The sequence below is a fragment of the Danio aesculapii genome, chromosome 8 (genome assembly GCF_903798145.1).
Source record: "Danio aesculapii chromosome 8, fDanAes4.1, whole genome shotgun sequence".
Classification (NCBI taxonomy): Eukaryota; Metazoa; Chordata; class Actinopteri; order Cypriniformes; family Danionidae; genus Danio; species Danio aesculapii.
This window is the reverse complement of record NC_079442.1, coordinates 28334178-28463192: the sequence shown is the minus strand read 5'-3', so window position 1 is coordinate 28463192 and position 129015 is coordinate 28334178. Positions and strand designations below refer to the sequence as shown.

Sequence of the window (129015 nt, the reverse complement as noted above, 5' to 3'; positions counted from 1 at the left end):
GCTTCCAGTCAACTAGCATTTGACATTGATCAGATGATAGTGTGATTAAAAGTGTGTCTGCGATCAGTTGGAACTTACTCAGATTGCTTAACTAAGCTTGCGCAACTGATATATAAGTAATATTTGATGTCATAGAAGACTGCTGAGAGATTGGTTCATCTCCAAATAAAAGATTTTGCAGCAATACCATAGAATAGTGTTGGCAGCTGAAGTCCTGGAGGTCTATTATCCTTTTAGCTGAAGCTCTCATCAAATACAACAGTTTTCAAGCAACATCGAAGACATCGATTTTATTCCTTTAGGCCCCTCCAACCATCTGAGCCAACCATCTGCACTCTGTCCCCCAATTATTACAACACTGAGGACAATGGCCCTCCTGGATCCAAGTTGCCCACCCCATACCATGGAAGTATCATGTTGGGTTCCCCAAAGAACCATATTGTGAACAATTTAGTAGAACATTTTAATACTCTTTGACATACCCTAGACTTTTGCAATGTTTCCATGTCTGTTAAAGGTACTTCATACAACCAATGATTGGAGTAAATTTAAGTATTTTTGTGAGTCCATGCATCTTCTCTCAATTTACAGCACATTGGGACCACAAACTCAGTCTTCAATCTTCACTCAAAGTTCAACTCTGTTGCTGATTTACATCAATTCTTAGAATGGAGAGGTCAGAGCATGAAAGGTTTTACTCTTGTCCTTTGCGAACTCTCTTAACTGAAGGTTTGACACATGTACGGCATTCTCCATTTGACACACACACACATGCAGTATCACGTGTTATGTAACCCCAAGCTTGGGGAACTAGAGGAAAAGAGGGAGGGCTTACAGGTCTGTATGTCTTGTTTCCGGAAAACGGGAGTGGTGAAGTCACAGATGAAGTTGCTATCTGATCACTCTTCTTTTCTCTAACATCATGTTTAACACCATTGAACAGATCTTTATCTCCACCTCCCACTGTGCTTAAGGGAATGAACTTGCCTTAACTCTCCACTATAATTGTGCAATAAGATTTATTCTCGTTGGGCTGTGAAAACGTATTTATTTTTATTCTGACTTAATGCGTTAGTGCATTAAACGATTCAATGCAGTTCAAAACGGATGTCTGCATTATTAGCTGAGGTGCCATTTTGTATTTGTGTCCCTCTTTTAGATTGCATGGGACTCCCTCTCTGATCAGGGCCCATGGAATCATTCTAACTTCACAATTATATTGAACAATGTACTAAATTGAAAAAAATCTTCATTCAAATAGACAAAACCACTACCACAATACCAATATCAATAATCACAGATGACTATTATATATAATACCAAAATCACAGATCACAATTTTCCATCATAGTTCCAGAAATTTATGAACTAATCTAAAAACATTTTTTATAATCTTCCAATTGTTGATATTGAGGTCAAATGACGACCGAGGCATTAACATTCAATTATTTAAATGATTATGTAAGTGATTGTCAATTTCTTTTTAAATATAAAGACTTCTAAAGATGAATGTGTAGCAAAACATCAGCCCAAGGCACTTGAAAAATGTGGAAAATAATATTAAAAACTCTTTATTGACATGGCTATTCTTTAAAACTGCGCCTATGCATTTCATCTGCAGTTTCTTTCGATTACCACAATCTCATGACTCATTAGAACATCTAAACAATGCTAATATAATACATTGAACACAAGGTTTAGGAATATGTCTTCATAAACATGAAAACACTGCAGAACAATCAACTACATCAATCTCAATGCAAAATCACATTCTGTGTGAACCATTGCTGAATGTTTACAAAATGAATGCCAGTAAACTAGAAGTAAATATTAGCTCCTCAGACAATCATTAACTCCCTTCTCAGTTGATTTTAAACAAATCCGTTTACAGATCCTCCAACCCGGGAGCGCATGCAGTCACGTGCTCCCTCCCCAGATAGATCATGGGACAAACCAACTTCTCTGTGAAAGCGAGATTTCAACCCACGTCACTTTTGGTAAGCAGATTTTTTCTTACTGCTTGTGGCAGGTTGTGAGCACCCAAATCCCTAAATGCTTCCAAGAGGAATATAGCAAGCTAATCATGGTATCCTTCTCTTCATCTGAGCCAATCTCATTAAGGTTTCTGTGGTGCAGCCCTGCCTCCAACACTCCAGCACAGCTTTCATGCTTCTGACAAGATTACTAGCTGAGGCCCTCATGGGTCGAGGTAGGGGACTGTGGAGGGCGATTATTTTAGAGATGGTTATTTTCTGCCCTTGTCGTTTGAGCTAATGAATGAGGAGGGGGTTCTAAGAATGAACACAAGCTCAGTAAACCAGCAGACACAACTCTATGATCCAAGAGCTCTGCACATCTGGAAATGTTATCAGCAGCACTGAAGACAGGAAGTACTGAAATAACAGTAACAGAATATAAACATACGCTTACTAAATGCATGCTAATGTAATCCCTCTGGTTCTACTTGAAAAAAAGAATTCCAGCTTGTAATGTAGACATTTATTTTAAGGTTGAATTAGGCTGAATGCTAGGTCGAATCATTTAATGGACTAAAACAACTCCATGCAAGGATCTAATCTGGCAAGGATGCTAAATACCACAGCTTCTACCATCAGTAGCCAATGCATCTTTTAAGGTTAGGGAAGTAAAGTTTACACATACAACTGCTACTTGCTAACTTCCATTACACTTAGTTCACTAAACTTACTCCCATCTATATCATGGCATCAATGTAACCCCTGGCCAAAATGTACCTCACTGGTCCTACACCACCCAACCCTCTCCGAGCTGGGATCAAACTGGTGACTTTTCACATGGGAGTCGGTTGCTCTAACAAGGAGGCTAACGACCATGGCCATATTAAAAAAAGTTTTGAGAGCTAAAGTGGCCGATTTTCTTTGGATCTTTTTCCTCAAATGTTTGTTTTTGATCGAGCACCTGTCTTTGAGATTTTCTGATGTGCGCACACTTCTGTTTTTTGATCAATGTAACCCCTCCCAATCTAATAGTAATTCTCCTATTAAACATTTGAAGAGGCGTCTATAAGAAAGATGATATCCTTTAGCATTAGCTCTTACTGGCTGTTCTCTCAGTTTCACTTCCTCACAGCACCAACCTGCACCACTTTGTGCTGGATTTAAACCAATCCGCGCAGCTCAACCAATAGCCATCTTTTGTTACAGCCCTAAACCCCACTCCTAGTTGAGTTCTTTGCCCACTGCTCCAAGGTGTCATAGAGTTCATTGATTAAATAAGTTAAATTGTTCTCTGATATCTACAGATAAGTAAAAAAATTTGTCCAAAACGGTTTGATATGCCCATTTATAAACTCAGAAATCACCCCTGACAAGCTTCATTCTGAAAATATTTTAAATGGTTGTTGTGAATATTAATGAGCTAATGTGCAAAATAATACTTAATTTGTCAAAAAAATATTTCACAAAAGGAAACAATGGTGTATATGAGGCTCACAGTATGGCCATTTCGATGTACTAAACTCTTATTATTAAGCTATACTATATACAGATTTTCAGAAGTTTCAGCTCAAAATAACAATCAGATTATTTACTATAGCTTTCAGAATATGCTCAATTTGATGTCTGAATACAGTGTAGCTGTTTTTGTAGCCTGTGGCTTTAAATTCAAATGAGCTGCTTCTCCCCGCCCACCGCTCCCACATGTGTGTCTGCTTCTCCTACGTTACATCAGATAAACAGCAGTCAGTGATAGAGATAGACACGGATGACGGCACGTTTACTGACACCATGTGGCTGTGGTGATTATAGTGGTTAAGAATTACATAAAGATTTTACTGTCTTTATTACAAACATGCTGTTTTAGTCTCATTTTATTTTGCAAAAAAAGTTCTGTGGACATGTATACATGTAATTATACATAGAAACATGGTGCCGCTAGAATACGCCTTATACAGTTTAAGATTATACATGTTTTTACTGGACTCCTTTCAGACTGTTTAAGCTGTAAAAGGGTTCATGAACACATTTGCTTGGTTTTAGATTTTCATGTTTCAATATATATTGTAGACTGTTTATACGAGGTGGTTGGACGGACAGTGAAATAAAAGATAAAAACACTAAATTCTGGATCCAAACCAGTTTACTGATTGGCAGACAAATAATTCTTAGGAGCTGGAAATCTGAAAATGCCCCTCTCCCTTCAAGAATGGGCAGTAGATCTTGTTAGAGTGTCCGCATTTAAAAAATGTCTTACTGTATAAGCAATTGGACAAGCTAAACCTGTACTTTATTAAAAAATGGTCCAAGTACTTAACTTGTTTGGAAATGGAACAGTAATAAATGTGTGAGAATTATACTGATTATGACACAGTGTAATTGTGATATGTTATTAACTGAACTTACCTATTCATTTTTCTTTAATTGTAATTTATTTTTATTTTCTCTTCATTATATAAAGATGCAGGCTATAACTGTATTTAATGATAGCCAAGCTGAGACCTTAAAGTCGTAGTTAGGGATTAGTTTGGGTTGGGTTTGTTAATAGGGTAAAATGTTGAGTCTTTACAGAGTTGTATTCTCCATTCTGAAATTTGCCTGGGAATCAATAAAACTTTTAATCAATAGAAACATGGTGCCTGTCAAACAATTCGGTGGGCAGGGAAAAACCGCACTCTGACGTCACGTTTGCGGTGGGCCTCAAAATCACTGGGATTTAAGTATTATTTTAACGTCAGGAAATTAAAAAAAAAGAGACTTGTTGGCTTCATATCACTCCAATATGACTGTGGATACACTATACTTACACACAGTTCTGTCCAATCAGCTTACACAAAATGATTTTCATCATAGGTGGATGGAAGGGGAAAGTGCTAATAAGATAACCAAAGACTTCAAGTCACTAGAGCACTTGTCATGGCCAGGGGAGGGAGCGAGGTTTACCTGTACAGATTGACTCAGCTGCACTCAGTCACTCTTACCCTTCTAAACATCCAACTGACTCTGGCATCTCATGGTGATCACACTAGCAAGGATGCTAAATACTGCAGCCTCTAGAATCAATCACTAGCACACATCTTAAAAGCAGAGGACTCTGGTTTAACTGGATGTCAAAAGCTTGCTTTTGTTACACATAAACTCACTTCTATCTGGGTCATGGCACCAAAGAAACTCCCCTGGTTCTTCTCACACTTTTCTGAACATGATTCTTCAGAATGAAAGTGGATGCTCTAACACGATGCTAAAGATCACACTTTTAAGTATCAGTCTTTATTATTTCTCTTGAGGGCAGGGAAGTTAGGTTACCTCACACAGCGCTTACTAATAAGTGCCCATTACATTCACACCCACCTGGGTCACAGCACCAGTGGAACCCCTCTGGTTTCACCATTCTCAGTGGGATTCAATACACTAGCAAGGGTGATAAATATCACAGCCTCTACTGTCAGTCATTAGTGAAGCAGAGGGGAGTGAGGTTTACTTGCACAACTCTTTCGTTATACTAACCACCATTACACAAACCATCTTTATTTCATATATTTAAAGTGAATTAATGGTCAGCACCATGTTTCATACTGTACTAATGCATGTGCACTTCAATTAAAAAAGGGACAGAGCGATGCACAAGCATCTCCACCTTGTGAATTTGCTAATTATATAAATAAAAAATCACTAAATGCATGCTTTTGCGGAGACCTGAACACGAGAGGTTTCCCTGGTGGATGGACTGTTTGAATCATTAATGACTCATTCTTGCACTCATATAAAGGTGTAATGTGTACAGTAGACGCCTACAGTCTCCTGGGACATCAGACAAGCTTTTGGTCATGTCACAAATTGCTTGTAAATATGTTCTGTAGCCAGGGATGGACAGTATTTATGATACATGTACGTATTTGAAATACAAAATAGTATTTTGTCATTTGTATTTGATAGGGTTGATGAAAATGTCTTAATATTTTTTTATCAAAATTCTTTAGTGTCTTGTATTTTTGTATTTTTAAAGCACCTACATATAACAATATATTTTGTAGGAAGTTTACCTGATGGCATCATAAAATGCACGCTCTGATTGGTGCTTTGGACATTATTGACTTTTTAATTTAACGAAGAACTGGAAAAAAAATCTTTGGAGAATGAGTATACTGTACAAATAATAGCAGTTTTTGGATGGATTGCTAATGCAAAATGTTTGTCGTTAAAACAAACAACATAAAAATGATTCCTACAAAGGCGATTTCTACAATTGTTCATTGACTTATGAAACATTGACGTTTCATATGCCAATTCAGATGCAAACAAAATTGATTTATGAAACGTTTAAATGAACTTCATTTATCACCCTTTTAAAATATTAAGAGGTGGAATTATTGTACAAGACAATTTTACTCGCCACCGAAAACACAATCAACGGGTGAAAACACAATCACTTACAGTACTTTGTTCCAACTTGTTATCTGCATTAGTTGGTTTCATTTTTCTGTATGAAATGTATACAAAAAACACAAAAACACATTACATTTTATATCTCCTCATGTACAGTAGAAGTAGAGGTGAACGAAGTGGCAGAAAAGCTGTTGTTAAGTATAATGGTTAAACTGAAAAGGGCTATTGATGGAAGGTTTGCAAATAAATATCATGCTCTCTTGTAAAAATATTTTGTAGTAATTTTAAAATACAAAATACTGTATTTTATTTTGATACATGTTGTGGCTGCTGTATCTTTTAGTTTATTTTGATACACTTAAACTAAAGGTATTTGGTATTTAATTTTAAAATACTTTTAATGTATGTTTGCCCAACCCTGTCTCTAGCTACTTGAACTAAAGTGTGATGACGATTATATGTTTGCGTAACATTTTTAATATTTTGTTACTGAGGATTTTGTTGATACACTATAGTTTGTGTCACCGAAATACAATCATCATATTTGAAATAACTAATATGAATGCATTACTCTCATTCTCCACAAGAGGGAGGTATGAACTAATTTCTTCTGTTTGTTGCACACGTCAGATTACACATGAGGAACAAAGCTCAACAGGCATTCATTTAAAATTTACAGCCCTGTTTGATAATTTGCATCAGATACCCTACGTTTTATAACGTAATGAAACAAAGCATGTTTTTCCTTAACAATTCCTTACACGTTTGTTTCATTTATGCTACTGTTTCAATGCTAATGCTAATGTTTCCATGGCTCTTTGTAGCTGCATTTTTCAGCATGCTGACACGTCCAGTCAGCAGAGATACAAACATTCCTTTGTTATCTAAAGACCCTGTACATTGCTGATGGGGGTCAATGCTGTCACTAGCATTTCCCGGGTTTTTTCATCATGAACAAATAAAAAGGAGCAGATCATGAGGTGAGCGTTAGTTAGGCAACCTGACTGCAGGATTGGGCATATTCTATTCAGAAGCAGCTTGCCTTCTCCTGATTTTTAATCCTGGTTTCAATCATATTACAGAATTATGAGCTCAATGTGAATTTAAGTAACCTATTAAAGTTAAAAGCAACTATTCTGCTTCTAATATGATATCAGTTATGTACTCACAATGACATATATATGGTATATATATGTCTACATCAGACAATATGGCCAATAGAGAAATGTGTTTAGTTTACACATTTTGCTATATTTATTTATTATTATTTTACACTTTAAAAACATTTCTATCGCTTATATTCAAATATATGTTACATTTATAGCATTTTAAAAATAATTAGGCCTACTCAATTTAATTTCCACAGTGAAAGCACTTATGTGCCTAAATAATATTAAATAAATAATTATGAAATATTTAAAATTGTATATTATTTACATTCAGTTACTGGATGAACCACACTCATCTTCCCTTAATGCTCAAAATGTCATATTATAAAATATAATATTGTGATATCATATGATATATTAAAGCACTTTTGAAAAACATATGAAATATAAAATATTAGAATATAGTATAATATAATATCGCGTTGGCGCAGTGGGTAGCGATGTCGCCTCACAGCAAGAAGGTCGCTGGTTCAAGCCTCGGCTGGGTCGCTTGACATTTCTGTGTGGAGTTTGCATGTTCTCCCTGTGTTGGTGTGGGTTTCCTCCGGGTGCTCCGGTTTCCTCCACAGTCCAAAGACATGCGGTACAGGTGGATTGGGTAAGCTAAATTTTCCATAGCGTATGTGAATGAGTGTATGGGTGTTTCCTAGTGATGAGTTGCAGCTGGAAGGGCATCCGCTGCATAAAACATATGCTGGATAAGTTGGCGGTTTATTTTGCTGTGGCGACCCCTGGTAAATAAAGGGACTAACCAGAAAGGAAAATGAATGAATGAATATTATCTTTTAGTAATGGACACAGAGGATAATCACTTAATCTGCAAAAATACAAATAAAAAAGGAATTTCTAATATTAGAATGTACATTTTTGTATATTAATGGACATAATAAATGCACTTCTTTTGCCTTAATATTTACTTCAGCTCATCTTTATTTATATAGTGCCTTTACAATGTAGATTGTGTCAAAGCAGATTAACATACAAGTTCTAGTAAATTGAAACAGTCAGTCCAGTTTTCAGAGTTTAAGTTCAGTTTAGTTCAGTTCAGTGTGGTTTAGTTTTCACTGCTGAAAGTGGCTATAGGAACAAACCTCACCAACTGACGAAAGTGAAAGAAAAAACCTCAAGAGAAACCAGGCTCAGTTGGGCACACTCCTCCGGTCACTTTTTGTGCAGAGCTGCATAAATACTCTAAAAATATATGAAATATTATTTAAATTATTGTAATTATTTGAATGAATGTTTTCACAATATATAATAATACTAAAATACATGTATATTTTCAGATAAGGGGTAATGAAATAAGCCTGTATAGTATCACAGAATAAATAGATAGGCCTATAATTAGGCTAATTACAAAACTGATGAGAAAGCATTTGGGTCATTCCTACTATCCAGTACCATTTCAGGGTAATAACTGTCCCTGAAAAAATGTTACATTTTTTTCAAGATTTTATAATTTTAGTTGAAGTAGTACTTATTAAACTATAAGAAAAATATATTGGTCCTGCTCGGGATATTATGGTTTAGTGTTTTTACAGAACTTTCACATGTGACAAAGGCCAAATGTCCCCCCTGTTACAGAACATTAATGTATCTTTAAAAGGTATTTAAAATAAATTACTGTAATATTTACATTTTCTAAGAGCTAAAATGCCCCTCACTTCACCCTGCAATAGTATTTTTAAAAAGGTATTACGAAACTAGGGATGTCCAAATCTGATCACATGATCGGAAATTGGGCTCGATCACGCAGTTTCAGACTTGATCGAAATTGGATGTTACCTCCTGATAAGGACTCGAATTTATATTCATTCACTCATTTCCTTGTCGGCTTAGTCCCTTTTAGTAGTCTGGGGTCACCACAGCGGAATGAACCGCCAACTTACCCAGCATATGTTGTACGCAACGGATGCCCTTCCTGCTGCAACCCATCACTGGGAAACGTTCACACTCATTCACACACATATACTACGGACAATTTAGCCTTCCCAATTCACCTATACCACATGTCTTTGGACTTGGGGAAACCGGAGCACCCGGAGGAAACCCATGCAAACATGGGGAGAACATGCAAACTCCACACAGAAATGCCAACTGACCCAGCCGAGGCTAGAACCAGCGACCTTACCGATATACAGTTGAAATCAGAATTATTAGCCCCCCTTTGAATTTTTTTTCTTTTTTTACAGAGCAAGGAAATTTTCACAGTATGTCTGATAATATTTTTTCTTCTGGAGAAAGTCTTATTTGTTTTAATTCGGCTAGAATAAATTTTTTTTAAATCCATTTTAGGGTGAAAATTATTAGCCCCTTTAAGCTATATTTTTTTCTACTGTCTACAGAAAAAACTATTATGTTTAGAAATGTGTTGAAAAAAAATCTTCTCTCTGTTAAACAGAAATTGGTATGTATGTATAAACTGTATGTATGTGTGCATGTATGTATATATATATATATATATATATATATATATATATATATATATATATATATACATATATATATATATATATATATATATATATATATATATATATATATATATATATATATATATATATTGTCATTATTTTTTAACACATCTATAGTTGTGGTGGCACAGAGTTACACCTCTTTAGTGAATGTTAAAATAAGGTGAATTAAAACAAAAAATAATTAACGTCCTGGATCTGTTTCTTCGCTCTTCTTTATTAATTTTTTATGCATTATAGAAGTATCAGGTTTCCGTATCGGTAAATACTCAAAATCAAATGATTCGGACTTGAGGGCAAAAAACCTGATCGGCACATCCCTATACTAAACAAGAATTATCTAAAAAAGACTTAGTTATGATAAGAGTTAGGATTTATGGCTCAGTGTAAATTTAATGTATTTCATTTAGTATAAAAGAGACTGCAATCCCGGTTTTAAGTGACTTAATTTAAATTGCTTTCAAATTGCTCATTATTACTTTTCCAAGTTAAACTGTAGTTTTAGCGTGACGCGGTGGCGCAGTGGATAGCACAATCGCCTCACAGCAAGAAGGTCGCTGGTTCAAGCCTCGGCTGGGTCAGTTGACATTTCTGTGTGGAGTTTGCATGTTCCCCCCATGTTGGCTGTAACTAAATTGGCCATAGTGTATGTGTGTGATTGAGTCTGTATGGTGTTCCCAGTGATGGGTTGCAGCTGGAAGGGCATCTGCTGCGCAAAACATGTGTTGGATAAGTTGGCGGTTCATTCCGCTGTGGTGACCCCAGAGTAATAAAGGGACGAAGTTGAAAAGAAAATGAATGAATGAACTGTAGTTTTGGTGGGTTGTGAAACTGATGAACTGATGATTTAAAATCCCCCATTCCAACCCTGCCTGACGCTCCTTTTACTGCAGTCAATTGTAATCAGATTCTACTATCCTTATTCTCCATTCTTTTTCCTAGACGATTCTGTAGGCTATTTCAAATTGCCCCCTGTCTCACTAGTGACTTTTCTGGAGCCTTTTTAATTGTATGCATCCCTGATACGTGTTTCTTTCATATCACGTTTACACTTCCAGCTGTTGCCCATCACAGACAGTGGCGATACGGAGTCAGCAGAGGCAGCCTCCAGTGCATCTCTTCTGCTGAATAAACTCTGATCCCTGAGCAGCGTCTGTCTGCCTCGTCGTCGTGTTTCCCCCCTCGTCCCCTGTGTTCATCATTACCAGGAGCATCTCATTTCCATCACCGCAACACTACAGGGGCACCGTTCATATACTCACCACCGTACTCTCACCGTGGCTCTGAGTTCCCATGGAAACCGCGGGGAGTGACAGCATGCAGGCGGCGTGTGCCCGCGTGTGAGTGGGCACCAGGAGCTGTGGGAGGAGCCACTTTCTATACTGCAGCATCCAAGAAGCGGGATTTCTCATTTACACACAAACACACACGTCTGAACATCTTAGTTACTGCAGAGAAAGCTGGACAGAGTGAGGAATCCGTGCCTTGACCAACCGGTGTTTTGTCGGTCTGTAGTGAATCTAAAGCCAAAATGTCTTCTAAACTACCTTCAGGCAAACCTACATCCCCTTTCAGGAAGAGAGGAAGCCTGCAGTACACAGCCAGTGGAGGTAAGAAAAACACATGGGTTTATAAAATGTGTGTTAGAAATGATACAAGAATGTATCTTAACGTGTGCAGCTTATGTGGGAAAAATTAAGAGACCTCCTAAAACATCTCAGTTAATCAAGATTTATAATGTATAGTTGGACTTTGTTGGTTTTTCTTAAAGTACTGATGACATTTGCTTCTAAATTGAAAATAAAAATGTTGTTAAAATGAGAAGTTGTCAAAATAACAAAAAAGGTTCCCTGTGTTTATATGTCTGTTTATTTTTAGACTACGTAATACCACTATTTACTTAAAATAGTTAAGAAATACATTTTTGATAGAATAACCCTGATTTCCAACATTTTTCTGACTGATTGTCTTATAAAAAAAAACTCAAAAAAGAGACATTATTTGAAATTTGGATGAAATGTGACCAGACCTTTATTCAATACAATTCAATTCACCTTTATTTGTATAGCGCTTATACAATGTAGATTGTGTCAAAGCAGCTTCACATAAAAGGTCACAGTAAAAAACCTTTACAGATAAAAAATAAATATTAACATTTTACTCAAACATACATCTTATAAATCTTAGTACATCAAGAGAACCTGAGTATTTCTCCTAATTTTCCCCCCATAGCTTCATATTTCATCATAAATTCAGTATTTTAAAATATTTTAAGTTGATTATTTCTTGCATTTGACTTTTATGTGCCAGATGTTCAGCAGAGTTTCTGTAATCCAGCATCTGTTTAAAATAGAAAGTTTTATACCTGTTGATTTAAAGGAAACTGCTGCAGCTTTTAGAAGACTGTGCTCTTTTTCCCATCTCTCTCTCTCTCTCTTTTACATGGGTCTACAGGCTTTCAAATCTAATGCTTTACATAATGTTTTGTCTCTGAAGCAGAATAATAGCTCCCGGATATGATTTTGATATTTCTCTGATGAGCAGAAAGCGGAAGGTTTTGACTGTAATTAAATTGGCAGTACTTCGTTGATGGGCTTTCAGATCTCTGTTTTTCAATTCATGAATAGATTCATCCAGAGGATGTTTCTGATTCAATTGCAAGAAAGCCAGACGAGGGAAATCAAACTGTGGGTGCTCTAGACCACATCCATAAACTACGTGCAACACAATGTTTGTGGTCAGGCCAGCATTGCGTAAGGCTTACATAAGATCTGGTTCAACACTTCACACCTCTTTCACTCTCTCTCTCTTTTGCTGAAAAATTGTGATTTTTATTCTGCGCTAGAAGCAACACATTCTGTTAGGCATTGCATGTATGTGTTAGTTTGCTGTGCCTCTGATACACTGGTGAAAACCTGAAAATGTGTGCATTTTTCTGTGGTTGAGCGCAAAAAGCAGATAGAGATAAATGCTGAAATGGATTTGCCTTGCTGCGACAGCATAATTTCAGCAGCCTGAGGCGGCAAATATCATCAAAAACCATCTTCACCACAGAGAAGGAGTAATTATCTGAGCATGGAGGCTTGGCAGGTGGCATATTGTTGCTATCTTTCTGAGGAAAATACAGCAGCATTCATAGAAATAGTCTTTTGCTCACACACTTGCAGCAGTAAATTATAGTCTGTGCTCTGCTTTGAATGAAAAGCCCCTTAAATAGTCTTTTTACAGACTCTAAGACATGCAATATTTAAAATTCCTCTCGCATTTCAGCCGCAATCTAGTGTCTGATTACTCAAAGCCTCAGTACGCTTTCGCTGTGGCTCATTCTTGACAGATTCTGCTTGATTTAAAACAGAGGCAACAGTGTAAACATGAGGACGAGCAAATAGTCCATCTTGCTATGAAAGAAATTACAGTTTTCAGACACAGTCCAGTGTGTTTAAAGATCCTGATCTCCTGAGGAATGTGTTTAGCATTTCTTTTCTTGCAGTCTAAACTTGCCTGACCATTGGTTCATCTAATGGCATATAGGAAAGATATTACAGTGCAGTTTGTTGCCACATCATACACATTTCCAATTGTGGTGACTAGTAAATATGTTCTTTTAAATAGTATGCAATATTTTGCCATATTGAATTGGATGAAATTAAATGATCATTAATTATAAATTGTAATTAAATTATAATTAAATCATAATTGCAATAGAATTGAATTAAGTAAAATAATAACCTTTATTTAACCAGGTAATTCAATTGAGAACCAGTTCTCATTTACATGTACAATGATGACCTGGCCAGGAGGCAACATAAAAAGCAGATACAAAGCAGCAGGGACACAATGCAATAACAATTTCACCAATGCAGATAATAACATATAAAACCAAGGAAAAACTAAAAACAAGCACAGTGATCTTGTACTATTAACTGGATTGAATTTTTAAAGGATGATGTGGAAGCTTTAAGGTATGCTGCAGATGATTCCAAGCATCAGCAGCAGAAAACTGAAAAGAGTGACCAAGTGAAGGTTAATAAGGTTAATAAAGGTCAATAAAACTACTAGAATGCAGATTTCGGCATGTTTTCTGAATGTTTAGAAGTGACTGTAAATATAGTGGTGAAGTTTTCCCAATAAGAGTTTTGTAAGTGAACAGAAACCAATGAGTTTGTCAACTTGATTGAAGAGAAGGCCTATTCAACAAAGAATACAGTTGACAGTGATGAGTATTAAATGGCTCACCAGTAACAAAACAAATTTCTGCATGGTAAATAACATCTAGTTTGTGAAGCAGGGTTTTTAAGCAGATCTGAAAATTAAATTCCCATAATCCAAAATTGGTAATACTATTAATATGACCAAATGCTGCTTTGAAGAGTATGTGAAAGATCTAACCAGATTATTTGTAGCAGTCAATCATCAATAATCAATCTCAGTACCGTCCCATGAGGAAATTTTAGGAGGAAAATCAACATGTGGTAAATTTCTATTAAAAACCATACATTTTGTTTTATTAGTATGTAAAACTAAAACTAAGATTGGTAAAAGCGTGTTGGATGTTTAAAAAACTGACTTGCAGTGAAGTGCTGTAGTCAGAGAAGAACTAGATATATAAATGATGGGATCATCAGCGTATAGATGTATGAAAGAATCACCTGCAGCAGAAGCAATATCAAAAACATAAATATAAAATAGGCAGAACTATACAGTAAGTCAATTTTACTTAAAGGCTCACATGACTTTTCACATTTCTAGTTAGTCAACCTCCAGTTAGAGGGAAAAAAGTATGATTTTCTGAAAAATGTGTAAAAAAAAAAGTAAAGAAAAAACAGTAAGAAAATTAGTTTCCCTTTAAATTACTAAAGGAAAAATCACATTGGTTGATATTTTACTTGTTTTAACGATTAAAAAAACAACACTTAAAATCTTTAGTGTCTCCAACGAAATATATATATATATATATATATATATATATATATATATATATATATATATATATATATACATATATTATATATTTTTTATGTATTGATAATAGCAAACAATCCAAAAATGTTAAGGGATTTTTTATTGCATTAAGTTTTTATTTATTTATTTTTTAATCTCTACCACGTTTCATTAAATGTGTGCAGTTTTTCATGGTACAGTATATGAAGTTTAGTGTCAACTGAGGCACAGTAATTTGGCATTTTTCTAAATACTGGTTGATATGTTAAATTAATAATTATTGTTTATTGCTTTTTTCCTTAAATGTTTCATTCTAATTACAGCATCATATAGTACAAAATACATTACACTACAAATGTTACATTTTGACTGAACAGTTAACCTGACATCATGCCTTCTACATAAGCCATATCTCATGCAGTAGAATGCCACATCTGTTTTTTGTCAACATTTTTGCATTATTCCCATCACACATTCATGTCAGCTTGTGGCATCAAGTTTTTTTTTGCCATCTTGCCATTGTTCTGTCTGCCCGTTTCTTTTCTGAATGTCTTTTCTGTAACATTGTGTCCTCGATACAGTCTCTCAGTTCTCATATTTAGTCCTTTAGTTGCAGAATTAATACTGTAAGTCTGCTTTCCATCTTCATTAAAACAAAACCCACACCCCATAATAAAAACACAGTTTCAATCACAGTGTCCTCCATCTTCCAGATTTTATTGAATGCGATGCATATTTACTGAGGTACCGCTCAGTTCCTATAACTAAGTTCTTATAACTTCCCCTGTATGGAAAAATGAAACAAACTGCTTTTCTCTATTTTACAGAGCTCTAATAACAAGCACTGAATAACATTCAATTGAACTCCCCAGCAGTCAGGCAATGTACTGTATAATCATATAGCTGTTTGTTTTGATTGCATTTATAGCCTCTAGCTGACAAGTGTTTTCATGAGTCACTTGACTGTACACAGAGCAGATGTGTCATTCGGGACCCTGTCTGTGTAACGTTATGTTAGTTTAATAACCTTTTCCTTCTTAACATAAAAGATGGACAAGATAGTTTACATTGACTCTTGAGAAATGTGTTATTTTCATAGGGAACACTGTTATTAAAGGTATAGTTCACCCAAAAATGAACAATTTTGGTCATTGTTTACTCACTCTTTACTTGTTTTAACCCTTTGTGAGTTCCTTTCATATTTTTAACACACAAAACGTTATTATAAAAAAGCTTGGACTCGGAAATCTGTATCTATTCATTTCCATTTGTTTTTTTCCTATGAAGAATAGAAGTAAAGGGTTACAGGTTTTCTTTCTTCAAAAATATCTTTCAACAGGGGTAAAGAAACTCACAAAGGGTTAGAACCACTTAAGGGTGAGTAAATGGTGAGTAAATTTTCATTTTGGGTCATTTTTCATTCATTCATTCATTCATTTTCATTTTGGCTGAGTCCCTTTATTAATCAGGGAATGAACCGGGAACTTATCCAGCATATGTTTTACGCAGCGGATGCCTTCCAGCTGCAATTTTGAGTGAACTATCCCTTAAAATTATTGTTAAATGGGAACATGTCTGTATGCAAAAACAAGTTTCTTTCATGTCAGTATGCAAAAACAAGTGCTGTTTTTGTTTTTAACAAACTTGGTCAAAGTTCATGTCTCAGTCTCCAGCTTTCTATCCATCTATATTTGAAATATTGTTGCTAGAACTTTGACCCCTGTTGCGCCTCCTTAGCTATCAGTGTGGTTTGAGGGAGAGGAGGGTTCCTTTAAAGGAGCCTTTTGACTGCCTCCCCCTCAGCCACCATTTTGCTGCTATTTAGAGTTGTTTTCTTCAAAACCACCAGCTAGTTACTTTTCCAGTTTTTTCCAGGGACTTCACCCATGAGGTAGGAGCATTATAGTTTTTAAACACCCTTGTGCTTTTACTGCAGGTTAGGGTAGTAGAGTAGAGCCATGGTATGGTGTGTTGGTACTTTAGTGTTTGTGGATAAGCACAGTAAGTTGGTGAAAGTGAGTTGACAGGAGCTTTTGCCGCGATCGTCAAATATAAATAAACAGTTTAGCCGGTGTCCGTTAGGGGGAACCAGCGAGTCATTTTTCTTACCAAATATACTCCATGCTCACCATGTAAAATGGATTTACTGTACCCAGGGTTATTCCAGTTAATTAATTAAATATTAATTAACTAACTATAACCATAACACTATGTAAGTTAAATATAAACACTCAATTTAACATGGTTTTAAGAAAATATTTGTAATTTTCATTTATTTTTAAATTAAAACTAAATTAACTAAAATATATAATATAATATAGGCATGTATAAAATAACTAATACAAAAATGATACCATAGTTAACCAAAACGTTTAACTTGGTATAGAATACATGTTAACTGTAATAAACAAATAAATTCCAATCAGTTGACATTAATATGTTTCTCATTTTGTTTAAATTAAACTAAAATTAGAACAACAAATGAACATTATAATAAAAAACTAAAATAGTTACATAGTGGTACTAACCCTGGTTGTATTTCAAGATCTTAAATTATAAGGTAACACTTTATTTTGATGGTCCTTATTGCACATTTTGTTGACTAAAAGTTGCATTGCAGCTACATGCCAATTACTTCTTGTTTGAGTATTAAAAGACTGTCTGGTTAATATCTGCTGATACTACTCCTTTAACATATTTTACTGACTAAAAGAATCTTTGCAAGAACATGTGAACTTACACTAACCCTATCCCCAACCTAACAGTCTACTTATAATCTATTGAGAATTAGTTGGCATATCGATGCAAAATAAATTAAATTTGACAAAATGCAAAAAAGGGACCATAAAAATAAAGTGATACCAATTATACATATGGAAAGCGATTAAACATAAAGTTCAAAAAGGTGTCGCGGTGGCACAATGAGTAGCACAATCACCTTAAAGCAAGAAGGTTGCTGAGCGTCGGCTGAGTCAGCTGGCATTTCTGTGTGGAATTTGCATGTTTTGCCCGTGTTAACGTGGGTTTTCTCTGGTTTCCCCCACAGTCCAAAGACATGCACTATAGGTGAATTGGATAGTCTAAATTGTCCGTAGTGTATGTGTGTGAATGAGAATGCATGGGTGTTTCCCAGTGATGGCTTGCAGCTGGAAGGGCATTCTCTGTGTAAAACATATGTTGGATAGATGGTGGTTCATTCCGCTGCGGCGACCCCTGATTAATAAAGAGACTAAGCTGAAAAGAAAATGAATGAATGAATGAATAAAGTTTAAAAAAGTTTTATTTAATTCAATAAATCAGTGATGGATTAAAAATCACAAATGATCATATGTAGAACTGACTTTTATATACTGAATTTATATTTAAAAATGCTTTAAATGAATTGAGCACGCCATTACGTCTCCTAAACTAGCATATAATTTTATTGCATTTAATAATGTTAATTTTATGAACATATGCTTTTTTGCACTCATTAATGAATATTCATTAATACTGACTATTTCATCGAAACTGTTGTAAAAATATTGTCAATTAATTTAAGCTATTTATGTTTATTCATAAAAAATATATAATTTTATTTTATTCACCCCCCCCCCCCCCCCCACCTAAACAAAGGCCTTTAATCACATGAACAAATAAAAGCGATAGGTTCCCAGATCCTCAAAAAAAGCCTCATCAGTGTGATCTTTGTCTCTCTGATGTCTTCATCAAAGCCTGTGTCCTCTAAAAGAGAAGCCGGATTCAGGGACGCTATTGTTCCCTTTGATTAAACATGATCAGAAACACCTCTGAACACGACAACACAATTATTCACACTCCCTCTATATACACGCCAACAAAAATCACTCTTCTTCTACACCAAAAGCTGAGATCAATATTTGACACTGATGATTTGGTGAGCAAGCATTGATAAACCCACTATCTTGATGACTGTTTAAACAGGCCAGTCTAATTTCTACCGCTCTGACCTCCATTTCAGCTTCTGAGGGAGTCTCTCTTTCTCTATATCCCTTTCTCAAAACATCCTCCAGCATTTTCGCATGCACTGCAGTCGAGCAACCGCATCACGGGGTGAAGGACAGGGGGGTTTACAGAGATGCTGTTTATTCCAGTCTATCATGAGACAGCAGTGATGTTTCCAAACTCCCCCTGTCATTGCAGACCAGGTGGTACAGTCCAGCCATGTGTCAGGGATATTTAAATGAGAGGGGGGTGACAGTGGGCAGCCCAGACAGCTGGCAGGAACCAGGAAGAGGAGGGAGGGGAGACTGGATGCTCCGGCTCCATCAGCTGTGTTTACTGTATGTATGTATGTGGGACAGATTCAATCCCAAGCAAATGAATGAATGAATGACATGCTTTGACTGTTGGTTAAGAAAGTGTAGCTTTGTGCTTTATCTGTTCTTATCCTTTGTTTTCTCTCTGACCTGCACTAGTTTGCTCTTATTCTTTCATCTGGGACGTTCATGAATTTCTTTTTGTCCCGTGTTTGTCTCCATCTCTAAGCCTTCAGCTGTGTTGCTGCTGTCAGCTCATGTTTGTCCCTTGGGAGTCATGGACTTGTGTGTGTGTGTGTGTGTGTGTGTGTGTGTGGCTGAAAGATGATGATGATGATGTGTATGTGTGTGTGTTCTTTATTGATTGTCCTCTTTTTTGAAGGTGTTGTGGTCAGCGTTGTGTAGCTCTGTGTTTTACAGATGATAGATTAAGTGGATGGTTGAGAGAGTTCTAGTGAAGGATGTGGTTTGTTTATATGAGGTTAAAGAATGTGTCTGCTCGAAGTAAAAGAGGTAATGAGGCCTCGGGTTAAATCCTACTGGGAAATTCGCGTTAAGATGGTGTATGTGTTTTCGTTGGTCGTTTTAGATCAGCAAAAAAACTACTTCTAAGTTGTGGATTGTTAATGATTACAATGACCTGATGGAATTTGTATTTGAGCAATTCCATGCAAATGTGAATCTTGCCATGAAAAAAATGAAGTTTTCACCAAAATAGCGAAACCGTTTGACGTTTTTTGCGCAAGCAAGTATTTTACAGTACTGTAAAAATACTCAAAAATGTTTCTGTAAATGTTTTCAAACAATTATATTTGATTTACCAAAGTAACACAAGTGGCAGTTTCACATCTGTCACATCCTCATAAATGCAAAAATGTCAAATATAATAAAATCAATCATGTTTGTCCTATAAAGAGCTAACTCTTATCATTTTGATTAGCATCGTTTCTTTTGGGTTGTGCAGTTTAATTGACAGAATTTCTACAAAGTATGTTGTATACTGTAAACATGCTAACTTTTTGGTCACGTCCATAACGCATGTTTATTCTCCCCATTTAATATCAAAAACATGTTTACAGATAGATATTTTTCTGATCCCATTAGTCTGTGGTTAGTTGTTTTGAAAAAATTTAAACAGATGTTTCAATAAAATGTTCAAATATACTTTCTCTGTGAACCTGTTATGAGTTTTTACTGCAAATGTCACATCCATAAAGCTGGAATCGCTCAAATATACTATGAGATTACATATTTTTAGTGTGTTGTGACTACTCTTGGATTACTTTTAGATTACATTTGACCTAACTCGACTATTTTTTGTATCTTGGATTTCTTTTAGATTACAGTTCACCTAACTCGAACTATTTTTTGAATCTTGGATTACTTTTAGATTACATTTGACCTAACTCGACTATTTTTTGGATCTTGGATTTCTTTTAGATTACTTTTTACCTAACTTACTGTATTTTGGATCTTGGACTACTTTTAGATTACTTTTGACGGAACTCGACTATTTTTTGGATTATGGATTAGTTTTAGATTACTTTTGACCTAACTTTTTGTACTGTAAATATTTCAAGAGGAAAGAAAGATGAATTACAGAGAATTGGTATAATATGTGTGTATACAGTGTACAACTGTAAAGTTACTAGGTTATTGAAGTATAATAATCTGTTTGCTAGTACTGATTTTTTAAGAATCTGATCTGCTATTTCAAAAACAACTATATTACGTTTTGTCGAATTGGTGGCTAATTTCATTTGTATCAAAACGTTGTCCAAAGCATGAAAAACTGCAAAACACAGACTGTAGTTCAATAATCTAATGAGATGAAGGGAAAGATGCGATATGCATTTATCTGAGTAAAGCGTTTTCTTGAGGAAGATAAATGCTAAACTGGACTGAACTTTATCCTCTGAATAGTTTTTGTTTGCTATTGGTCAATGTCATGTGATCGACAGGTTTTCTGCTCTTGTAGCTGTAATATTCATTTAAAAATCATTGTACCACTAATAATAATGATGTGCAACATGCACAGATATATCCTTTATAATAAACATTGCAGTATTCCATTAAAACATGAATACATGATGATTTTACACGTGTGGATTGAGCTCTGTGATTTCACATTAAAGTTATATGTGTTTAGTTTTATGCTCTAAATGGAGGCTGCATCTCTACTCTGACAGATGCAGGTTGTTGTTGGGTCATGTGAGGTATTCAGTGAACACAGTGATGCAGCATCAGGTTGCCATGGTGACGGCGACTGGCTTTGTTTGGTAACCATCATCCTTAGCGTTGCTCAGTTTTGATCAGGGTTTATATGAAATATGCCACCATATCGGTTTAGACATCAAATATTAGGCATGGCTATGTAAGACTTCACTCAATGTTTTATGTTTGTATGGAACATCTGTGGCAGTAATTGATTAGTTCTTGTATACTGAAATACTAAATAATTATAACTTCTGTGAAATATTATATGTGTACACAATTATTTAAATGTTGTTGAAACAATGCTGACTCAGGTTTCATTTATTTGATCAGAAACACAGTAAAATATGTTGTTATTACAATTTAGAACATCTGCTTTTCAGTTACTCCAGGATTTAGCATGTCCAATGATTTTTGAGATCAATTATAAATATTATACAACATTTAGTATATTTTCACAGCAAAACAGTAGAATTGACGAATAGATGGAAATATTGCCATAGGTTTTGAGGAAATCTGTCACAAAGTCATTTTAAGCTGTATAAAAAATAATGTTCCTGCGAACATGGACTGTTTTTTATTTCAATATATTTCTATATGTACATCTTTCCCCATATTTCAATTCTAGATTTTCTGTATCATGCCAGTTTTCAGTGTCACTGGATGCTTCAGAAATCATTCTATTATGTTGTTTTTGTGCTTATCAATGATTTATTATAATTGTTTAATTATTATTCATGTTAAATTTATTTGTGCAAGTATTTATTTTGTAACCTATAATTTTAGTAAATGCTACTTTTGATTAATTTAATGTCATTGCTGAGTATTTACTTATATTTTCAAAATATATCTTACTGACCCAAACCTTTGAATAGTAGCATATAACTGTATCTGAAAAAAATATAATAAATGAAAAAAATATATATATAATGTATACCATGAGACGTTTATTAAAATATTCAAGTCTCATATGAAATGTGCACAAATGGATATATACATATAATGTATATAATAGTGAAGCTTTATATTAGATGGCAATAATTACTTTATACCATTGATGCAGGTCACCTATTCGTTTCTGTAATGTCTTTAAATAAATAATTATTTAAGTAGAAAGTAAAATATAATCAACAAAGAAAATGTAAATGAAAAGATAAATGAAAAAGCTTCTTTATTGACTGTCTTAGTCCTATTACTTTAAAATAACAAACACTGTGCGTCTCTTTATATTTAGGCTAAAATACTGCTTTATTTATTTATATTATTTAAGTATGTATGTTTGTACTTTCATTTTAGTTTTCTTTCATTTTTTTCAATTCTACTTTCCAGAATGAATCCTCATTGCATTAAACAAGTTTACAATGATAGAAATGCTTGTTAACAAGTTTTTAATGATTAATGAAATAATTATAATGCTTTGTTTCGTTGTTTCTCCATATCTTCATTTACAAGTAGCGGAGTATTTACAGCTACTGTGTAATTCTGTCCGTTCGCATCCTGTGCATTTGAGCCTCCTATCGGCATAGTCGCAAACTGCTGTTACATCTAAAAACAATGTTTAGTCATTTTGAAGTGTCACCCACTGTATAAGTTGGTACATGGTTATTACGTTTTAACTATTTGCATTTAATAAACACTTGTAATTTGTTTACATCACCCCTAATCATTATCCAAACCATTACCTCTAAACTCAAACCTTATTTATTAAACAGGAATTTATAGAACAATGTGTATTAATGCAGCAGATAAATATTTTGGTGTTTGATCTTTTGGTGGTTTACATGCTGAAAATTTACACACTCTCAGCTCACCCAAGAGGACTTTTTTCATAAAATTCAAGTGGCTACCAGTACTTTGGGAGTAAAAAAAAAACATATAGTGGCAATACAAAATGAATACCTGTGGCTCATTTTGATCTTATCAAGCAAAATAATCAATCAGTGCAAAAAAAAAAAAAAAAAAAAAAAAACTGAAATAGTATTTACAAAATTATTACCAATATTTCACAACATAGGAACAGGTAATGATTTAGTTTTGACTGTATATGTTTTTGTTTTACCACCTAAAGTGCCTTTAGCCATTGACTCTCACATTCACTGGGGTTCTACACAATCAGTTTGTGTTGGGACAACATGAAGGAATTAAGTTAAGGTATTAGTTTTTACAAATTTAAGTGAATTGAACATAAAACAATTAAGCTGTTGCACATAAAAATGAAGAATTGTGTTGTTTCAGCTCATTTTATTGAGTACACTGAAAAAATTATTCAAAGATGATTCTTTGGATTTACTCAATTTTTTTACGTTAAGAGGTTGTAAACAATTTATTTAGGTTGAATTTAAACAAAAAAATTAGGTTGAACATTATTAAACCTTATTTGTTTGTTTAAATTCAACACAAATAAATTGTTTGCAACAATTTTGCATGCAACACTTTTTTCAGTGTAGTTTAAACAAAGATCAAAGGTAATTTTTTGAGTGTAGATCCACAATTTCAGCTTTTTTTCTTTAATATTTTACTGAACTAAAAGTAACCTACATGTTGAATGAGGTGAGGGTGAATAAATTATCTGCATATTTTGATTTATGGTGTAAATTATGACTGACCACCAAGTTAAAGCTGTGCAAATGATGATAAAACATTGTATCCAAAATTAGTTGAATTTGCAAGTGATTTCTAAAAGTAATTGAAGCCTGCTTTTTGATTAGTGGTCTGATCTTTGACCTGATCTCATGTGTTGCAGGGCTGTTGCTCATTCTTATCTCTATCTTCTTCTTATCTCACTACACTGATCATTCGCTTCTTCCATTCATAAATACATGACATTTATAGAGGCTCATTCTAGACTGTTTGTTTACCATCACAATCAATATCTCCATTAGCTGTGTTTTTGCAGTTGCAACACTGCGGTTGAAGCCTCAGTCATACTCAGATGAGGTCAGACGCTCAGTTTGCTTTTCAGTGCTTTTTCTGCTGATCCTGTGTATGAAGGGGATGCTGATTATGTAACAAGCACTGAACTCCCAAAATAACAGCCATGAGAAGATTATATACAAGCCAGTGGATATATCAGTCTCCCCTTCTGGCTTTATGATGCACTATACACAGTTTAATTTACAGTCTAGTTTGTTTCGAATTGATATGTTGTTTAGGCCTACAGCGTTGAATTAAAAAATCTTGCAGCCATGACAATAAAATACAGATGTAAACATATATACACTACCGGTCAAAAGTTATTGCACTATAAAATGACTGTTCAAAAGTAGTTTATAATTTAATTTAATCATTTATTCTAGTGATTTTAAAGATGAATTTTCAGCTTCATTACTCCAGTCGTCAGAGTCACATGATCCTTCAGAAATCACTCTATTATTATTATTATTATTATTATTATTATTATTATTATTATTATTATTATTATTATTATTATTATTATTATTATTCATGGTAATAGTAATAAAAGCATTAATGACTGGAGTAATAATTTCATTTGATATGCAATAAGAAAGCAGTTATTTAAAATGTTTATAAATATTTAACAATTAAAAAAATATTTTTTACATTTAATAAATTCCGACTTGATAAACAGAATAAGTTTCTTAAATAACATGAAAAAAAACTGACCCCAAACTTTTGAGCGGTAGTGTATTTATTTATATTTTTAAAAGTACTTTTTTTTTAGAAGACAGAAATTACATTTTAAACTAATAAATCTAGCTATACACTGCTACTAAAATGTGTGCTCTTATTATATATTGGCAGCCACTATAGTACAAGTTGTATGCTTAGTCTTAAGTAAAATACTAGTGTGTAGATTAAGATGCCTGGAGTCATTTAATGTACATAATTAACCAATAACTGAAATTACTGTATTGAGAAACATAATTTGAACTCAATGAAAGAATGTGCGTTTATAGGTTTCTCTGTTAATTACTTCTAATGAGTTATTATTTCAAAATATATTATTGTGTTTTAACAGTATTTTACTGTAAAATTAGATTAAGTAAGTTTTATTTGTTACTTTCCAGCTTTTTCAGTAAAGAAACATTCTTTTAACTAATTTTAACTAATAAAAACATTTTAAACGTATTTATACTGTATTTTCCATATAAAATGTAAAAAAACTATTACAGTGTATAACGTATATATTAATAAAATATGTTGTTTGAAAAACTTATTTGATCATAGAAATTTTAGATTTATATTAGGGATGCACCGATACAATGTGTTTTAGAACCAATCCGATACCAAAAGTTCAGTGTATTGGCCGATACAGATACCGATACCGATATCAGATAACGATATCCGATACTTCCAATTTCTGTTTAACGGAGAGAAGAGTTTTTTAACACATTTCTAAACATAATAGTTTTAATAACTCATTTCTATTAACGGATTTCTTTTATCTTTGCCATGATGACAGCACATAATATTTTACTAGATATTTTCTATAAAGATATATCTATACAGCTTAAAGTGACATTTAAAGGCTTAACTAGATTAATTATGTTAACTAGGCAGGATAGGGTAATTAGGCAAGTAATTGTATAACGATTGTTTGTTCTGTAGACTAGCGAAAAATAATATAGCTTAAAGGGGCTAATCATTTTGACCTTAAAATGTTTTTTTTATTAAAAACTGCTCTTATTTTAGCCGAAATAAAACAAATAAGACTTTTTCCAGAAGAAAAAATATTATCAGACATACTGTGAAAATTTCCTTGCTCTGTTAAACATAATTTGGGAAATATAAAATAATAATAATAATAATAATAATTCAAAGGGTTGCTAATAATTCTAACTTCAACTGTGTATATACTACAATGTCTATACTTATGAGATATGGAAACCCAAATAATATCTCTTCTGTAGGACACAGTGCACTAAAAATACTGTAGACATCTATAAATATTGTTAAACCTTCCATTATTTTTCAAAAACAAAAGCTATTTTTATTCTTTAAAAATAATATTTGTACTGTATATGTGTATTTATAGGAACATACAGTATATCTTGTAAAGACGTTCACTATACCTTTTTATCTTTTTTGAGTTTTTTTATTTAAGTTATTTAAGTTAAATGCTTGCATCTGTTTTCTATTTTCTGTCATTTGTATTTGGTCTGCCCCTATCTTCTAGTCAAATCTGTTACGTCGTTATTACAAAACTGCCAATGTCAATGTCTTTAAAGCACTGATATAAAAAGGATATTACTTGCTACAAGTGACTTGCTTCACTTCCCCTAAGGGAAAACTATAAGCATTGATAAATGTCATTTATTCTTCTCTCATTAATTTGTTCAAAAGGTTTAGAATACACGCTAATAGTTTCATTATTTGTCAACTCTGTTATTGTGATATTTCAGTGAATTTCTCATTCACATTTTAAAAACAAAAATGTGCTGAAAACACAGCAAAATTCTGTTTTGGACATGTCATGTAGTACGTGGTTTGAGGTTAGCGTCTTGAGCTTAAAGCATGGTGGAAAATGTCAACTCTGTTTTTGTCAACTTTGTTAGTAGATTAAATAGTTTAACAATAATTTAAACAACAGTTAGGAACAGAATCCCTGCATTTAAGCATTTTGAAATACCTTAAATTAATAATGGATTCTGTTTACATTAAAATGGAAATGTTCATACTTTTATTGTATATCATTCCAGTTTAAGGAAATAAATGGAAAATGCTTGAAATGTACTTACAGTTCTGGAATGGGTCATGTATACTACTGTTTACAACATGTATACTACAGTTATATACTTAAACACTTATTTTGTTAAGTTTCTTATGGTCATCATGAAAGCATAATTACTCTAATATTCGTTATCACATGATCTGTCGAAAATCATTATAATGAATCTGATAATGTATAATATATATTTTACTCTTTTTCCGATCAAATAAATTCAGCATTGGTAAGCAAATTAGGCTTAATGCACATCAAAAATCCGACCAGAATCTCTTGCCATAGTCTTGTTGTCCAAAGTAAGTCTTTTATATTAGTTTGCAGTAAAGTGAGAAACACGTAGGCCATGATTATGTGGAGGTAGAAGTGTGATTATTATAAGTGTGTTATCGGTGCTTGTGTGCTAATGAACTGTCATTGTTATAATGAATCCACCATCTGGACCTGTGAAAAAGCCCGACAGATTTTAGCAGCGAGTTCAATATCGTTAATTACCTTCAATAAACTCTGTGATAAGTCTGTTGCACATTAACTTTACCAGAGCAGTAAAACAGTAAAGCATCATGTAAACTGTTGTTGAACGAGGGTCAGTTTAACATGATTCCAGCATAAGATGATTGGGCATATCCTGTGATGCTCAACTTTAAATTATTCAGTTCTGCTGCTCTCGTTTGTGTTTGAGCACTGTGGATAATTATAGTAATTAGTGATTGAGTCCAAGCAGACGGACTGATGAGAATGTGTGCATTACATCAAATGGCAATGATATGACAAAGTCTTTGTCCTTGAAACTAATGGTAAAACTACAGTAGAGGAAAAACAACAGATTCGAGTGAAGTTTGTGTGTTGAGAAAGTGTTGTGTTCTCAACAGCTGCTGTGTTTGATGGCAAAATTATATATTAATGCTCCAACTGAAACAGTGTTTATTATTTTACTGCACTTCTTTTTGCAAACTAGTCTGAAAAATGCACATCGACACGTTTTCTGAAGTATATTTGTAGTTGTTTTATTACTATATTTTAAGCTTTATATATATATATATATATATATATATATATATATATATATATATATATATATATATATATATAGAGAGAGAGAGAGAGAGAGAGAGAGAGAGAGAGAGAGAGAGAGAGAAATTTTCTTGGTATGTCTGATAATATTTTTTCTTCTGGAGAAAGTCTTATTTAGGCTAGAAAAGAATATTTAATTAAAAAAAAAAACATTTTAAGGTCAATTTTATTAGCAGCTCTAAGCTTTATATTTATTCGCTAGTCTACAGAACAAACCATCATTATACAATAACTTGCCTAATTACCTGCCTAGTTAACCTAATTAACCTAGTTAAATGTCACTTTAAGCAGTATAGAAGTGTCGTGTACTGACTTCACAGTTCCAGATGGTGGATTCATTATAACAAGTTCATTAGCACACAAGCACCGATAACACACTTATAACAATCACACTTCTACCTCCACATAATCATGGCTAATCATGGCTGGGTTAGTAAAAATATCATGAAACACAGGTTTTTTTTCTGGACAGAGTTCCACTTTAGAAGTTCCACTTTACACTTCACAAAATGCCTGATTTGCAAATAACGGAATAAATATGTAAATAAGGGAGATCAAATTTTTCCCTTAAATTACTGAAGGAAGCAAAACGCCCCTCAACATAAAGATCCTTGATAAAACACAAACCGTTTACCTTCCAAACATAAGTTTTATAAATGTTTGTAGTTTTAACAATAACAATGACACTACTGTTGCAGACAAAAGTTCAACTGTCAGTTTAATGCATTTAGTAACTTATTACAAAATAAAATACACATTTAGTAAAATAAATGTAATAATCAAAAAATCAAAAATGTCTATTTGAAAATGTAAAAAATTAATCTGTGTTTAATTGCAAATATGCTGTACTGCACTGTTAACGATTTTTGTAAATTACAAAGTATTTAACTGTAAAATGAATTGTGTTTTACTGTAGGACATTGATGCAGTATGTTACTGTATTTTAAAGTTGCATTGTGAAAATAAGTCTATATTACAGTAAAGATATACATCTGTAAAAAACTCTGTAAAAATGCTGCTGTAAATGTAAATACAGTATTTCTCCTGTAATTGATTTACTGTAAGTTACTGGCAAACTGCTGCCCGCGAATTACTGTAAATTCTACAGGGAATTGTTAAGTGATGGTAAAAACTGTAATAATGCTACAGTAAAAATTCATAACCCGGTCAATAGTAAGTTTCCTTAACGTTTCCCTTAAAAATATACAGTAAATAACTGTAAATGTTAGCTTTTTTTTAAAGCTTTTTTATGTTTGTATCTTTTCTGAAATAACATTTAGGCATTTTAGAAATATTCATAGCAAAGAAAATGCAAAGCCAGAGAAATTGTTTGTGTTAAAAAATGTCTGTAGTTTCAATCACTGTTAAGGGTTTTTGTAAACTACACAGTATTTAACTGTAAAATTAACTGTGTTTTACTGTAGAACATATACGCAGTATGTTACTGTATTTTAAAGTTTATATTACTGTATATTTTACAGTAAAGATATACATAAAACTCTGTAAAAATGGTGCTGTAAATGTAAAAACAGTATTTCTCCTGTCATTAATTTACAGTAAGTTACTGGCGAACAGCTGCCAGTGAGTTACTGTAATTTCTACAGGAAATTGTTAAGAATGTGTACAGTATATAGTCTAAATATATATCATTCTCTAATTTTCCTTTGGCTTAGTCCCTTTATTCATCAGGGGTCGCCACAGCAAAATGAACCACCAACTTTTACAGCATATGTTTTACGCAGCAGATGCCCTTCTAGCTGCAACCTAGTACTGGAAAACACCCAAACACTCTCACATTCACACACAAACACTACAGCCAATTTAGTTCATTAAATTAGCATATGTCTTTGGACTGTGGGGGAAACTGGAGCACCCAGAGAAAACCCACGCCAACATGGGGAGAACATGCAAATTCCACACAGAAATGCCAACTAACCCAGCAGGGACTCACCATTTGAGGCAACAGTGCTAACCACTGAGCCATCGTGCCACCTCTAAATATATATTTAAATAATTAAAACTACAGAATGGTATTTTGTAAAACTATTATAATTATTACACACTGTATTTCTATTATGAAATCATGTACTCACAAATATAGTCACATATTATTCATATACAAAACTATATTTGTTTTATTTAGGAAGCACTGCACAAATGTTCTTGAGAAGTATCTACTGTAGATCCCTCATTGTCTACAATTTGGTTTAATCTACATGAATATTTCAGATCAAGGCTGTAATTATAAAAACATGAGATTAAAATAACAGCGGCACATACAGTACAGGTACAGTATGTTAAGAATTATACAGAAAGGGGTTAAAATTTTAAGAGTTAATCATTCTGCTGCTGCAATAAGCAAAGAAAAATCCTCGGGTTAATTAAATCTATTCATAATAATAGATTCAAAGGGAACTTTCAGCTCATCTTGGGAAAACAGTCATGAACATGTCAATGCAAGACCCCGGGATGAATTCAGGCCCGGGAAACAACTCTTATTGTAGCAAAAATAAAATGAAGTGCTGCTACTGTAACTGCATTATTGCTGCAAACTGTAATTTCTTTACCACATTTTGAGCTCTGCTGGAGGTTTCTGAATCCTGCTGTAAGAATGGGAGTCCGTCCGCCTGTTCTCTGGCCATTTTCGGAGATGTCCAGGTCTCTGCAGTGCAGGGGCTAGACATGGCTGATTAATTATTCATTAGCCTTATGAATATTTGATCAGGCGTCAGAGTTTAGCAAGACTGATATCACTCGCGGGACCTGTGGACCTTGAGCTGATGAGTTGAGCTTTACTCGGAGGAAAGCGAAAGTGTTTTTGTGAGGCTAAATTCTATTGTGGTATTAAAACATTTTTGATTTAAGGTTAATACATTTGATTATACTTATGGCTTATAGTGACAGCAGAAATGTTCTTATATTTGTAATTTTGTGGTAAAATATACACTCACCAGACACTTTATTGGGTGCATGATTGTTGGTGCCAGAAGGGCTGGTCTGAGTAATTCCGAAACTGCTGCTCTACTGGGATTTTTATGCACAACCATTTCTAGGGTTTACAGAGAATGATCCAAAAAAAAAGAAAATATCTTGTGAGTGGCAGTTCTGTGGGCTCAAATGCCTTGTTGATGTTAGAGGTCAGAGGAGAATGGCCAGACTGGTTCAAGCTGATAGAAAGGCAACAGTAACTCAAATAACCACTTGTTACAACCGAGGTATGCAGAAGAGCATCTCTGAACACATAACACGTCCAACCTTGAGGCGGATGGGCTACAGCAGCAGAAGACCACACCGGATGCCACCCCTGTCAGCTAAGAACAGGAAACTGAGGCTACAATTTGCACAAGCTCAGCAAAATTGGACAATAGAAGATTGAAAAATGTTGCCTGATCTGATGAGTCTCCATTTCTGCTGCGACATTCGGATGGTAGTGTCAGAATTTGGCATCAACAACATAAAACCATGGATCCATTCTGCCTTATATCAATGGTTCAGGCTGGTGGTGTATTGGTGTAGGGGATATTTTCTTGGCACACCTTGTGCCCATTATTACCAATTGAGCATCGTGTCAATGCCACAGCCTACAGTACCTGAGTTTTGTTGCTGACCATGTCCATCCCTTTGTGACCACAGTGTACTCATCTTCTGATGGCTACTTCCAGCAGGATAACGCACCATGTCATAAAGCGTGAATCATCTCAGACTAGTTGCTTGAACATGACAATGAGTTCACTGTACTCATATGGCCTCCACAGTCACCAGAACTCAATCCAATAGAGCGCCTTTGGGATGTGGTGGAACGGGAGATTCGCATCATGGATGTGCCGACAAATCTGCAGCAACTGCGTGATGCTATCATGTCAATATGGACCAAAATCTCTGAGGAATTTTCTAGTACCTTGTTGAATCTATGCCATGAAGGATTAAGGAAGTTTTGAAGACAAAAGGGGGTCCAACCCGATAACAGTAAGGTGTACCTAATAAAGTGGCTGATGAGTGTATATATAAATGCTTTTAACTGAGTATGAAAAAGAGTAATTTCAGGTACACTACAAAAGTAAAAAAAAAAAATTTGGTCACACTTTAGAATAAAGTTTCATTAGTTAATATATTTACTATCATGGACCAAGAATCAACAGTACTTGTACAGCATTTATTAATTAATCATAATTCAGCATTTACTAATGTATTATTAAAACCCTTTGTTAAAAAGTTGTGCTCGTTATCTTTAGTTAACATTTTAAAAAACATTTCATAAACTGTGTTTTTAGAGCGTGGGCACTAGATGCATTTGGTCTTTACTTGTCCACAAGTTAAGTAGGCAATCTAAGACGAAGGCACAGCACACACTCACAAATGAACTAATATCCTCCTACTTGAATGCTTCATTGTTTTGTGAGACAAACAGACAAACAGTTGCAGATCTTCGTCAGCTTTCTGACCCTGCCTTTCTCTGGACAGTAGAAAAACAAGGCTAGATAAAATGGAACACAATCAATGTTGTCCTTTTTGCTTTTTCTCTATACTCTTATAATCTAAATGTTTTAGATATGAAAGCCATCTCAGTTAAAATATAAAGATGTCTTTCTCACTGTCTTATTAGTAGATCTCCGTGTTGGCCGACACCTCCTCACATCCCAGTATTCATTGCCTGGCAACCCTGTAACCAAGCACGGCCACATTGACCTACGCACCTCCATGGATGGAAAATACAAAGAGATTGCAGAGGTAAACAAACCACAAATCACAACACTCATGATGCTTTTGAATCCTGAACAAATTTTCTGGTATTTTAGATTTTTAAAAACATCACCATAAAACTTGTGAACTAGTACTAGGCTTGTGTGAATGGAAAAAGTTATAGAAAAACTGTTTTCTGTTTTCACTGTTGCAAAACTGAAGTGGGCAGGATCACTCACTGTCTTTCCTTCATCTTAATCCCTGAATAATCAGGAGTAATTAACATTATAAAAAAAAAGAAAAAAAAAAAAAAAATTTGCACAACCTCAACAAAATCAATGTTGAAAAAGCTTTAGATTTGCAATATTTAATAGTTTTATTAAACTATATAACAAATCACAATTCCATGATTGGCTATAATAACTGCCTATAACTGCTATAACTATAACTAGTGGTGCCGTAGGTACTGCTGTCGCCTCACAGCTAGAAGGTCGCTGGCATCCGCTGCGTAAAATGTGGTGGATAAGTTGGCGGTTCATTCCGCTGTGGTGACCCCGGATGAATAAAGGGACTAAACTGAAAAGAAAATGAATTAATGAATGATTTACGTGGTTGTAACATTACTAAATGATAATGTGTGTGTGTGTGTGTGTGTGTGTGTGTGTGTGTAGGAGCTGTTCTCCCGCAGTCTGGCGGAGAGCGAGATGCGCAGCGCTCCATATGAGTTCCCAGAGGAAAGCCCCATCGAGCAGCTGGAGGAGAGACGGCACAGACTCGAGCGGCAGATCAGCCAGGATATCAAGTACTGCATCCCATCATCCATCAGCTCTCTTGAAGTTCTTACAAGCATTTAACTTATTTACGTTTTTATCCTGTTTTCTTAACCCTTGTGTATTGTTGAATTTTTGAAAACTTTAAAAGCGTTTTCCCAAAGTATGTGTCAAATAAAGATTTGTCACCAAAAATCATTCCATTTGCTGAAACACAGAGAAAGTTGTGTCCAAATTAAGACTTAAAATCACCCCAGAGTGGATGAAAACATCCCCAACAGCACACAAGGGTTAATCCCAAATTCTCTATTTCTTAAGCTAACAAATTGTTATGATCTCAATATTTAACTAACACAAAAGTCTAGCTTAGAGCTGGTGTAGTCGCAAAGTTTTGCTTGTAAAGCCAGTCAACCAGTATACTGTTGGGATTTCAACTGATTAACCAGGATTTTTATAGCTAACTTTTAAGAAAACTTGTATATCTTTCGTTAACCTTTTTTAAAACCTGAATCTCAAGTTGTAGTCAAGCAGCCATAACAAAACACGACATGAACATCATTCCACTGTTCATCTGCATTTGCTTTTTCAGCTGGGAGTTTGTAATGTACTCCTGAATGCATGAGCCAATATTAGTCCAGCATTTATTGGACTGTATGCACATGTGACCTTTGCCCCACAGAAAGTTAATTAAATGCTTTTTCACTTGAGGTTTGAGCCTGATATCCTTCTGCGAGCCAAACAGGACTTCATGAAAACAGACAGCGCTACAGACCTGGAGTGAGTGCCTTTAACGTCTTCTGTGATGATGTGATGTTTGTTGACTAATCCACTACACTGTTAGGCCTTACCAGGCTTTTTTACGGTAGAATACTGGCAACACTGTTGCCAGCTACTCACTGTTATGGTTTGGTTTTGACACTGGCTATTTTACAGTTATTTACTGCATAATCTACAGTAAGGGTTAACAGTGTAGATAAGTCTGACATCACGTGCCATAGTTTCTGGGTCCAAATGCTTTAACATTTGCCAAAAATCGAACAACAAATGGTAGTAACCTAGCTAACAGGAAACATTCTTGAAACAATCCATAACGTTTGTTAAAGGTTTTGTAAGTTTTAATTTGTAATGTTATTAAAGTTGTGTTTTTGGAACCATTCTTGTAACATTGATAGAAAAACGTCCTTAAAACATTAATATAATGTGGAAGAAATGTTCTAATAACCTTTTAAATTATGTTGTAAGAACATGAATATAACATGAAACCTTATGAAAACATTGTGAATAACGTTATTATAACCAAAAAATAATGTTATTTACATAATCTAAAAAATGTATGTTTTGAACCTTCTAAGAACAATCAAAAAATGAATTATATATAACTTAATGAGAACATTAAGAGAGTGTTTTTTGCAACTTTAAATTGTTAGCAGGAAATATTTGCTTACAGTTTGGTGTGCATAATGTTTATATTCATGTCTAATTTCAGATGGTCCATATTTTGTAAATGGGTTCAGCAAAATCATCCTAAATTTGTAAAAGATTAGCTTAAATGTGTAACATGACTGAACAGTAGTCATAAACTCAAATAAATAAATTCAAATGAGTACCCAGAGAGAGTATTTCATAAATCCGAACTTAACAAGCACATTGTATGTTATGTTTTTTTTCAGATATATGAAAGAACAGAGCCAGACACCCATAGAAGACTATCCCGAGAGAGAACTCATCCCGGAGAGAGAGTACCAGAGAGTTACTATCTCTGGAGAGGAGAAGTGTGGGGTACAGACAGACCTCTTCAGCTTTGTTTGTTACACCAAAACAAGATGTTGTTGAGAGAACTGGAGTGGACACTGCAGACATTACATAAACTCCTCAGGGAGAAAAATGTCTCACACATACACACATGCACACAAATACACAAACCCCAACAGAAACACAGGCTGACAGCAACACAGCTGAAGGGTTTTCACATAAACTTATGATGAAAAATGAGCTGAAAAGTTTTTCTTTTATATTTAGTTTTTTAATAAAACTAAAATCATGTTAGACTCGAATAGAATTGCCATATATTAGACAGATATGATACATATAAAACAAAAAATAAGATAAAACTGGATTTTAAAATATAGATCAAAAATATTTTTTAAAGAATTATGAAATCAGATTAAAACAAATGAATTTATGCAAAATTTGGTCAAAATATTCTTTAATTAAAACAAACAATTCAATACAAAGTAGATAAAAAAATCTAATAATAAGGTTAATGAATTATAAACAAGCAAATAAATGTGTAAACAAATGAAAACAGTACTGTGAGGAGAAACAAGTAATGTAAATGGTATTTTTAGATCTAAAAGGAAAGTGGAATGCAACCCTGTTTGTTTCCTTCTTAAATTAATCAATATTTTTGAACGAATCTTTTGAGTGAATAACTCTTTAACTCAGTCTTTTGTCACCACCCACCTACCACCTACATAACAGATGTAAAGATGAAGAGATGATTAACTTCACAAACTTTCAGACCATGTTTAATTCAGTATTCTTCTCTTTTTACTACAGGTTCCATTCACTGACCTGCTGGATGCTGCTAAGTGTGTGGTGAAAGCTCTGTTCATCCGAGAGAAGTACATCTCTCTGTCCTTGCAGAGCTTTAGCAGGACCACAGCGCGTTACCTGCAGGAGGAGCTGAGCGAGCAAACGCCGGACATCAACACTTTCGACGAGATGTCTGAGTCCTCCATCTCTGCAGGTGCATTTATTTCATATATTTTGAGCGATGATAGAAGGATTTTATAACACTATAGTTTTTATGTCTAAAGTACACAACAAATATAAGAGACACATTGGATTTATCTGTGTTATTGAAAGTGGAATAGTTTACAGTTGAGCCTTTTATATGCAATCAAATTCAGTTAAGGGCAGAGGGAAGTGAAAGCAGGTGCTCTGTTTACAGATTCAGTATGAACCACAAGTGATCGGTTTAACCACATAAACGTATTTCTGCTCATTAAAGCTGCAGTTCATATTAATTTTTAGAATGATTACATCAACAATGACATTCATATGTCTCATAATTGTTTTATTGTATTATTTATTTATATTTACATTTATATATGAACATAAAAAAATATTATATCATTCTCTGGAATTGCCATTAATAGGAATGTGCTTTGAGTAAAATGCTCATTTTGTATTTTATTTGACAAAATACTGATATCATGTCTTCAAAATAATAAGTACATATTAATATTGCCAAAAATAGTATATCTAAATGATCATGTGACTAAATACTAGAGTAATTATGATAAAAATTAAATCATAAGGAATACATTTCATAAATTGTTTTAATATATTTGTTTGAAAAAAGAAACAAAAATTTTAATAAAAAAAAACTTGTAATACTTATTTTTCTAACAGTTTTTACTAGGATTTTAATCAAATAAATGCAGCTTAACACCATATCCTAAGAACACTCCCCACGAAATGATAAACGCTTTTAATCTAATTAATACATATAAAAATGATTAACATTATCAATAGGCTACTGAGTGATTAATGTTGTCGGTTTGCACTGGATTACAGTTCTGACTTTCATTTTCAAACCATCTTCTACTCATTTTATTTTCAAGGTCTGAGGTGAACTATCTGTTGCTTTTTTCAGTAGTATTGCATGAAAATATCATGTAAAATGTTATTTAATTTCACATTGTAAGCGTTTAACACTGACTAAAACACATAATCAGTACTTGAAGTGATCTTTGTCGTAGTGTTATATGCTGTTGTTCTGCCATGATGTCGCAGAAATTTAGCATTTCTAAAATAGAAATTTTACACATCGCTGTCGCAGATGGTCAGGACAAAAACAGTATTTAACTGTATTTTTACTGTAGGACATTTATGCAGTATGTTACTGTATTTTAAAGTTGCATTGTGAAAATAATTGTACATTTTACAGTAAAGATATACGTAAAACTCTGTAAAAATTGTGCTGTAAATGTAAATACAGTATTTCTCTTGTAATTGATTTACAGTAAGTTACTGGCGAGCTGCTGCCACTGAGTTACTGTAAATTCTACAGGGAATTGTTAAGTGATGGTAAACACTGTAAAAATGCTACAGTAAAAATCCATAACATGGTTAATCGTAAGTTTCCTTAATATTTTCTTAAAATATACAGTAAATAACCATAAATGTTAGCTTTTTTTTGTTAAGGGCTTTAATGTTCTTGAGAAGTATCAAGATCCCTCTGTGTCTACAATTCAGTTTAATCTACATGAATTAATCAGGTCAAGGGTGGAATTATAAAACCATGAGAAGATCATAATAATCATAATCATAACAAAGGTGTGCTAATACAGTACAGGTACAGTATCTTTTAACATGGAAAAGTTAGCGTGTCTCGTGGTGCCTTATCGCGTGTTGTTACAGTGTTAGTCAGCAAAATAGGCTTATATTAAAAGGCATTCTAAAAATCGCAAGTTTTTCATTCACAATGTACATGTAAAGCATGTTTGACACAAGTAAACTGTCCAGTTTAATGTTTAATATAACTAAAATTTTAAATGTCACAATAAGGGTGAATACAGTACATATCCTTCAGAGTAAGAGATAAATGTATATATGTATAAATGTGTATTTGATTTATGTAAAAGTGAAACAACAGCTTATTCTCACCTGTTATTTAAAAGAATTTGTGATCATACAAAAATAATTATGTTAAATAATCTATTATATCATGATATCATATAATATCATTACACTACTTAACATTTTAGTAGTGCCTTCTATAAATCCTGGTATATAATATGCTTCCCCACAGGTTTGAAATATACTTGTGGTGGTAGCTGGATTGAAACACAACTTTTACCCACAGCGCAAAGTTAACTACAGTAAATGTGACAAACAAAACATCATTTGATTTTTAACACTATTTTTGATATTATCTGTTTTTATTAACTTTTTTTTTTGTTTTCAACTGGTTAAAAAACTTTGTAATAAATTTTAAAAATCCACTATTTCTATTTTATCCTATTCAGGAGCCATGTGCACCCACTGACAGGTCAAATCTGCTTCTCTCTATCTCTTATTCAAGTTCAGGTTGCTTTATTGGCATGACATTTTGAAGAGTATTGCCAAAGCATTTTAGATGTATAAAATACGTAATATATTGACATCATCAAATTAATCAAATATACAGCAAATGACAAATAAATGACAGAAGAAAGGAATAAAACAGACAATATCTCTTAAAATTATAATAATTACTAGAATAAAACGTATTTAAAGAAGACAAATGAGTTGATTACCCATTTCTAATGGTGTTCAAATATTCTGCACCCAATTTAGATGTAATTTCGTCCTCTCCGAGTATTTAGTATAGTTTTTCTGAGTCTGTGCGCACAAATTAACGACAGCTTAGAATATGAAAGCAAAACCAATTCCCAGACATTTTAGTAGATTTAGAAACACCGGCTGGACTCAAAAAGATGTAGGTCTCTATGGGTCGGCAGAGCATGTGGGTGTTGACAGTTCTCACGCACACAAAACGTGCAGTATGTAACGGGTAAAGGAGTGAAGATGTTCTACTACTTATTTGCTCACGGATATTTGCTTATTTTGGGCGGATTCAAAAAAAAAATGTAAAAGGATGATAATAACAGCAAAAAATTGTGTCACTAAATATACTTGGGCAGCCGTTAATATACCTCTGCGACCCGCCCAAGTAAAGTCTATATGTGAGAAGCACTGAATCTAATTTCAGTCATAAAACAAAATCACCAATTGAATCCTTATCAATGACTTTGTGTTTGTTCTCCATAGATGCAACAGTTCACCCACCTGTGTCAAAAACCCACCCGTATGAGAGTCTTGACCCTGCCAACATGCCACCAGCGCTGGGCTACACATGCAAGATGGTGGATGGTGTTGTTCATGTGTACACACACAAGTAAGACTTCTGATCATTTTCAACTATATATATAATTAATAATTATATATATTTAGTTACCTATTAAAAATTCTAGGGGAGACTCGATCAAATGTTTTTAAAATAGAGTTGTTGGTTTTTTCTTCCTTTTTTTAAAACTTTTTTTTCACATTTATCTGACGTTTTTCTTCTGTTTTGTTTCACAATCAGTTCGTCAGAGTTGGACCTGCCATACCCAGATCTTCAGGAATACATAGCTGATATGAACATGATGATGGCGCTCATCATTAACGGGCCAGTGTAAGTCCTTCATCAGACTGTAGATGTGAGCTGATCCCAGAGCGAGTGCCTTTGCTTGATTGAAAGCATCAGCTCTGACCTTGTGAATGAATAAAAATAAAATGAACACGTCCTGACTGAGATAAAGACCTGTAATTAATCTGTAATCTGAATTATGTCCCATAGATGAAGAGGTGGCAGTGTCTGATTTAAATATGACCCAAAAATACCCAGAACTGGTCTGATTTGCTAGAGATTGAGGATTTCTGATTTTATATTTTTCCCTCAACAGGAAATCTTTCTGCTATCGGCGACTGCAGTATCTCAGCTCCAAGTTCCAGATGCATATCCTCCTAAATGAAATGAAAGAATTGGCGGCACAGAAAAAAGTCCCTCATCGCGATTTCTACAACATCAGGAAGGTCCGTCTGTCCATTAACATAAAGACTAAAATTAAATGCATTCTGATTTCTTAGTAATTTTATAGGGAAAATCAGATTACACATCATTCTTGCTCTGTTCTGGCTTCTAACCATTCGTGTGTTCTTCTTCAGGTGGACACACACATCCATGCCTCGTCCTGCATGAATCAGAAGCACCTTCTGCGCTTCATTAAAAGAGCCATGAAGAAATATCCAGGAGAAATCGTCCATGTTGAACAAGGCCGAGGACAAACCCTGATGGAAGTGTTTGAGAGCATGAACCTCACGGCCTTTGACCTCAGTGTGGATACTCTGGATATGCATGCGGTAAGAGCTTTCAAAGTAATCTAGAACATTTAATCTATTCAGCTAATTACTTTCATGTATTTTGGGAGAAGTTGATAAATTAGCATGTTGTAAATCCAGCAGCTCTAATTGCTCCCATCACCCATCGTAGATTAAATAATATGATCATTATTAGGCTGGTTAAACAAAGAAATACATGTACTTACACATATTTCAGAATCAGAATATTAGATTTTTCTGATTATAATTAAGATATTTGTCAATATTTGAAGAAAAGGAAACAAAACTGACTCAAAAACTGATGGATTGCTATGGAAGCTTTAAAATGATGCACTCTAAATAACGGTCATATTAAAAACTCAAGTTAGCGGTTAGCTGCAGTATTTAAAACTTATGTTTGAATGGGTTAATTAATAATGTGCAATGCCAAATTTTGGCACAACCTGTTTGACCTGTGTCATTGTCGTGATTTGCAAACAATATCAAGATTCAATTATTTTATCCTGTATAGTGTTTCATAGTGAACGATAACTAGGCCCACGCGGAATCTGGGCTCAGAAATCTGCAGATTTTTAGCCCATCATTGAGTCTATGTATTTACTTGTGAAAATGTGTGTAAACTTATATTTATTCAGTTTTTAAATTCATTTCACATATATTTTGTGATATAATAATAGTAATATTAAAATGTTCATATGATTTATTTACAAAACAGTTTGTAAAGTAATATGTTCTGTCTTTTAGTAGATGTATTATATGAGAGCCTTGCTTTGTTTACCAAGTAAGTGGATCTTAGATTTGCATTGTAAACATTAAATAAAAGTTAAAAAGGTATTATTTTGAAATTGAATATATATATTGAGTTTTTAGTTACGATACTCCTAAAATCATTCTGCATAAATTTGACTAAATTCTCCGCCGAAATAGCAAAAATGGTCCGCAGATTCTGTCTGGCCCTACCCATGGCATATCTGGAACGCTTCATGACATCCTGACAGAAAAGCTAGCATGTTTAATTTTTGTCCTATCCTCCTTGTAAGATTCAGCTGTGTTTTGGACATAGACCAAAAGGTGGACAAAAGCTTGTCAATAGCTAGTAAAAACGTTGCTATTGCTGCCTCTTGGTGAATTATGCAATGGAGTGTACACTTTTGAGTTTTCCTTTTTTTTTTTTTTTTTTTTCAAAACACACCGCTTTGGTAGCCATTGTTTGCTACACTCTTATGGATAGTCAAACAAATCTTGCATATTGTTAGCAATTCATCATCATGACTGGCCACATGTTTCTTTTTCACAACCAAACAAGAAGTTGGGAGTGAAAATAGCATAATCTGATTCCATGACTAATGTAACAGACAAAAATATGTTTTTTTTTTTTTTTATTGAAACACTTTTTAGTTTGAAGAACAAATATTTTCTATTTACTACAGCTTCTGTCTAATACATTTCTATTTTTTTACTGGTTAGGTAGTTTTAACGATTATGTACGGGATAGGACATATGAAAATTAACCCTGATTTTATTAACAGGAATTTTGTTATTTACTCCAGTTTCAGTTTTACACAACCCTTGCAAAATCATAATATACTGAGAAATCATTATAAACTTTTTGGATTCTTCAGAATACTTGTATATAGAAAAATGTAAATGTCCCTTTCATCCTGTTTCTTGTTTTTAATTTCCTAAAAATAATATACTTACTAAACTTTTAAACTATACTGTTTGATGTTATATCCTCTTCATATTATTCGTTAAAACGTAATAAAGTGGAACAAAGCAGACTTCGAATAAAAATAAAAACAGAAAACTGGAATCTACAATATAACACAACAATTCTGAATCTGAAGTTATCTTATAGTTCAGTGCTGTTTCACACAGTAGATGCCAAAGCAAACATCTAGTGGGAGCTCCAGACTCCATGTGTTTGTGTGGGATCTGGGTCACTCTCACTGAAAATATGTAGCACAGCGTTGCAGATGCAGTCGCACAAGCTTAGAGGGTTTGCACTTAAGTGAGAAGTGAATAAGCTGATGAATGAACTGTTGTTCTCTAAATGAACGCTATACAACCTTGACCGCAGTTTAATGGCTGTCTAAATCATGTGAATAATAATCTATATTACCAGAGATTCTTCTCTGAATTGTTTGTGGGAATAACTATTCTGTGGAAGAAGTTTTGGAAAGCATGTGCAAAAACGTTGCAGTTTTTGCCCATAGAGGTTAATATAATATATAAAATATACCGTTGAAGTCAGAATTATTAACTCCCCTTAGAATTTTTCTGTTTTAAATATTTCCCAAATGATGTTTAACAGAGCAAGGAAATTTTCACAGTATGTCTGATAATATTTTTTCTTTCGGAAAAAGTCTTATTTGTTTTATTTCGGCTTGAATAAAAGCAGTTTTTAATTTTTTAAAAAACAATTTAGAGTCAAAATTATTAGCTCCTTTAAGCTATTTTTTAACCTGATTGTCTACAGAACAAACCATTGCTATAGAATAACTTACCTAATTACCCTAACCTGCCTAGTTAACCTAATTAACCTAGTTAAGCCATTAAATGTCACTTTAAGCCAGAGGTGTCCAAACTCATTCCTGGAGGGCCTGTGTCCTACATAGTTTACCTCAAACTTTCTTCAACACACCTGCCTGGAAGTTTCTAGTATACCTAGAAAGAGTTTGATTAGCCGGTTCAAGTGTGGTTAATTTGGGTTAGAACTAAAAGGATTGAGGATTGAGTTTGGACACCCCTGCTTTAAACTATAAAGAAATGTCTTGAAAAATGCCTAGTAAAATATTATGTACTATCTTCATGGCAAACATAAAATAAATCATTATTATTAGAAATGAGTTATTATAACTATTATGTTTAGAAATATGTTAAAAAAATCTTCTCTCCATTAAACATAAATTGGGGAAAAAATAAACAGGGGGGCTAATAATTCAGGGGGGCTAATAATTCTGACTTCAACTGCAAATGAAAAAGTACACTGTTACTGACAGATTTTTTTACCAGCATTAGTTTTGATGATAACTATTAATTTAATTAATGTTAAATCTTTGAATTACAATTTGTTATAATGCCACAATTGTTTGTAAACTACAAAATGTGCAATAAAATCTTTTATTTTCTATATAAATCATTTTAATTCAACACAAATTTCTTATTTGTACATTCAAAACAAACTCAGAATTTCCCTTCATTTGGCATTCATTGTTCAAAAGCGGATTTTTTTTTAAAATAGATTCAACAAAATAAAATAAAATAAAAAAAATAAATAAATAAAAAAATCATATAAAATATATTTATAAAATAAATTAAAATAATTCAGTATCAGCGGTTCATTCCGCTGTGGTGACCCCAGATAAATAATGGGACTGAGCCGAATATGAAATAATAAATGAATTAATGAATGAATGAATTGAGCATCAAAGTCTTGTCAATAATTTATGTTTTTTTTTTGCTATAATGGCACATATATATATATATATATATATATATATATATATATATATATATATATATATATATATATATATATGTGAAATATTTAATGGGAACATTTTGTCTCATGTCCTTAGTGTAACTTTTTGTTCTACCTATTGTAATACAGATTTATGAAAAGAAAAGAGTTTATTTAAAATACACCTTTTTTACGCCAAAAGTTATGCTGTTTGCCAAAATATTACAAAGTAATAAATAAAATTAACAAGACACCTATCCATAACAATGTGCAAGAGGTAAATATTTAAAAAAATTCTCTCTTTCCCACAGGACCGAAACACATTCCACCGCTTTGATAAATTCAACTCCAAATACAACCCCATTGGAGAGTCCATACTCCGAGAAATCTTTATCAAAACTGACAACCACATTGAGGGCAAATACTTTGGGCACATAATTAAGGTATTGGTTGTTACTTATAATCATTGATGCATGAAGATGTTGATAATTGGGGGTTATAGGATGACTTGCGCCCCCTGCAGATAGTTGTGTGCTGGTGTGTTTTAGGAGGTGATGGCAGACCTGGAGGAGAGTAAATATCAGAACGTGGAACTGCGTCTCTCCATCTACGGAAGATCAAGAGATGAATGGGATAAACTGGCTCAGTGGGCCGTCACACACAAGGTTTATTCAGATAACGTACGCTGGCTGGTACAGGTGCCACGACTATTGTGAGTACTGAACAATAAGAAATATCAATGCTAATGTCTATTTTTTGCCGAATAATTTTATGAAACTAAAAATATATACTATAATATTTTGATGTTTGGGGTTGGTAAGAATTGTTTAATTTTAGTGAGAAAGTGACAAGAAAACTGTCATTGTCTCCTTCACACATGTGCAATGTTTCTCAGTCTATATACAGTTAAAGTCAGAATAATTAGCCTTCCTGAATTATTGAACTATTTTTTTCATAGATTGGAAAGAAGATTTTTTCAACACATTTCTAAACATAATAGTTTTAATAACTCATTTCAAATAACTGATTCGTTTTATTGTCATGATGACAGCACATAATATTTTACTAGATATTTTTCAAGATACTAAAATTCAGCAATTTAAAAGTCTTTTTTATTTATTATTTCATTTAACTATGTATATTAGGTTAATTAAGTTAAGCAAGGGTTTGTTTTGTAAACAATCTGAAAATAAATTACTTAATGGGGCTAATAATATTAATCTTAAAATAGATTAAAAAAAAATAAAAACGTTTTTTATTCTAGCCAAAATAAAACAAATAAGACTTTCTGAAGAGGAAAAAATATTATAGGAAATACTGGGTAAAATTTCTTGCTCTGTTAATATCATATGGGAAATATTTGAAAAAGAAAAAAATCACAGGATGGCTAATCATTTTGACTTTAACTGTATTTAATTGTTTTTTTTTTTTTGTCTAAACCTGATATTATTTTTACCAACTATGTATCATATGCACGTATCATTTTTAAGGTCGAACTTAAGGGGTTAATATTGTGAAATATTATTATAATTGAACATAAATGTTTCTATTTAAAACTATTTAAAAAACATAATTAATTAATGTGATTGAAAACTGAATTTTCAACATCATTACTCCAGTTTTCTGTATCTTAAATGATTCTTTTAGAAGTCATTCTATAATGCTGATTTGGAGAACAGTTTTGAAACCTACATTGTTAATTGTGTAAAATTTCAATACTTTTTCAATTTTTGTAACTTCTTACATCGGCAATAATCTCTATGTATCTTGAAAAGTAAATTTTAGGTCTGTAATAAAGTACAAAGGACGACACGCTGGCTCAGTGGTTAGCATTGTCACCTCACTGCAAGAAGGTCGCTGGTTCGAGTCCCGGCTGGGCCAGTTGGCTTTTCTGTAGGGAGTCTGCATGTTCTCCCCATGTTCGAGTGGGTTTCCTTCAGGTGCTCTGGTTTCCCCCACAGTCCAAAGACATGCGATATAGGTAAATTGAATAAACTAAATTGGCCATAGTGTATGAGTGTGTATGGGTGTTTCCCAGTGATGGGTTGCAGCTGGAAGGGCATCCGCTGTGTAAAACATATGCTGGATACGTTGGCGGTTCATTCTGCTGTGGCAACCCCTGATGAATAAAGGGACTAAGCTGAAGGTAAATGAATGAATGAATGAATGAATAAAGTACAAATTGCAAAGATTTGAATTCATTACAAGTGGATATTATAAGTGGAAATTACATCCATTTTACATCTTTTCAAAAAGGAAATCCGAAGAATAAACTAAAAAGCTCATAAGTGGACTAATTTCCAAAATCCTTTCACTAACCATAATTATCCATTTCAGATGAAATCTCAGACTGTAGCTATCACTAAGATGCAAAGATGAGGTAACAGTTTGTTCTTTCTCTCTGCAGTGATGTTTACCACACCAAAAAACAGCTGTCGAACTTCCAGGAGATGTTAGCGAACATTTTCATGCCTCTGTTTGAGGTCACTGTCAATCCCAGCAGCCACCCAGAGCTGCACCTCTTCCTGCAACACGTGAGGGGACTTTTTTTTCTGATAATAAAGTTAGTTTAGGTATAAAAAAATACATTTCATTGTGTATTGTGTGGCATGAAGGCAAGCAAATTGAAGATTATGTAATACTCAGGATTTGATGAAATGCCCAGTTTATTTACAAGAGACATTTGCTTTCGATTTTACATTTGCTGTGGGCTTTGATTAAAGATCTGGCCAAGTGAAGTTTCAAACTCTTGGCTTTTACATTTATTATTGTTTATATAATAAGACTATTAAAAGTTTCTTAAAGGAACACTTCACTTTTTTAAAATGGCTCAATTTACAACTCCCCTAAAGATAAACTGTAGAGTTTTACGATTGTTGAATCCATTTAGCTAATATCTGGGTCTGGCAGAATCACTTTTAGCTAAGCTTAGCATAAATCATTGCAATCGATTAGACCATTAGCATCTCACTCAAAAATAAGACTGAAAATAAAAGAGATTCGTTAATTTTCCTATTTAAAGCTTCACGATCTGTAGTTAAGTCATGTACAAAGACCGACAGAAAATGAAAAGTTGCTATTTTCTAGGTCAATATATTGTAGAAAGGAACTACACACTCATTCTTTTGTAATAATCAAGGAACTTTGTTGCCGTACCATAGTGGCAGCAGGCACATAGATATTTCGTAGTGCATGAAAACAGTGTCCAGGACCAAGCCCTACACTTGAACACCTACACTTGAAGTTTGAAAACCTCTATCATTGCCCCTGCTGCACCCATGGTATGACAACAAAGTTCTTTGGTTATTACGCTGAAATGAGAGTATGGTTCCTAGCTATATTGTCCTAAAACAGTACACAAGTACACAATCTAATAAGAGAACACAATCTAATTAAAGTCAAGATTTAAATAGGAAAAAATTTTTGAAAATTTGATAGAGAGGCTAATGGTCTAATCCAATTCAATTATGTATGCTAAGCTAAGCTAAAAGTGCTACAGCCAGACCTCGAGGTCAACAGAATGGATTAAAAAAATGTACAGTTTATCTTAAAGGGAGTTGTAAGATGAGTCTATTTTCAAAGACAGTGGAGTGTTTCTTTGAGATAAGAAAGTGTGTGTCATTAAACTTTACCCTTAGTAGTGAAATCACGAGATCCCACTTCACCAACCAACATGAAACCATAACCGTTCACACACATGGAGTAAATGTGCTCAAAGTTACATTATATTATGTTGCTCTTTAGGTTGTTGGGTTTGATAGTGTGGATGATGAATCCAAACCTGAGCATCACATCTTTAACCTGGACAGTCCTAAACCTGTTAACTGGACGGACGAAGACAATCCTCCATACTCTTATTATCTGTACTACATGTATGCAAATATGACTGTACTCAACCACCTGCGCAGGTATTTCATCCACCTTTTGCATATTTCATATTGATTTGAGACTGAGATTTTGAGACACAAACAGCTAAATTTAAATAAAAAAAAAAACAGGGTTAAATGGGTAGTTCACCCAAAATTGAAAATTCCACCATTATTAATTACATCTCTCCCTCAAATGGTTACAAACCTGTTTGAGTTTTTTTCTTTGGTTGAAAACAAAACAAAAAAAAACATACTTTGAAGAATGCTGGAAACTGGACATTTTTCCTGATTATGAAAGTCAATGGCTCAACAGAAGAAACAACCTCATAAAAGTTTAGCTCACTTGAAGATGAGTAAACTGCATCATTCATGTCTCTCAACAGGCAAAGAAACTTGAATTCGTTCGTGTTGCGTCCGCACTGTGGAGAAGCAGGGCCGATTCACCACCTCGTGTCTGGATTCATGCTGTCAGAGAATATTTCCCATGGCCTACTTCTCAGAAAAGTAAAGACACTCTTGATACTTTTACTAGCTCACGGTCACTTTAGAAATCTGTTCTGCACAGATTTAAAGCATGATCATATATATATATATATATATATATATATATATATATATATATATATATATATATATATATATATATATATATATATATATATATATATATATATATCACACTTTTGAGAAGCGCCAGTATTAAACAATACACGTTATTAATGTAGCCATCAAACACCTTCAACTTAAATTTTTCTGTCAGTCCTTGAAAGCAATATGAGAACAATAGCTATGTCTCTGTTGAAAAAATCTTAATATTTGTAATATTTCTGGAAAATTAAACTAAAAACACACTGTTTAGATTGTGTTTTTGTGCTAGTTTAGGCCTGTAATGGATATACATTCATACAGTTGAATTCATTTGAAATATTCCAGTCATTATTTATATAATATCTTGGGTTTTTTCCAGAGCGAATGACATTAAGTCCCCTTACAAAAACAACACACTTTTAGCATGATGGTCCAAATTAGCACAATTTAGCCATGACGTTAACTTGAAATGCCATCAGTGTCATTATCTAGCTGTAACCCAAATCTTAAAGCAAGGAAAAGTCACGATGGTGTTAAATGTATCCTTGCAGAAAACAAGGCAGTTCTTTGCAATGAAAAACTTAAATATAAACATTTTGTGTTGTGTGTCGGCCCGATAGAGTAGCTTTACCTTGATGTAAATTAAGATCTGCTTAAAACGATTTAAGACCTACAACACAATGTTTCATTGAATTTAAGACTTTTTAAGGCCTAAAATGTAAGACATATTAAGACTTTTTAAGACTCTGCGGACACCCTGCTCTAAAACATTGGGTGGACTTATAAACTCTTGAGTGTTTGCAAGGAATTTGGTCGCGTGAAGTGCTTTGAAACGTGCATTTTGTGACAATGTCAACTGAAACATGAAAACAGGGCAGGACATATGGTAGCTCCTCCCCATAAAAAAACAACCAATAGAGTTTCATTTTTATCACAGCTCTGTCAGTAAGAGTGGTTGAGCTTAAAGGCATCAAATAAAAAGCAAATGAGAAGTGTCTTGAAGGGGGCGGAGCATGTCAGATACTAGAGAGCATTTGATTGGTCAGAGAATTTGATGAGAAACTGACATAAAAAAAATCATTGATCCCTTCAGGTTGAAGTGACAAACTGCAAGCTTTAAATGTTTATATCTTCTAAATGCAAATGTTGTCACTGTTTTGCTGCACACTAGCTTATAGATATCCTTAAGACTAACATACTGATGCTAATGTCAAAAAAACGCTATTTTGATGGAGTATAAAAATAAGTAATCTAGCTCTGTCTTTTAGCTCAATTGAAAGGCTGAATTCTTCGGAGACCATTTACAAAAGCTAGTGCGTCACTGCAGCACAATGAAGCCTGTTTCATTTTAAATGCAGCCTGCAAATCTGGCCTCCATATGTGTCCTTAATTTCCCGGCCATGAAGGATACCACAGATGGATTCTTCACAGTACAGTGCCTCGAAAGGGACTGGATATTTTTGAGAGAACTTAGATGAACCAGAGAGAACATATTTAGACAGATTTAGAACATATTTTCAACACTTCTAAAGACTACTGTATGCCTGAAATCGTTCACTATTTTACTGATTTCCTCATATCTGGGTGCACTTTATAAGAGATAAAAGAATGAAATGAAACAAGGAGTTTAGAAACTGTTGTATTACACTATGAGAAATGCGATTCAAAACAGCTGTTAAGACATGTTTAAAGGAAATTCTCCAAATTAAATTCCCTAATCGCGGAAAGAAAACAAAAGCCCTTCCCCATCCCTTTACATAATCTTCTATCAATACCAAAACTATTTACGGACAAAACTGGGCCATTAGAAAAAATCCTTAGTGTTTATCCCTGTATAAGTCTAAAATTTCATTCATAGTGGCCTTAAAAGAGTCTTAAAAGTCTTAAATTTGACTTGAACAAAACTGCAGAGTGATATGTTGATGTATTTCCCTCAGGCTCCTGTCCTGCAGTATCTATATTATCTGGCTCAGATTGGCATTGCCATGTCGCCGCTCAGCAACAACAGCCTATTCCTCAGTTACCATCGAAATCCACTGCCTGAATATCTGTCCAGAGGCCTCATGGTGTCTTTGTCCACTGACGACCCTCTGCAGTTCCACTTCACTAAGGTTGGAAGCCAAACACACCATACGATATGAACAGTTTTTACTTATTATGTGGATGAATGTGTTTGACTGAGTGTGTGTGTGGTTTGTTCAGGAGCCGCTGATGGAGGAGTACAGCATTGCCGCTCAGGTGTGGAAGCTGAGCTCATGTGACATGTGTGAACTGGCCCGAAACAGTGTGCTCATGAGCGGATTTTCAAACCAGGTGCTCACAACTACACTTACACCTCTTCAAAACACTTTTGGTTCTTTTTTGTGACATTTGACAGCAAGTTAATGCATTAGTTAATGTATTTTAAAGCATAATCTAACAATAGGCCTAAAAATTTATAGTAATGTAGTTAATTTTTTATTTATTTAGCAAGGATACAGTCATTTGTAATTTTAGAATTCAGATATTTGGATAATTTGAATTATTTAACTTTATGGAATTACTTTTTTTCATCAAAGAATCCAGTTATATTGTGTTTATACAACAGTTTGACGACATAACCGTGTATGTAAAAAAAGAAAATCAGACATGGAGAGTCTCAAAAAAACGTTTGTACGAGGAACTACTCTCTTTTGCCATTCATTCACATCTACAGCTGACGTCAGAACAGCAGAAACCGTTGCTATTATACTTTAGAGCTAGTGTTAAATGATTCTCTAGCGTAATGTCTAAAGTGATGACAAAACAGGTGATTTTTGCTCTCATTTTAAGATCATAAGGCTGAACGTCGTAAAATGCCTTCAGTCTACAAAGATTTCCTAGTATTTCTCTGTTGAAATCAGGATATCACAATAATTACCCCGAAAAAGCCAAAACAAAGCAAACACTACCAGTTTCTGTGGTATAAATACAGCACTACAAAATACAAAAGAGATCGACTTAGAACGTCACTTACCTGATTTATAATGATTAGTTCATCTGTGGTTTGAAACTTATGGTTAGAAAACTATGTTTTTTCCCTCTAAGGACTTTCTGTTGCCATTTTGGTCTGCTCAGACAGGCTGATGGTGGTCGATGCACCGAATCTCCGAAATTATAAATATTTTAAAATAGGCACTATCCTTATAAATAAACTGCATAGTTGCAATCTAAACAACTACATTCTCAACTAAAAAAAGCCTCAAAAGTACATTATGTTGTCCAACAGCAGCAATATTTGTCAAAGTGTAGAATGTCCTCTGCTTGTTTGTTGGTGGAGTAATACGCAATGGTGTAAAGGCTGTATTCTGTTATTTGCAGAATATCGCATGGCTATCACCTAATGAGATTCAAGAACAAGACAGAACTGTTGTATAAATATACTGTAAAAATATATTTCTGAATTATTTGCTACCATTCAATTTTGGCAGCGTATTTAGCCACTACTCTTCATGACACAGACGATTTAAATACAAGCAATCAGAGATGTGCATTTAACTGCCATATTCAAATGTCTTCTGTGAAGGTGAAAAGCTACTGGTTGGGGCCGCATTATATAAAAGAGGGACAAGAGGGCAATGACATCCGACGCACCAACGTTCCTGATATCCGTGTGGCGTATCGCTTCGAGACTCTGTGCGAAGAGCTGAATCTGATCACACAGGCGGTGCGGTCAGAGGAGCTGGAGACGGTCAAAGAGGAGGGATCCCTGTGCATGGCTTCAATTCGCTAACAGTGTTTCACACTTTCAATTATTCAACCAGTGCAGAGTGTGAGTGAAAGGTGAATCAGGGAAATGTGGGACTGACTTTGAATCCACAGGTATTCCCCTAAACCCAAATGATGGTAAAGTATAGTAATTAATTTGGACGCGTAGTGCAGGTTTAAAGGGATGGTTCAGTCAAAAATGTGAATGTGCTAATTTACTCACTCTCAGGTTATGGAAGATGTAGGTGACTTATTCTTAATAGTATTTAGCTGAAACTGTGGTCCTTGGTGATTCATAAAATGCAGTTTAACAGCTAGCAGCACTTTAATGAAAGTTGCTGCAGAATTTTATTTCAGTATGGTGATGAATTTCCAACTGAAATATATCACTGAGTAGGAGGCGGGGTTTTATTTTTGAGCTCCTCCTCTCATCTATCACTTGCAGCAAACTAACGGTTGGAGGGACGTGAAAGCATTTTTCACCCAATCTGTTAAAATGACATCATCAGAATAGAACTCATACACTTCACACTCATACACTATGGCCAATTTAGTTTATTCAATTCACCTATAGTGCGTGTCTTTGGACTGTGGGGGAAACCAGAGCACCAGGAGGAAACCAGCACAAACACGGGGAGAACATGCAAACTCCACACAGAAATGCCAACTGACACAGCCGGGACTCAAACCAATGACCTTCTTGCTGTGGGGCGAAAGTGCAAACCACTGAGCCACTATGTCGCTGATTAAAGACCTAAAAACTTTTTTCAATGGATTAATCGTTCACTTTAAGACTAGCAATTTTTCATATAAGGTAGCTTCACGATAATCTTGCTGAACTAGTTGTCATCTGTAAAGTGAGTTTCCATGTCGGATGTCTGACTTTTAGTGGCATTCTAGACATTGGCTGCGTCCGAAATTGCTACTACTTAGTGTGTAGTGCATTTGAATTTAAAGGTACTACTCTGCCGTTAGAAATGTACGTTCTATACAGTATAAATAAGAGTAGTATGAATGGATCTCGGACGTACTACATCCGCCATTTTGTCATCATCATGTGACCTACCCACGTCAGTTGTGTCGCTTCACTCCCATTCATGAATTCTCTTGTGGTGCATCATGGGATAGCGTAGCGTCCATCAGATGCACACATCAGAATCTCGTCATCCTGGTACTTCTCGCATACTGTTTTTCGAATTCTATGAATTCAGACATTCTACTCGGCTCTCATACTGTATTTAGCATACTATATTCAATTCAATTCACCTTTATTTGTATAGCGCTTTTACAATGTAAAATCTTTTACAATGTTACAATTTTGTCAAAGCAGTTTCACATAGAAGGTCATAGTAAATTGAAACAGTGTAGTTCACCATACTATACTATATAGTATGGAAGTATGCGATTTCAGATGCTGCCATTATTCTGAGTAAGTAGGAAAACTCCCACTTTTGAGTTGTCTGGACCATAGCATATTACCCATGTCTCCTGATGATACACTGTTATGAAAATAAACGATAAGATTGTGCATGAAACTCAACATTGTTACCTTTTATCCAAAGCCAATGGCAAAATGACTCTGAACATGTTTGCAAGTCCCATTTTGACTGTATTTTATGAATCACCAAACAGTTTCAGTTAAAAAAAATCTCAGTTAGTGTTCTACTAAAGAAAAAGTCACCTCCACTTTTGATTGCCCTAGAGTGAGTAGTTTAACAGGAAATTTTCTTTCTTTCTTTTTTTGGATGAACTAGCCTTTTAAAGCTCTATTTGCTGGGAAACTGACAAAAAAGTAAATGGCATTGTTGACAAAAGCACAGGCAGATTTTACAGAAAAACAACTGAAACGCATGTTTTGTATCTATGAAGGCTTCAGGTGAGTTCCAGGAAACTTCAAAAATCCCCCCTCTGTAACTGTGGACCTTTACACTGTCCATAACCTGCAGCATGAAATTCAGCAAAATGGTTTACACTGTCATACATAATGAACATTTGGTGTCGCTTGTACACTTGTTCTGAATGCCAACAGCCATAAACATTGGTTTGTTGGCTATTCTGGTGTGAACTGAAGTACCCACGCACAACTCCGTCATGAGCCGTCATCGTCATGTCATTTTTCAATGGATATTAATTTCCGTTATATTCTTGATTTTAACAGTTTCGGTTTAATGTGTTTATTATTGTGATATTATTTATTTTATAGTGGCTGTATCCATTTTTATGTGTCTGTAATTGAGTAATCATTAGTGCTATTTATTGTAAATTCCACATAATATCAAAGTCAAGTTTATTTTTTCTGCTAAATTCTGTATCTCAAAATAAAAATATCATAATTCTGGGTGTCTGTGGAGTTTAATATATATATATATGTATATATACTATTTATCTTATTTTACAAAGCGAAAAATAGACTATTTTTTGAGAATGTGGTAAAACTATTTGTGCTACAAACCACTATGTTTCTGATTGAAACAAATTCTAATGCAACATCAAGCTATATATACTGCTTAAAGTTATTATACTGCTTAAATAACTTTAAGCACTCATTGTTATGTTAGTAAATGGTCTAAATCATAAATCTGTCACAGAGTGGCAAACTTCGGGGCCTGGAACACCCATAAACTTTCCCATTTGTTTATAAATTTGACCTGGCCTGAGAATCACAGACACAGTTTTCTTTGTGTTCTCTGTTCTGTTCATTTGACCAGCCTTTTGCCTGCAGCCTTTGTTCATCTAGTATTACAAGTTAGAAGAAAATATGCCTCAACTTTGAGTCTTAAAGCGACAGTTCACCCAAAAACTAAAGTCATTAAATGCAAGTCAATGGCTACCGGCACTTTTAGAGTGATTATAATACAGGCAAAACAACAACAATACGTATCCTGATGATACATAATGAGGTCTAATGAAGCAAAACGGTCACTCAAGTAACTGAATATTAACTTGACAGCATTACTTTTTAATCAACAACCTCTGTAAATGTGTTCAGGACAGTCTGCAACTCACACATGAGCTGAATTTTTTTTTTTACTTGAATGATGCAACACAAGCATCCCCATTCTCTGTGGTAAACCAGCACTAAAGTCATCTTGGATATACCCTGAATGTGTTAACAGCAGGGGTGAACTAATACTTTAAACCATTTGTTTTACAAGAGCATGAAGGTTGTTACATTACAGTACATTTTGCAGACTTGTTGAAATATAGTTTATTGCTTTGTTTCAGCAAACGTGGAATTAAAGCAAACACCTATTTTGCCACATTATGAAGTGAATGTGTTTTAAACTGATTCTAATAAACTTTTATTTGTTTACACCGCCATTCTGCTTTAATACTGGTCACATATATGCATACATTGTGTTAAAAATACAATAACAACATATAATAAGACAATTAAATATGTTTTAATAGTTCTGACTAACTCTATTACATATTGCATATCAAGAAAGAAATACACATTAACACCAATAAACTGTCAAAATTACCATTAAGCAATGATCTTATTAAAAAAATAAAGGTTGCAATTGAGACAATCTATTTTTTAAGCTTTTCTTCGGGCTTTTAAAGCCAATGTCCAGCTCCAAAGCCCAAATGTAAAACCCCAAATTGCTGTTGTTTTTTTCATTAAATAATCAAATAAATTTTTCTGAGGACTTAATACTGAAACATATGCATGTATTCACAATGCATATGTTATTGCACAAAATTAAACAATGAAATATTGCATAGTGTTCAGCACCCACTGAAAGAAAATGGGTACTTTCCCTTTAAATTGAGTCTAATCGCACAGAGCCCACGTGCGCGCACACGCCCCCTCCTCCATTCCGTCTATATGGTGCGTCCTCCTGCACTTCATTTTGAAGAGCAGAGCAGCGGTGCACCCTCTTGTAGCAGAATGGCAATGAAATTGGCTTATTGGGATATACGCGGGGTAAGAACCAGTCGTAAATTTGCTAACTGTATTAAAATATTACTATCTGATTTCTGTTAAAAAAAACGGAACTTCTCATGCAGTCGCTATCATATAAGATAATTGCATTCTGTGCTGTTTATTACGTTATATCTGAAAACCGTAAAATCCACGTCATATGCCTAGCTTGTTTAAATTCACGTCTTCGATGGACAAAAAATCGTGGTAACTTGTTTGACAGTCGGTGGAGAAAGTTCGAAACTCCTCCAAATGGATGCCTTATTGTGTGACGCGGAACTGTGTAACATAACCTCTTAAACGCATATTGAGATCATTTAACGCGTTTTGGCGTTTAGTTACGGTGATAACGTACTTTATATGTCAGTTATGTTTAAAATTATCTTAAGCCTTGTCGGGTGTGGCGACACTAATATTCAAAATTACGACGAAATACTTAACTTGTTGTTGTAATTCGAGCTAACATTACACTAAATGCTTTGGGCAAATTGAGTTTTTCACGTGTTTATGGGATGGTTTTACAGTATTCTTGTCAAATGTTGCTGTGAGTTGTTTGGCAACTAATCATCATAAAAATCCTCATCACGCATTCTATGTTGTTTTGCCTTAATATTTAAGGAGAACAGAAGACAAATTAACTGCAGTCATTTAAAAAAAATATTTGATTGTGTATGTCTCAGAAGATTAAGGCAGATATGTGTGGCATGTAAGGCAGATATGTGTTTCCATGAATAGACGAGTTGTTCATCAAGTTGGTCAGAATTATTCACTCCATAAATGTGCAAAGTATGTACAACCCATGGTTTGGAAGGGTCAGATAGTATAATTTCAAGACTAAAAGCATTTAACGGCTGCAGAAATGAACTATACAGCACAACTTTTATTTCATCTATTAACAGCTTGCTCAACCAATCCGTCTGCTGTTGGAATACACCGGTACTAAATATGAGGAAAAGTTCTATACATGCGGTGAAGGTAAATCAATATAACGAGTATAATAAAATGTATTTTTTCATATAATCATGAAGTGAATTTCATATTATTGTCTTCCAGCTCCCAACTATGACAAAAGCTGTTGGTTTAATGAGAAAAGCAAACTTGGGATGGACTTTCCAAATGTAAGTTCTAAACTCTCCCTATGTTGTTTTGCAAAGTATGACATGAATTAACTAACCATCTTCTGTGTTGACCAGTTGCCCTATCTAGAGGATGGAGACCGAAAGATAGTCCAGAGCAATGCCATAATGAGATACATCGCTCGCAAACACAACCTCTGTGAGAACTGCAACTTCATTTGTTCCTCAAAATGGTTTTACTATTTCAAGCATTACTTAAAATAAATGTAAAAATTCTCACTGTCTTGTTTCTAGGTGGGGAAACTGAGGAAGAACAAATGAGAGTTGACATTTTGGAAAATCAGGCGATGGACTTCCGCAATGGATTTGTCCAGCTCTGCTACTTGGACTTTGTAATATTCTACAATGTTGACGGATTTTTCAGAATATGATTCAATCATTGGTAATAATTTCAATGAATTTGCTTTCAGGACAAAAACAAATCCAGTTATTGTGAGAAACTAACAGGAACTCTAAAGCAGTTCTCTGACTTCCTTGGGGACAGAAAGTGGTTTGCTGGGGACAAGGTAAATGAGACTTAATCTTTTTATTGAAACATGGTTATACTTTCCAAGAACTTGGAAATAACAGACAGTATCCCATAAGATTAGTTGCTTGATATGCACATCCTGCTGTCATTCCTCTCCTCTAGATCACATTTGTGGATTTCATTATGTATGAGTTGTTGGATCAGCATCGCATGTTTGAGCCGGCATGCCTGGATGACTACAAAAACCTTCGATGTTTCCTGGATCACTTTGAGGTTAGGACTTGCACGGAACAATATGATGATCCCAAATAAGTTGTAATGTTTACGGATGATCCCGGTTGTGACAGAATATGAATTGCTGTTTTTCTGTCAGAGTCTTGAGAAGATTGCAGAATACATGAAGTCAAACAGGTTCATGAAAACACCTGTGAACAACAAGATGGCCAAATGGGGAAACAAGAAGGAGTGAAACCAACAACTGTTTTAAAACATTTCAATAGACCAGCAATTAGTTAAATGTACACCCCAGTGATAGTTGACAGTAGTGTAGATCAAAAAAGCATAACCAAACAGTCTGAATTCTCAGTTGTTGTCTAGAAATAATGAAATTAAAAAAGCTCTTCTGTTTATGTTGTATGTGTTCAGGTGAGTGTTGCACTTTGATTTTTCACATTGATTCCATGAAAAGAAAAGCATTTCCGTGTGTTAGGCTTCACTGTTTAGATTGTGGTTCTACATTGTCTAAATTGTAAGCAAAGCATTAAATGCACCTTCTTATTTTGACCCAATAAAGAGCACAGAATTGTTCCATTCAGTATTTTTTTTTTCTTTGGGAAACCTATTAATAAATATTTTTATATTATTAAAATATTATTTGCAAAAACAGATAATCCAATGTTGTCATTTTCAGATAACATGTTTTTGCTGTGTATTGAAGAATACAATGGGCTATATGCACAGACTTTTCATTTACAGCCAGGCAGCCCAAGGGCTTCCGGTGAACAGTCTTTCCATTACAAAATTGTCACATTTAAGATCTGATTTCTTTAAAAAAAACAGCGATCTTCACTGCCTGTTAGATTTATGATATGAAGTGGGTCTCAGATTGGACAAAAAGCACTGCAATAAATTTTATTTCCCCCTACCATATCTTTAAAATATATGACTGTTTATTTTACCCTAGTATTTTCTATGGAATTTCTGCGCTAGCCTGTTGCTACTGTCGGCGCTAATGGTTACAACGGTCTTTCATCTCGTTTTACGCTTGAGCAGCTAAATTAATGCTTTAGTCTATTTAACTGAATGTATTGTAATTACATTACAACATGGATGCTGTAAAACCACCTTGTAAAATTGAAAATATTCACATTAAGCTTTAACCGGAAGTTTATCGTCGGCTTTAAAACTCTAGCTGTGCATAGAGCCCATTGGGGAAAAAAACAATGGAAACCAAACCACTACAACTGGAGTTCCTTTTTCAGACATCATATTTTTAATGAAGAAAATGTAAAAAACTTTTGCTTATGAACTCAACATATGCAGTTGAATGCTCTTATTGCTGTTTAAGTGGAATTACGTTTACGCACATTACTTGATGCTTTGATTGTTTAGTTTAACTAAAACGGAGACATTTATACAAGTTTTTGTTTCATTTTGGAGCATTCTTGTTTAGTAGGATTGGTATTCTGTTCTTTTAGCTTCAAACTGTTATGTTAGCATGGGACACCTGCTGGTTTAGCTTTAGCGTGTGCAGTCTGGACACGCCCCTGAGTGAAACTGCACCCCTTGGTCTCCTGAGGGCGCGCATTCATCCCCACTTGCTGATCCTGCACGAAGGTTTTTTTTTTTTTTGGTAAATTGTAATACACTTGCTAGAAAATTAGTTTGAAAACATGCTATATTGCACTCATTAAAGTATACACGTGTGTTTTAAATGGATACTTTGGTGTAATCAAATCAAACTCGCTTCTCAAGTCTCGGTGAAAATATGTTTGTTCATTTTTTGAACCATTTTGCTTCCCGAACCTTCTGCTAGTTTGATTGTGTAACGATAAAAAACCCGAGTCGGCTGCGGTTACACCTTTCAAAATGGCAATGAAATCGGTATACTGGGATATACGAGGGGTAAGAACAGGTCAATGTTTCGAACTGTAAGATATTCCTATTCGCAATAAGTAGAACTTCTCATGCAGTCGCCATCCAAATGCATTCTGCGCGGCTCTTCATGTTTGGATAAATACGTATGCGTAGCTTTTTTACATTCCTGTCTGTGATTGACGATAAACCGTGGCTTCAGAAATGAATGAACCGATGATAGATAGCCAGCGGAGAAAGTTTGAAACTGGTCCAGATCATGCCTGCTGTGACAGAGTGGTAAAAACAAGACTTGCTGTATAACATTTACCCCTTAAAGCATTTAAAGATGACTTAATGCGTTTTTTTTTTTGTCTATTAGGCTGTGGCGACACATGCAAAATTGCGATTCTAGACATTCATACAATTTCCACGTTTTGCTTTAAAGTTTAAGAGGAAGTTGTCGAACTGAAGACAAGTTAACTGCAGTGATAACTTTTACTGTGTAACGTTATGTTTCAGAAGACTAGAGCAGATCTGTTTGGCAGCATTTTCATAAATAGTTATTCAACAAGTTGTTTGTTCAAAATTATTCACTACATAAATGTGCAAAGTATTTACAACCCATTGTTTAAATAAGTATCATGTCTAAAAGGCATTTTACACCAGCAGAATTAAATGATCTATAACTAACTATACAACTTAATTTGATTTCATCTAGCTTGCTCAACCAATCCGTCTGCTGTTGGAATACACCGGTACTAAATATGAGGAAATGTTGTATTCATGTGGTGAAGGTAAATCAATATAACTAAATAATAGGTAGTTTTTTTCCCCAAGTAAACATGGAGTGAGTTTCATATTATTGTCTTGCAGCTCCCACCTATGACAGAAGCTGTTGGTTAAATGATAAAAGCAAACTTAAGATGGACTTTCCAAATGTAAGTTCTTTACTTTACTATGTTCCTCTTGCAAAGTGTGATGTTGATTAACTTACTGTCATGTGTGTCGATCAGTTGCACTACTTAGAGGATGGTGACAGAAAGATAGTCCAGAGCAATGCCATAATGTGATACATTGCTCGCAAACACAACCTCTGTGGGAACTGCAACTTCAGTTGTTCTTTCATAATTTTTTTTTTTACTATTTCAAGTATCACTTAAAATAATATAACATAATGTATTTTTTTCTGCCATGTATTTCTAGGTGGGGAAACTGAAGAAGAACATATAAGAGTTAACATTTTGGAAAATCAGGTGATGGACTTCCGCAATGGATTTTTTCGGCTCTGCTACTTTGACTTTGTAATGGACTATTTAATATGTACTAGTGGGTTTTTTTTTTTTAGAAGATGACCAAGAGTCATTAGTAATATTTCAATTAATTTGCCTGCACGACAAAAACGCCAGAAACTCTAAAGCAGTACTTGACTTCCATGGTGACTGGAAGTGGTTTGCTGGGGACAAGGTAAATGAGCCTTAATCTTTTGAAGTATGATAATTTTGTCAATTCATAGATGTTGTAAATGACAATGTATTCTGTGAGAATGTTTTTGATATGCACATCCTACTGTCACTTCCTCCTAGATCACATTTGTGGATTTCATTATGTATGAGTTGTTGGATCAGCAATGCATGTTTGAGCCGGCATGTCTGGATGACTACAAAACCTTAGATGTTTCCTGGATCACTTTGAGGTTAGGATTCAGTTTTTTTGCACACAAGCTAACTTATAATCTTAAATAAGTTGTAATGTTTGTGGCTGAACCCGGTTGTGACTAAATATGAATTTGTGTTTTCTGTCCGAATCTTTAGAAGATTGCAGTTTACACGTAGTCAAACAGGTTCATGAAAACACCTGTGAATAGCAAGATGGCCAAATGGGGAAACAAGAAAGAGTGAAACCAACAAGATCAGGGGTCTGTTCTACATACAGTACATGGGTCACTCAGTTGGCTGGATTTGATTATAGATGATTTGGCACAATCTGGGATGGTTCCTTTCTTCAAAACTCATCCAGGAGTTGTTGGCATAGCAGCAGTCCTGATCCAAATTATTTAGAATAGTTGTCTTATCCACTGTATTAAGAACTTTTTTTTGGCTCCATATGTAAAACTTAATGAGTTGGTAAGTTCTTGACACATGAATGTGAAAAGCCTGTACAAATAGCCCACATCAAATGTGGAAAGCTCATAAAGCCTGTACAAACCATTTAATTTATTATGAATTTTGCTTACATGGCTGATTAATGGCTGGTGTGCTGTCAGCCAATCACTTCATTGCTGATCATGTTTTTGAGGATTGATGGATCAATCCTTCACAACAAACATGAACACTCACAGCAAGCTCAAATGGATTCATCCTAATATTGTAATCTGATTGAAAAAAAAACAAAAACTTGAAGTTATCCAGAGATCAGTTATCAAGATTAAAATATCCAGGATTTGCCAAATCATCTCAGTTTAAGCGAGGTATGAACGAACCCCTGGACCACTGTTTTAAAGCATTCCGATAGACCAGCAATTAGTTAAATGTTCATCTCAGTGATAGTTGACATTACTATTGATCAAAAAATGCATAACGCAAACAGTCTGAGTTCTCAGTTGTTGTCTATAGAAATAATGAAATTAAAAAAGCACTTCTGTTTAGGTTGTATGTGTTCAGGTGAGTGTTGCACTTTGATTTTTCACATTGATTCCATAAAAAGAAAAGAAGCATTTTGTTGTTAGACTTCACTATTTAGATTGTTGATCTACATTTTCTGAATTGTTAATATTAAATGCGTTATCTTATTTTGACCCAATAAAGAGCACAGATTTGTTCCATTAGTATATTTATTTCTTGGGGAAACTTATTAATATATCAAGAGTTTATTTTCAAAAACAGATAACTCCATTTTTAGTTATTCCTAAAAGTTTCTTGATTTTCAGAAATCATACCTTTACATCAAATTATTGCAAATAAAAAAAAAATAATAAATAAAATCTAAAAGTGGTATTTTTTTTTTTTTTTTTGCAAATGGATTGTAGGTGCATGTAGTAATTTAATTCACATAGTGCAGTAAAAGTGGAATTAAATGTTGCATTTTTTCACTGACTGCTTAGTACAGGAAGGAGGAGCTGGAGCTCAAGCTCCCACTTGCTGGTGCTCAACTCAGCTCTGCCCATATGGCTCTGCAGTGAGTACCACTTGCTTTAGCTTGCAGTCTGAACACGCCTCTCAGTGTAGTGTAGCCCCGCCTATAGTCTAAAACTGAACTCTGATTCACCTGAGCGCGCCCATTCATCTCCGCTCGCTGCTTCTGCACGAACTCGGCTGCAAAATGGCAATGAAGCTGGCATACTGGGATATCCGCGGGGTAAGTAATTTTGCATAACTGGTTAAACATTTATTCTCTGAGATTTTTTTTTTGCTAAACGTGTCAACCAGTTATAAGATTAACCACTCGTAGAGCTGCTGAAAACTCCAATATTTCATATATATATTTAATGCGTTGCAACTGAAGCTATGTATAAACAAAAACTGTTGCTTACTACTAAAAGAAATCAAAAGAAAGTTTATAGTATGTAAGGATTTTTTACCTGTCTCTATTCTCCATGGCCACTGATGCTATTTTATTTTATTATTTTACCTGCAAGTTAAACATTTTAATCTTGGGTGTGGTTACACTCCGACTACTGTACATTATGACGAAGCTCCTGCGATAATCTTTGAATGAATGCATTTTCTCACTACCTTGAACTCTGTTGACTTTTTTTCCCCAAAGCCCTTGGCAAACATTAATTTAAACCTTAGTTTATTAGAATGTATATGCTACTTTGCAAGTTTTGCACCCGATCGACAAATCTTTGTTATCTAAATGTTCTGCAGCGAGCAGCTTCTCACATTTATTTATTTATTTATTTATTTATTTATTTATTGCTTGTTAAAGTTTACTCTGTGTTAAGTGCGGTGTACTTTAACACATTAATAGAGTAAAAAAAAACACCCAAAGAACACTCATCAAGCTGGAGAAGGTGAAAACAGCCAAACATCAAACCCTGCCTTCAGTATTATTTATTTTTTATTAAAATACCTTAATGCCTGCACAGATTTTTTTTTTTCCAATTTAAAAGTTTGTGACTCAAACTAAACATCTACCAGGTGAATCACAATAGTCAAATGTAGAAGTCTAAAAATAAGACAAATGTAAAAGACTGCATACTGTACATAACAACTTAAAGAAAAAAAAAACCTTTCTAACAAGAAGCATTGCAGATGACAAATCTAATTTAAAAATGATTAGATATATTTGAAAAACAATACATTATACACAACAATACATTTTAAGTTTATTGCAAAATATACAATTATATATTTTTTTATTGTGCAATTTATTTGCTGCAAAATGTTCTGTGCACTCACTCACTTTTCTTTGGCTTGAGCGAAGCATGAACCACGGAATGAACCTCATTGTTGGTGCAGAATCACACACTTTTTTTCAGCAAGTAAAATGTAAAATTTTGCTATAAACCAGAATTTGTTCAGAAATTTTAAGCTTTACTTACTGTCTCTCAATTCTGTTAACAGATTGCTCAACCAGTCCGTCTACTGTTGGAATTCACTGGTACTAAATATGAGGAAAAGTTCTATTCCTGTGGTGAAGGTGAGTACTGCAATTTTAACTCAGCAGATATTTTCACTGTAAACACCATGACGGAATCAGAATATATTGTGTTTTTGTCTTTCAGCTCCCAACTATGACAAAAGCTGTTGGTTAAATGAGAAAAACAAACTTGGGCTGGCCTTTCCTAATGTAAGTTCCATTCATAATCACAAATAGAAAAATAGCATTAATGGAATGACTAAGGATCCTGTTGTTGACCAGTTGCCCTACCTAATGGATGGTGATACAAAGGTAGTTCAGAGCAATGCCATACTAAGATACATCGCCCGCAAAAACAACCTCTGTAAGTACTGGAGTCATTTAAATCTCCATAAAAAAGTTCTCTTTATTTTTCTGCCTCAAACATCAATGAAAATAGTGTCCAAAGTGTATACTTTACTGTAATGTGAATGTTTCTAGGTGGGGAAACTGAAGAAGAACAGACCAGAGTTGACATATTGGAGAATCAGGCGATGGACTTCCGCAATGGATTTATTCAGCTCTGCTATGGAGACTTTGTGAGTGACTGATCATATAAATATGCAGTAGGGCTGCATGATATTAGGAATATATCTGATATAGTTGTTGAGTTTTCTTATGATATTATTACCTTTACAAATGCCTTTTTTTTTTTCAACAATTAAAAAATAGTGTAAAGATCATATTTAAACAGGTAAGTTTTTGCACATTGACATTTTTTAATTAGCTCAAAAAAAAAACAAGATTCTTATTGGCTGTTGTCATTTCCTCTTTGTCAACAAGCATTAGTATTTCTTTTCAGCTGTAGGTTCACCTAACAGCACCTACTGGAGAGGTGGGGATGAAGATAGTAAAGGCCCCATCTGATTGGTCAGATTTGGATAAACAACCCATGCATGCAGCACACAAATGCTTCGCACATAAAGGACATCAGTTTACATAGACATCAGTAATCAAATGATTTGCCTTAATCTGAATAAGACAGTAACCCCTTTCACACGGAGATACCAGTAAATTTAGCATTATATTCAAAAAGGCGCTGTTCACACAGGCAAGGACGTTACAGAATTTTTCCGGAAAAGACCATTCACACATCCATTCCAAAATACAGGTAAATTCTGACATCATTAACCAGAAATGACGTCTAAATAACTGCGCTTGTATTTTTAAACATTTGACTACATTACAAACTCTGTGGATGGATTTTGTGAGTATTGTAAACAACTTCGGTAAAAATATATAGAGGTACAATTTCACATGTTGAGATGTACATACAGTAATATATGTGTGTGCTTGCACTCACTGGCTGCTTCAAGCAACTGAAGGAAGCAGAGCTTGAAGGTAAACAAACAGCGGTTAATCATAGCATTTTATCAATAATTTGTTACACAGTTGGCATTAAGAAGGAGCATAGAAACGTTATCTGACTAACATCTAGCAGCTAAATGTGTCTGGAAAATATTGAAAGGCTTTATTTTCATAAACAGCACGGATGTGAATGCGTCTGAATGTTCTGATCGGCTGGAGTAGACGTCTCACATCAGCGCGTTCTAATCGTGAATGCTCTCTTTCCAGCTATTTTCTTTCTGCATTCACATAGTGCAGCATTCCGATAAATTACCGTTAATGTTACAACTCTTTTTCTGGAAACTGTTGGAACGAATTTACCGGTATTTTCAAAAAGGGCCTGTTCACACATACTGACCTGTCCGGAAAATTGCCAGTAAAAATGGCTAATAATATGATTAAGGTGTTAATATGTGTTGGTTTTTGAATGTTCCTTTTATGATCCCATTTTACACGTTATAGCCAGGGGTGGATTTAGTGATTTCGATAATACATAATATTAAACTACGTTAAAATTGTATTTGTAACTCTCACCATACAAAATTTGGTAGAAAACGATGTTATATATAGTTTATAGGTATAATTTATACTTCTAGATATTTATCAGGGGCCCCCAGATTTCCTGGGGCCCAAAGCAGCCTCTTGCCTTGCTTATTGGTTAAATCTGCCCCTGGTTATAACATTAAATTAACATCTTAGTGACACCACACTATCTACATTTCCACCGGAGTTTCATGTCATTTCAGCTGTTTCGTTTTTAATTTGTCACTTAAACTGCAGTTTGGCACTTTCATTCAGGAACATTGCATGCATGCCCCCCTGTGACAAACGAGGTATTGGATGCGAGTATAACTGCTGGGAGAGTGTTGGTTTTAATGGAATTTGATACTGCACACTATGGAAAAAATAAAAAACTCAGCATTTCGTGATGCAGGTGTCTGTGGTCCTTCACTGACTTGTTAGGTGCTGAGAATAGTGTCAAACAGCCGTGTGTGTATAGACTATCCTATTGCAAATGCGGCGGAAATCCGGTGATAGTTTGATTGCAGTGTTTACATGTCTGTACTGCACTTCAATAACACAACTAAAATCGGCATACTCCACATGTCTTAATCCGATTTCTGTTTAGTTCAATTATGACCTTAATCAAATTAAATTAATCAAAAATAGCAGTTTAGATGGTAGACTCTTAATCAGAGTATTGTCTTAATCGTATGAAAATCAGATTATTGGCCTCCATGTAAATGTACAGGTTTTAATGAGAATTTTCGATTTATTGTGCAGCCCTATGTATTAGTGTTAAAGAATTGTTCAGATGATGCAGACTGTTTTTGATTGCAGGACAAAAACAAACCATGTTACTGTGAGAAGCTGCCAGGACCTCTAAAGCAGTTCTCTGACTTCCTTGGTGACAGGAAGTGGTTCGCGGGGGACAAGGTAAATTAGCCTTAAAGTTTGAAAGCTCTTTTTTGGGGGGATAGAATGAGGTTATGAATGGTCTTGTCCCACCTTTGTCTTCATGTAGATCACATTTGTGGATTTCATCATGTATGACTTGCTGGATTTACATCGTATGTTGTACCCAGAGTGTCTGGATGACTACAGAAACCTTCGATCTTTCCTGGATCACTTTGAGGTTTGGATTTTCGCTTTTGGCACATGTAATGACTCAATAGTCCAGCCCGATCTCATAGTGGAATATAATCATTTTACATATTGTTAGAAAGTGGCTAGTTTGTATGAAACTTATGATGTTTTTAAAATGAGGCATGCACCAAGACCTCACCCCTAAACCCAACTGTCATGAGCAAATTGTACAAGATCGTACAAAATCATTCTAATTAGCCCAAACAATGTGATTGGATAGTCTCAAATAAGTTATAATGTTGACTATCTGTGGCTGAATATGAATTGTTTTCTGGCAGAGTCTCGAGAAGATTGTAGCATACTGAAGTCAAACAAGTACATGAAAACTCCTGTGAACAACAAGATGGCCAAATGGGGAAACAAGAAGGAGTGAAACCAGCAGATTGTGACTTGTCTGTTGTTTTTGGTACCACTTTTTTTAAACCTCCCATTGAACAAGCGTTTGTACTTTGTTCAGATGTACAAGCTAATGACGCAGTGTTTGTCTACAAGTACAGTGCAGATAAAAAGCACTTAATTGATGTTGATGTCATTTTATTGTTACATTATCGGTTTTCTACAAACAAAATGTTTAAATTTAGGATCTTTTTTTATACAATAAAGTGGTTCTGTGCATATAAAGCCTCATTGATCAGAAATTAAAGCCAAAATGAATTTTAATTTACATGTTTTTTTCATATGATAGTTGCCAATGGGTACCATTAACCAGTATTCTTTTTTTTTGTGGCAAACCAAAGTCCCTTTAAGGAAGTGTTTCTTAACCATGTTCCTGGAGGACCACCAGCTCTGTACATTTACCGTGTCTCCTGACACACCTGATTCGAGCCTCGGCTGCGTCAGCTGGCGTTTCTGTGTGGAGTTTGCATGGGTTTCCTCCGGGTGCTCTGGTTTCCCCCACAGTCCAAAAATGTGAATTGGGAAGGCCAAATTGTCCGTAGTGTGAGTGTGTATGGATGTTTCTCAGAGATGGGTTGTGGCTGTAAGGGCCTCCGCTGTGTAAAACATGTGCTGGATAAGTTGGCAGTTCATTACGCTGTGGCGACTAATCAAAGGACTAAGCCGAAAAGAAAATGAATGACTGACTTAATGAGCTTGTGTGTAAAAGTTCAAGCATTTGAAATTGGTGTTAACTATGCATTTTGTATCAAAGCAACAAGAAATGGGTTAATTGTGTAGCCTACAAAGACGGATGTTGTGCTAATTGTTAAAAGTTTAGGAAACTTGTTAAATGTATTGAAAAAAACCTGTCATAGCGATTGTAAAAAGAATTGTAAAGCATCCAAACTAAATTATGTAATATTTTTCCATACATTATACTTTCTAAGAAAAAAAAAAAAGTCCTGTTTTCTCTATTTACAGAAGACCCCCACTAAAATGTCATAGCAGTTTATGCCAAAAAAATTGTCAGGCATATTTACGAAATTATTTGTTGAAATTAACAGGCTCTATTAAAGGACCATTGACATAATTGTCATTTTAAACCTCTATACTTTACCTCTCTCTATTAAAACAAGACTTTACCCGTCTGACAGCAATACATTTTAATCAGGTAAAATGGTGTACATTTTACATGGAATTTTGCAATAATTTCAATATATTTGATAAGGCAAAATGTTTTATTTTTACACAAAAATATCTTGAATGATGATGAAACTTTTCACCCTCATTGTGATTATCACAAAACATATTTGAAACATTCATATTTATTCAGAATTTTATTTTTGCTGTATGTAGTATATAGCCATATAAAAACATACTGGAATTTTCACCAAATTATTTGAATAGCTATTTATGAAGCTAATAGTGAGCAGGGTGACTTTTTATGCATCTGCATATAATAAAATATATGGCAAATATAACCTTTACATTTTGAGTTCATAAGCCTTGCAGGAGCGAAAGATTTGAGGAAAATCTTGAAAATCATCCATTTTCCTTCGGCTTCGTCCATTTATTAATCTGGGGTCACCACAGCGGAATGAATCGGCCAGTCTATCCAGCATATGTTATTACGCAGCGGATGCCCTTCCAGCCTCAACCCACACACTCCTGCATTCACACTCATACACTACGGCCAATTTAGCCCATTCAATTCACCTATAGCGCATGTCTTTGGACTTGTGGGGGAAACTGGAGCACCCGGAGAAAACCCACGTGAACACGGGGAGAACATGCAAACTCCTCACAGAAATGCCAACTGACCTAGCCGAACCAGCTGAACCTTCTTGCTGTGAGGTGAAAGCACTACCCACTGTGCCACTATTTAAAACATTCAGCCCATTTGAAACAGACAATTTAATATACTTTGTATGTGGAAAAAAATCTGTAAATTAAATTTAGTGCCGACAACAAATTGGGGCATTTTATCTTCACCTTCTGCTGTAAGTTTAAACACAATTGTTATTCTGCATTCATTCACTCATTTTCTTTTCGGCTCAGTCCCTTTATTTTTCTGGAGTCGCCACTGCAGAATGAACCGCCAACTTATCCAGCATATGTTTTACCCCTCACTGAGTAACCTCGTGCATCATTCATGCACACTCATTACAAAAGCTTACTTAAAGAGCAATAAACAAAACATCTGGGTCAAGCAAAAAAAGTACTACAGAGCTTATTTTAGCACATTTTTATTAATACACAATTAGCATACAGCTTCATCAGTGTTTTGCAAATATGACTTATTTTGCATTGGCTGGTATATTAACTAATCATTCAACAAGTGACCACCACCTTAAGGAGATCAGTGGAAATCAACTTCAATAAAGATCTGTATTGTATGGAATAAATAAATGAATGCATTTCTCAAACAGGTATGCATGATTTGCAACAGTAAAAAGTGATGTGATATATAATTTAGTAGTGAACAATCCAGTAGGCATCGGTCCTGGCTTGTTTTCGGATAAATGGAAATTGTGAGGTGTTTACTCAGTAGCGCTTGTTCATTCAGGTTCAGGCAAGTACAGATTCCTGCTATCAAAAACACAGCAGCCTCCTCGGATTATCAGCGGCCACCATACTGACTGAACTGAGCCTCACTGGCGAGCTGCAAAGGAAATGAAGACTGATAACATTGGCTCTGCCTCAGTCCCTAAATGACCCCCATGTATAAAAACACACGGTGAAAGCACATGGCCACAATCAAAAGAGCTTCATAAATAACGGTATTTGTATAAGTCGTGAGTTTGGGAAGAACAAACGGGTTGTATAACTTACTGCGACGGTAGATCTGACGCTTTGCAGCTGGAAAAACACTCGTCCTCCTTCTTCTGGACATATCGCTCTGATTTCCTCTCGTTTCATTCTCAGCAACATTGCTCCATCAAGTATCCCGAGATTCTGGATCGTCCTGCACAGGTACATGAAGTGAGTGTGTGAATGACTTCTTAAAGCGCAGGGTTATCAGTAACAGGCTAATGTGACAAAAAAAGTCAAATTCTTAAAAACACAATTAGCTGTAAAGACTATAGAAGAGTTTAAAGGTTAAAATGAAGCATGTTTCTTACGTTTTAGAAAAGCCTTTATACTGTAACCAGGCTTTGACTTCCTCAGGTCTAGATTTCATGTCCAGAGATGGAGGCCCTCTCATATTTTGCGGCTTCAAAAACAATGAATTGTGTAAAAATGTATTAATTGGCTAAATAAACCCAATGGACACTTTATTAGGTACACTTTCTTATGGCAAATATGTGACTGGTAAGTCATGGAGCCACAACCCAATGCATTTAGTCATGCACAGAAGTGGTTCTCAACCATATTGGAGGACCACCAGCACTGCAAATTTTCATTGCTGCATCTGAAATCGCCTCTATAACACTCATTCACTATACTCTACATTAGTCCACTAATATATCCCACTTGAAGGAGTGAATAAAATGAGTGAGTAAATTCGAGCATTAGAAGAGATGCCATTTTGTTTATGCTTCACTTATTGATAAATCCTTCAGACAGAACTTTAAGACTCAGCCATCGTTCTATTAATAATGTAGCCAAGTATTTTGATTTCTGTCTTATATACAACGTTAAAATGTCAATAAATATTTAATTAGAAACTTACACCGATAGAACTCTGCTGTGGATGCCATCTTGTGGTCAGACGGGGAAATTTATTCGACACGCGAACTCACAGAGCATTATTGGTATTTTCTAGCTGCTGAGTTTACATGTGGTGTACACACTTGGGTTGCTGCTAGACGAGATACAGCCCCAGTCGGACAGTAACAAGAATTATTTATATTATTTATTACATTACCCATTACATTATGATTTATTAATGCCTACTCCTAGCCTAACCCTAAACCTACCCCTCATTGTAACAAAATACTAATGTCATAAAAAATGAAACTGTATTGATTGATGTGCGCATACACAATTATACGCAGCCTTATCTCTTCTAGGCTGTGTCTCACTCCACTTTTAGGCATGCTTTTACAATCTTCCCTAAGGGAAATCCCTACCACAATTTTAAAGTGTGTTCCATTTAGTCAACTGAATGAAGAAAGCTTACACGGACATACCCTCAACTCCTTGATTTTGACGGAGAGAGCAAGTCTGCTTCATATGTATGTCCCTATACGTGCCAAAATGCAGTGCGCTTGAGACATCACAACAGTTTAGTTCCCAAGTGCTCAAGGGTTTAGTGCAGGGGTCACCAAACCGGTGTGCTGTAGAGTTGAGCTCAAATCCTAATCAAACACTCCTGAACAAGGTAATCAAGGTCTTACAAGGTATAGTTGAAACTTCCAGGCAGATGTGTTGAGGCAAGTTGGAGCTAAACTCTGCAGGGACATTGGCCCTCCAGGACCCAATTTGGTGACCCCTGGTTAGGGCATTCTATTTAAACCCATTAAGATGTTCCACCAGTAGTGGAAACTCGTGGGACTTAATCGCAGGACTAAAGTTAGAGAGTGAAGGGCAAAAAATTGGACTGGAATGCAGCCCTAGACTTACAGTACACTTGTTATTGAGATGCATTTTGGGATTAATTGCGTGCACTTCAGAATGTCCACTATGGTTTTAGACACCACTTGAAATGGCTGCTCTCCTAAATAGTGCATCATTTAGGGGGATAGGGGATCATTTCAGGTAGAGCTCATGTCTCTTTAACCAAACACAGCCCATTCAGCTCATTAGCAGAGACTTAAATGGGTGTGACAGACAAAGGAAGCATGCAATGTGCAGCTTTGGTGGTCCTCTGGGACAGTAGTTGAGAACCACTGATGTAGACAATGGTTAAGATGATCTGCTGAAGTTCAAAGGGAGCATCAGTATGGGGAAGAAAAGTGATTTATATGATTTGAATGCAGAATGCTTGGTACAAAACGGGCTGGTCTAAATATTTCAGAAAGTGCTGATAGGAGATTTGTTTTAAATGTGTAGAAGACAAATCTGCAGCAGCTGTAGGTTGCTATCAAAATCTCTAAGGAAGATTTACAGCACATTGTTGAATCAATGCCACGAAGAATTAAGACCACAAAATGAGTCCAACTCTGTACTACCTACCAAGATAAACCTAATAAAGTGGCCAGTGAGTATATATACACAACAAAACACATTCTGCCCAAACAATAGTGAAAATGAATGAATGAAAGCATTGTTAGTATGTGCACAATACATTGCATGTCTTTACGGAAGGATTTTGTAAGGAATGAGACTTACTGGTGGCCTTTGTCCATCAACAGGTTCTAGAACATTCTGAGGCACATAACCCTCCTCGTTACGACTGTTTTTTCACTTTCCACCATTGCCCAGGACTTGTCGATTACCTGTTTATAGAAGCAAACGAGTGTAATCTTGTGTGACAATGTAGAATTTTTCAGTGCATACATAAAAATATGCAGATATTTACTTTAAACATAAACATATAAACGTATTTCATTTCAAATTAAAAACTCTTACTGATAACTTGGTAAAATCTAATGATTGAATTAACAGTGGTCGCAACGTTTAAAGATTTAAAATGAATTTTAATTTGTATCTTGGTGCTGAACTGTCATCCTTAAATATAGTCATTTAATATATCATCAAATGATTCTACTTCTAAATATGACTAAATAGATTCTTTTTGTAAATAATATATTATTAAATAGTAACTCCTGATAAAGGCGACGCAGTGGTGCAGTAGGTAGTGCTGTCGCCTCACAGCAAGAAAGTCGCTGGTTCGAGCCTCGGCTGAGTCAGTTGGCGTTTCTGTGTGGAGTTTGCATGTTCTCCCTGCGTTCGCTGGGTGTGCTCTGGTTTTCCCCATAGTCCAAAGACACGTGGTTCAGGTGAATTGGGAAGGCTAAATTGTCCATAGTGTATGAGTGTGAGTAAGTATGTATAGTGTGCCCAGAGATGGGTTGCAGCTGGAAGGGCATCCGATGCGTAAAACATGTGCTGGATAAGTTCGCGGTTCATTCCGCTGTGGCGACCCCGGATTAATAAAGGGACTAAGCCGAAAAGACAATGAATGAATGAATGAAAGAAAGAAAGAAAGAATGAATGAATGAATGAATGAACATAAAATGTATGAGAGTTATTACATTTTGTTGAGGAAAGAAAAAAAAAAAAAATCAAACAGTATGTATGCAATGTATGGAAAAACTTTCATTAAAATTTAAGCTCTACTACACTTTAATAATTGAGAAATTGTTTTTATCTTTTCAAGAAATTGATGCATTAACTACAGTTAAAAAAATGAGAAAAAAAAGTAATTGTTCATCCCTAAAGTTTCACAATTATTTCCTTAATGTATGTTTAAATATGAACAGTTTAAGGGTCAGGCAATTACCTGCACCATGTCACCCTTCATCACACTCAGTTCCTGACTGTTTCTTGCCATAAAGTCATAAATCACTCTCATGAGGAGCGGCAGCTCTGCTGACCTGCATTACATACAACAAAGGTGTTACTACAATTGATTGGAAATACTTTCAAATCTTTAGTGATCTCATCTGTCCATTAAATACTATACTAATAAGTAGGGCCAGACAGAATCTAAGGACCTTTTTTGCTATTTCTGTGCAGAATTTTGTAAAAAATCTACGGATTTATGCAGAATGATTTTGGAAGTATCATAACTAAAAACTAAACAAAATCAAAACACAAAAAGTTTTAATATATGAAATAAAAAAAGATGTTTTTAACTTCTATTTAAGGTTTACAATGCCATTCAATTCGATCCACTCATTTGGTAAACAAGCAAGGCTCTCACATAATACAGCTACTAAAAGACAGAACATATTACTTTACAAATTGTATTGTAAATAAATCATATGAAAAATTTTATATTAGACAATAATATTACTGAGATTAATTTAAAATTGTATTAAATATAAAACTACACAAGTAAATAAATAGACGGAAATCTGTGGGTTTCTGCGAACGCAGATTCCATGTGGGCCTGCTTATAAGTGTTCAATGATTTTACGTTTATGGGTAATTTCAACTCAAGGCGGGTAAAATGTGGACAAACGCAACCATTAGGTTGAAACAACCCAGCGTTCCAGAGTATAAAAAACATGTAATTGTGCTGGATTGAAAACTTGTACTTCATAGTATTTCTAATACACTCTTAAAAATAAAAGCATTGGCATAAATTGTTCCACGAATAACCTTAAGCATCCATAAAATCTTTGAATTCAACAGAAGGTTCTTGATTAGCATCAGTGGTGCCATAAAGAAGTTCTGCTTGAGGTTTATTACAGTGGAAAAACATTTTTAGATCAAATGTTTTTCACATGATTGATTTTATTTTCAGAAGCTCTTTAGTGAAAGGTTCTCTGAGGAAACCAATGATGCTTATTCTTATTCACAGCTGTGAAATCACCAACTTGGAACCTTTATTTTTTAGAATGTACTATTGGTTTTAATTACTAAATCCTTGGGAAAACAGTAATACAACAGTAACACATAAGCCTAAAAACAGAATAATAAGAATGAACAGGACATGGCTCACTTCATGGGTGGGGGGTTCCAGGCTCTGCTGTCCTAGAAAAGAGGTGAAACAGCACTTTGTATTCATTTTAATTTATTGCACTTCAGGTTTAGATCTATATGTCAAACATGACATATTTTATAACACCCTGATGAAGTTTGCCCTCTGGGAGATTGTACCTGTTCAGGTGGCCTCTGACTGACGTTTGCGGGTGGAAATCGCTCACTGTTGCTCCGTGACAGCTGTCTGTTTGCTGGAGGAGACTGTGAAGGGCCGGGCGGAAGAGGCTGCCAACCATCATAAAATTCAGGATATATGGAGGGATCTGATCGCCGTTTGGCCATTGGATCTGATTGAAAAACATAAATATTTACATAAAGTTAAAGATTTTAAAGTGCTTATCTATATGGCTTTTTACACTTTAAATAGCTGACACTGTCAAGCTTAAGGAATCCTGGCTTATCTTTCTTTACATTTGACATTGTTCATATATTATGCAGGGTTAACAATGAATCCAGGGCAGTCATACACTGATGTTTCACAATGTACGATGTTACACCCATTGTTAATGTTTTTATTTGCAGTGTCAGTCACTGATTAAATGAATATGCACAAGTTATGTTGACATACCCAGTTTAGTATCTTGCATTGGCACATCCTTATACACTTAAAAAAAAAAATGCGGGTTGTGTAAGCCAACATTGGATCAAATATGGACAAACCAAACTGTCCCGGCCGGCACAGGACGTCAAGATAATGTCAGATTGGTGTTGTACCCTAATGTTGTGGGATGTTGCATTTTGTTTGGAAAAAGAACACCGGTTGACGTCACAACCCAACATCAGGCTGACGTCAAAGTCCAACCTAAAATCAACCAAATATCGACATCTAATGATGTTACAAGCTTGACGTTATGTGGATGTTACCACTTTGACGTCTATCAGATTGTTGGATTTTGGTTGCCATACCTGACGTAAAAAATGTCAGTATTGACGTCAATAGGATAGTTTAATATGTCAATATGTTGGTTTTGAGATGGTTGGCTTGATGTTGGATTTGGTCACTTTCCAACAAAAATCAACCAAATATCAACATCATTTGACGTCATTATTGGACATCAAAATAACGTTGTCCTTAGACGCTGGCTAGACATTGAATTTTGGTTACCTGACGTCACAACCTAAATCTAACTAAATAGTAACATCTTACGACGTTGTGTGCAACTTTGAACAAATTACCCCAACATTGAATTTGTTCCTATCTGATTCAACACTGGGTTGCTACAATCCAGCCTAAATGAGAAATAATATATAAGGAAATAAGTCTGTAAAATCACAGAAACCTCAAATACAACACTAACCCAGACAATATATCACTGTTAATAAAAGTTACTTTTTCAAAGTTTTCAAGATTAAAAGTTGCTGGACAAAATAATCCCATAATGCAATTCAAAAAGCATAAAAGATTTACAAATTTTTTTTACTGTGTACAATGGTCTCCTTTCTATTTATATTCTATCTTTTATTTGAAAAAAAAAAAAAAAGTTCTGAATAATACTAATAATTCTCATTTTTGTATTCTGTCATTTTGTCAGTTACATACACAAAATTATCTTCTAACACCAATAATGGCATTTTTATTTTCCCTTTCTTTCATTTTATTTGTTGCTTTGATTACTTCTGCTGCCCTCATTTATAAAGGCTTTGCATAAATGCTTCTGTTAATTGATTAAATATAAACAATGTAAATATATGGGTTATGACAACACAAACACTATTTACAGAGTGCAAACTATAAAAGATAACTAATTATAAACACACTTCTCAGTCTTGTTTACACCTGGTATTAAAATGTGTTTTCATTAATCTGATCAGAAGTGAATGCCACTATATACAGATATAACAAGGGGCCAAAATGTTATGACCTTATCCAATTCAGAGCCTTTCAAGCTACTTTAGTTGAAAATAAAAATCTCATGTAGTTTTAATCAATTTAAAAGCCACAGAAGACCGTCGCCACTTACTGACTTACAGTAAAATGTCATTGTTATGAGACGTGTTGTAAGAATGCTAACCAAAAACATATTCAATCTTTTCTTGCATTGCACCTTAACACACAAATTGTTACTGCTAAAGTTACTGATCCTTTTTAATCCCACCTTTCCCACTCCTGTAAACTGAACAAGAGCGATGGGATTTGATCGAATCTAGTCAAACTAGTCCCAACACACACTGGAATGCTGTTAGTACCAGGTGGAAACAGTTCAATCAAAAATGTTCCTTTACATTAGAGTAAAACGTGGTGTTTGGAACAACAAATCCTTAGTATAAATGTAGTGTAAACATTTTATTTTTAAAAAGAAGACCTTGGGATGTTCCACGCATCACCCAAACTGCTCCACAGTTTGTCCTCATTTGGTGTGACCACACGTCCCAGCAGCTGCAGAGCATTTTCTGTGAGCAGTGGACTCAGAACAGAAGGAGGGATGTTGGGAGGATAATGACTCATTATCTAAAGCAGAAAGATCAGTCAGACATGGAATTTGATGCAGGGTTATGTGGTGCACTTTTAATCATTAACATGCCAAAATTATTCTGCAGTAATCACGTGACTAAACTCATCAAAAGTAAGATTTTCTCTGGATATAGAAAGTGCATACTTTGACATACACTGCTATGCTTTTGCAAACAGTTAACTGACAAGTCAATGCTGACTCACTATTTGAACAAGCTTTTAAAGTGCAGTCCTAAACATTGCTCATCCGTTGCTATTACATGATGAAATGTGGTTGCAATGAAAACAGATTGAACAAACAGATGCTTACAAAACTAAGGGAGGAGAAGAGACTGTGAACAAAGTCAGAAGCAGGAGGGTTTTTAAGGTGATCATCCAGCTTCCCCTGTTAAGTAGAGATAAGTATGTGTTATATTAAATATTACATATATAACATTTCCCAGAAGTTTGTTATAGTGACATTGGTCAAAACCTTTCAATGAAACAATAAAATTAATAAAATTGTAAAAATCCAAGAATATTTGAATTCTATCGTAGTTTAAAGATATATCCCATGAAGTGTTAGGAACAACAAATAATAACTTACTTCTAGTGGATCATTTGGTATCAGAAGTGGCTTATATGAGAAACAAAGGCCTCTAGATTATTTTACGCTTAATTATACTGTTATTTTACCAAAATAAAATATAATCATGCCTTGTTTATTAATTATTTAATTAGGACAGTAAGGTCTGACTTTGCTTAGACAAAAGTCCTTGTCACTTAACAGAAATAATGTACAGTCTAGAATATAAATTCATGGTGCAGGTGGAAAAAGAATGAATATTGTGTATGACTCCCATGAGCTGGGAGGACTGCATCCTCACATATCTATAATGACTCAAATAACTTGTTAATAAAGTCAACTGGAATGGCAAGAAAGCATTCTGCAGGACTCAAAGAGTTCATCAAGATTCTTTTAATTCATCTTCAATGCCTCCTCCATCTACCCCAGACATGCTCAATAATGTTTATGTCTGGTGACTGGGCTGGCCAGTCCTGGAGCTTTGCTTTCAGGAACTTTGATGTGGAGGCTGAAGTATGAGATGGAGCGCTATCCTGCTGAAAATTTGCCCTCTCCTGTGGTTTGTAATGTAATGGGCTGCACAAATGTCTTGATACCTCAGGCTGTTGATGTTGATGCACGCTCCCATACTGAATGTAACCCCCAAACCATGGTTTTTCCTTCACCAAGCTTGACTAATTTCTGTGAGAATCTTGGGTCTATGCACGTTGCAATCGGTCTACTGCAGTATTTGTGATGATTAAGATGCAGTTCAACAGATGATTCATCTGAAAAATCTACCTTTTGCCAGTTTTCCAAATGATCAACTAAAAGTCAAGTTATTAGTTTTTGCTCTTACAATTGGGATCGACGACAAGACTTTTGTCAGGTGTATAACCATCTTAATTAAATTTCAATTACTTACCAGAAGATTGAAGCCATACTTTATTTTCTGCAAACAGGACACATACTCCTCCACAGTGGGGATATTTGCAACTATAAAAATAAAAATAATAGTAATTAAAAAAAACACTCATAAATCTAAAACATATAGAAAATAAAATTGCAAGTAACATGTATCAGTTATTCACCAGGCATTTTGGGGGCATTTTTCTTTTTCTTTTTCTTGCTTCCATCATCTTTTGGCAAAGCAGAACCTACTTTATATGTGAAAGTCTCAATGTCAGCTGCTACATGGTTAAGAATCTCCTGTAAAGAAATATTAGATGGATGAAAGAAATGTGTTATTGAATCAATGTATAAATTGATCTATTAACAGCCCAGGAAGAGCCTGAAGCTTGTGAATAAAAGCAACTGACAATATCCCTGTTGACGTCATTGAATGGAGGGGGAGTTTGCTCTCGCTCAGAGTGCACTGGCCTGAAAGGGACTTCATCTCTGGGAAACTGCATTGTAGGTGAAGGCCGTCTGTCATCTGGAAGAAGCAGTTCAATGAATAAGTGAAGCAAGTTTAATGAATCAGTGGATGAACGCTAAAACTTTGAAGTCTGAGATGTTAAATTATACTTTTAGGCCTTTTTTGCCTTTATTTTATTAGGAGGACAGGCAAGGTGGATCAGAAAAGCAGCTCAAATATTGTCCAGGTATCTATGACTCAGACAGAGGTCACACTTGTGATCTTCATTGATCAAAACAGACTCAAATCAATGAATATACAACAATTGCATTCAGTGATATTTAGTATTTTGATTTGATTTCATGGTAGTACATTATTTAAAACATGCAACGTGTTTAAAATAAAATATTATGAAAATAAAATAAAATTTATGTCTAAATATATACAGTAAATGCAACACCCAATTAAAGAATTTTAACTGTGGCAATTTATATACACGACCCTTAAATATAAGCTCTTTATTTTGGCAATTCCCATCAAAAATGCCTTTATAAAATATTTGGGCCCTGTTTATACCTGCCATTGGTCAATCAGATCACAATTAGATAACAAAAAGACATTTCTTTTTAATCCTGGTATCTCCAAACAAAAAGTACAATTTCAGACAGACGTAGAAAAAATAGACAGACAGAAATAGAAAATGTAGATCCTGTCTGGTTAGTATGCATCAACAAAACATCCCATAGCTGTTCAAATACGTTTGACTACATGAATTTTTACTTTATGAAAGCCTTTCAACCTGATTAGTTTTTTGACTTACAACAAAATGTTTCATATTTTGTTTACACAAGGATTTAGCCTGTTTACTTGTCATCAGATCATTTCATTTGTAAACCAAGCCATCGTCTAATGATGTCCACAAGTTTATGTTTTATACAGAAAGTGCCAAAAAAAAACTCACCAAGTTTCATTGCATTCTTAGGAAAAATCTTAATATTTTTCAGTCTCAAATGACAAAGTAATAGTTAATCCAAAAATGTAATTTCTGTCATTATCTATTCACCAGTAAATTCGAAAATTCTGAACAGAAAAAAAAAATTCTGAACAGAATATTGGAATGCTAATCTCTTTGCTCTCTACATATCGAATAAAATAAGTATGAAAGTCAATGGTGACACATCTGATAATTCACATTCTTCAAAATATCTTCTTTTGTGTTTCAGCAGAAGAATGAGACTCAAATTGGACTGGAACAACATTGAACTCTCTTGAAGACCATCACATTTCAGATCATTTTAAAGTAAATAAATGAAATCTGACCATAGTGATCACCATGATCTTCATAGCTGTTGTACTGTGGAGGTGGGAAATCTGGGGGAGGAGGGTTTGACTGCATGGGTCTCTTCATACTGCCTGGATAACCCTGACCAATGATGCTTTCCAGATGACTCCTGAAAAACAGTAAATTTGAAGAGGACTGATGAAATATAAGTACAACCAAAATATTTGACAAAAATGTTCATATGGGTTAAACCTTTTATTCTTCTTCCATTGATCGCCTGCTTTAAAACATGATATATTTTACATTTTGGAGCTGAATTTCAACACTGTCCTTTGGTGTAACTGTCAAGTATATTTTAATAAACTATAACTCTAATAAATTAAAAAGAAAAATATTGATAAATACGTCAGGCCTAATTTGACAAGTGTCTATAGTAAATGACAATAATATTTCTCATCCATATTTTCTAAAAACATAGCAACTTATATTAACACTAACACTATGTGCTAATTTTAAATCTGATAATTCTACTGAAAACATTAATTAGTTGAAGGTCCCCATTCAAGATCACATAACTGAAGATGTTATTCATAATTTCATATAAAATAAATAACACTATATTAAGATAAGTGTACAAAAATGTTGATAAATTGCTCACATGCTATTTGTATAATATTAAGAGATTATTTTCTTTATTTTTGCAATGTCACACCAAATTCACAATACTTTTCAGTAAAAAACAAACAAAAAAAAAAACCCATCAGACTACAAATAACAATTCTTTTACATATAACTACGTTTTTTTGTCTGAACCAGAATCTGACCTGATGTCCATCTGCGGTTCTTTAATCGGTGGACTGGCATCTCCTCCTTGCTGAATTGACTTTTCCAGATCATTGGCCACTTCCTGAGCCTAAACATTAGACAACAGACACATCTATATAAAACTATCCCTGATGCCAAGAGTGAGGGAATGGAATGTAAACTCCCACAATCCACAAGATATGATAGAGACACATTTATAACAGCCAGATACTGTACATCACTATCTAGTGTGTCAGAGCTGTTCCTCACCCCGGCCTCCTCACACTGGAACAAGAAGGCCTGTGGAGATCGCTGACTGGGCTCTTGGGCTGAGATTATGAGGAGAGAATCATAAATGCAACTGTCCAGAACAGCTTTGGCCTTCCTGATGCTGCTCAAATGAACAGACTCCAAAACCTCCTGCAACAGAGAGTTTGCTATTTGTGTAGTGTATCAGCATGATTTCAATTAAACATTATAAGTGTACATTTTACAAGCAAAAAAATTCTTGAAAAAAGAGGAAGAAGCCATAATGCATTTTTAAATGGTAATGAATAAGGGAGAAATCCCACAATGCATTAGCAGAGGTTAGGTGTGAATAGAAACTCCATGAAAGCAAGCAAGCTAATAATATAAGTGTTTTTGAGAATAAAGTTTGTTTCTGACCTTGGTCTCGATGTCACACAGCTGCAGTTGGTTGGCCTGGATCTGTATGATCATATCTTGACCCCAAACTTTCCCTTTACTGTCCAGGTTCTTCAGTCTGTTGACACAGTCCTCAATGCTGCTCACCTCTCTGCCATCCAGTGCACAGGTGAACAGATGCTGGAGAACAAAGAGTTTTTGCCAATTGTGTTTGTGTGAATATATATATATATATATATATATATATATATATATATATATATATATATATATATATATATATATATATATATATATATATATATATATACAGTTGAAGTCAGAATTATTAGCCCCCTCTGAATTATATTTTTCCCTAATTCTGTTTAACGGAGAGGAGTTTTTTTTCCAACACATTTCTGAACATAATAGTTTTAATAACTCATTTCTAATAACTGATTTATTTTATCTTTGCCATGATGACAGGGGCTAATAATTCGGATTTCTACTGTGTATATGTGTATATATATATATATATATATATATATATATATATATATATATATATATATATATATATATAAAATGATTGGTTCTTTAAAAAACAAGGATGAGAGAGGTGAGATAACGGGCTATTTATGTAAGCTTGAATTAATTTGATTGGTCCTCATATGATTGTTGATGTGAGACCAACCGTGGTCAGTCATAGCACGTGATCCTCTCGAAATTATTTAGTAAAACTTCACCTAATGAATCATGCCGAGGTATTTCTCCACCACAGAATGAGATTGCTGTGGTTATCATGTGAAGGGCCTTGTGAAATTCACATTTATGTCATTAAATAGTCCAGCTGAGTTTCTGTGTGGAATTATAATATATGACAGATAAGGCTTGGTTCTTTTCTATAACATATGGGTGTTGGCTTTGCGTTAACAGATTATGATTATGAGTTTGTTACATACAGTGAGCACAAATTAAAACTGTCACAAATTATATAAACCTTTTTGTCAAAGACAAAATTATTAAACCTCCTGTGAAATTTTTTACTCTTTTTTTTTTTTTTTTTTAAATGTTTCACAAGTTATGTTTAACGTCACAATGTTTAAAGATATTTTACCACAATTTTTCTGTTATATTTTTCTTCTAAAATGTATATATAAAGTGAATGTATAGGAATAACTAAATTGCTATTGTCAATAGTTATAGTTACCTTAAGATTTCTCTTTTTAATTGGCTACAGAATAAACCACTGTTGTCCAATGACTTGCCTAATTTACCCAATTAAACTATTTATACCTTCAAATTGCACTTTACTATACTGAATAATAAAATAATTGTAAAACATTATGAACTGTCAACGTGGCAAAGACATAAGAAATTTGATTTTAGAAAATACGTTTTTAATATGAAATATTTATATATAATTATATACATAACAAACTGAATATAAATCACATTTTACCTCCACTCTGTACTGAAAGCTGTCTTGTCTGCTCATCGATTCAGCATACTCCTTCCTTTGCACTAAAGCATCAAAGTCAAGTTAAAATCATGGTACTTTATTTCTTAGGATATGTTTTTAATGGGTTTCTACTTACTGTAAATGGATTTGGCACTGGGACGAGACATGCCAGAGCCCTGAGATGATGGCTCAGGTGAGAAGCCTCTATATATAACAATCACAACACACTATGTCTTTATGCTCAGTTCACTCTAAATGTAAGTATTCTTACAGCAAAGCTCAAAGTTAAAGGCATAGTTCACCCAAAACTGAAATTCTGTCAGAATTTACTCCTTTTTAAACCTTTATGAGTTTATTTCTTATGTTGAACACAAAAGAAGATATTTTGATAAAAGCTTTCTTTAAAATATCTTTTTTTGTGTTCAACAGAAGTAGCTCATAAAGAGTTGAGGTTATTATAGTATACTAAGTGCTATTACAACATTCACTATACAGCCAAAAGACCCCATTTCTGATTAACTAGTTTAGCTAATGCTGTAATGTCAGTGAAAATAAATCCAACTCCATATCTAGATTAGAGAATTCCGTTGCAAGAGTTTTAGGGAATCCTCTTTTGTGCAAGTTGACAAATCGTTCTAAAAGTGAAATTCAGCTGATCATTAGTTTCATAGTTTAATACAAAATATAAAACCATTAAAGCACCTCAAATGTAAAAAACAGTTTACCTCACAGGTATTTTCTCAATATTTATGTGATAAGAATTGTGAGAAATGTTTTGTTTTCCTCAGAATTACAACTTATTTCTCACAATTCCGAATTCATTTCTGTTCAAACTTTAGTCAAAATTGGGATTTGTATTAAACTTTAAAAGCGCATCAATGAGTATTGTTTGCTTGACTGTTATGACAACCGATACGAGAGATATGGCAGGGCATGACGTATTGCACTGAACCACCCTTAAATATGTTTCAAGTTCAAATTCCACTGGCACACAGCAGAAGATAACACTGACAGAGGTGAGTAGGACATGTACCTTGGCTGGAAAACAGGGTTACCCCCATACATTCTTCAACGTGATGTGTAACCCTGTAATACAATATTATCAGTCATAAAACCATTCAGAAATACAGCAGATTAACTTCTGTATCTGATCAGCTTTGCCAGGCTGACTGCTAGTCCTGCATACAAGTGTCTGTTCAACAGTGGTTTGACAACACTGGTCTTTCAGAAAAAGGTGAAAAACATTTAGTCACCATAAAGTGAGGAAAGCACGCATATTACATCCTCAAAATGTATAACATTGTCTAAAGACAAAAATATCAGAGCAAGTTAATGTTTTTAAAGTTTTTGTTCACCCAAAATAGGAACAATTCCTCATCAAAATAGTTTCTTCAGTTAAATACAAAATGTTTAAAGAATGTTGGAAACTGTAGCCATTTATTTATTCATTTATTATACTTTTTTATAGAATTTCCAAATTATGAAGTTCAATTACCAGTTTTCTGTAATAAAAAAAAGATTATAAATGTTTGATTATGACTTTGTTGTGTACAGTGAGCACAAATTTAAATTGTCACAAATTCTATACTATTTTAGTCAAAGACAGTTGACAAAATGATTAAACCTCCTGTGAAATATTTACTCTTTCAAAATTTACAAAGTCAAGTCTTGTTCAAAATTACAACGTTTAAAGATATTTTTCCTCAGTATTTTCTGCTATATTTTCCTTCTAAAGAGTATGTATAAAGTGAATGAAAAGCAATAAATAAATTTCTATGGTCAGTATAGTTAGCCCCTTTAGAATTTTCGTTTCAATTGGCTACAGAACAAACAACTGTTGTCCAATGACTTGCCTAATTTACCCAATTAACTAGTTACACCTTCAAAAATGCACTTCAATATATTGAATAGTAAAATACTAGTAAAATATTATGAATTGTGAACATGCCAAATACATATGAAATTAAAAATAGTATGTTTAAAATGTAATAAAAATGTGCTAAATGTTTGGGACATCTTGAAGATTAGTAAATGTTGTGAATGTTTTTTTTGGGTGAACTGTCCCTTTAAGAAAAATATACTAATATGTTTTAAACTAGTCAATCATTGAATACATCCAGGTTCCCAAGAGACTGGCATACGAGTTATGATTAGGGCCAGACAGAATCTGCGAACAGTTTTTTGCCATTCCTGCGCAGAATTTTGTAAAACGTCTGCGGATTTATGCAGAACGATTTAGGAGTATCATAACTAAAAACTTATATATGATATAAAAAATAATACATCTTTAACTTTTATTTAATGTTTACAATGCAAATCCGATTAGATCCACTTATTTGGTAAACAAAGCAAGTCTTTCATTTAATATATCCACTAAAAGACAGAACATATTATTTTACAAATTGTATTGTAAATAAATCATATGAACATTTTAATATTATTATAATGTCACAAAATATTGGTGAAATTAATTTAAAAAATGAATAAGTCTAAATTTACACAAGTAAATACATAGACTAAATGATGGGCTACAAATCTTTGGAAACCTGTGGATTTCTGCACACGCAGACTTCCATATGGGGCTAGTTATGATTTACTAGTCTTATAATTTCATTACAGAGAAGTTGTGAATGTTTTGTAAATGTACAAAAGTTTGAAATAATTAACATTTTAGTGTAAATCTTGTGTATGCTGAGCCAAGGCTGTGTTCGGTTGATTTTTATTTGATTTACCAACTGAAATAATATTTAACTCTATTACTAATCTGTCAGGTATAAAAGAATTTTGGCCATAAACCTTTAAAAATATTTAATTAAAAATAATTTTAATGATACTGTTATTTTGACCTGTACTTTAAAACTGTATCTCTAACAATGTCACAACTGAGTGAAGCCATTAACTTGTCACAAAAATCACATTTAGTCACATCATCAATCAACAAATTAAGATTTTCATATGCCAATTACAATACAAGGGCTTTGAAACTCTTATGTTCTCAAAAACAGACAAGTAGTGTCCAGTAAAGAATTAAGTAAACCGCAAAAAAAGTGCTGACAACATAATGCTGGAACTTTCTTCAACAAGTTTGTGCTTGTGGCTTTACAAGAAAACATTAAAGAAGTGTTGCACTATAGAGTAAAACGAGAAAATACACATTACCACTAGATTAAAATAACAGAATTAAATAATGAAGAATACAACCATTCTTACAGTTCGGTTACCTTAATCTGTATGTGAAACAGTGTGTATTCAGCCACTATGCTCCTTCATTATAAATATATGAAAATAAAAGGTATCACTAAAACAGACCTTGTAATTAACCTAATTATTTTACATTACCTTAGAGAAAATCCTAATGTTTTAAACTGCAAATCCTCAAATCTAGGTTGAGCTTCCTCAGATTTGACATATCCTTAAGTCCGTGAAGTGCACTAGAGCAAATATTGTGGACTTCCTGCTTGGAAAAACAGGGGTCAAAGTCTAGTTCGTGAATTATTGTAAAAGGTAAGAGCAGATAGGTTTTCCATTTATATTCTTAAGTTCAAAGGTATGGTCATTATTAAACAGCTCTGTGACGTGCACAACAACGTGACACGCTATGATCCAAAATGCATTTCAACACTTACATCATATCGAAAGCTTGTTGTTGTAGTAGATAAAAACCATAAACCAAACGGGATAGATTTTAAAAGAAAAAGGTTGCCACGTATTGAATGAGAGTTATTTAGACCATTTATTCTATGATGAACTGTTTGCTTACAAATCACATTTTATCCAAAAGGCCTGAAATTGCACATTCATTTTATTTTCGGCTTAGTCCTTTTATAATCCGGGGTTGCCACAGCAGAATGAACTGCCAACTCATCCAGCACATGTTTTACGCAGCGGATGCCCTTCCAGCTGCAACCCATCACTGGGAAACATCCATACACACTCATACACTGTGGACAATTTAGCCTACCCAATTCACCTGTACCGCATGTTTTTGGACTGTGGGGGAAAACTGGAGGCAACCGGAGGAAACCTACGCGAACTCAGGGAGAACATGCAACTCCACACAGAAACGACAACTCACCCAGCCGAGGCTCGAACCAGCAACCTTCGTCTACTGCACCACTGCGTCGCCGAAATTGCACATTTTGAGGTATGACTTGTTTAGTCAAACCTATCTAAATAACACCTCACAGCTACATAAAACTGCAAGACAGAGAGCTGGAGATCTTCAAAATGTTAAAGACACACAGGAAGCAGTTAGTGAATAACCAAATCTTTATTTAATACGGGTATGTACATTTTTGACGACACTGCCAGTCAGGCGTGTTGACGAGAAAAAGGTTCATTTAGAATGAAAACTGACACAGATTTACACTGTAGCTCTAGCCTGAGTGCTCTTGGCCAGGACCTTCAGATCTGAAATGCACTTGGCGATGCTTTCCTTCTCCTGAAAGACAACAACAAGTGACAAATGAGATAAGAGAAAGAACACAACAATTGTTAGAGAAAATAAATGTTTGTAGGTAATAAAGATGGTATATTAGGGCACTTTTATTAACAGTGTCCTTATTATAATTTTAACATATCAAATAAGAAACAACTTTTTGCACCAATTTACCCAAATCATTTAAATCAACTTCACATGACGTAACCTTTCAAAAACATTTGTGTAGTCAGAGCTTGGAAGTGATGTTGGTCAGCTGCTAGTAGTTCTGAATTTTCTGTCCACATCTTTTCAACTACACTCTTATCCAGCAGATGTGTTGAAGACAAAGACTCCATCTAGAGGCCAAGCTAAAAACTTACTTCTAGTAAACATCAACTCCATTTGCAATAGTATCTGGATGCAGCTTTTAAGATGCAAGCAGAGATTGCATTGCTCAGAGATGCAATGTCAGACACAATGCACTCAATGGAGCTAGTGACATCACTGTGAGGGGTAGAATTAATGTTAGTTGCATCAAAAAGCATTGGATGTAGCTCAGATTGCATCTGCACTGATCTGCAGGCCAGACCCCTCCCCACCTGCTGGAGTTGAGGAGTGTTTGGTTCTTGCTTCTCCAGCATTTTAGTGTTGGAAGTGTTCATATTTTCAATGCTTGCAAATTACATGAACCACAACGTTTACCATAAAGTGCTTAAAAGGGCAAAAAAAGATACATAGGTGAATTACATTTAGAAAAGAATACAATTACCCACATGACCTTGGTGTTATTCTGATGAAAATAAACACACAAATCTCTCTAAATTGAGAATTGAAATTTACTAACAAATGAAGCAAGTCATATTTTAAAAATGTATTAAAATTAATGATTCAAAAACCAAACCAATATCAATTTAAAAGGAAATGTCTTTTTGCTCTGGTTTTGAACAAACTTGCTTGGCTTCTCTGAAAAACAACCTTCATTTCTTTAATTTGTTAACTCAGTTTTTAAAAAAAAATATCATTTAAAATATTACAATATTCAGAAAAGAAAAAATTATGAAAAAGTATAACACACATAGAAATTATAAATGGCATGCAATATATAACGTCAAGCCTTAATTTATTCGAAACAAAACTATTTGTATGTGAAATGTGCTGTAAAAAAACATACTACAAACGGGTGCACACTTTTTTTTTTTGTCTGGCTCTCAAAGTAGAACCTGTAGATGTTTCTTGGTAATTGTACTGTTTGTTTGTTCATTAATTCATGCAAATTATTGGCGCATTTCAGTTTTCTAAATATGGGATAAATATTGACTCGATTTGCCCGGCTTATTCCAGAGTTTGACTGACACTCACTCACCCTGCCCATGCTGGAATGTGTTCACTGTGGTTTTTAAGTTCTGACCTCAGTACACTTCCAATCTAGTGGCAGATTTAGGGCCAATAATGAACTTTGGAAATGTAGTTTTGTTTTGAGCATGGGAACACTGAGTACACGAGTCTATTTATTATGATCAGAATAGAAAGGGTTCAAATTAATAAAAAGGGAGACCTTTCCTCCCAAAGCTGTGCAGAAACTAGACCTCTTTAGCACCATATTTGGTTCATATTTATATTTTAATCCCACATGTCACACTCTAAACAAAGAGACAGTGGATATAGTGCATAGGTCTCAAACTCGATTCTTGGAGGGCCACAGCTCCGCACAATTTTGCTTCAAACACAGCTGATCCAACTAATCAAGGTGTTCAAGACTAGTAGAGACTATTAAGAAGGTGTGAGTTAGAGGAGGTTGGAGCTAAACTATGCAGAGCTGCGGCCAACCAGAAATTCAACTTGAGATTATTGATTTAGTGTATTTCTTGTACCTGCTGTGGTGTGATGCTCTTGACCACACTCTGCTCCACCCAGTTCACCATGTGCTCCTGCTCCATGCGGCGGTGCAGGTTCTGAAGCTCCACCTGATAGTCCAGTCTCTTCTTCACCTCATTGGTCACCATGTGCAGACGCTCTCTGTAGTTGATCTCCAGCAGCATAGCCACGTTATTCTGATGGAAGATTGGATGAAATAACATCAGAAAACTACACCTAGCACCAGTCTAGGAGCAAATAGTTCTACATGGAAACGCTCCTCACCCTCTTGGCATCGAAGAGCATGCTTCTTCCTTCTACTCTCCACTGCTCCTTCTTCTCATTCTCAATGCCCTGAGTATAACTAGCCATAGACTGATCCTTCACCTCCTGAGCCTTTGCTACTTTATCCTGAAAAGGAATAGAGCAGAGTTATAAGTTAAATTAAATTCCCCAAACACATACCTCAAATGGTCCTCTAGGTTAACTGTAACTGTGCCAGATATTTTAGCAAGCATGTGTCTTTGTGTCATTCAAATGTAATTATAATTGAATAACAGTTTGGTTAAATGCCAAATGTTACAAACCGCATTGAGTTTGTCAGCGAAGGCAGCTACACTGGGCCCAAACTTCTTGACGGCGTAAATGATGACTGCACCAATGGATGCACCAGCAAGGTCTCGTGATTGATTACTAGATTTCCTTAGACAGCAGGTAAGAGAGCAGACCAGTGCCAAGCATATAAGGCCCTGAAATCACAAGACAACACACCTGTTACAATCGCACCATACACATAATCTTCATATGGTAGGGGCTGCAACTGGTGTTGCTAAAAGGGATACAGCTGTGGCCAGAAGTTAAGTGAAGAACCATTTATACTATTTATTATGTCACCTCCTACCCCACCATCACAGTATGTAAAACCTAATTATATAGTGCATTATTCAGATTATTTATTAAATTACCAATACAAAATTATGCTTTATTGATGTAAGCATCAGCAGACATGTCCCATCTAGACTGCCCTGCAAAATCAATTTAAAAGCTTGAGACGCAAAATTAAAAGAGTGCTTTGGTTTATATTGAGTGTTTCGTGTTTCAGCGTAAAGAGTGGCTCAGTTCACATCTTAATTGTTTTCTGGGATGGGACACTTATTAGGTGTTATCAATGTTACCAAGTTCATTTTGCCACAGAATTGGGCTACATTTTGATATATTCTATACAGTGATAAAAACTAGGTTAAAGGGTTAACTAGGTTTTATCCTAGGATCAAAACTAGGATGGCATTACAGAATAATTAAATGTAAAGCATTGCATTACTCATCTATTTATTTCTTAACATAAAAAATTGCATTTCTTTAAAGATACAGGGCTTAATTTAATCTCTCAGCAGAAAACATTTGAATCCTCATGATTTAATCATTGCAACAATACCAAAAAATATTGTGATAGTTGATTGGGACGTACATAAAACTATTTCCTCGTAAAATATTCAAGAGTAAAACTGCGTTATACTTAGTGCCACTTTTTTAAAAAACATGTCAAATGTAAATGTGTACTTTACCATAATGCAGATTTAATCATTCTTCCACTCAACTAAAAGACCATGCTGATCTTCTTTTATTTTATATTTCTCCACATATATGATATCTTGTGTCATAGTTTACCAAACTTCATGGTTAGCGTGCTGTGATTTTCACATGAGCTTGTGTTTCCTGCCTTATGAATGAAAGAACTGAAAGGTGTAGTGTGACTGTTCCTTAATAAAGGAGAAATAAAGCTGATAAAACCCACCTGTCACACCAGTCTTGGGGTACAACATTGTGAAAATCTCCTCAGGGAAGATGCCATGACGGACCTTTCCTCCTTCTCTGGTAGAGGGGGTACTGGTGCAAGACTCTGGGAGGACTGATGAAAGGAGCGAGGGGCCTGGACCAGGCTGTTGAGAGAGAAACACACATGGTCAGAGGTCCTACAGATTTCACTGTCACTTTCTCATAGTATTGACCACTGAATGAAAATATACATACCAAGCACCAAAAGACCACTGTTTTTCAGGGAATGACCTGCAAGAAATAACCAAGAAAACAGTGAGATGATATCAGTGCTTTTGTAAATGTTAATAAACATCTCAGTCATTTAAATTAAAAATGACAGAAAGAGCCTAGTAATCTTGTTTATTAGTTAAAACTATATAAACGTTATCAGAGAAATTAAATGCATGAATAAACTACACATTCGAAACCTTATGTCTACATGCCATAAGCTAAATAATACATACAATATTTTCCATCGTTTTGTTTTATTTTTTATAGGACTTTGGTGCATAAAGCATATTTATTAAATTGTACGCCCTTGCACACAAATTTGTAACCTGTCAACTCATCGGGCTAGAAAATAATGCAAATATAGTTGAATCTCATACACCATTTGCATTGACAAAATATATGTTTAAAACATATCACTACACGTGCCATGGACATTATTACACACATAATAAGTGGTTAGGTCTGAATGTGCAGTTATTAGCTGAAAGCTAATGCTACACTAAATACAAGGGCACACTGAAAACACAACAACTTCAATCATCTTCTCATTCATAAATGAGTGTCTGAGCATAAAAGCAACATGACATAGCATCACTACGTTATTAGAAACCGAATATAGATTTATAAGAGTAAAATTGTTTCACTATGGATTCATGTGCGGCCGTTCACACAGTGCGGCCTTCAATTTTACCCTTCAACTTCACATTCGTCCATAAAACCGTGTACTTATTCCGCACAATCAGTTAAACTGTTAGAATAGCAGTCATTTGATAAAATTACTCACCTGAGACGAGCACCAGCCTCGACAACATGTTTTACGGATGAATGTCAAGATCCCCGGCTGAAACGTCTCTGCACCGGGCTCTCTGTGCCCTTCTAGACCAAGGATGAGAAACTCTCGCTCCTTCTATCGCGAGATGTTTTGACACCAGCGTCTGTCACATCCGGGAGACTCTTAACTCGACAGCGCCTCAACATTTTACCTAAAAAATGTAAAATAAGAACGTCGACACTTGCAAGTTGTCGCAACATTAATATTTGAACCTTTATGTGATAATAGATAATGCCGGAACGCATTCCAATGATAAAGTCGTCAAGAGAAACAGTGTTTATCGATGTGTAAGAGTCCATCAGTGGTGTTAAACGTACTTAGTTAACCCTGACGCAATGGCGACAGTTTAGCATAATAAAGCATCTATTCACTATTTTCATATTATTGTTAGTACTTATTTTTTTCAGAGACTATATCTTTTCCATTAAGTACTAGTACTTATTCATTAGATAGTGCTTATTTTTAGATAGTGCCTTAGATACTGGGGGCCAATCTTTAGATACTAGTGCTTTTTTAAATTATACTAATGCTTACTGATTAAACAGTAGTTATGTTTATTAGATACTAATACTCATTCATTACATACTATATATTAAATATAATCTAGTACTTATGCTTTAGATACTGTAATCCATTTATAGGTATTACTAGTACTTATTCATTAGATACTAGTACTTATTAAAAAGACACTAGTTCTTATTACTAGTACTTATTTTATAATGACTAGTAACTATTCTGTTGTTACTTGTAACAGATTTGATTTTTTTTCTATTGATTTCTATGGAATCTGTCATCGAGGTATCAACTATTCAGGTTTGACTAGTATGTATTCCAGCTGGGACTAGTTCATATTTTATATACTAGTATTAACCATTAGGTTCTAGTACTAACAGACACTAGTACTTATGTATTAGATAGTAGTAGGCTACTTATTCATTAGGTACTATTGTTTATTTAATATATATAGTGCTTGTTAATTAGATATGAGTACTTATTAAATAGATACTACGGGCTATAGATTAATGTCTAAATGGCTTGCCATAGGCAATGTATTTGGTCCATTAACAAAATAGATTAATTAAACAGATATATTTATTAAAATAATATTTTAGTTACTGAACATATTTAGAAACTGAAAGATAATTCAATTAAATTCAAGCAAAATATTGCAAAAAAAAAAAAAAAATTACAACTACAAAATTTTAACAAATTTTTTCAATTTTTTGCTTCTATTGATTTTTCCTCATTTTTAAATTTGTATTTAATATTTTTCTATAACATATACATTTGGGTGTACGAGTTTTTGGATTAGTATACAGAATTATTGTAAACTATTTTGTTAGATAAGCTCCAGATTGGATGGTTTTGTATAACAGATACATTTGGTAGACATTTACAATAATACATTCGATTATTTACAATGTTACAGATAAAGTAAGAAAAAAAAACCAAGAGCAAAAAACAACAAAAATCTAAATATTATCTGATCTGTGGATAGATATAATAGATGAAGAAATTGAGCAAGGAGTCAATAAAATAAAATAAAAGTGATTTAATATATTATACATATTAAAGGTCGTGCAAACTGAGTGCTTTCTTGTTAAATTAATCTGGAATTGTAAGTAATTTTTAATCTCTTGCATAAATGCTACAAAAATTGGTTTGCAATTTACATTTATGAATATAACATCTACATGAAAACAGAATAAGTTTTATTATAAAGCAGACATTAGAATTTGTATTAAAAACTGTGAATTAATATTTAATAATATTCCCAATTACAATTAGATCAAGTGTATGTATGTGTGCCAAAGTCAAATGACCTAAAGGGTCATGCGCAGCTGGATGCTAAGGATGTTGAATGAAGAGACTAGAGCATTGCACATCTTCAGAGATTTCTGTGCAATAAATACAAGATGTTTTAGTCAAAAGTCCCATCTTCATGGTTCTCCTATGTGAGGGGGAAGACAACATTTTTGGATAAAATTGTCACTGACTGCTGCTCATTAGCATATTTGTTCAATTGTTGTTTGAGTGTGACCTGCTTTTTTTTATATATACCTACTTTCTTTTTTCAAATAAACATTTAAAATGTGTACATATGACTTGTATTATTTATAAATAAAATACAAAGCAGTATTCTTGGCAATAAATGGGTAATGTGCAATAATATTTTGCAGTGAAATAATGTGTTGGAACAATGGAACAACAGTCATTTCAATCACAGATGCAACTGGCCGGTAGGATTGATTAACTTCAGATGCATCTTTCCATCAACTAGTTGCAGGCTAAAACTGATTTCATTCATTCATTTTCCTTCTTAAAAGAGCTTAGACCCTTTATTCACCAGGGGTCGCCACGGCGGAATGAACCACCAACTTATCAGCATATGTTTACACAGCGGATGCCCTTCCGGGAGTTTTCCGGAGACAACACAATACGGCAGGTGGGCGGGAGATGGGTCTGAACTCTGAAATACGGGAGACTCCCAGGAAAAAACGGGAGTGTTGGCAGGTATGCTAACCAGTGAGCCACCGTGTCGTATTTTTCTCTCGGTTATAGCCACTTTCATTTCGCCTTCTCCTTATCGTCAAGTGTAAAAAATGACATCTTACGCTTTCTCTCAGTAAAAATAATCATAACAACGGTTAGCGCATTCTCCAAACATGGCGGCTTCTACCCAAAATTGCACGCGTTGGCGACGGAGAGCCAGCAGATGGCGACATTATCCATGAAGCATTAACAAGAACGTTTAGTCTTTCACGTTGGTTATATTTACATTTTTAAACGTTTAATGATAGTAATAAATGTCTGAATCACTCCACTGAATACATTTCAATAGGTTGACACAGAAAAAAAAGAATGTTTATTTATTTATTTTGTAGGAACTCTGACAGGGAGCCAGCAAGATTTTCCCATAAAAGCAATAAATCCTGCGCTGGCATATTTAGGGACCGAGCACCAAACGGTGCAAGGCCCTATTGGAATGCTCCGTTTATTATTATATTATTATTATTATTATTATTATTATTATTATTATTATTATTATTATTCTTCTCCCGAATCAATCGCGATTTTGAGGGTCTAAACATGCCCGAAAACTCACGAAAATTGACAACACGCCCAGAAGTGGCGAAAATTTACGTTTGTTATAGGCTTTCGGAAGTGGGCGTGGCAAAATGGACTCGACAGCGCCACCTAGAAAATTGATACGGACAAGCCCCCGAGCCACGAATCACGCACATGCACGAAAATTGGCACACACCTCAAACATGCCAAGACCTACAAAAAAGTCTCAAGGAAGCGATATCTCAAACCCAACAGGAAGTCGGATATTTATGGCTTCCTGCGGCCGAAAAAAGTGGCGATTTTGCCATTTCCAGGCGTTGTACTTTAACGAACTCCTCCTAGGGATTTCATCAGATCGACACCAAATTGGGTTATGTCATCTAAAGGCCTTGGCGATGTTAAATTGCGAAGCTTTAGAGTTTTCGTCGATGGGCGTGTCCGTGGCGGCCTCGTAAATTTTGACGACTCGCCACGAAACATCAAGTCGTTATAACTCAGGCATGCATGATCCGATCTGCCTCAAAATTCACACGTTTGATAACCGTCCTGACCTGAACACGTTTCATGCCAATATCCCGATACAGTTATAGCGCCACCTGCTGGCTACAGGAAATGACATGATTTACCAGTGAAACAAACTGCTCCGACAATTTCATGATATCAGCACCAAATTTGAGTGTTGTCATCTGAAAGCAGTATCGATGATATATTGTGAAGGTCTAGAGTTTTCGTCGATGGGCGTGTCCATGGCGGACTCGCAAACTTTGAGATTCGCCATGAAACATCAAGTGTTATAACTCAGGCAATGCATGATCCGATCTGCCTCAAAAACTCACACATTGATAAGTGTCCTGACCTGAACATGTTACATGCCAATAACTCGATACAGTTATAGCGCACCTGCTGGCAACACTAAAATTGCATATAACTCAGCCAAACAATATCGATCTGCCTGAGAAATTCACATGGTTTGATAAGATTGCTCTCCTGAAGACATCTACATGCCAATATTGAGTCACAGTCATAGCGCCACCTGCTGGCAACAGTAAAATGCCTATAACTCAGCCAAACAATGTCCGATCTGCCTGAAAATTCACATGGGTGATTAAAATCCTCTCCTGAAACATCTACATGAAAATATTGAGTCACAGTCAGAGCGCCACCTGCTGACGGAGCAAGTTTGGCATAAATCTGTGATTTTCTCAGATTTTTTTATGTATCGGAATAAATTATTATTGTTCGCGGTTCTCTGTCGTCCTACGGCCGCCGGGCGACGGTGAGCCCGTGTGCGAGGTCCCTATCATCGCGCTTGCAGCTTTAATTATTATAGTTATTATTATTATTATTCTTATTATTCTTCTCCGAATGAATCGCGATTTTGAGGGTCTAAACATGCCCGAAAAACTCACAAAATTTGCCACACCCAGAAGTGGCGAAAATTTACGTTTGTTATAGGCTTCGGAAGTGGGCGTGGCAAAATGACTCGACAGCGCCACCTAGAAAATTCATACGGACAAGCCCCCGAGCCACGAATCACGCCCCCCGCACGAAATTGGCACACACCTCAAACATGCCAAGACCTACAAAAAGTCTCAGGGAGCGATATCTCAAACCACAGGAAAGTCGGATATTTATGGCTTCCTGCGGCGAAAAGCTGGCGATTTTGCCATTTCCAGGTGTTGTACTTTAACGAACTCCTCCTAGGGATTTCAGTCCGATCGACACCAAAATTGGGTTATGTCATCTAAAGGCCTTGGCGATGTTAAATTGCGAAGCTTAGAGTTTTCGGTCGATGGGCGTGTCCGTGGCGGCCTCGTAAATTTTGACGATTCGCCACCAAACATCAAGTTGTTATAACTCAGGCTGCATGATCCCATCTGCCTCAAATTCACACGTTTGATAACCGTCCTGACCTGAACCGTTTACATGCCAATATCCCGATATAGTTATAGCGCCACCTGCTGGCTACAGGAAATGACATGATTTTTACCCTGTAACAAACTTCTCCCCAAATGTTTATCATATCAGCACCAAATTTGAGTGTGTGTCATCCTGAAAGCATTATCGATGATATATTGTGAAGGTCCTAGATTTTCGTCGATGGGCGTGTCCGTGGCGGACTCGCAACTTTGATGATTCGCCACAAAACATCAAGTTGTTATAACTCAGGCATGCATGATCCGATCTGCCTCAAAACTCACACATTTGATAAGTGTCCTGACCTGAAACACGTTACATGCAAATAACTCGATACAGTTATAGCGGCCACCTGCTGGCAAACTTAAAATTGCCTATACTCAGCCAAACAATATCCGATCTGCCTGAAACTTCACATTGTTGGTAAGATTGCTCTCCTGAACACATTTACATGCCAATATTGAGTCACAGTCATAGCGCCACCTGCTGGCAACACTAAAATTGCCTATAACTCAGCCAAACAATATCCGATCTGCCTAAAACTTCACATGGTTGATAAGATTGCTCTCCTGAAGACAACTACCTGCCAATATGAGTCACAGTTATAGCGCCACCTGCTGGCAAACATAAAATTGCCTATAACTCAGCCAAACAATATCCGATCTGCCTGAAACTTCACATGGTTGATTAAAATCCTCTCCTGAAAACATCTACATATCAATATTGAGTCACAGTCATAGCGCCACCTGCTGGCACGGCAAAATTTCCTATAACTCAACCACACAATGTCAGATCTGCCTGAAATTCACATGGTTGATTAAAATCCACTCCTGAAGACAACTACATGCCAATATTGAGTCACAGTTATAGCGCCACCTGCTGTCAACAATAAAATTGCCTATAACTCAGCCAAACAATGTCCGATCTGCCTGAAACTTCACATGGTTGTTAAGACTCATCTCCTGAAGACATCTACATGCCAATATTGAGTCACAGTCATAGCGCCACCTGCTGACAGTAGGTAGTTTGGCTTATAACTCATCACACAATGTCCGATCAGGCTGAAACTTCACATGTTGATGAGTTTCCACTACTGAAGACATCTACATGCCAATCTTGAGTCACAGTCATAGCGCCACCTGCTGACAGGAGCAAGTATGGCATAAATCTGTGATTTTCTCAGATTTTTTTATGTATCGGCTTAAATTATTATTGTTCGTCCTACGGCCACCGGGCGGCGGTGAGCCCGTGTGCGAGGTCCTCTCATCGCTGCTTGCAGCTTTAATGTTTTCTGTTTTTGTTCTCGTGAGTATTTAATTTCCTATTAATATTTTATTATGGCTTTTTTTTTAGATTATAATGTCAGAATGTCAATATGTCTTCATATAAAAAACATTGTTTTATTTTGATTCTTATATGCAATCTGAATTGTAACATTATTAAAATGTTCAACAGAACACAAGTGAATTTATCAAATTAATTAATCTCTTTTTAATCAATCATCCTGTTTCTGCACCTATTTTATCTGTATTAAATGTTTCATTTTCTTCATTTTTTTTAATCAATTGTTTTTACACATGTAGAACTTGGCTTGATGTTATAAATCTTGCTTTTGATATTGCACTGATGTTGATTTTCTGTTGTCTTTTTCCCCTCAGTCCCTCCCCGTCACTATTGCTGCAGCTAATGACCTCCCCTTAGTGCTAATCTTAGGGCCCATCCGTGTGTGGCACCAGTTCAATACGCATGGCTGCTGAGATAGAGGAACTTGTACAAGTTGTGAGGTTCATCGTACTTCCTGTTTAAGCAAGCAAGGCAAAAAGAAATAGACCGCCCTTTGTTGAAATGAACTAGTTTTCAAGTGCCATGTCAGCTTCAAAGTGTTCAGACTCAGCTTTCACAATTATTTCAACTCCAGCGACTCCTCTAAGAACAGGTACTTTCCTATTAAAGACACAATACGCTAAATGTTATAGTTAATCTTGAAGTTGGTTTCTGTGTTTGTTATATCTGTTTGAATGCATGTTTGTTATTGAGCTCCACTGTATTTGGTTCCCCTTGTTAACATTTTAAGCACTATATTAAAGATTACTTAAGAGCTACTTAAAACAATGAAAAAGCTGATTAAAAAAGTATGTTTTGATTTTCAGTAATAGTGTCTGAAATAGCTGTAACACTGTACATTGAGCATTGCAAACTATCACTGTCATACAGCACATTTTCCTGTGATGATAAAACATTTGCATGCATATTGAAGAAAACGTTTGCATTAAACCGAATGGTTCCAACTTTTTGTTCAGTTACATTGTAGCTGTAGCCAGTTTTGAAACATATGACAACAGAAGTGAATGGCTGGCCGTACTTCATCTTACAGTATGTTTGAATTTAGAATTCAAAATGTTTTATGTAGATATGGTTTTAGAGGACTAATGATATAATACCACTTAAGGATGGATTTAAAGTATGTTGTTTTCAATTACAGGAAACTGCCACTGCAAGAAGCATCCATTTACATCATAAGGTGACATTCCAGTGCCTGCCTTAAAATATCACACTTTTTTCAGCTTGCTCTAAGCCAGAAAAAATGGAAGTTGGTCCTGAAAACAAAAGGTCACCAACTGCAAATTACGAGTATAAAGTGGAGCAACGTGCCATAAAGCACAGAGAAATCAGCCATCGGAATAACACAACATTCATGTCGCAGTCCCACCAGAGATCTGGACACCAGGCAGATGAAAAATGAACTGCATCGCAAAAGACAGTCTGAGTTCTTTAAAGAAGACCTGTGGACCATGGCAATACTTACTGTTATCTCCAGTGCCAGGCGCAGATACCCAATGGAAACCCTGCATGCAACACAGCATATGACGCACACCTTAACGCAATCAGACGCCCTTGATAACAAGTCAAAATGTAAAGCTCCAGAGAGATGGCATAACCTTGGCAAAGCAGGTACGAGTTACTATTGTTCTGTTACTGATCGCTGAACAGATTTGTAGTTACGCTCAGATTTTCTAGGTTCCACATTTGGTTCTACAACAAACTTTATACTTTATAGAATCGTTCTTACACTCTTAAAAATGGCCAAATTTGGTTATATGGACAAACCCACCATTGGGTTAAATTTAGGTTTTAAATTTATTTTAAAAAATGTAACCCAGCGTTGGGTGGTCCATATTTACAAGCATTTTGGGCTGAAACAACCCTGCACTCTTGTTGTTTTTAGTCAGTTTTAACAATTGAATAGTTCAAAGAACATTTTCCACTATAAAGAACCAGCCTGATCTCACGAGAAAACGTAAGTATTTTTATGTTTGTCAGTTTAGTGGCTAATTCGTATGAGTTCAGTCGTATAAATTTGTACGATTTTAAAAAGGAGGCTGGGGCACCTAACCCCACCCCTAAACCCAACCGGGGGATAAGAAAATCGTAGTAAATTGTACGAATTAGATCATACAAATTCATACGAATTAGCCACTAAATCAAAAAGTTACGAATTACTGTGAGATTGTGTTGCAAGAACCTTTTGTTGAATAGAAAGAGTTACACAGACTATTTATCAGTGACTATTTAAACAGGAATCAATTTTTTAAGACAGTGCCTGATGTGACTCTCTATATAATACCTACTCATTTTGAGCTGTAAATTCAAGTAAATGTGATGATTTATTTTGATGGTCCTGTCTGAGACATTCTATCAACTAGTAGACATTAGTAGGACTGTTATTTATTATTTGCTGACACTTCATTTAAATGGTCTCCCAAGAGACAGTCTATTATCTGCTATCTTTGCACACACATGCCCAATTTATTCTCCTAGCCCTAACGGTCTAATAATACTCTAATGATCAAAGCTAACAGAAGTCAACAGAATGTCTAAAAGGGTCAATCAAAAGTGTAACTGAAAAGGAAGCATGTTGCATCCTCATATTAACACTGAAATCAAATGTCTAAATTCTAAGGTCTCCACATCTTCAAAGAATGAGGAAAATGAGCTGAAATCAGATGTATGGGAAATTCCGAGCCTCAGTTCTGTTCAGCTTCGGGGGAAAAGTGAAAAAGGAGCGAGGTTAGTGGAATTTAAACCAATGACCACAATCAGGCCATAACATTGCTTTAACTATTTAAAGAAGATGCTTGCATCCAATTCTATTGATTCTAACAAAACCTGTTTTCAACAACCAAACGTGTTTTGCACAAACAAACCCCCATTCGAAAGTGTTTGTAATGTGTGGCTAGTACATGCCATATTTATTATATTAGTATATTAATAATATAATTTTGTAGTTTACCGTTCTCCTTAAAGACATTACTTGCAGCTCTCAAACAACCAGAAGACATTACAGATGGCCAGCATTCAGCCTGAGTGAGTTACTTTATATTGCTTTTACTGGATTTTCTGCTCCAAAGTTTTACAGACAGTCTGCCCTTGGGGTTTAATATGTCAAAATCTTAAATTCACACCCATATTGCATCAGCTTTATAAATATTAATATTAATACTGTATTATGCACTCTCTTCTTTCAGGTCTGGATTTGTTACTGTCAAAGAAGCGGTAAGAATATGCTGGCTTATTAAAAATTTGTTAATTTCAGATACCTTGTCAAAAAAAAAGGTTTACATACGGGCACACTATTTTATTAATTAATGCAACAATTAAGATGTTTGATGTTTGTTTTTTCTCAGGACGTTAACACAGTTGACGACTACTACTTGGAGGTATAGCAAACAATAGCCATTAGCATTCATATTTAAAAACAACTCTTCTGACTTACTTTGAAATAAGTAACTGATATTATGAAATCTGACATCTCCATGCAGGAGGCCTTACAAAGAGAAGAAGCTCTTAAAAAGAAGCTTTCACAACCTCCAGAAGAGTGCCGTTACATTTACTGCAGCCTACAGAGCTCCTCTGGAAGGTATATTATTAAAAACTACTTCCTGCTGAAGGCCCAGCAGCATCATCTTTCACACAAAGACCTGCCTATAGTCGAATAGCAATAATCTAATACATTGAGCTATTATTCGTCAGTTTTCAATTACTCATGCAATGTTTGTCGTTCTGCACAATGCTGTCCCCAGCAGTGGACGTGTTTTCCTGGTTTGATCAGATTCAGTATGTAGAGAGCGTTTGGGGGATGGTCATGTGTGTTGACAGGCATTCCGGCTCCTTATGTGCTTGTTCAGAAAAAATAGATTTTTTTTTCTTTTTCACAATAGAAATGGAGAGAGTGTAGGGTGCACAGAGAGAAGTGTGTTTGCATTGCAGGGGACGCTATCAACTCCACCCACACCTAAACTGTTACATTGTTCCATATTGAACACAGGGAGCACACTTAAATCTCTCAAGAGAGTTTAATTACAAAGTCCCTTTAAGTATTCCATAGTCTTTGCTATGTAGCAAAGAATAAGAATTGTAAGATCATTTATATTTTGCTTTTAACAAAATCTGAGGATGGCAGTTATGACACAGGATGCAGTATGTACAGAAACTCTGCATGTATCGAAAATTCTTGTTCAGTGGTTGTCTCACTATAGTGCACACACACATTTCCTTTTTCCTCCCACAGACACCGCTGTGATGAGGACGTGTTGAAGAGTAAGATCAAAGCTCTTGAGGCTCAACCTGCAGGTTTGCATTCAAGGTAAACAACAGCAACGCTGCATTTCTGGCAACAGCTCAAATACGCATTGCTGTGAGAATAACAATGCGTTAAATGCATTCAAAACTAATATAATTACTTCTTTGATCTTTTACCATCAAAGCACTTCAAAGTCAGAATGACAATTAAAGTTGATTATAATATTTTATGCATTTGAGAAATTTGTTTTGTAAGAATGGAAAAAAGCTGGTTGTAAAAAAATTCAGGTCCTTCAAAAACTAGCAACAGAGGTGCAATTTATCTTTTTTCAGAAGGCTTCCTCAGGATGGAGTGAAAAGGATAGTGCTGAAGATGGAAAACAGAGGGAGGAGTATGAACAAAAAGGCTCTGAAGGCTATTTATAAGGCCAGAGAATGAGAAGGCGGAAGCTCAGAGCAGGTCGGAGTACCTCCAGGAGCAGCCAATTGCAGAGGTCAAAATGTTTTAACAATGATAAACAATAACATCATAATTGGTACCATAGCAAAGAGGCCATAAGTTTTCCACTTACCAAAACCCTCTTTCATTCAATATTTCCACGCTGGTGGAATGATATTTCCATTCCCACAAAGACTACAGATTCACTTGTATTCTTTCAACGACAATTAAAAACCCACCTCTTCCGAGAGCACCATGACCCTGGTGAACAAAACCCAAGACCACATGTACTGTAGAAAACACTTGTTCTCTCCCCCCCCCGTCTCTAAACATTCGTTCATTCCTTTTCTTTTCAGCTTAGTCCCTTTATTTATCAGGGGGGGTCACACAGTGGAATGAACCGCCAACTTATTCAGCATATGTTTTAACGCAGCCAATGCCCTTCCAGCCGCAACCCCAAACTGGGAAGACATCCATAGGCTCTTGCATTCACACACATACAGTACAACCAATTTACCTAATTCAATTCATCTATAGCGCACGTCTTTAGACTGTGGGGGAACCCGGGGGAACATGCAAACTCCACACAGAAATGCCAACTGACCCAGCCGGGGCTCAAACCAGCGACCTTTTTGCTGTGAGGTGATCGTTTTACCCACTGCGCCACCGTGATGCTCTGTATCTAAACAAACAAACCCCCAAAAAACGCTCTTATTCTCTTACTCTAGTGCTAAATTCTCTAAGCACAAACAAATTACTTTGTATAACTAGCATTTCTTGTGTATTGCTTATTCTTGTTGAATCGCTGAATGCCTCAATTGTAAGTCGCTTTGGACAAAGCATCTACTAAAAGGCTAAATGTAATTGTGGTTTTAACATTGTTCAAGAAGACATTATTGAATGTATCGCTCACTTTGCTAAAATAGAAGAAAAACACATCTTGAGAAACCAAAAGAATTAAAATAAAGTTAGAATGACACTTTAATTCAAGCCATGAACGCAAAACAAACAATAACACACATCTCTATATAGGGTTTTGTTTTTTATATCTATCAGATATGATTTAGTTGCGTAATTTCACACCAGCAAATAAGAAGGTATTGTTGAGTTAGAAACAATATTAGCTGTGTATTTCCTGTGTCATCAACAAAATAGCTTCAAATCTATGGACATATATGCGATTCACTGTTGTGTTTTGTTCCAGAATTAATCAGTTTTGAACAAACCAAGAGAGCCAGTGATCCCATTAGTATCTGGATGCAGACTTAGATTTGCAAGCTGAGACTGCATATCTCAGACTTGCAATGTCAGACACAATGCAGTCAGTGGAGCTACTGATGTTACCGTGATTGGTAGTGTTAGGTATGCGCATTTAAAGCATTGCATGCAACTGCACCCGGTCTGCATCCAGACCCCTCTCAATAAACTATTTATAGTAGCTTCATCCAAAATCACATCTTTACCTACTATATCTTTGGCAAAAATCAATTTATTGCTGAAGAATTGTCTGAATTTAAATAAAGCAATAGGCAACATGTAGCAAATTCTGTATTCATCTTATTCTGCAACGTGGAAGTAAACTCAGCAATTGTTTTAGGACTTCCGATTAATTTGCCTATTGGGGAAATAACTAGGAATATCAAACAGCAGAAAAAGGTAAATTTACTTCCTCAACATACAAAAGAGTTTATGATTATACATTAAATAACAAAACAGGAAAAGCAGCACAATGGAGCAGTTTTCAGGGCTACAAATCAGTGGAAGTGAATGAGACCAGAAAACTGGAGCCAATACGTTTCCAATGGCTGCATCCACTCATAAGTGAAAAAAAGGTCAACACAATAAAAACTTTCTATGATATTAAGGTCAAGGCAGAAGATTTATGAAATAAATGTGAAGCAATGCAACTTATGCTGGTCAACACACAGAATGTAATATGTCTTATAGGCATACTATACAGAATATAAATACTGTACACTCTCAGAAAAAATGGTACAAATGGTACAAAAAATGGTATCAAAGAAGGTACAAACTCTTGTCACTGGGGCACTACCTTTTTATGGAACAGAATTGACAGTTTTGACACAATACCTTTGTAAGCACTTAAAAGTTCATTTAATTTACTTAATTTTAAAATAGAAATAGAATTATGGAAAATTATTGTATGGAGATATGCACAATGTCTGATTAGTTTTACAATACTAAAATGTCTGCATGAACACTTTGCATATGCAGCATTTTTGTCAGCTCACATGTGTAGAGGAAAGCAAACGCCAAAAGTTGCGGATATCAATAATGAAAATGTATTCATCAAAACAAAATACCTACCAAATGTTTATTAAAAATGTCTTAAATGTTTAGTTTACAAAACCTATAATTTTATGTTTTACCAGTTGTATACAGAAGTTAATAATGATTGTTTATGAGTTTCCTTAAACATATGCTTTTAAATGAGGATTCATGTTTTAATATGGAAATTATTCATAAAATCACCATGCCTTTCCAGTAATATTTATTTCATAGATATTGTTATAAAGAAGGAGTTGTTCAACACTTATGTACCTTTTTTATGAGAACAATTGTGTACCTTAATTTCAATTGTTCCATAAAACATACAGAACAGTATCATAAGAGGTCTTTTCTGTACCATATAAAGTAAAAATTTTACAAAGATACAAAACTGTTCCTTAAGAAACTTTTTTGTACCGTTGTGTACCTGTTTTTCTAAGAGTGTACAGAATTTTAGCTGTCACAAAAAATACCTGTAGGACATCTCTCTCTCCATATGCATAAAAAATAGACTGTTATATTTAGTTAGTGAGACTTATCATAGCATCTATATGCTGCTACTCTCTGGTGATTTGAAGTGCTTCTTTTCCTGCCTTGTAAGTCACTTTGGAAAAAGCATCTGCTAAATGAATACCTGCAAATGGATTAAAAATTATGCAGTTGCAGTCATTCACTGTCATGTTTTTCTATGAATTAGGCATTTTGAACAAATCACCTGAATTATTCAGTGAATCACTGAAGACAGATAATTTGTCTGAAATTAAGTACTGCCTTAATACATACTACATTTGAATCTTAACTTATTTTGTGACCGCTGAATGGAATATGTACCACATGCGCCATCACATGACCTTCCTGCATCCGTTGCATTACTTCACTTCTATTCATACACTCTCTCCTGTGGCCTCATATGATAGTAAAGTGGCCATCAAATATGCATTCAGCAGAAGTTGGTCATTACATACTATTTAGCAGGGAAGTGTGCGATTTTGATTGCACCTACTGGTGTCTTTAGTGTAATATTTATCCATAACAAGCCAAAAAACACAGCAAATTAATCATTTTTTAGTAAATGTAATTTCTTGTCAATATATCACACCCCCTCTATCAGAAACCTAAAATATATGACACAAAACGCCTCCCTAATAAGAGACCTAGCTGTAATCCCATTGTGATTCCCACTGTTTCATCCTCTCCTCCAGGGGGCGCTGCAGACATCACAGTCAGAGTCTCAGCACTGGCAAAGGCTGTGTGAGGAGCTGAGAGAGAGCTCCAGTCAGATGAAGAAGAGACAAGATGAGAGCACTGATCAGATGCTACAGCTGCAGGGCCACTTAGAGGTACAGCAAAACCACTGTAGCAAACAATGATGACAGTCTTGAGTGGCAAAAAGCACATCAAAGAAGCAGACACACCACAAGCCAGAATGTGGTCAACTTGCTTTCATCACAGCCTATCAGAAAATCCAAGAATGCATCATGGTATACTTTGTGATGTATATCTTTTCGTTAACATAAAACTTTGGGTATTAAAGTATCTCAACAGACACCTTCATGTAAAAAAAATCAAAATAGCATTTAGACATTGACGTAAAAAAAAGTCAAAAATGCTTAGCCTAACGATTTGATGTCTATTTGACATCCATTTGATGTAAAATTTTAATTAATCTTAAATCTTCAATTCCAAATGACAACTTTACACTGAATTCAGTGTCCCTATAGTGCATGTAAACTACCATGATGTCTAACACTGAGCTAATATCGGTGTCAAAAACATATCGAAAATCAATTAGAGGGCAGTCCTGTGATTGATTTTTTTAAAGGCAATATTAAATGTCAATTTGATGTTGTTTTGACGATCAAATAGATTCGTGTTCTTGCCATGTTTTTTGATTTCATATTGGCATCAAGGCGCCTGCTGGGATGTATGCACTGATATGTTTCATTTATTGTTGTGTAAATGTTTTATTGTGCAGCGTTCTGTGGGCCAGGAGGAGATGCTGAGGAAACAGAGCGAGTCTCTTGAGCAGGAGCGAGTAGAGCTTCATTCCTGCATCTCAGAGCTGCAGGAGGAAAACCTCACCCTGAGAGAAAATCTACAGGAGCTCACAGGTTCACCTCACATCTGTGCAGATCTTTCATTTCATTTCATGTAGCTTCATATGTGTCTTTATCTGTGTGCCTCTCTCTCTCTTTTTCACACACTTAAAGGAAGCAACCATGAGTGGTGGAACAGTAGCACAGAAACACATGAAGAAGTTTCAGTATTGGACCAGCTCCTGAGAACAGATAACAGCCCAGCAAGACATCTGAGAGATGCAGAACACAGACTCAGAGCCAAAGAAAAAGAGGTAAAGATCTGCCACTGAGAGGCCACTGAAATAGGTGGCCACTAATAAGCATCTTTAACTGTGTAAAAACAAATCCGTACATTCTACTTTACGCGCAACTGCATTTTGTGACCCTAGACCACAAAACCAGTCTGGGATATTTTTAGCTTTTGTAAAATCATATGGGTCACACATGTGGTTCAAAATGATAGATTTTTTTTGTTTATACCAAAAATCATTAGTGTATTGAGTAAAGATCATGTTCTCTGAAAATATTTAGTCAATTTCCTATCAAAACCCTATTTTTGATTAGTAATGTATGCATTGCTATAGTTTAATCTGCACAGCTTTAATGGTGATTTTCTTAATATTTAGATCAAAAAGTTAAATAGTTGTATCTCAGCCAAATATTGTCCTATGAAAATAAATAATACATAAATGGAAGGTTTCTTTATACAGCTTTCAGATTATAGACACACATAGCTATCTTTATGGGGAGTTCTCATAGACATAATTTGTTTTTATACTGCATAAAGTGTTTAATCTATCCCACTAGCCCAACCCTAACCCTAAACTCAACCTTCACGGAAAACAATCTACATTTTTACATTTTCAAAATAATTCATTCTGTGTGATTTTTGAATTGTTATTCCTCATATGGACTAAAGAAATGTCCTTACAAGGTCAACATGTTTTACTGGTATTGCTATACTTGTGGGAACATTTGGTCCCCACAATGTGAGAAATACAAGGTATACATACACATAATTCGTAAAATACGATGATAATAATAAAAATATAGGATTTGTTTGTGTGTGTGTTCACTTATTTGCACATTTAAACGTTTCTGTAGTTGATATTTTAAAGTATTTGACTTATTTTGATAGTGTACAATAAGCTTATTAAATGTCTGCAGTAATATTTCTTATTGATAAGGACTGACTAGAATAATCAATAAATAATGTTTAATATATTTTGAATATGATGAACGTTTGAGGTTAAACTGAGTCATTTTATTTTAATAGAGTAAATTTATCACAGGATCTGTACTTTTACTTGACTATATTTAATCTCTGTGCTTTGTCCATCAGTCCATGACATGTTTACAGGTTACTTGTATTGCAGTTTTTATTGGAAAACCTAATATTTTGGTGTTTTTTTCCCATAAAGATGATAGATTAAATGTATGTAAGAAACGTTTTTCATATATTTACATAATCTAAAAAGTGCCAAAATATTTTTATTACACAATTTGTGACTGTAAAATGGTAGAACATCTAATTAATTATTTAAGATGGAGGAAAACTCTTTTAAAACTCTTCTTACTCCGCTCTTCTGGCTCTCTGTTAGTCAATCAGCCTTTATGTCAACTAAAGACTATGGGAGAAAGAGATTTCTCATTCAGAGCCCCCAAATTATGGAATGGTCTTCCTATTATATCTGAAATGCACCAACTTTGGATCACTTAAAAAAATAGTTTGAGACACATTTATTTAAGCTTGCTTTTAATTGACGGCTTATTTTGTACTGTTTTTGTATTTTCTACTTTTTAAAAATCATTTTTTGTGTCGCATCTTCTTTTTTGCGCATTGGTTTAAAGAAAAGTGCATTACAAATAAAGTGCATTATTAGTATTGTTATTTTTATTATTAAAATATTAAAACAAATGTTAAATAGAAATAAAAATGAAACAGATATTCTTTCAAAAACATACTGTTGTAAAAACTTTAGCTTTTTTTGAGAAACAATTATAAGATGTCGTATAAACAGTGGTCATTTGTTGGCAGTGTATGGAGCTGCAGGCGGACCTATAACTTTAAGCACTCATTGTTATGTTAGTAAATGGTCTAAATCATAAATCTGTCACAGAGTGGCAAACTTCGGGGCCTGGAACACCCATAAACTTTCCCATTTGTTTTAAATTTGACCTGGCCTGAGAATCACAGACACAGTTTTCTTTGTGTTCTCTGTTCTGTTCATTTGACCAGCCTTTTGCCTGCAGCCTTTGTTCATCTAGTATTACAAGTTAGAAGAAAATATGCCTCAACTTTGAGTCTTAAAGCGACAGTTCACCCAAAAACTAAAGTCATTAAATGCAAGTCAATGGCTACCGGCACTTTTAGAGTGATTATAATACAGGCAAACAACAACAATACGTATCCTGATGATACATAATGAGGTCTAATGAAGCAAAACGGTCACTCAAGTAACTGAATATTAACTTGACAGCATTACTTTTTAATCAACAACCTCTGTAAATGTGTTCAGGACAGTCTGCAACTCACACATGAGCTGAATTTTTTTTTTACTTGAATGATGCAACACAAGCATCCCCATTCTCTGTGGTAAACCAGCACTAAAGTCATCTTGGATATACCCTGAATGTGTTAACAGCAGGGGTGAACTAATACTTTAAACCATTTGTTTTACAAGAGCATGAAGGTTGTTACATTACAGTACATTTTGCAGACTTGTTGAAATATAGTTTATTGCTTTGTTTCAGCAAACGTGGAATTAAAGCAAACACCTATTTTGCCACATTATGAAGTGAATGTGTTTTAAACTGATTCTAATAAACTTTTATTTGTTTACACCGCCATTCTGCTTTAATACTGGTCACATATATGCATACATTGTGTTAAAAATACAATAACAACATATAATAAGACAATTAAATATGTTTTAATAGTTCTGACTAACTCTATTACATATTGCATATCAAGAAAGAAATACACATTAACACCAATAAACTGTCAAAATTACCATTAAGCAATGATCTTATTAAAAAATAAAGGTTGCAATTGAGACAATCTATTTTTTAAGCTTTTCTTCGGGCTTTTAAAGCCAATGTCCAGCTCCAAAGCCCAAATGTAAAACCCCAAATTGCTGTTGTTTTTTCATTAAATAATCAAATAAATTTTTCTGAGGACTTAATACTGAAACATATGCATGTATTCACAATGCATATGTTATTGCACAAAATTAAACAATGAAATATTGCATAGTGTTCAGCACCCACTGAAAGAAATGGGTACTTTCCCTTTAAATTGAGTCTAATCGCACAGAGCCCACGTGCGCGCACACGCCCCCTCCTCCATTCCGTCTATATGGTGCGTCCTCCTGCACTTCATTTTGAAGAGCAGAGCAGCGGTGCACCCTCTTGTAGCAGAATGGCAATGAAATTGGCTTATTGGGATATACGCGGGGTAAGAACCAGTCGTAAATTTGCTAACTGTATTAAAATATTACTATCTGATTTCTGTTAAAAAAAACGGAACTTCTCATGCAGTCGCTATCATATAAGATAATTGCATTCTGTGCTGTTTATTACGTTATATCTGAAAACCGTAAAATCCACGTCATATGCCTAGCTTGTTTAAATTCACGTCTTCGATGGACAAAAAATCGTGGTAACTTGTTTGACAGTCGGTGGAGAAAGTTCGAAACTCCTCCAAATGGATGCCTTATTGTGTGACGCGGAACTGTGTAACATAACCTCTTAAACGCATATTGAGATCATTTAACGCGTTTTGGCGTTTAGTTACGGTGATAACGTACTTTATATGTCAGTTATGTTTAAAATTATCTTAAGCCTTGTCGGGTGTGGCGACACTAATATTCAAAATTACGACGAAATACTTAACTTGTTGTTGTAATTCGAGCTAACATTACACTAAATGCTTTGGGCAAATTGAGTTTTTCACGTGTTTATGGGATGGTTTTACAGTATTCTTGTCAAATGTTGCTGTGAGTTGTTTGGCAACTAATCATCATAAAAATCCTCATCACGCATTCTATGTTGTTTTGCCTTAATATTTAAGGAGAACAGAAGACAAATTAACTGCAGTCATTTAAAAAAAATATTTGATTGTGTATGTCTCAGAAGATTAAGGCAGATATGTGTGGCATGTAAGGCAGATATGTGTTTCCATGAATAGACGAGTTGTTCATCAAGTTGGTCAGAATTATTCACTCCATAAATGTGCAAAGTATGTACAACCCATGGTTTGGAAGGGTCAGATAGTATAATTTCAAGACTAAAAGCATTTAACGGCTGCAGAAATGAACTATACAGCACAACTTTTATTTCATCTATTAACAGCTTGCTCAACCAATCCGTCTGCTGTTGGAATACACCGGTACTAAATATGAGGAAAAGTTCTATACATGCGGTGAAGGTAAATCAATATAACGAGTATAAAAAATGTATTTTTTCATATAATCATGAAGTGAATTTCATATTATTGTCTTCCAGCTCCCAACTATGACAAAAGCTGTTGGTTTAATGAGAAAAGCAAACTTGGGATGGACTTTCCAAATGTAAGTTCTAAACTCTCCCTATGTTGTTTTGCAAAGTATGACATGAATTAACTAACCATCTTCTGTGTTGACCAGTTGCCCTATCTAGAGGATGGAGACCGAAAGATAGTCCAGAGCAATGCCATAATGAGATACATCGCTCGCAAACACAACCTCTGTGAGAACTGCAACTTCATTTGTTCCTCAAAATGGTTTTACTATTTCAAGCATTACTTAAAATAAATGTAAAAATTCTCACTGTCTTGTTTCTAGGTGGGGAAACTGAGGAAGAACAAATGAGAGTTGACATTTTGGAAAATCAGGCGATGGACTTCCGCAATGGATTTGTCCAGCTCTGCTACTTGGACTTTGTAATATTCTACAATGTTGACGGATTTTTCAGAATATGATTCAATCATTGGTAATAATTTCAATTCAATGAATTTGCTTTCAGGACAAAAACAAATCCAGTTATTGTGAGAAACTAACAGGAACTCTAAAGCAGTTCTCTGACTTCCTTGGGGACAGAAAGTGGTTTGCTGGGGACAAGGTAAATGAGACTTAATCTTTTTATTGAAACATGGTTATACTTTCCAAGAACTTGGAAAAACAGACAGTATCCCATAAGATTAGTTGCTTGATATGCACATCCTGCTGTCATTCCTCTCCTCTAGATCACATTTGTGGATTTCATTATGTATGAGTTGTTGGATCAGCATCGCATGTTTGAGCCGGCATGCCTGGATGACTACAAAAACCTTCGATGTTTCCTGGATCACTTTGAGGTTAGGACTTGCACGGAACAATATGATGATCCCAAATAAGTTGTAATGTTTACGGATGATCCCGGTTGTGACAGAATATGAATTGCTGTTTTTCTGTCAGAGTCTTGAGAAGATTGCAGAATACATGAAGTCAAACAGGTTCATGAAAACACCTGTGAACAACAAGATGGCCAAATGGGGGAAACAAGAAGGAGTGAAACCAACAACTGTTTTAAAACATTTCAATAGACCAGCAATTAGTTAAATGTACACCCCAGTGATAGTTGACAGTAGTGTAGATCAAAAAAGCATAACCAAACAGTCTGAATTCTCAGTTGTTGTCTAGAAATAATGAAATTAAAAAAGCTCTTCTGTTTATGTTGTATGTGTTCAGGTGAGTGTTGCACTTTGATTTTTCACATTGATTCCATGAAAAGAAAGCATTTCCGTGTGTTAGGCTTCACTGTTTAGATTGTGGTTCTACATTGTCTAAATTGTAAGCAAAGCATTAAATGCACCTTCTTATTTTGACCCAATAAAGAGCACAGAATTGTTCCATTCAGTATTTTTTTTTTCTTTGGGAAACCTATTAATAAATATTTTATATTATTAAAATATTATTTGCAAAAACAGATAATCCAATGTTGTCATTTTCAGATAACATGTTTTTGCTGTGTATTGAAGAATACCAATGGGCTATATGCACAGACTTTTCATTTACAGCCAGGCAGCCCAAGGGCTTCCGGTGAACAGTCTTCCATTACAAAATTGTCACATTTAAGATCTGATTTCTTTAAAAAAACAGCGATCTTCACTGCCTGTTAGATTTATGATATGAAGTGGGTCTCAGATTGGACAAAAAGCACTGCAATAAATTTTTATTTCCCCCTACCATATCTTTAAAATATATGACTGTTTATTTACCCTAGTATTTTTCTATGGAATTTCTGCGCTAGCCTGTTGCTACTGTCGGCGCTAATGGTTACAACGGTCTTTCATCTCGTTTTACGCTTGAGCAGCTAAATTAATGCTTTAGTCTATTTAACTGAATGTATTGTAATTACATTACAACATGGATGCTGTAAAACCACCTTGTAAATTGAAAATATTCACATTAAGCTTTAACGGAAGTTTATCGTCGGCTTTAAAACTCTAGCTGTGCATAGAGCCCATTGGGGAAAAAAACAATGGAAACCAAACCACTACAACTGGAGTTCCTTTTTCAGACATCATATTTTTAATGAAGAAAATGTATAAAAACTTTTGCTTATGAACTCAACCATATGCAGTTGAATGCTCTTATTGCTGTTTAAGTGGAATACGTTTACGCACATTACTTGATGCTCTTTGATTGTTTAGTTTAACCTAAAACGGAGACATTTATACAAGTTTTTTGTTTCATTTTTGAGCCTTCTTGTTTAGTAGGATGGTATTCTGTTCTTTTAGCTTCAAACTGTTATGTTAGCATGGGACACCTGCTGGTTTAGCTTTAGCGTGTGCAGTCTGGACACGCCCCTGAGTGAAACTGCACCCCTTGGTCTCCTGAGGGCGCGCATTCATCCCCCACTTGCTGATCCTGCACGAAGGTTTTTTTTTTTTTTTTTGGTAAATTGTAATACACTTGCTAGAAAATTAGTTTGAAAACATGCTATATTGCACTCATTAAAGTATACACGTGTGTTTTAAATGGATACTTTGGTGTAATCAAATCAAACTCGCTTCTCAAGTCTCGGTGAAAATATGTTTGTTCATTTTTTGAACCATTTTGCTTCCCGAACCTTCTGCTAGTTTGATTGTGTAACGATAAAAAACCCGAGTCGGCTGCGGTTACACCTTTCAAAATGGCAATGAAATCGGTATACTGGGATATACGAGGGGTAAGAACAGGTCAATGTTTCGAACTGTAAGATATTCCTATTCGCAATAAGTAGAACTTCTCATGCAGTCGCCATCCAAATGCATTCTGCGCGGCTCTTCATGTTTGGATAAATACGTATGCGTAGCTTTTTTACATTCCTGTCTGTGATTGACGATAAACCGTGGCTTCAGAAATGAATGAACCGATGATAGATAGCCAGCGGAGAAAGTTTGAAACTGGTCCAGATCATGCCTGCTGTGACAGAGTGGTAAAAACCAGACTTGCTGTATAACATTTACCCCTTAAAGCATTTAACGATGACTTAATGCGTTTTTTTTTTTTGTCTATTAGGCTGTGGCGACACATGCAAAATTGCGATTCTAGACATTCATACAATTTCCACGTTTGCCTTTTAAAGTTTAAGAGGAAGTTGTCGAACTGAAGACAAGTTAACTGCAGTGATAACTTTTACTGTGTAACGTTTATGTTTCAGAGACTAGAGCAGATCTGTTTGGCAGCATTTTTCATAAATAGTTATTCAACAAGTTGTTTGTTCAAAATTATTCACTACATAAATGTGCAAAGTATTTACAACCCATTGTTTAAATAAGTATCATGTCTAAAAGGCATTTTACACCAGCAGAATTAAATGATCTATAACTAACTATACAACTTAATTTGATTTCATCTAGCTGCTCAACCAATCCGTCTGCTGTTGGAATACACCGGTACTAAATATGAGGAAATGTTGTATCATGTGGTGAAGGTAAAATCCAATATAACTAAATAATAGGTAGTTTTTTTCCCCAAGTAAACATGGAGGTGAGTTTCATATTATTGTCTTGCAGCTCCCACCTATGACAGAAGCTGTTGGTTAAATGATAAAAGCAAACTTAAGATGGACTTTCCAAATGTAAGTTCTTACTTTACTATGTTCCTCTTGCAAGTGTGATGTTGATTAACTTACTGTTCATGTGTGTCGATTCAGTTGCACTACTTAGAGGATGGTGACAGAAAGATAGTCCAGAGCAATGCCATAATGTGATACATGCTCGCAAACACAACCTCTGTGGGAACTGCAACTTCAGTTGTTCTTTCATAATTTTTTTTTTTTACTATTTCAAGTATCACTTAAAATAATATAACATAATGTATTTTTTTCTGCCATGTATTTCTAGGTGGGGAAACTGAAGAAGAACATATAAGAGTTAACATTTTGGAAAATCAGGTGATGGACTTCCGCAATGGATTTTTTCGGCTCTGCTACTTTGACTTTGTAATGGACTATTTAATATGTACTAGTGGGTTTTTTTTTTTAGAAGATGACCAAGAGTCATTAGTAATATTTTCAATTAATTTGCCTGCACGACAAAAACGCCAGAAACTCTAAAGCAGTACTTTGACTTCCATGGTGACTGGAAGTGGTTTGCTGGGGACAAGGTAAATGAGCCTTAATCTTTTGAAGTATGATAATTTTGTCAATTCATAGATGTTGTAAATGACAATGTATTCTGTGAGAATGTTTTTGATATGCACATCCTACTGTCACTTCCTCCTAGATCACATTTGTGGATTTCATTATGTATGAGTTGTTGGATCAGCAATGCATGTTTGAGCCGGCATGTCTGGATGACTACAAAACCTTAGATGTTTCCTGGATCACTTTGAGGTTAGGATTCAGTTTTTTTGCACACAAGCTAACTTATAATCTTAAATAAGTTGTAATGTTTGTGGCTGAACCCGGTTGTGACTAAATATGAATTTGTGTTTTCTGTCCGAATCTTTAGAAGATTGCAGTTTACACGTAGTCAAACAGGTTCATGAAAACACCTGTGAATAGCAAGATGGCCAAATGGGGAAACAAGAAAGAGAGAAACCAACAAGATCAGGGGTCTGTTCTACATACAGTACATGGGTCACTCAGTTGGCTGGATTTGATATAGATGATTTGGCACAATCTGGGATGGTTCCTTTCTTCAAAACTCATCCAGGAGTTGTTGGCATAGCAGCAGTCCTGATCCAAATTATTTAGAATAGTTGTCTTATCCACTGTATTAAGAACTTTTTTTTTGGCTCCATATGTAAAACTTAATGAGTTGGTAAGTTCTTGACACATGAATGTGAAAAGCCTGTACAAATAGCCCACATCAAATGTGGAAAGCTCATAAAGCCTGTACAAACCATTAATTTATTATGAATTTTGCTTACATGGCTGATTAATGGCTGGTGTGCTGTCAGCCAATCACTTCATTGCTGATCATGTTTTTGAGGATTGATGGATCAATCCTTCACAACAAACATGAACACTCACAGCAAGCTCAAATGGATTCATCCTAATATTGTAATCTGATTGAAAAAAAAACAAAAACTTGAAGTTATCCAGAGATCAGTTATCAAGATTAAAATATCCAGGATTTGCCAAATCATCTCAGTTTAAGCGAGGTATGAACGAACCCCTGGACCACTGTTTTAAAGCATTCCGATAGACCAGCAATTAGTTAAATGTTTCATCTCAGTGATAGTTGACATTACTATTGATCAAAAATGCATAACGCAAACAGTCTGAGTTCTCAGTTGTTGTCTATAGAAATAATGAAATTAAAAAGCACTTCTGTTTAGGTTGTATGTGTTCAGGTGAGTGTTGCACTTTGATTTTTTCACATTGATTCCATAAAAAGAAAAGAAGCATTTTGTTGTTAGACTTCACTATTTAGATTGTTGATCTACATTTTCTGAATTGTTAATATTAAATGCGTTATCTTATTTTGACCCAATAAAGAGCACAGATTTGTTCCATTAGTATATTTATTCTTGGGGAAACTTATTAATATATCAAGAGTTTATTTTCAAAACAGATAACTCCATTTTTAGTTATTCCTAAAAGTTTCTTGATTTTCAGAAATCATACCTTTACATCAAATTATTGCAAATAAAAAAAAATAATAATAAAATCTAAAAGTGGTATTTTTTTTTTTTTTTTTTGCAAATGGATTGTAGGTGCATGTAGTAATTTAATTCACATAGTGCAGTAAAAGTGGAATTAAATGTTGCATTTTTTCACTGACTGCTTAGTACAGGAAGGAGGAGCTGGAGCTCAAGCTCCCACTTGCTGGTGCTCAACTCAGCTCTGCCCATATGGCTCTGCAGTGAGTACCACTTGCTTTAGCTTGCAGTTCTGAACACGCCTCTCAGTGTAGTGTAGCCCCGCCTATAGTCTAAACTGAACTCTGATTCACCTGAGCGCGCCCATTCCTCTCCGCTCGCTGCTTCTGCACGAACTCGGCTGCAAAATGGCAATGAAGCTGGCATACTGGGATATCCGCGGGGGTAAGTAATTTTGCATAACTGGTTTAAACATTTATTCTCTGAGATTTTTTTTTTGCTAAACGTGTCAACCAGTTATAAGATTAACCCACTCGTAGAGCTGCTGAAAACTCCAATATTTCATATATATATTTAATGCGTTGCAACTGAAGCTATGTATAAACAAAAACTGTTGCTTACTACTAAAAGAAATCAAAAGAAAGTTTATAGTATGTAAGGATTTTTTACCTGTCTCTATTCTCCATGGCCACTGATGCTATTTTATTTTATTATTTTACCTGCAAGTTAAACATTTTAATCTTGGGTGTGGTTACACTCCGACTACTGTACATTATGACGAAGCTCCTGCGATAATCTTTGAATGAATGCATTTTCTCACTACCTTGAACTCTGTTGACTTTTTTTCCCCAAAGCCCTTGGCAAACATTAATTTAAACCTTAGTTTATTAGAATGTATATGCTACTTTGCAAGTTTTGCACCCGATCGACAAATCTTTGTTATCTAAATGTTCTGCAGCGAGCAGCTTCTCACATTTATTTATTTATTTATTTATTTATTTATTTATTGCTTGTTAAAGTTTACTCTGTGTTAAGTGCGGTGTACTTTAACACATTAATAGAGTAAAAAAAAACACCCAAAGAACACTCATCAAGCTGGAGAAGGTGAAAACAGCCAAACATCAAACCCTGCCTTCAGTATTATTTATTTTTTATTAAAATACCTTAATGCCTGCACAGATTTTTTTTTTTCCAATTTAAAAGTTTGTGACTCAAACTAAACATCTACCAGGTGAATCACAATAGTCAAATGTAGAAGTCTAAAAATAAGACAAATGTAAAAGACTGCATACTGTACATAACAACTTAAAGAAAAAAAAACCTTTCTAACAAGAAGCATTGCAGATGACAAATCTAATTTAAAAATGATTAGATATATTTGAAAACAATACATTATACACAACAATACATTTTAAGTTTATTGCAAAATATACAATTATATATTTTTTTATTGTGCAATTTATTTGCTGCAAAATGTTCTGTGCACTCACTCACTTTTCTTTGGCTTGAGCGAAGCATGAACCACGGAATGAACCTCATTGTTGGTGCAGAATCACACACTTTTTTTCAGCAAGTAAAATGTAAAATTTTGCTATAAACCAGAATTTGTTCAGAAATTTTAAGCTTTACTTACTGTCTCTCAATTCTGTTAACAGATTGCTCAACCAGTCCGTCTACTGTTGGAATTCACTGGTACTAAATATGAGGAAAAGTTCTATTCCTGTGGTGAAGGTGAGTACTGCAATTTTAACTCAGCAGATATTTTCACTGTAAACACCATGACGGAATCAGAATATATTGTGTTTTTGTCTTTCAGCTCCCAACTATGACAAAAGCTGTTGGTTAAATGAGAAAAACAAACTTGGGCTGGCCTTTCCTAATGTAAGTTCCATTCATAATCACAAATAGAAAAATAGCATTAATGGAATGACTAAGGATCCTTGTTGTTGACCAGTTGCCCTACCTAATGGATGGTGATACAAAGGTAGTTCAGAGCAATGCCATACTAAGATACATCGCCCGCAAAAACAACCTCTGTAAGTACTGGAGTCATTTAAATCTCCATAAAAAAGTTCTCTTTATTTTTCTGCCTCAAACATCAATGAAAATAGTGTCCAAAGTGTATACTTTACTGTAATGTGAATGTTTCTAGGTGGGGAAACTGAAGAAGAACAGACCAGAGTTGACATATTGGAGAATCAGGCGATGGACTTCCGCAATGGATTTATTCAGCTCTGCTATGGAGACTTTGTGAGTGACTGATCATATAAATATGCAGTAGGGCTGCATGATATTAGGAATATATCTGATATAGTTGTTGAGTTTTCTTATGATATTATTACCTTTACAAATGCCTTTTTTTTTTTTCAACAATTAAAAAATAGTGTAAAGATCATATTTAAACAGGTAAGTTTTTGCACATTGACATTTTTTAATTAGCTCAAAAAAAAAACAAGATTCTTATTGGCTGTTGTCATTTTCCTCTTTTGTCAACAAGCATTAGTATTTCTTTTCAGCTGTAGGTTCACCTAACAGCACCTACTGGAGAGGTGGGGATGAAGATAGTAAAGGCCCCATCTGATTGGTCAGATTTGGATAAACAACCCATGCATGCAGCACACAAATGCTTCGCACATAAAGGACATCAGTTTACATAGACATCAGTAATCAAATGATTTGCCTTAATCTGAATAAGACAGTAACCCCTTTCACACGGAGATACCAGTAAATTTAGCATTATATTCAAAAAGGCGCTGTTCACACAGGCAAGGACGTTACAGAATTTTTCCGGAAAAGACCATTCACACATCCATTCCAAAATACAGGTAAATTCTGACATCATTAACCAGAAATGACGTCTAAATAACTGCGCTTGTATTTTTAAACATTTGACTACATTACAAACTCTGTGGATGGATTTTGTGAGTATTGTAAACAACTTCGGTAAAAATATATAGAGGTACAATTTCACATGTTGAGATGTACATACAGTAATATATGTGTGTGCTTGCACTCACTGGCTGCTTCAAGCAACTGAAGGAAGCAGAGCTTGAAGGTAAACAAACAGCGGTTAATCATAAGCATTTTATCAATAATTTGTTACACAGTTGGCATTAAGAAGGAGCATAGAAACGTTATCTGACTAACATCTAGCAGCTAAATGTGTCTGGAAAAATATTGAAAGGCTTTTATTTTCATAAACAGCACGGATGTGAATGCGTCTGAATGTTCTGATCGGCTGGAGTAGACGTCTCACATCAGCGCGTTCTAATCGTGAATGCTCTCTTTCCAGCTATTTTCTTTCTGCATTCACATAGTGCAGCATTCCGATAAATTACCGTTAATGTTACAACTTCTTTTTCTGGAAACTGTTGGAACGAATTTACCGGTATTTTCAAAAAGGGCCTGTTCACACATACTGACCTGTCCGGAAAATTGCCAGTAAAAATGGCTAATAATATGATTAAGGTGTTAATATGTGTTGGTTTTTGAATGTTCCTTTTATGATCCCATTTTACACGTTATAGCCAGGGGTGGATTTAGTGATTTCGATAATACATAATATTAAACTACGTTAAAATTGTATTTGTAACTCTCACCATACAAAATTTGGTAGAAAACGATGTTATATATAGTTTATAGGTATAATTTATACTTCTAGATATTTATCAGGGGCCCCCAGATTTCCTGGGGCCCAAAGCAGCCTCTTGCCTTGCTTATTGGTTAAATCTGCCCCTGGTTATAACATTAAATTAACATCTTAGTGACACCACACTATCTACATTTCCACCGGAGTTTCATGTCATTTCAGCTGTTTCGTTTTTAATTTGTCACTTAAACTGCAGTTTGGCACTTTCATTCAGGAACATTGCATGCATGCCCCCTGTGACAAACGAGGTATTGGATGCGAGTATAAACTGCTGGGAGAGTGTTGTTTTAATGGAATTTGATACTGCACACTATGGAAAAAATAAAAAACTCAGCATTTCGTGATGCAGGTGTCTGTGGTCCTTCACTGACTTGTTAGGTGCTGAGAATAGTGTCAAACAGCCGTGTGTGTATAGACTATCCTATTGCAAATGCGGCGGAAATCCGGTGATAGTTTGATTGCAGTGTTTACATGTCTGTACTGCACTTCAATAACACAACTAAAATCGGCATACTCCACATGTCTTAATCCGATTTCTGTTTAGTTCAATTATGACCTTAATCAAATTAAATTAATCAAAAATAGCAGTTTAGATGGTAGACTCTTAATCAGAGTATTGTCTTAATCGTATGAAAATCAGATTATTGGCCTCCATGTAAATGTACAGGGTTTAATGAGAATTTTTCGATTTATTGTGCAGCCCTATGTATTAGTGTTAAAGAATTGTTCAGATGATGCAGACTGTTTTTGATTGCAGGACAAAAACAAACCATGTTACTGTGAGAAGCTGCCAGGACCTCTAAAGCAGTTCTCTGACTTCCTTGGTGACAGGAAGTGGTTCGCGGGGGACAAGGTAAATTAGCCTTAAAGTTTGAAAGCTCTTTTTTGGGGGGATAGAATGAGGTTATGAATGGTCTTGTCCCACCTTTGTCTTCATGTAGATCACATTTGTGGATTTCATCATGTATGACTTGCTGGATTTACATCGTATGTTGTACCCAGAGTGTCTGGATGACTACAGAAACCTTCGATCTTTCCTGGATCACTTTGAGGTTTGGATTTTCGCTTTTGGCACATGTAATGACTCAATAGTCCAGCCCGATCTCATAGTGGAATATAATCATTTTACATATTGTTAGAAAGTGGCTAGTTTGTATGAAACTTATGATGTTTTTAAAATGAGGCATGCACCAAGACCTCACCCCTAAACCCAACTGTCATGAGCAAATTGTACAAGATCGTACAAAATCATTCTAATTAGCCCAAACAATGTGATTGGATAGTCTCAAATAAGTTATAATGTTGACTATCTGTGGCTGAATATGAATTGTTTTCTGGCAGAGTCTCGAGAAGATTGTAGCATACATGAAGTCAAACAAGTACATGAAAACTCCTGTGAACAACAAGATGGCCAAATGGGGAAACAAGAAGGAGTGAAACCAGCAAGATTGTGACTTGTCTGTTGTTTTTGGTACCACTTTTTTTAAACCTCCCATTGAACAAGCGTTTGTACTTTGTTCAGATGTACAAGCTAATGACGCAGTGTTTGTCTACAAGTACAGTGCAGATAAAAAGCACTTAAATTGATGTTGATGTCATTTTATTGTTACATTATCGGTTTTCTACAAACAAAAATGTTTAAATTTAGGATCTTTTTTTATACAATAAAGTGGTTCTGTGCATATAAAGCCTCATTGATCAGAAATTAAAGCCAAAAATGAATTTTAATTTACATGTTTTTTCATATGATAGTTGCCAATGGGTACCATTAACCAGTATTCTTTTTTTTTGTGGCAAACCAAAGTCCCTTTAAGGAAGTGTTTCTTAACCATGTTCCTGGAGGACCACCAGCTCTGTACATTTACCGTGTCTCCTGACACACCTGATTCGAGCCTCGGCTGCGTCAGCTGGCGTTTCTGTGTGGAGTTTGCATGGGTTTCCTCCGGGTGCTCTGGTTTCCCCCACAGTCCAAAAATGTGAATTGGGAAGGCCAAATTGTCCGTAGTGTGAGTGTGTATGGATGTTTCTCAGAGATGGGTTGTGGCTGTAAGGGCCTCCGCTGTGTAAAACATGTGCTGGATAAGTTGGCAGTTCATTACGCTGTGGCGACTAATCAAAGGACTAAGCCGAAAAGAAAATGAATGACTGACTTAATGAGCTTGTGTGTAAAAGTTCAAGCATTTGAAATTGGTGTTAACTATGCATTTTGTATCAAAGCAACAAGAAATGGGTTAATTGTGTAGCCTACAAAGACGGATGTTGTGCTAATTGTTAAAAGTTTAGGAAACTTGTTAAATGTATTGAAAAAAACCTGTCATAGCGATTGTAAAAAGAATTGTAAAGCATCCAAACTAAATTATGTAATATTTTTCCATACATTATACTTTCTAAGAAAAAAAAAAAAGTCCTGTTTTCTCTATTTACAGAAGACCCCCACTAAAATGTCATAGCAGTTTATGCCAAAAAAAATTGTCAGGCATATTTACGAAAATTATTTGTTGAAATTAACAGGCTCTATTAAAGGACCATTGACATAATTGTCATTTTAAACCTCTATACTTTACCTCTCTCTATTAAAACAAGACTTTACCCGTCTGACAGCAATACATTTTAATCAGGTAAAATGGTGTACATTTTACATGGAATTTTGCAATAATTTCAATATATTTGAATAAGGCAAAATGTTTTATTTTTACACAAAAATATCTTGAATGATGATGAAACTTTTCACCCTCATTGTGATTATCACAAAACATATTTGAAACATTCATATTTATTCAGAATTTTATTTTTTGCTGTATGTAGTATATAGCCATATAAAAACATACTGGAATTTTCACCAAATTATTTGAATAGCTATTTATGAAGCTAATAGTGAGCAGGGTGACTTTTTATGCATCTGCATATAATAAAAATATATGGCAAATATAACCTTTACATTTTGAGTTCATAAGCCTTGCAGGAGCGAAAGATTTGAGGAAAATCTTGAAAAATCATCCATTTTCCTTCGGCTTCGTCCATTTATTAATCTGGGGTCACCACAGCGGAATGAATCGGCCAGTCTATCCAGCATATGTTATTACGCAGCGGATGCCCTTCCAGCCTCAACCCACACACTCCTGCATTCACACTCATACACTACGGCCAATTTAGCCCATTCAATTCACCTATAGCGCATGTCTTTGGACTTGTGGGGGAAACTGGAGCACCCGGAGAAAACCCACGTGAACACGGGGAGAACATGCAAACTCCTCACAGAAATGCCAACTGACCTAGCCGAACCAGCTGAACCTTCTTGCTGTGAGGTGAAAGCACTACCCACTGTGCCACTATTTAAAACATTCAGCCCATTTGAAACAGACAATTTAATAGTACTTTGTATGTGGAAAAAAATCTGTAAATTAAATTTAGTGCCGACACAAATTGGGGCATTTATCTTCACCTTCTGCTGTAAGTTTAAACACAATTGTTATTCTGCATTCATTCACTCATTTTCTTTTCGGCTCAGTCCCTTTATTTTTCTGGAGTCGCCACTGCAGAATGAACCGCCAACTTATCCAGCATATGTTTTACCCCTCACTGAGTAACCTCGTGCATCATTCATGCACACTCATTACAAAAGCTTACTTAAAGAGCAATAAACAAAACATCTGGGTCAAGCAAAAAAAGTACTACAGAGCTTATTTTAGCACATTTTTTATTAATACACAATTAGCATACAGCTTCATCAGTGTTTTGCAAATATGACTTATTTTGCATTGGCTGGTATATTAACTAATCATTCAACAAGTGACCACCACCTTAAGGAGATCAGTGGAAATCAACTTCAATAAAAGAATCTGTATTGTATGGAATAAATAAATGAATGCATTTCTCAAACAGGTATGCATGATTTGCAACAGTAAAAAGTGATGTGATATATAATTTAGTAGTGAACAATCCAGTAGGCATCGGTCCTGGCTTGTTTTCGGATAAATGGAAATTGTGAGGTGTTTACTCAGTAGCGCTTGTTCATTCAGGTTCAGGCAAGTACAGATTCCTGCTATCAAAAACACAGCAGCCTCCTCGGATTATCAGCGGCCACCATACTGACTGAACTGAGCCTCACTGGCGAGCTGCAAAGGAAATGAAGACTGATAACATTGGCTCTGCCTCAGTCCCTAAATGACCCCCATGTATAAAAACACACGGTGAAAGCACATGGCCACAATCAAAAGAGCTTCATAAATAACGGTATTTGTATAAGTCGTGAGTTTGGGAAGAACAACGGGTTGTATAACTTACTGCGACGGTAGATCTGACGCTTTGCAGCTGGAAAAACACTCGTCCTCCTTCTTCTGGACATATCGCTCTGATTTCCTCTCGTTTCATTCTCAGCAACATTGCTCCATCAAGTATCCCGAGATTCTGGATCGTCCTGCACAGGTACATGAAGTGAGTGTGTGAATGACTTCTTAAAAGCGCAGGGTTATCAGTAACAGGCTAATGTGACAAAAAAAGTCAAATTCTTAAAAACACAATTAGCTGTAAAGACTATAGAAGAGTTTAAAGGTTAAAATGAAGCATGTTTCTTACGTTTTAGAAAAGCCTTTATACTGTAACCAGGCTTTGACTTCCTCAGGTCTAGATTTCATGTCCAGAGATGGAGGCCCTCTCATATTTTGCGGCTTCAAAAACAATGAATTGTGTAAAAATGTATTAATTGGCTAAATAAACCCAATGGACACTTTATTAGGTACACTTTCTTATGGCAAATATGTGACTGGTAAGTCATGGAGCCACAACCCAATGCATTTAGTCATGCACAGAAGTGGTTCTCAACCATATTGGAGGACCACCAGCACTGCAAATTTTCATTGCTGCATCTGAAATCGCCTCTATAACACTCATTCACTATACTCTACATTAGTCCACTAATATATCCCACTTGAAGGAGTGAATAAAAATGAGTGAGTAAATTCGAGCATTAGAAGAGATGCCATTTTGTTTATGCTTCACTTATTGATAAATCCTTCAGACAGAACTTTAAGACTCAGCCATCGTTCTATTAATAATGTAGCCAAGTATTTTGATTTCTGTCTTATATACAACGTTAAAATGTCAATAAATATTTAATTAGAAACTTACACCGATAGAACTCTGCTGTGGATGCCATCTTGTGGTCAGATGGGGAAATTTATTCGACACGCGAACTCACAGAGCATTATTGGTATTTTCTAGCTGCTGAGTTTACATGTGGTGTACACACTTGGGTTGCTGCTAGACGAGATACAGCCCCAGTCGGACAGTAACAAGAATTATTATATTATTTATTACATTACCCATTACATTATGATTTATTAATGCCTACTCCTAGCCTAACCCTAAACCTACCCCTCATTGTAACAAAATACTAATGTCATAAAAAATGAAACTGTATTGATTGATGTGCGCATACACAATTATACGCAGCCTTATCTCTTCTAGGCTGTGTCTCACTCCACTTTTAGGCATGCTTTTACAATCTTCCCTAAGGGAAATCCCTACCACAATTTAAAGTGTGTTCCATTTAGTCAACTGAATGAAGAAAGCTTACACGGACATACCCTCAACTCCTTGATTTTGACGGAGAGAGCAAGTCTGCTTCATATGTATGTCCCTATACGTGCCAAAATGCAGTGCGCTTGAGACATCACAACAGTTTAGTTCCCAAGTGCTCAAGGGTTTAGTGCAGGGGTCACCAAACCGGTGTGCTGTAGAGTTGAGCTCAAATCCTAATCAAACACTCCTGAACAAGGTAATCAAGGTCTTACAAGGTATAGTTGAAACTTCCAGGCAGATGTGTTGAGGCAAGTTGGAGCTAAACTCTGCAGGGACATTGGCCCTCCAGGACCCAATTTGGTGACCCCTGGTTTAGGGCATTCTATTTAAACCCATTAAGATGTTCCACCAGTAGTGGAAACTCGTGGGACTTAATCGCAGGACTAAAGTTAGAGAGTGAAGGGCAAAAAAATTGGACTGGAATGCAGCCCTAGACTTTACAGTACACTTGTTATTGAGATGCATTTTGGGATTAATTGCGTGCACTTCAGAATGTCCACTATGGTTTTAGACACCACTTGAAATGGCTGCTCTCCTAAATAGTGCATCATTTAGGGGGATAGGGGATCATTTCAGGTAGAGCTCATGTCTCTTTAACCAAACACAGCCCATTCAGCTCATTAGCAGAGACTTAAATGGGTGTGACAGACAAAGGAAGCATGCAATGTGCAGCTTTGGTGGTCCTCTGGGACAGTAGTTGAGAACCACTGATGTAGACAATGGTTAAGATGATCTGCTGAAGTTCAAAGGGAGCATCAGTATGGGGAAGAAAGTGATTTATATGATTTGAATGCAGAATGCTTGGTACAAAACGGGCTGGTCTAAATATTTCAGAAAGTGCTGATAGGAGATTTGTTTTAAATGTGTAGAAGACAAATCTGCAGCAGCTGTAGGTTGCTATCAAAATCTCTAAGGAAGATTTACAGCACATTGTTGAATCAATGCCACGAAGAATTAAGACCACAAAATGAGTCCAACTCTGTACTACCTACCAAGATAAACCTAATAAAGTGGCCAGTGAGTATATATACACAACAAAACACATTCTGCCCAAACAATAGTGAAAATGAATGAATGAAAGCATTGTTTAGTATGTGCACAATACATTGCATGTCTTTACGGAAGGATTTTGTAAGGAATGAGACTTACTGGTGGCCTTTGTCCATCAACAGGTTCTAGAACATTCTGAGGCACATAACCCTCCTCGTTACGACTGTTTTTCACTTTCCACCATTGCCCAGACTTGTCGATTACCTGTTTAT

General features: G+C 35.1%; 8 protein-coding genes and 3 pseudogenes across 11 annotated transcripts in view; 8 read left to right on the top strand and 3 right to left on the bottom strand.

The window, feature by feature from the left end:
- The first annotated feature begins 11424 nt into the window (after positions 1 to 11424).
- ampd2b (adenosine monophosphate deaminase 2b) lies at positions 11425 to 54524 on the top strand. 4 transcript variants are annotated; one of them, XM_056463595.1, is made up of 18 exons: positions 11425 to 11612; positions 32795 to 32919; positions 33543 to 33673; positions 34350 to 34418; positions 35312 to 35420; positions 36201 to 36390; positions 39462 to 39588; positions 39778 to 39867; positions 40139 to 40268; positions 40401 to 40595; positions 44349 to 44480; positions 44586 to 44749; positions 46445 to 46571; positions 47782 to 47945; positions 48290 to 48410; positions 50432 to 50605; positions 50697 to 50807; positions 52039 to 54524. In XM_056463595.1, the coding sequence occupies exons 1-18, from the start codon at positions 11534 to 11536 to the stop codon at positions 52243 to 52245; spliced, it is 2445 nt and encodes an 814-aa protein (XP_056319570.1). In that variant the 5' UTR covers positions 11425 to 11533; the 3' UTR covers positions 52246 to 54524. The 4 variants fall into 4 exon arrangements, with proteins under 4 accessions (XP_056319570.1, XP_056319573.1, XP_056319571.1 ...); XM_056463598.1 differs by lacking the exon at positions 11425 to 11612 and adding an exon at positions 19126 to 19252; XM_056463596.1 differs by lacking the exon at positions 11425 to 11612 and adding an exon at positions 19182 to 19244.
- Positions 54525 to 56038: 1514 nt separating this feature from the next.
- LOC130233521 (glutathione S-transferase Mu 4-like) lies at positions 56039 to 58563 on the top strand. Its single transcript, XM_056463594.1, has 8 exons — positions 56039 to 56151; positions 57048 to 57123; positions 57202 to 57266; positions 57342 to 57423; positions 57519 to 57616; positions 57695 to 57790; positions 57916 to 58026; positions 58127 to 58563. The coding sequence occupies exons 1-8, from the start codon at positions 56053 to 56055 to the stop codon at positions 58220 to 58222; spliced, it is 723 nt and encodes a 240-aa protein (XP_056319569.1). The 5' UTR covers positions 56039 to 56052; the 3' UTR covers positions 58223 to 58563.
- A 1278-nt stretch (positions 58564 to 59841) lies between these two features.
- On the top strand, positions 59842 to 62661 carry LOC130234058 (glutathione S-transferase Mu 3-like; annotated as a pseudogene).
- Positions 62662 to 63073: 412 nt separating this feature from the next.
- Positions 63074 to 67950, top strand: LOC130233519 (glutathione S-transferase Mu 3-like). Its single transcript, XM_056463592.1, is given in 9 exon segments — positions 63074 to 63183; positions 64395 to 64470; positions 64556 to 64620; positions 64693 to 64774; positions 64891 to 64988; positions 67138 to 67233; positions 67322 to 67432; positions 67722 to 67743; positions 67746 to 67950. Coding segments are annotated over 9 exon segments (657 nt in total). The 5' UTR covers positions 63074 to 63147; the 3' UTR covers positions 67817 to 67950.
- A 2101-nt stretch (positions 67951 to 70051) lies between these two features.
- On the bottom strand, positions 70052 to 85031 carry LOC130233520 (epidermal growth factor receptor kinase substrate 8-like; annotated as a pseudogene).
- Positions 85032 to 88193: 3162 nt separating this feature from the next.
- On the bottom strand, positions 88194 to 93160 carry LOC130233518 (ATP synthase F(0) complex subunit B1, mitochondrial-like). The gene is given in 11 exon segments (XM_056463591.1): positions 88194 to 88383; positions 90234 to 90413; positions 90502 to 90627; positions 90804 to 90892; positions 90895 to 90912; positions 90915 to 90965; positions 92012 to 92086; positions 92089 to 92156; positions 92248 to 92260; positions 92263 to 92283; positions 93050 to 93160. Coding segments are annotated over 11 exon segments (747 nt in total). The 5' UTR covers positions 93078 to 93160; the 3' UTR covers positions 88194 to 88305.
- A 6784-nt stretch (positions 93161 to 99944) lies between these two features.
- LOC130234057 (zygote defective protein 12-like) lies at positions 99945 to 110534 on the top strand. Its single transcript, XM_056464333.1, is given in 19 exon segments — positions 99945 to 100019; positions 100566 to 100775; positions 100777 to 100967; positions 100969 to 101035; positions 102045 to 102155; positions 102370 to 102396; positions 102399 to 102448; positions 102610 to 102637; positions 102769 to 102801; positions 102904 to 102945; positions 102947 to 102970; positions 102972 to 103003; positions 103656 to 103727; positions 104000 to 104093; positions 104095 to 104157; positions 107594 to 107731; positions 108367 to 108502; positions 108602 to 108741; positions 110508 to 110534. Coding segments are annotated over 18 exon segments (1383 nt in total). The 5' UTR covers positions 99945 to 100019; positions 100566 to 100667.
- Positions 110535 to 111816: 1282 nt separating this feature from the next.
- Positions 111817 to 114341, top strand: LOC130233516 (glutathione S-transferase Mu 4-like). Its single transcript, XM_056463590.1, has 8 exons — positions 111817 to 111926; positions 112823 to 112898; positions 112976 to 113040; positions 113116 to 113197; positions 113293 to 113390; positions 113474 to 113569; positions 113694 to 113804; positions 113905 to 114341. The coding sequence occupies exons 1-8, from the start codon at positions 111828 to 111830 to the stop codon at positions 114046 to 114048; spliced, it is 771 nt and encodes a 256-aa protein (XP_056319565.1). The 5' UTR covers positions 111817 to 111827; the 3' UTR covers positions 114049 to 114341.
- Positions 114342 to 116997: 2656 nt separating this feature from the next.
- LOC130234056 (glutathione S-transferase Mu 5-like) lies at positions 116998 to 118791 on the top strand (annotated as a pseudogene).
- A 109-nt stretch (positions 118792 to 118900) lies between these two features.
- LOC130233515 (glutathione S-transferase Mu 3-like) lies at positions 118901 to 123905 on the top strand. Its single transcript, XM_056463589.1, has 8 exons — positions 118901 to 118967; positions 120180 to 120255; positions 120341 to 120405; positions 120479 to 120560; positions 120677 to 120774; positions 122931 to 123026; positions 123115 to 123225; positions 123515 to 123905. Exons 1-8 carry the CDS (start codon positions 118932 to 118934, stop codon positions 123608 to 123610), a joined length of 660 nt encoding a protein of 219 aa, XP_056319564.1. The 5' UTR covers positions 118901 to 118931; the 3' UTR covers positions 123611 to 123905.
- A 1968-nt stretch (positions 123906 to 125873) lies between these two features.
- Positions 125874 to 129015, bottom strand: part of LOC130233514 (epidermal growth factor receptor kinase substrate 8-like) — a 17382-nt gene continuing 14240 nt past the window's right edge. The window contains exons 17-20 of the mRNA XM_056463588.1: positions 128903 to 129007; positions 126749 to 126840; positions 126458 to 126590; positions 125874 to 126288 (exon numbers count right to left, since the gene is read on the bottom strand). Of these exons, the coding sequence (XP_056319563.1) occupies positions 126247 to 126288; positions 126458 to 126590; positions 126749 to 126840; positions 128903 to 129007 (372 nt within the window). The 3' untranslated portion in view covers positions 125874 to 126246. The remainder of the gene's footprint in view (positions 126289 to 126457; positions 126591 to 126748; positions 126841 to 128902; positions 129008 to 129015) is intronic.

Excerpts from the sequence above, each read along its gene's own strand:
- ampd2b (XM_056463598.1), top strand. The coding sequence starts at position 19,126 with ATGTGTCAGGGATATTTAAATGAGAGGGGGGTGACAGTGGGCAGCCCA. Across the intron at positions 35,421-36,200 it reads CTGGAGAGGAGAAGTGTGGG|GTTCCATTCACTGACCTGCT; the intron begins GTACAGACAGAC and ends TTTTTACTACAG. Across the intron at positions 39,589-39,777 it reads GTTCATGTGTACACACACAA|TTCGTCAGAGTTGGACCTGC; the intron begins GTAAGACTTCTG and ends TTTCACAATCAG.
- LOC130233521 (XM_056463594.1), top strand. The coding sequence starts at position 56,053 with ATGGTGCGTCCTCCTGCACTTCATTTTGAAGAGCAGAGCAGCGGTGCA. Across the intron at positions 57,124-57,201 it reads GTTCTATACATGCGGTGAAG|CTCCCAACTATGACAAAAGC; the intron begins GTAAATCAATAT and ends ATTGTCTTCCAG. Across the intron at positions 57,424-57,518 it reads CGCTCGCAAACACAACCTCT|GTGGGGAAACTGAGGAAGAA; the intron begins GTGAGAACTGCA and ends TCTTGTTTCTAG.
- LOC130233516 (XM_056463590.1), top strand. The coding sequence starts at position 111,828 with ATGGTGCGTCCTCCTGCACTTCATTTTGAAGAGCAGAGCAGCGGTGCA. Across the intron at positions 112,899-112,975 it reads GTTCTATACATGCGGTGAAG|CTCCCAACTATGACAAAAGC; the intron begins GTAAATCAATAT and ends ATTGTCTTCCAG. Across the intron at positions 113,805-113,904 it reads GTTTCCTGGATCACTTTGAG|AGTCTTGAGAAGATTGCAGA; the intron begins GTTAGGACTTGC and ends TTTTTCTGTCAG.
- LOC130233515 (XM_056463589.1), top strand. The coding sequence starts at position 118,932 with ATGGCAATGAAGCTGGCATACTGGGATATCCGCGGG. Across the intron at positions 120,256-120,340 it reads GTTCTATTCCTGTGGTGAAG|CTCCCAACTATGACAAAAGC; the intron begins GTGAGTACTGCA and ends TTTGTCTTTCAG. Across the intron at positions 123,226-123,514 it reads CTTTCCTGGATCACTTTGAG|AGTCTCGAGAAGATTGTAGC; the intron begins GTTTGGATTTTC and ends GTTTTCTGGCAG.